Below are 144179 nucleotides of genomic sequence, written 5' to 3' on the forward strand. Positions count from 1 at the left end.
AAGCTCATCCCTGGCAGAAGGGGAGTGGTCACCCTTTGCTGATGAGTGTTATGACTCAAGTTCACGCCCAGGAAAGGGCAAGTGGGCCTTCCTGTTGGCTGATGTGGGTGGCTCTGGAGCAATCAGAGTCAGGCCCACCAGGTAGCTTTCGCCCATCTTTCTGACACTTCTCATGCCGAAACATGAGCCTCTGTGCTCTGCCCAGCAGAAGACAAATCACACAGTCATGACAAAGGGCTCTGGAAGTTCAATACACGCATGCGTACACTACATGGACCGCCACTGCCTCATATCTAGTTGGGAAAAGAGAACAAATAGTCCGTATCTTTCTTAATTTTGATCCAAACTGCAAGAAAGCCACTGTAACTAGGACACACGAGTCCCCATAGTCCCAGCTGAGAATCAGTCTCCAGCCTTTGCACAGGAGGTCAAACACAGAACCAAACAAAATCGAGAAAAGCAAAGTCTGATTGGACTTCTGTTGAGTGCTTAATTTATTTTTTACCGTGCCACTCCAATGATATTTATAAAATCCAGTAGCATGAATGCTTCTCTGCAGTAATACTAATTTTGTGCCTTTTGTCTGCTTTCTTAAGATCAACTGTTGACACTTTGTAGATATTAGACAAATATATTTCCATTAAATAATCTTGTGTCTGGTGTGTGCGTTATTTTTAGGGATTCCAAAGTTTTGATTTGGTAGCTTTGAGTAAATAACTATATTAAAAGTTTTTTTAAAATGTGAGTTATGTGTGTGCACGGAAGTGTAGTGCCCGAAGAAGAGGGTGTTGGATCCCGTGGAGCCAGAGTTGCAAGTGGCTAGACATGGATGCTGGAATAACCAGTCTTTGCAAGAACAGTACATTCTCTTAACCACTGAGCCATGTCTTCAGTCCCCAACACTGTTTACACACATGAAAAAGCCTCAGACCAGCATCACTTAGGGGCTACTATGAGTTTTATGAAAGTAAATGATTATGAGTACCTTGTTTAGGGTCAACCTGAGCAACACAATTGAGACTCCCTCTCTAGAGACTCCCTCTCTAAACAACAGCCCTGGGAAGAACTGTATGCCTGGATGGAAAGAAATTCCTAGAAACACATCCTACTAGGAATGAATCATGAACTAAGAAATTAGAATGGATCTATAAACAGTAAGGAGTTTAGATCAGTGACTCAAAATCTCCTAAGCAAAACATGCCAGGACCAGATGGCCTCTTAGATGAATCCTACCAAACATTTAGAGTTACACCAGACATTCTGGATTGGCCTAATTTGTCAGATGATGGCCAATACCAAAGCAATAACAGATTAAAAAAAAAAACAACTAGCATCCTGTATCAATACTGGTTCAAAATTCCTTAAATACTAGTGCAGCAAATTTCACAGCCTGTTTAAAAAGGGTTTTACACAACAACAATGAGGTTAATTCTTAGATGGCAAGGTGGTTGAATGCATGAAAATTATCAGTGCAACATGCCATACATTAATAAAGAGGCAAACTACAGTCATCTGAACCATGTAGGAAAAGCATTTGATAAGATTCAATACTATTTCACAATGAAACAAAACAAAACACAGTATATTAAGTTTATATCCCCAAACCCCACAATCATTACACAGGTGAGAAGTTCAAAGCTCTTCTACCAAGGCCAAGAACGAGGTAAGGATCCGCTGCGTTTGCCATCAACACTGGCAGTTCTAGGTAGTGCGATCAGGCATGGCCAAGAAAATGATCAGGTGAAAGGGCTGATCATTTGGTACATGCCGTGATCTTAGCTAGAAAATCTAAGACTACACCAAAAAATAAATTCTACAAAAGTAGGTCATGCTTTCTTGCTTTGAATGCCTCGTTTTTTTGTTTTTTTTTTTTTCTCTTCTGTGAAATGGACTTTTGAAAACAGCTACCTAGCCTAGTATGTTCTGCGCCAATTCCACATGTTGGCTCCACTTCACAAAAACTCCCAGCAGTCAGTCCAGGCCCACTCTCAGCCTGGCAGTATATGCTGTTTAAAAATACCATTTCTGGGGCTGGAGACATGGCTCAGTGGCTAAGAAAACGTACGGTTCCTGCAGAGGACCCAAATTTAGTTCCCAGCATCAGCGTGTGGCTCACAACCACTAGTAGCGCCAGCCCCGGGGCATCTGGTACCCTTTCTGGAGTCACCCTGAATAAATCCTAAGTTTCATGGGATCTTGCTCCAGGTTCTCAGATGTTATGAAACCACAATATTGTCCCTGTAATTTCACACCCTTCAGATCTGGACCTGATGAAATCCCCCCCCCACACACACCCCAGCAGCCTCAGGAGCACTGCCTGCACCTCCACAGCTCACCCCACCTTACCTGAGGCAAACGGAGCTCAGTTCCCCAGGCTGCCCCCGAACAGGTCAGCATAGCTCTGCCACCTCCTGAATGGAGGTTTGTCACTGGGCTGTTCCACATTGCAGGCAGGACAAGGATGAGCAAACCCAGACAGCGTTAACCACCACCTGAATATGGCTGCTCCCTGGAGACCCTTGTTTTGGTCAGAGCTCCCAGTGTCCACTCTGGTAAGAACTGTCCTCTAGCCGTGTCAGTTCTGTATCAGGAGTGAGGAAGGCTGGGGGCTGTCATTCACTCGCTTTCCTTTCTCTTGGTGCAGTGCAGAGTTGTCAGCGGAATGAACAACTGTAGAGGTGACTAGTCCAGCAGGTCGCCCTGGCTTCCCAAGATCCCCATTCATGCCAAGTCCCCATTCCTTCTTCCAACTCTTCTAGACTGACCACCATCATCCCGTGGGCTGTGTTCCTTTTACTGTGTGAACGCAGCAAGAACATGAAACAAAATATCCTAGTTTACCTGACTCGGGCCATAAGCATGTTCTTGTTTGGTTCCTTAGCTCAAATTATGTTTGGATTTTTGGTAATTTTTCTTTATATAAAAAAACAAAGACACTTTTTCTTTATGTGAGTCCGACGGTCAGTTTCTTTTCACACACACGTGTGTGTGGCGACCATGCGGAAGCCCCAGGTTGGTGTTGGGAGTCTTCTTCAACCACTCCTCGGCCTTCTCTTTTGGGACAGGCGCTCTCAATCACACTGGGAACTTCTGAAGCCAAGGCTGCTGGACTCACAGGCGGTGTCTCCTGAGTTCTAGGGTTCTGAACCCCACTTCTCCTGCTTTTCCACAAGTCCTTTCATTGTTGAGCCATCTTCTCAGCCCGATCTTGCCTGGTTTTGACAACCTAGGAGAACAGGAGGTCTAATAAGGGTGTGTGTGCCTTCAAATCGCACTGATGCCAAGCAGGGAAGTCCCCATCAGCATGAATCCTCCTTTGCACACTTTCCAACATGTACTTTGGTGAGCCTGGTGGGTAGAACGTTCGTTTCCATTTGCTTGCCATTCTGATTTCTTCTGTCAAGGCCTCATTGATCTCCTGTGTGTAATCTGGACATGAGCTCCCTTCATCAGATACATGGTAGAGGATGATTGATTGCCCTGTTTTACCAAGATGCCAGAACATGCCTGTGGGCCACTGGACAGAGGCAGAATTTGTACTGGGTGACTTAAAGACTCTGTAGGACTACAGTGTCAGGATAGGGTTGTTTAAGGACACACACCACATCAGTAGGATAGAGAAACATCACTCTGAGATCATTTTCTAGCACTGGGCCAATTAAATGGAGGAAACAGACAGGTGAATAAATACTGGTACCGAGCTGCTGAAGCAAAACTAATTAAATCCTGCACAGTCAACACAATACAGCACATACCCATTGTGAGGCTACACACCCAGCAGACAGGAGCTGGCAGGTTTCCCTCCTTGGAGAGGGTAGTCACTGAGGCTGACTAGTGGTCATCTTCTGCAATGTTCGTCACTGTATTTTTCTTCATAGGGCTAGAAAGCCATTTTATAAAAATTTTCGGCAGTTAACAGATCATGTTAATCTTTGCCGCTCACGGTGGCTTTTAATAGTGAGCACAGCACTCAGCTAGCTGCCATGTGACCTTCAGTTTGGTCCCCATCCTTCACCAAAGCCATCTCAGCAGAGCAGACACCTGATATTCCAACCCAAGTGCCTCCAGGATGCTGTCCAGACTAGAAACAAGGCCCCAGATATGTCCCACTTTCTAGTAAAACTGAGATTGTGACAGTGTTGAGGGACACAAATTAGCTTTGATAGTGCCCACTGAACTAAGGTGGCAGAGAAGATGGAAGAAGCAGGTGTTGCATGTGTTCTGGGATCCAAAGGGACAATTTGTTATGTTAGTTCCCTTCTGATAGCAGGAGCCTAGAGTATGGACCAAAGCCCAGCAAAGATGGCTGGAAAATCTGTACACAGGAATTCTATTGCAAAATAACATAGGGCCTTTACCACCAGGCCAGTACACCAGAGAAGATACACATTTTGAGATTAAAACCAACATTTGGGGCCATTTTCCCTTGGAAATTGGCAAGGGCCAAAGAGAGATGTTCATACCTTTGTGGGATGAGCAACAATGTATTTCCACATCTGGCTGAGGTCCTTGTACTCTGGCTGAGGTCCTTGTACAACTTCAACTTGGGAGCAATGATGGCCAGCTTTGTATACAACATTCAGCCCTTCAACTGGGTTAGGGGAGTCTGGCTTTTTAAATTCCCCTAGTCTCTGGCAGATAAACAATCTTCTGAAAAGCAAGATCACAACACTGGCCTATACTGAACCATACAGCTTCTTAATATAATGCTTATCGCACCAAAGTCCCCATACTAAACAGATAAGACCACAGACAATAACCAGCAGGAAAAAAGCCCACACAGTAGAACACACATACTAGAATTAGGAATACAACTTAGATACACTCACTGTTAAGAATTTCTACAGGTCAAGGCCGATGAGATTGTTCCATGGATAAATAAAAGCCTAATGGCCTGAGTTTGAGTCTTAGCACAGAGAACATAGAGAACTGACTCCGGCCATCCTGTGTGTCAAAGTCACAGCTGTTTTATTTTTGGGGGGAGGGGTGGGGGATTGGTTAAGATATGGTTTCCCTTTGTAGTTGACAAGGCTGGCCTCAAACTAAGAAATCATCTGCCTTTGCCTCCCAATTACTGGAATTATAGGAGTGTGCCACTACCACAAGGTGTAAATTCTTAGTCTTTAAAAAATATTCAAATATTTAAAAAGTTCCAGGTCTCTTAACTCTAGGTTCCTATAAAATAAAAAGTTAAATACTGATTTCTAGAGGGATGAACCACAGCAGTTACAACCGGAACAAAGCAAAACCAAAATCCAACTGTTATATATAGCTCAGTGTCTGACATTTGGGACTTATCTCTCTGGTTCCGCAGTAGCAGCACATGCAGGTTGTCTTACAGGCTCAGGCTGGCGTTACCTGATACCAGCTACTATTCATGATGGAAACCCCATGGGCCTGTCCTCTTTAGTCTGCTGGAGTCCACGTTACAACTGAGGATGCAGTCAGTGATCTCCTGGCTTCTCCTCAGGGATTCCAACCACGCTACATGGCGCTAAGCCTCAGCTGCTTTCCATGATCCTTCCATGCCTTCAATGCCAGAACATCTCTTCCACATTACTGGGTTTGGCTACCAACATGAAATACAACCTTGGCCTCCTCTGGAACACAGCTTCTGTATGCTGACCCTGAGGAAACACTTCCCAGAAGTGATGCTGGTCTCTTATTAATCACAGATGACTCTTCAGTCCCAGATGATTAGCATACACTGTCCCAGAAATGCGAAGGTTTCTTAGAGGAATCGATAGATTCTGAAGTAAATCACAGCCATGGTTTCCCTCTTACAACCCAGGCTTCCATCACCTGCATTCCTCTCGACACTCGTATCTCCCAAGCCCCCACAGAATAATCCAAAACTCTGAGCACTCAATGGCTTTTCTAGTCCAAAGTCCCAAGCACCTCTACAATCCTCCCTGAAAACATGGTCAGCATGTCACAGCAATAGCCTACCTGCTGGCACCAATTTCTGTCCTAGTCTCTTCTCTGTTGCTGTGATAAAAGAAAGGGATGGCAGAGGCAGATGGATTTCTAAGTTTGAAGCCAGCTTGGTCTACAGAGTGAGTTCCAGGACAGCCAGGGCTGAAGAAGAAAGGGCTTATTATATCTTATTAAATTAGAATTTATCCCTGAAGGAAGTCAAGACAGGACTGCAAGGCAGGGAACGAAGCAGAAACTAGCCATTTACTGGACTGTTGTTATTTCTACACTCCAGGACCACATGCTCAGGGCTAGTATTGCCTACAGTGGGCTGGGCCCTCCTCCATCAATCATTAATGACCCACAGACATATTCATATGACAGTGTGATGGAGCTCTTTTCTCAGTTGAGGTTTCTCTTCCTAAGTGACTCTAGCCTGTGTCAACTGACAAAAAATAACCAGCACACCCACAAAGACCATAATAAGATTGTAGTGTGGCACTGTGGGCAGGCCTGCTTTTCATCCCGCCTGGATCCCACTCAGCTAACTTTACACGCGAAATGTCATCACACAAATTGTATTCTTTTAAACACTGCCTGGCCTATTATTTTCAGCCTCTTGCTCACATCTTGATTAACCCATATCTAATAATCTTTGTAACACCACGAGTGGTGTCTTACCGGGGAAGATTCTAGCATACGTCCATCTTGGGCTGGAGCTTCATTGCATCTCGCATCACTCCGAGGAGAGGCACGGCAGTCTGACTAACTTAGGAGAGGCGTGGCATCTAACTGATCCTTCTACCTCACTTCCTCTTCCTGTTCTGTCTACTCCACCCACCTAAGGGGCGGTCTATCAAATGGGCCAGGCAGTTTCTTTATTAGCCAATGAAATCAACTCAAACAGAAGACTCTCCCATATCATTTCCCCTTTTTCTGTTTAAACAATAAAAGAAAGGCTTTAACTTTAACATAGTAAAATTACATATAACAAAATAGTTATCAAGTAAGAATTAGTTACAATACTTATATCCATTTTATCTTTTATCATAACAAAGGAAAACTTTAACTATCTATCCATTCTTCAACTCCATCAAAGACTCCAGAAGGATATAATATTACCTAAGTAAATAAGAAGTAAGCAACTTACAAAACTCTAGAAATGACAGAGACATCTCACTGCCTGGACAGTCACCCAAAGTTCCTCTGTACCATTGGGGCATCCATCTTCGGCCTTCAGGCCCATAGTTTCCAGCAGACATTTCCATAAAGCAAGAAATTTCAAAGACAGTTCAGTCACTTTCTGCTGTGTCCTGCAGAATGTCTTGCAGACTCTTTCATGAATCAGGAATCCCGAAAGATCATCTCACTTTTAGGCAAGTTCAGCAGTCCTCTCTCTGAGGGTTCTCTATGTCCAGTTTATGCAATAGTCCAGGCAAGAGCAGTTTCTTGCCCAAATGGCTATCAAACTCCATAAGGATCCTCTTCGATGCCCATCATCTTTTTGAAGTAGCTGGTGCTGCCAGAGGCAGACGTGTCTCATTGTCATGAAAAACCCTAAGTTATTAAAACATTTAAGTGGAATATTCTGTAGTCTTTGAAAGATATAGGAATGCCTATCTAACTGAAATATCTCTATATATCTAGAAAATTTAACTAACATGACTACAAGCTTTACTATTATTGATGACTATCCATTAACAACCTATATTTCTTAATTATACATTATATTTTTAAAATGAACTGCACAATCATAATACCTTAATCAGTATCAGAAATACATATACATATAACAAAATTGACCTTAAATTTAAATCACTGAAGCAAAATCCATATCAATGCAAATTATCCATATCTATATCATAAGATTAAAAAAAAAAACTTAAACATCTGTACTATCATGATGACACATGCTTGCAATCCCAGATGCAGGAGGGCCATGAGTTCAAGACATACCTAGTAAGATCCTGTCAAACACAGCTCAAAACAAAACCACTCATGATTAATTTGCTTCATTTGATCAATGATATCGGTAGGAATTATACTCAGGGGCAAAGGGACAGCAGCTTTCCCAGTGAGAGAGAGAAGACAAGGATGCTACTGTTTCCAGCAGCGCTCCTCCGACCGGATACCTGTCTCAGCTGGTGCGCTGGAGCAAAACCATGACATGTCCACTACAAGGAGAGAAATAAAAGTCATTGTGTTTTCTAAGTTATGATGCCAACCATACAAAACACCTCTGAATAACTGCTAGAATGCTGGTGACAAGGCCAAGAACAATTTCATTACGTAAAAACGTTTCTATAGTCTAGCAAGTAGAGATTAAAATCTTTTGACAGTATTTACCAAAATTCATACACCAGGACACCAGGTAATAGAAGCCATGAAAATGTGAACGACTTAAAGAACTGTCAAACTTTTTTTTTTGAGCCAGGGTCTCAAGGTTGTCCTTGAACTAACTATGAAGCTGAAGATAATCTGAACTCTTACATCAGCCTCCCATGTGCTGGGATTATGTGTGAGCCATCATGGTTAAATACAAGCACACACACACACACAATTATTTCTATTTATGTGTATGGGTCTCTGTGTCTATGTACATTTGTGGGTACCTGTAGAGGTCAGAAGAGGGTGTCAGATCCCCTGGAGCTGTAGTTACAGGCAGTTGTGAGCTGCCCAGTGTGGGTACTGTGTTCTTTGCAAAAACGGTAAGCACTCTGAACCACCGAGCTATCTCTCTGGTCCTTAAAATATAAACTTTAGGTGTATGTGCAACCACCACCCCACCAGTTAACAGACATTCCACAATGTACTCAACAAGGGAGTCAGGGTAGACGCAGAGCATCAACTTCATAGAAATGAACACAGGACAGGCACTGTTTATGGTTTTATGAAAAGATTTTTTAAAAAGTATTACAATTTTACATTTATTACGTATGTCTTGGGGAGGGGTATGGAGATCAGAGGACAAATGGAAGGAGTCTGTTCTCTCCCTTCCATGATTGCATTCTGGGGACTGAACTCAGGTTTCAGGCTACACCGTGGGTGCCTTTACCCTCGGAGTTAGCTCCTGAGTGCTGGGATTAAAGGTGTGCGCCACCACCACCACCTGGTAAAGTGTTTTTCAACAAGGTACAGAGAGCCATATATATACAAAAGATTCAATGAGATTAATCCCTAATAATCTGCAACATGAACATTGACGTTCTCATAAAATACACAAACTAATAATTTTCAAAGGACAAAGGAACATTGCATAAACCAGAACACACACCTCCCTCAGAAAAAGTGCATTTCCAAATGGCCTACACCTTATGTGAGCTGAGGAAGACAGACTAAATACAAGGAATCACCATGTGTTCTCACGGAGCTGGGTGTGATGGCTAGGAATCTCAGCATGGGATCAGTGAGTTCTAGCACGGAAGGAAACACGAGGATAAGTGAAAGGCTGACAAAGAAATGGAAGCAAGGCACTACCTACCCCGAAAATCCAATGGTGGGCCAGCGGTCGACAAAATGCGCACAGTAGGCAGCAAGTGGCCTAACCACCTTGACATTGCAAATGTCCATCCACAAACCAACCAAAGAATCAATGTGTATATTTCATCAAGCTGCAAAGGCGATATTATATATTGATGAAATCATCCTTCAGTTGTGCCTAACAATGTGCATCAGGCTTACAAAGACTGAGTAGGGCTGTCTATATACTCCATGATTCCATATTTAACCATGCTTAGAGAAAAACACCGAGGTGAGAAGGCCATAAAGGTCAAGAGGGAGAACGTGGCTCTCGGAGTGGCTGGGAAGAGACATAAGTTTCAGGAATGCTGCTTCTCTATGTGTTGATCCTAACCCAGGATATAAATTCGCCCACTCTTTGTAATCACCATGGCATATACACCTTTCATTTCAGTTCGTAACAGCACTTCATCAGCTCTTGTTCTCATGGTGTTTTACACACACAGCAACTGCAGGCTGCTGAACTACATGCCCACCTAGTTCTCCACCTCTCAGTGGGCTTAAGGGTGGCAAGGCCAACATCCAGCAAAAACCACGTTAGGCAGCAGCCAATGCGGGCCAACTGAAAAAGAATGGAAAATCAGTCATACAATGCTATAGATACACTGAACAGTACTGAACTGTGTCCTTGTGTGTATATGGGCCAGAGGGAATGTCAGCTGTTCTCTCCAATCACACCTCACCTCCGTTTTGAGACAGGCTCTATCTCTGCACCTGAAGCTCAACAATTCAGTTACAACAGTTGGCCAGTGAGTTTGAGGGATCCCTGTCTCTTCCCTGCCCCTAGAATCTGAGTGACAGCCTGTGTGCTGGGGATCAAACTCAGGGCCCACACAAGCACTTCACCGCCCGAGTCATCTCCCGAGCCCTGAATGTGGACTTCAGCACAATTTTTGGCTAGTGCATATTATATGCCAGGCAAGTATTTGCCCAGTGAGCAGCACCAAGGCTACAGTTTCCAAACAGGAAGCAACAGCCTAGGGCTTGAAGGTCCCTTGGCTATGGCAGCACCGCAGTATAGACAATGCTTTCACGGCGTCCAGGTCAATGCTGAGGCATTCAGAATGCCGCCACTGCAAACTGAAGTAGGAGGACAGTGTCGTGTGAAAGCTGAGTGCGGCCTTACTTACGTTCTAAGCGCTGCCATGACGCTGCAGTCGAAAGCTTCAAAGTCACAATGCCGAACTCCCACCGACAAACTGTGTTAGTGATCACAACACGGAATAAATTTAGGTTTGGAACAATCTTAATCTTCTAAGCTCACCAACTGACACTCCAGTGTGGTAAAACTCACCACCACCTCACTTCCCTACCACAGCATCGTGAGCTCCAAACTGTCACTGTGCACTTTCTAGGCCTGGCTGTGCAGTCTTGGAATCCTGTGGAGTAGGTACTCCTTAGTCTGGTCTCCTTCCCTTCCCTCCAAAAGTCACAATGAGGTATGTTTTATTCTGAGTAAAAAGGTGCAATTTGAAAAAGTGGTTTGAGTTGAACTTATTTTCTACACACTGACTAAAACCTTTGTGAGGTTGGCAGAGAAGATGGGTCAGAACTCTGCAGATCCTTTCAAAATAAGATGTGCAAAAGACAACACTTAACACAAAATCTGAATTAACTTTATTTCCCTTATGGTCAATAACTTTCTCTGCATTGAATTATAAAGCAACAAAGTAAGATAAAATCCCCCAAATGACAAGGTATCAGAAATCCAGATTTAGTTACACTTTATTTGTGAAAATGTTCAGCCTTTTTTTATTGGTCTGTAAAGAACCATCATCCGGGGTCAAAAATGAATTCTATAAATCAAACAATATTCTACACTTTGAAAAAGGAAATCAGCAGTAACATTCTCACGGAACATTGTAAATTACGGTTTCTTCATAAAAGGTTCATCTATTCTGCACTTTCCCACCAAAAGCAGTGGCACGTGGTATAAAAAGTTCTCCTGCGGCAGGAAACCCTTTCGCTTTCACTTCACTAAACAACGGGGTAAGTTTTCAAGTCTGTATAAAGTTGCCTATAAGCTGGAAAATGAACATGGTCAATCTCCATTCATATTTTAGTGCATCTTTTGACAAATGTCACATTTGTAATAAAAGTAAGAAAATGCCTAGATAGCACTAAAGAGTGTTTCATCAAATGCTTCAGGTATTAAAAAACATGGAGCAGTGAACAGAAATCATTGTGATGAACAAAACTGGTATAAATGAGGAAAATCCAGGCAAAGTTTACAAATCCTTTGTCATTTAAGTCACAGAAATGAACTTTGGATACCTGTCCACTGTAAGGGCTTTCCCCTTAATCATCTGAATGTAAACATGGTGCCAACCCCAGTACTAAGGTAACAAAAGCCAACCCAGCCAGCAACATTCTGTATGTGCTTGCCATGATTCCCAAAGGATATAAATTTAGCCCTTAAATGAACAATGCATGAAATCTGCTCTTTAAGTACCTGGTGAAAACACTTGCTAACCGCAGTGCGGATGTCTGAACACAACACCTATCTAGTCAGCTAACTACACAGAGGCCACCGCCAGCAGCAGCTGCTCACAGGCGGCACTGAGCGACACAGTGGACATTTGATGAAACATTCTTCACACCAGAGAAACAGGAAAATAAATAGAGTTTACGGAAGTACTCTCCTCTTAACACTTCTTTCTCAGACCGGGGCTAGTTTGTTTACTGGTTAGACACTCTTGTTACATCTGTCATGTGTGTCTTACATATTGCTATTTGGGTAATTCAAACAAAATGCAGATCTCGTAAAAGGGAAAAAAATTGACAAGTACACATGTGCCAGGGACCAAATTAGAGGGTTCTTTGGTGCAATTAGTCCAAATTCTCAGATTTGAAGGGTATTATGTACCAATAATAATAATAAAAAAAATCTTCTGCCAGATGCTCACAGCATGGCTCTGTCTTGCTTCACATTACAGATCGAAAACAGTTGTTCTCAATAAACCAATTTAATTTTTAATGAGGCATTGCCAGAAATTTTGTACATTGACCTGGCCCAGCGATGGTTCTGTACCCTTGGTGTTGTGAAACAGGACATGAGCTGAAGGCAAAGACCGGTTCTCACAAGGACAACTGCTGCAAGTCAGGTCAGAACAGTGTGTTTAAACAGTCTTCTTAGAGATTTTCTTGCCTTTCTTAAAAACTAGCTTATTTTTAATGTAGCCACGCTTCCTTTTCGTAGTCTAGAAAGAGAAGAATGCAGAGTATTAGTTCAGGTCTCCTACTGACTGATGTGCTTGTACACACCCAGCTTACTCTGGTATGAGACTTCATTAAGTTTGTTGCTAGTCTTGGGACATGGCCTTTGAATGCTCAGTGTGAACCGCTGTCATGGAAGAGGGCGGATGTGACTATAACTAGGGTCCCTGGCTGTAAGAGGATCACTACAGCATCTCGGTCTCCCTCCTCAACCACTGTATGCTCAGTGGTAACGATGACAGATCCCAAGCACCAATCTAAGGCATCAGAAGGGAATGCTACTGTTGGCTCAGCCTCCATGGGAACAGGCTATGTCAGAAATACAAGTTAATATAGAAATTTTCAGAACCCCACTTGTCCCATCTGCAAATGAGGATGATTATCCACCTTCAAAACTTTAATACAAAAATTGCTTTGCACATTCTGTCATATCCTTTTAGGAAGGAAACATGTCAAGATGAATTCCTTGAGTTTGTTTCATAAATCTTATAAAATAATTTCTTACATTACATATAGTGTATGTTATGTGGGTATATGTGTGCATTTGTTTGCCCATGCACACAGAGGTTGGAAGTCAACCTCCACTGTTCTCCACCCTGATTTTTGAGACAGCCTCTCAATGAACCTAGACCTCACCAATTTGGCAAGGCTGGCTGGCCAATCAGGGATCCGTCTATCTATCTCCACCAGTGCTGCCATGCTTTTCATGTAGGCGCTGGGGATCAGTAAGCACTTTACCCACTATGCCATCTCTCCTGCCTCACAGATGTTTTCTGGTAGGAGAATGAAGAGATGTGGTGGTACAAACTGCTACAGACCATCTGTGAAATCAAAAGTGGCTACATCCAAGATTCTGAGGAAAGCACTGCACCATCAAGGAGCTAGGATTTTACATTAAATAAACTCTTCACAGAGGCTTCAAAACTCAGGTTAAAGACAGCCTGTTCTTCCTAGAAAAGTTACTTGACACCAAAGCTGCTCTTGAGATGATCTCCACAACTCTCACGGTGGAGAGAACAAACTGCTACAAACTGTCTTCTGACCTCCGGGCCTCAGGTGCTGTGGCATGCCTCCTCCATTCCTCAAAGCAATACAATTTTAAAACTTTTTAAACACCATACATTGAGTCAGCATTGTGGTACATGCACGAAACTTCAGCATTCAGGAGGCGGAGGCAGGAGAGAATCCCCTCATTTCAGACCAGCCTAGGCTACATAGCAAGACTACTTCATAATAGTAGTGAAATATCACTTTTAATGTATAACATGACCTGTGCACTGACATATTTGGTGTGTACTGTAACAGTTTAACTGTTCTGGGCTATGGAAACACCTAAGCGCCCTGTGGAAAATGGTAACAGATCAGTTCTCTAATCAGAACTGTGCACCCAGAGCCTGCCCACAGGACAGCAGCACTCCCTGACTGCCCATCACTTCCACCCTGCATCCACACCCTCAGTGTCAGCTATCTTTAATAGGGAAGGTTGAGAGATCTACCCAACTTAAATGAGCAATAATAACCCCTAGTAAAAGACTTCTTAACCACCTGTTATTAGAAAAAGGACTGCAGTGGTCTCCTTTGGTCTCCTCCTAATTCCTGCCTACAAGTTCTGTCATAATAATTACATTAAAAAATAAGTAGCTTAAAAATGATTTGAGTTTTTTGGTTTTTGCTTCAGAAGGCCTCACTTAACTATATACAGGCAATTTACTCAGCAAATAAAAGCCCCATTCAGTGTAGAACTTGAAATAATGTACTTTAATCTGAAGATGAGTAACCAATAACTACAATTTTTTGAAGTTTTGACTTTCATGCAGGTTTGGACAGTAATGGCTACAGGTACTGTTTAGAAGACATCCCCACTAATGGGCATGGCCAGAGACTGAATGAATGCTCTAGAAAAACTTACTGGGGCTTGCCAATAACTAGCAGGCCACCGGAAATTGTGGCTTGAGGTTGCTTAAGTGCTCTCTGTCAGAAAGATTCTCATAGTCCTATATCTTCTTGTACAAGCAGTCATGTTCTTTATGAGCCAGTTTTTCAGCATTTTCCATACCAGCCTACTGAACCACCAAGTTGAGGTAGTCTTCTAGCAAGATGACATCACCAGGGACCTACCTTCTTTGACAAATACTTCTGTTTGGGGAAGATATTGGTGACTCGAGGCTTGTGACCTAGTGTTTCCCTGTTGTCAGGTGCTTTCACTTTATATATCCTGACAAGCCAGTGCCTCTGATGTAAAGGCTTCCTCCAAATGCTTGAATTTAATGTCCTTATTTCCAATCTCGGCATTACGGGTTCGGTCAAACCTGGGGGTGTGCGAAAATCTAGCTGCAAAGTAACATCAGAACTAAATGTCAGTCAGCCTTATAAGAAACACATGCAGTAACTACAAATAGCAAGTGCTAGCAAAGGGTAACGAATGGCCTCCCGTAAGAAACAGAATGGCAGAATGCATCCTAACAGGTCTTCATACCCATGTAGGGAGAAATCATTTTTAAGATTTCTAGACAAATCAGAATATGTTCTCAGAATCCTTAAAAATAGACGAGCAGTTTAAGTTGTGGTGTTTACATGCCTTTGATCTGAACACGTGAGAGGCCAAGGCAGGAAGATCTCTGATTCGGAAGCCAGCCTGGTCTACTTAGTGAGCTCTAAGTCAGCTACAGGCTACATGGTGAGAGTCTGTCTCAAAAGCTGTCCTGCTGAAGAGACATGAAGGGACATGAAGAAGGAGCTTTCTTTCACTTAGGGCCTCCCAATAACTATCTGTTTCATTATGCCACACAGGCTCAGCTGCTCATGCACAGGACTGACTCAGTCTAACCACCCACTTTCTTTTTAGATAAAAGAAATGCCCATATAAACCAATGTTCTGATGTCCTGCAGGGGCACCCTCCATAGAAGCTAAGCCAGCTGAGCCATGGGAAGACTTAGGAGAAATAAAAGGGCAATGGGCACTCTGTAAGAGAGTCTTAAACCAAATTAATACAGACACAAATGTAAACTTGAAGACAAACACAGTGTAAAACCAGCCTGCAAAGCAAATAGCGAAGTTCTTGCTTGTCCTCGTAACAGAAAAATTGCACTGCCTGTGGTAACATGCATGCCTCTTAGGTATGAAAACCAACAGGGCTAAATAGTTCATTAAGCCTAACACCTTCCTCCATGCAGAGAACTCATCGTTTATACCAGAAAAAACATTGTGGAGTAACTAAGACTTTTTTCCTAGCATGAGGTTTGGATCCCATTGCAAGTGCAAATGAAGCAAACACAAATAAAAATTTACATCTAGATTATTGTGGGCATGGTTGTTTTGCTTCTAAACCCACCTACAGAATGACCACAGGTGAATAATGAAGCAGATACCCACTTATGCCCATCTATACAGAAAGCAAACGATATATAACTTCTCCAGATCATACTAGCCATCATCACTTATTTTAGAATAGATAAACTGTTCCACTATTTTGTTTTTGTTTATTTAGAGACAGGGGTAGCCTTTGAAACATTTCCCAGAACTAGTTCTTATAGACCAGGCTGGCCTTGAACTCACAGAGATCAAAATGTTTCAGATTTTGAGGTTCAAACAAACCTTTTCAAATTAAATCTAACATCATTTCCCGGTAGAAAAGTAAACAAATAATTCCTCTGATTTTTTTTAAGTTACCAAGCTGACTAGAAAGCAATATGGAATTCATTTTCACCAACAGCTTGGAATGAAATTATCAACTTCGTAGTACAGGCTATAAATGGATTAGCAATAGTTAGGGGAGACACGATTCCTCAGTCCCTACAACTTCTTAGGTTGGGATGGATCCCTGCAACAAAGACAGAATAACAGCAGCCAAAACCAAGTCTATCCAATACATGCAACACAGGATAGGAGAAACTTCAAGGAAGTGTCTCGGAGCAGTGGCTTAGAATTGCATCCCCAATCATACTCAACAAAGAATAGTAAAATGGTAGAGACAGGAAAGAAGGCTGAGGTCTTCACAGGGGGAAGTGATGGCCAAGTGTGCCTGTGGAGAAAAGCTGAGGGAATGTGTAAGGTTGGCTTGCAGACTGTTTTGGTGCCCCCTGGACTCAGGCATCTAGAGTTAGCATTATCATCAGTAAATGAGAAGTTAATTTGTGCCTTTAAGGCAGGAAATGAGGCTAGATGAAGAGAGAATACCTCTGTTTGCTGTCAATTGCTTTTAGTGCAAAAGTAATTTTTAAATGTCAGAATAACATATTTTGGTTTCCATCAAAAGCCAAGTCATCAATCTAAATGCGCCCCTCCCAATTATTCACAGACAAGAAAAAGTCACTGGTCTAACATTTTTCTGTAACATAACACAAAAAAGTAGAAATTGAGTTAGGCATGGTGACACATGCCTACAAGCCTAGCACTCCCAACACTGAAGCAAGAGGATCAGGGGTTTGAAATCTAAACACAATGGGAAAAAAGCCTTGCCTAGTCCTCTTCAGTACAATTAAGACATCTTTTTTTTTTTTTAAAGAGTTTATAAGGCCCCTCCCCATTTGAATAAAGATTATAGAAGAACTGATTGAACCAACCTGCATTTCTCCAAATCTGTAGTATGACATTTTATACATAAGGCAATTTAACAGAGTAGGAGATCCAGCTTTGTCTACACGGAATTCTCCCTGCTGTGTGAAGTAATCTCCTTCCTATGGAAAGAAACACAAGTCCAAGGTCAGCCCAGAATAACACCCTCAAAGCTACAGGTCCTAGCTGTGGAAGTAGCATTACGACATTAAATTCTTTTTAATCCCCCAGCCCCAAAATTAATCCTGTCAAATTTTCAGTCACACAGTTAAAAAGAATGAGACTGACTCTGATTCCATGCTTTAACACCAGTAGAGCTCCCAGCAACTGCCCTCACTCACCACTCCTTGGCGCTTACCCTCAAGTTTCCCTATGAACTTCAAGATCCCCTTTTAGATGCAGAGGAGAATGTTCAGCAAACTAGAAAGAATATATAGCACTATTTTTGTAGTAATTTTTAAGGAGTTAATTTATAAATTAACCTCCTTAGAGGGATAGTTTGCTACTATTTTAAAAATGTAATTTCAGATAGCAAAAAATGTAATTTCTGACTCAGACATTCCTTTTACAGGAGTATGTTGTATAGATACATACATACACACACATATTGATTCAAATAATGCATATACAAAATTACTTACTATGCAGAGACATAAATCACAAAGATAGGTTAGCCACACACTAAAATGGAACACTCAATGTAAGAAAAAAAAAAAAGAATGAAGACGATGATCAGTTTAATAGATTCCTAAGGTCTATAAACTATATATACCTTATTTCTAGTTAGTTGCTTAAATAAGAGTTGCAGACATAAAACTGTATTATGAATGACCAGTGGCTTCTATTAACTGACAAAATAGTGTGGTGCACTGTGCTGTGAGGTACACACACACTGTAGATGGTGTACTATCTCACACACTCCCTTTTCTGACAGCTCTTAGTCTATTCTCTCAGCTGTTTGCAAGTACATGATATGCAGAGACTTTCTTTGGAAGGAATATGTTCTTTTCTTGTTAGGGCTAAACTCTGTTCATACTTTGTATTATCTATTCACAAGGTGTAAAAATAACATTTTTAAAAACAAATTTGTTTATGTGTGCTCATATTATGTATTTGGGCCAGGTGGTGATGGAACAAACCTTTAAACCCAGCACTTAAGAGGTAGAGGCAGAGGCAGGCCGCAGCCCGGTGAGTCAAGGTCAGCCTGGTCTTACGTATTGGAAAAAAATCATGGTTACAACTTTTAATGGTGCCAAGTAATTCACAAACTAAAATCATGTTTTTAAGAGAATGAAATTTCAGATTAACTGAAAGTAAGGAAATAACGTTTGTTAATTACAGCCAAGGGGAAAATGTCACATCATTTTCACCTGCGCAGGATATCTGGGACTATGCTCCATCTTGGTCTGTTTCTCTCTCCTCTGTCTATATATTTCTCATCTTTTGGGCATTCTCACCTAAGCAACAATTCTAGTTACCTGTCTTCAGAAGGTAGGAGATACAAATCTAACTACAAATTTTTTTTTGAGGATGAATAGAGGCACGGGTATACCAAAAAGGGCTCTGGAGGGGGAGGTGACAAATGTGTAGAGGGAGAGGCATTTCAAGACAGTATTAAAAACACATGTTAGATTAATACCACCATACATAATTACCCATCTTCAATGGCAATAACCTAAGTCTTGCCTTGGGCACCATACTAATTCTATATCCTAGAAAATACCCAATGCTCAAAGCATTTATGTTGATTAGCATTAAAAAACTTGCCTGGACACCTAGCTGACAGTTTTAATTCTGACTCATATTGTTAAATTCCACAGTCATTCTCTGATATGGGATTCCCCTCCGTATGCTGTGAATGTGTTTGTTAATGAATATAAAGCTGCTGGGGCCTATGACAGGGCAGAATAGAGCTAGGTGGGAAAACTAAACTGAATGCGGAGAAAGAAGGCGAAGTTGAGAGATGTAACCTTGCTGGTAAACCATGAGTCTTGTGGTAAAATATAAAATAATAGAGAATGGGTTAATTTAAGATGCTAAGAGCTAGCTAGAAATATGCTTAAGCTATTGGCCAAACAGTATTGCAATTGATATAGTTTCTGTATGATTATTTATTTTGGGTCTGGGCAGCCAGGAATGAACAAGCAACTTCCAACTGCCATTTTCTGTATCTGTTGAAGGCTTTTAAAGCACTAAGTAACATGATCAATGAATGTCAAATTCATGGATGAAGACAAAGGACTGATTTCTAGATTATTGTTCTCTGTCAGATCTATAAAACATTAAGGGTAACAGAATTAAAATGCAATCAACAGGTAGAAAAAGAGGCTGGGATGAAGAGAAGAAAGCCAGAAGACCTGACAAGGGTAGGATGGAGGTAGTCATGAGGGATGCTTTAAGACGAGCATTAGGAAGGTAACCCCTTACTACAGGAAAATCAGAGTGTGATGTAGGTGTGTCTTCTATCTATCTGATGATTTCATTGGTTAATTAATAAGAAACTGCTTGGCTCATAGGTTAGAACATAGGTGGGTGGAGTAGACAGAACAGGAAGAAGGAAGTGAGGTAGATGGCTCAGGACAATTGCCCTGCCTCTGCTCTCTGAACCAGATGCCATGCCTCTCCTAAGTAGTCAGACCGCCATGCCTCTCCTCAGTGAGAGAGACGCGATGAAGCTCCAGCCCAAGAGGACATAAGCTAGAAACTTCCCGGTAAGGCACCACTCGTGGTGCTACACAGATTAGTAGATATGGGTTAATCAAGATGTGAGTAAGAGGCTGAAACAAATGAGCCCAGGCAGTATTATAAAAGAAACAATTTGTGTGTGTGTTATTTCGGGTTTTAAGCTAGCCGGTGGCCGAGGAGTAGGGCGGCAGGAAGCCGGCCCCACAGCTCCTCACTACAGAAAGAGTGCACAGACATGAATCTAGACAGCACTGTTTACTAACATAACCGTGTTTAGTGTAATACTTTCACATAAATGGGGTATCAATATAAGTGTGTTATATGGCATGGTGAGGCTACCAGACCTAGGACATGCATTTAGTATTTTTTTAAACAAATAGCGTAAGGCAGTAGAGAACCAGAGGATAGGATGATGTAAACAATGAACACGCGCCTGATGACGTGTGCCTTTAACCTCATCCTTAGAAGACCAAGGCAGGACCTCCGAGTTTCAGGCCAGCCAGAGGTACACAGTGAGGAAAGGAAAGAAAAGAAAAGAATGCAAATTGGCAAATATGAGAACTGCTTGGATCCCATGAGCTGTTTAAGATGTCCAGTGTGGTCCTTACCCGAATGTCTTTTGGATGCTCCCTTCAGCTATCCTAACCATCAGAGGAACTTGTTGATATCATCACCAGAATAGCCAATAACTCCTCCAAAAATAACCATACATAATCAAACATCCAGAGATATCATGATTTTATAGGCAGCTGTTTCATTAGAAGACATAGCTTTCCTACCTGTAGGATAAAATAAAATGTACATTGTCACTGTAAGATGAAATTCACTGTGTTTGATATACATGAATTTGGGTAGGAATGATTGTCTATGAAATGTCATAAACATAGAAGAATTCACTAACTTCTTAACTATGATAACCATTTTAAAACAAAAGTATCAAAATAAGAACACACATTTTAATAATTAAGTTCTAGAACATTTATATTTTATGATGAAAACAAGCAAGTTCTTAAAGAGAGATCGTTTTTCTTCCCAACCTCAGGCTGAACCTGGCCCATGATTTCCAGATCAGACTCTTCTGAGCCAAGCAGATACCTGATAATTAGCCACAAACAGTCACCAGAAACGGAATCCATTAAGACCCAGTTCTTTCTACTCATAGACTTTAAAAGTACAGAATAATTAATTTATGGAGATTCACTATTTAACAGAGTGAATATATAATTTGCACACCTGTATGACTTGCACATCATAAAATACTTTTCATATTTGCAAACTTTTCCTTAAATTTGCAATGTAAAAAATATACATCAAGCATTTTAAGTTTCAGATTTTGCCTAGTTCTCAGTAAGCTAAATCTACCAAAAGCTACTGGAAATCAATCTGCAATTCTGATTACATAATACTACTCTTAAAACCAGACAACACAGAGAGACACATATTTTAACTTGTATCTTTCCTGTTTAATTGTAAGTGAAGTCTGATTGCTAAGTATAATTGAACTCCTTTTATTTTTTAAAAACAATGAAGCCAAGTCCTCACCAGTGCTATGTGACTGTTATTCCAGGTGTTGTTATCCACCAGAGTAGTCCTGTTGGCCATCCCAGCGATCTGATAGCCATAGTCCCACCAGGACATGACCCGGGCATGTTCATCTGTATTTTGTCTTAGCCAAAAGTATGCTTCTCTAAAATCATCTAAGATATTTCTGGTGCTGAAAAGAACCACAGTATTATTTTAAAAGACATCTTAAGAGTGAAGGAGATAGTTTAAAATTTTGAGATATTTAATCAGTGAAAAATTTCATTGTAAAAATAGCAGTTGAAAGCCCCTACTTCCAAGGTGGGGAAGGGGAGTGGTTGTGTCTGTACTAGTGTTTCCCAAGCTAATGTGCAAACAAATCACTTGTCTTGTAAAACATCAGATTCTAATGAACTAACTCTGGGACAAAGTCTGATCCTCTCTAAGTCTATAAAATTTCATGTGAAGTAGAAAGTTGAGATGTAGTACTATAAGTCACCTGCAAAATCTGGCTGCACTGAAATCGCCAGGGTTCCTTAACCCACAGGTGGCTGGGTCCCGCCCCCAGGCCTCTCAGGTAGGCTTAGGGTGGACCCCATAATTTACGTTTCTAGCAAGTTTTACACCAAGGATGAAGTCCAGTGTCTACTAAGTATACACAAATACACATGCAGAAATATTTTGGAAAAAAGCACAAAAAATATAGTTACTACCACCCATCTCAAAGGTTGAGGAAAGCCACATGAAAGAAAGTAAAGTTAGGGAGTGGGGTTGCCCTAGTATGTGGGCAGTCCTGGGTAACATCTCTACTATGCCTTAAAAAACAAAATAAAAATCAGTTTCACAAACAGTATCCTTTTTTCTTTGAGGCAAAATAAAAAGTTTAGGTCGTTGTTTTCTTACCCATCATGGTTGTATGAGGCGAGGACCACACTTGGACTGGAATAGGCATTGCTAGTGACCCATGTGCAATGGACAGCGAACATCATCAGGAGCATCAGCATGAGCATGGTCACAATGCTTTTGATGTTGGGGCCTAAGCCCTCTTCAGTTTTCTCTTGCTCTGTTACATGTTTTCTTACTTTACCTGCCTGAAGATGGATAGCAAAAAGAACTCTTTGCCACTGTATTTGGTTTATTAACACAATTGGGAAAAGTGGGGAGACTATTAACCTAGCAGTAACTCTGTGGTCAGAAAAGATGCAAACAGATATTCTATGGGTGATATGGAGATCTGCTCTTGTCTTAATCCAAAGTAAACTTTAAAGTCAATGTGAATCAAAAAATACACTCAAACCAAGGAGTCAATCTCAAGGCAAACTATCTCTATAACAGAAGGCAGCTTTTAATTAAATGTAAAGGAATTAACTATGGGGTTCCATTCTGACAATGTGTAATCCAGCATGTATATATTTATACTTAATTCTACTCTCAGAAATGGTTACGCCCACCTAAAATGCAGAGTAGGAAATTACTAGGAGAGAAACTCAATGCACACACGCTCCTTTTTGTTGAAGAGAACATAATAGTCATAAACTCTTAAGTTAAAAGGCTGATTAAAGAAAAAAATACAAGTGTTCTTGATTAACACAAATCTTTATGAATTTTTTTCACAGTAACGAAAGAATTCCAGCTGAATCTTACACTATAGCATTCCAATGCTTATTCATATTGATAAATTTAGTCAATATTAAAATAGCAAAGTCTATCAGGTCATTCAAGACAAGTGCTATAATTCTTAAGTCTTTTATACTTTTGTTCAACACAGGTCTGCTCCTATTGTTACTCAGGTTAAAAGTGAATTCCACATACTAGAAAAAAAATAGGTGCTAGCAAACAGGTGTTTAACCAAATACCACTTTTAAACACCAAGTTACCATTTTAAAGTTTTACACATGGGCTGGGAGAGTAGTTCAGAGTAGAGTGCTTGCTTTACATGAATGAGGTCCTAAATTTGACTCCCAGCACCACACAAGGTCATATCAAATACAGACTAAGAACAAGTGAAAGCACTGGTCCACATGGTTAAATCTGATGTAACTCAGAGTTGTGTTCTCAAAAATGCAAAGGTATTAACATCCTGTGACTTCTCAGGTACAACTGGCCAAAAGGAAGTTAACAATTCCTTCTCTGATTCCATTCTTGTTGAAAGGAGGCCACTTGTTCATTCCAGCTGCCCGGAACCAAAATAACCACACAGATACTGTATTAATTAAGTCATTGCTTGGCCTATTAACTATAGTTTCTTATTGGCTAAATCTTACATCTTAATTTAACCCATTTCTATTAATCTGTGTATTGCCATGTGGCTGTGGCTTACCAGGTAAAGTTCTGTCCAGCTCCAGCAGGGCTGCATGGCTTCTCTCTCACACTGCCTTCCTTCTCCCAGCATTTAGTTTAGTTTTCCCCACCTACCTCTGCTCTGCCCTGCTAGGCTATAAGCTCAAAGCAGTTCTTTATTAACCAATGGTATTTACAGCATAAAGAGGGGAATCCCACATTACCCCCCAGTTCCTGAATGCTGGGAGAAGGAAGGCAGAGCGAGAGAAAAGCTGCTGGAGCCTGATGGAACTTTACCTGGTAACTCACAGCCACATGGCGATACACAGATTCATAGATATGGGTTAAATTAATATGTAAGAGTTAGTCAATAAAAAGCAAGAGCTAATGGGCCAAGCAGTGATTTAAATAATAGTTTCTGTGTGATTATTTCAAAGCTAAGCGGCCAGAACAAGTGGTCTCTTCTCAACACATTCTGTTTACTTTAAGCTTACGGGTCTACCAGGATTTATATTTTGAAGCAAGTAATGGAGAGAAACTATAGACATCACTGCTAGTTTGTACCCTCAGTCAGTATGCTTCTACCTGGAGACTCTGCTGGTGCTGTAAAGATCAAGACAGTAGTACAACCTCTCACCTTATCATACAAGTTTCCTGGGTTTCTCTTGTCATCCTCATCACTGCTGTCCTCCACAGGGGGATTTTCCCTTTTCATGTCATCCCCCAAATAGTGCTCAAAAACATTGGAGAAAGCAATTGCAGACAGCATGCAGACGACTGGGGTCAGAGTCAGCATCAGCCGCACCATCACTCCAGCAAAGTAGACAGCACTGATCGCATACAGAGCAACTGCAACGACAGATTTCTTTCAACACTGAGGGGAAAATGCTCACAGGAAACTACATGTTAAATACCATAGCACAGAAAAAACCTACAATAGGCATCTCACAAAGCAACAGTTTCTAAATCTTTAATACTGACCATATAGTCCTATTGAGTAAACTAAATAAAAACTATCACCAGTTTAGAGAAATGTACTATCATTCAAATTTAATTAATTACATATATGGGAAATTAAATGTAATCTGTTATTTGCCTAGAGCATCAAACATTACAAAATCCATAGCTGACAGCTAACACTGAATTTGTACATTACATTATTAGGCACACTAAGTTTATGGAACCAAAAATGGCCTAAGAAAGCTAGCACCAATATCTGGTGCAAAGCCTTCTTCAAAGCAAATATGAGTAAAAAGAGTACTGACATGATGTATGGACACATGTCAGGTAGCACCTAATGACAATTCGCCTTTCACTGGCCAGAGCTCTGGAGTGGGTGTTGACAGTCTCAGGCCAATGGCCTGAAAAGCCAATGAATTATCTGACTCCTACATCATCTGAAGTTACTGAAAATATTCATGTGGGTAGGATATAAAATTTATATGCCAAGTCTACATTTTAAAAGTAGTAATTAGAACATATATACACTGATAATTCAACTAATTTTTCTTGGCCAAGCACCTCCATGAAACAGGAGAAAAATGTTCTTGAATATATATAAGTAAAGAAAAACAAAACATTAAAGTAATCTCAAAATGGATAAGAAATAATTATTCTGAATCAAAGAGTTTATTGGAAAAAATCTTACCAAATACTCTTTCATCGTTGATATTTTTGATGCAGAACCATAGGCCTGCTGGGAAGGTACATACAAGAATATGTAGATCAAAGAAGAAAGACACCCAAGTCGTAGGCTGATGCTCAGACACTGATGCAATAATTGGAATGTGTATTTTTGCATACCTGATATTAAAAAAGTTCATTATTATTTACAATTAAAGGATAAAACAGGAGTTACTTTTAGATGAAGAAATTTTCTTTGATCATTGACATTACTCTTTTCCCCAAATTTCCTAATTTAAACTTGTATTTTAACTGCTATAGCTATAGTAGAAATCAATCTAAAGCTAATATGCCCCCTCAAGCAGAGCTATCTAGAGCTAATCAAATTGCTGGCTCTGGTTTCTAATCCTTGCTCAGGTAGGCATCTGTAGTCCAGCTCTACTGCCTACAGCTACTCCAACGAGTTTCTCCACCTCTTATTGGTGTTACCCATAAATTCCTGTGTTCCAAAGCCTTTGTAGACAAGGGGCTGGTGTGGGTGTGAAAACAGAAGCCATTCTGCAAAACACTTGAGACTCCAAAATAGTCAAAATTACTTTAAAAATGTAACTAACACACATCAACTTAGAATTTAGCTTAACCAGAACAATCTTCTGTAACTTGTTGCTTCCAGTCCTCAGGATCCAAAGGCTAAAGACAGCATACTCCTTAGCCATCACTACATAGTTTATGCTGTGATTACATTTGCACAGCAGCCCTTAGGTATCCTATCAGAAGGACAGCTGATAAATAAGTGGTGGTAGGACTTTATTGGATCATCTAGAAAGCAACTACAAAAACAGTGACATCCTCTCAGCACTAGGTCATCTTACAAAGTTTCATTGAAATAGTCTAATTCAAAACTTAAGTTTTAAAAAATTAGTTCCTTTTATATAGCATTCTTCAAAAATGTGCCAGATATTCTAGTGTATTTCAGATTTTTTTAAGCAGTTTAAATTAAGTGATTGTACAAAAAGTCCTTTGATGTGGGAGGGTCTTCTGTTTTGTGTTGATTCCATTGGTTAATAAAGAAACTGCCTTGGCCATTTGATAGGCCAGCCCTTAGGTGGGTGGAGTAGACAGAACAGAATGCTGGGAGGAAGAGGGAAGTGAGGTAATCGCCATGCCTCTCCTCTCTGGGTCAGACACCATGGAGCCAGCCACCAGGTCAGACATGCTGGATCTTTCCCGGTAAACCACCTCATGGTGCTACACACATTAATAGAAATGGATTAATCAAATGTGAGAGTTAGCCAATAAGAGGCTGAAACTAATGGGCCAGACAGTATTTAAATGAATACAATTTGTGTGTTGTTATTTCGGGGCATAAGCTAGCCAGGTGGCCAGGAGCTGGGTGGCAGGAACACAGCCCGCTGAACCTCACTAGTCCTTCATACCTATGTCATATATATTTGTCACACAGTACCTTATCCTTAACAAAACTCAAGATGTAAATTTTATATTCATTAGTTTAAAAAAGTCCCCATCTTTAAACTATACATGTGTTTTGCTGACAAAATAATGAGGAGTTAGTCATAGCAGAGGAGGAATATAGAACTTATGTCTCAAAACAACAGTGTATTCATTACAAATAGCTTAGCCTGGTATTTATTGTTGCTTAAGCAGTGACTGAAATGCTCATAATCTAGGAACACATAGCAGAAAGTTATTTGACTAGGAGGCCAAATTAGTATATTTGAACTTACCCAGTATCCCATAATGAATAAAACCTGCCACTCCATGGTGCAATGTAACCTTGAAAGGAAAAAGTAGAGAGGAAATTATTTGCCTTTTTATTATTTTGTAAATTCTCTTTCTGGGTGGTGGTGGGGTGGTTGAGATTAGTCTCCTTGCTACATAGCCTCTTAGGCCTATAGCTTGCCTCAAACTTTTAGCAACTCTCCTACCTCAACCCCTCAAATGCTGGGAGTACAGCTTTATTTTGTAAATTAAAAAGCATATATAAAATTTTGCACACATACACATTGGAGACTGGAGAGATGGCTCAGTGGTTAAGAGCATTGGGTTTCCAGACTTGGGTTTGATTATCCCAGCACCCACATGACACCTCACAACTGTCTATACTCTAGGTCTAAGGGACTTGATATCCTATTCTGGTGCCTGTGAGCACTAAGCACATGCAGAGTACACAGTCACACAATAGGCAAAACACCCACCCATACACACAAAAATAAACGAACAACAATAATAACTGGTGTCTTTTGGGTGCATGTCATGATAATACCAACAACAATTCTTAGGTTGTTGTTGGTATTAGTGTGTTGGGTGCATTCCAGTGCACATGTGGAGGTCAGAAGACAATCTGTGGTGTTGATTTTTCTCTTCCACCTGGACTTGGGGTTCTAGGAACCACATTCAGGTCACCAGGCTTGCACAGAAAAGTACCTTTACCAGCTGAGCCATTGCACCAATCCAATTTTGTTATTTTCAGAACTTTGTTACTTTTAGCCAAGGATAATTTAAACCAATGTTCATATGATGTGTGGTTTTATTTTACAGGCGCCAATACGTTTTTCAAACACCTAGCTAATTCTTTGACTCCAGTCACACCTCCTTCATTCTGTGCTGGACCTGTGTATCATTTGGGCAGATGGATACTCAAGGGAAAACTGGAGCTTGTGAGCTCAGGTATAGAGAGTAAGTTGAACCCAAGATGCTGAGATGATGTGGCCAACAGTCTCCAAGGTAAGAGAGAGAGTGCACAAAAGAGAAGGTACGCATGCATAGCTTATCACAGATGCTGAGTCTTCAATAGTTTGGGGTCTTTAAACCAGCAAGAGAAGGATGTTTGTTGTGCGCTTTACCAGAGCCTGAAAGCAGTAAAATTAAAATAAACTTGCTTTTTTCTAAAATCAGAAATGGAGGGTTGTTTGTTTTTTAAATTGCAATTTGTAATATGCTCTTCAGGTTTAGAAACTTTGGTAACTGATATTGTACAGTATTAATACTAGGATAAATGCAGTATGTGAGAAGAACCTGTGAAAGACTGTTTTAAACAATAATCTAGAGACACAACTTGCATCTTACAGGCAATGGCACCTACCTGTGTATGTCAGATAGATGACACTAAGGAACACAGCACCTGCAGCAAGTGAGACACCCAAAAAGAAAAGGGTCTGGAACTCCTGCTTTGTCAACCGGTCTCTCAGATACTGCCAAAAAAGCGTAAGCTTGCAGCAATGCAAAGACACCTAGTTTAAAGAGAAGGCTCGTGTGAACACAACACAGCGTTTCCCATGCCATCTCAACACTTTCACTCACAAGGCTTAGGAGACCCCATATCCTTCACACCAGAGCTTATTCCATCTACCAACATTCCCTGTGTCAACTGACAGTTAACCTACAATTAATGCATGTGAAAAAAAACCTACTGCACATTGTTTTCCAAAGTGATCAGAATGTACCAGACAAGAAAAGCGGGCAAATGTGCATACTAACACTACCATGCATCATCATTGATTTAAAACATTATAGTTATTTCTGGGCTGATGTCCTGGCTACTTTTTTTGTCAACTTGACAGAGGCTGGAGTTATCTGAGAAGGGGGAACCACAATTGAGAAAATGACTCCATTAGATTGGCCCATGGGATACTGTTTTAATAATTGGTGTGGGAGGGCTCAGCTCACTGTGGGCAGTGCCACCCCTAGGAAGGTGGTCATGGGTTGTATAGGAAAGCAGGCTGAGCAAGTCATGGGGAGCCAGGAAGCAGTACCCATACACAGTTCCTGCCCTGATTTCCCTCAGTGATGGACTGTGAGCGATGCCACTTAGGTCAAATGAATCCTTTCCTCCTCAAGGAGGTTTTGATCAGTGTTTATCACAGCAATATGAAGCCAAAGTAGAACAATTAACATTATTGAAGTCTCTTAGAAATCAGGATATAATAAAGTAGCTGGAAACCCATTTTAATACCAACATAGAGAAAAAATGATTTTAAGGTCACACCACATTTTAAGTGGACAAACATTTAACAATGTCTTTTCATCTCAACTTCAAAAACTTTTCCATACCTGCAGCTGCCATGTGCTCGCTTGTTCTGATTGGTTGAAATCCTACAAAAGGTATCTGCATGGATAATATTAAACCCACAATGTAGAAAGTGCTATATGCTATAAAAACAAAACAGAAAACAAGGTAATTTACTACTGTCATTAAGTACTCAACACATAAATATATTTGTTTTATTTTCAGAAAATTTTAACACAAACTTAAGAACAGACTCGAAGTGACTGATTTTGATATGCATTATAAATCATAAATATTCTATTTTTTTAAAATTAAGTGTTCTCTGTAGACTTCGTTTAAGTTTCTATCAGAGACTTCCTTTGTAGAAAATGGAATCAAGTTTTTAAAAATCACCAATAATCATTGATAGGAGCCAAGAAACTATAAAATTACATATGCATTAAGTAATTATCATTGCCGTGGTTACTAAATCCAAAATATTCACAGCTTCACAACACCTAACATTATCACTAACTTACAAGAGTACCTGCTGGTCTCAAAGGGACTGAGTATTGTATGTTTTCTGGACAGTCTCTTAATGCTCTTTGTACAGAGGCTTAAGGGTTTAGAAAGGACATACAACTGGCTTTCTGCATGACGGAATAGAAGCAAGCTAGGGAAGCGAGAGTCTAACACAGAGTCTGTTTGCTCTCCACAATGGTCCTCCTCAGCTTAGGTGATTCTAATGCATAGAACTGCTGAAGAGGGATGATAATCTGTGTCAAAAGGTTTTCCCCTTACATGCCACAGATCAGGATTAGGCAATCTGGCTGGAAAGTATTTGGATCACTGAAAGTAAAATTTCAGAGCTGTAAAAGGACCTATCTTAAAATAAGCTGATGCGAAATATTATTCTATTCATCAACTTTATTTACATCACTTTCATAAATGTACTTGATTTCAGTTTGGGGCAAATGACACTACTATGAAAAGGGAAGTCTAGGAGCATTGAAAAGAAGCTGTCACTCCATCACCTTTGTCTGCTATGCTGTGTAACAGTGTAGAGCATACACTTCACTTCAACTGCCTAGCGTAGTTATATTTATTACCTTTAAAGGAAGTCCACTTACAGAAAGTAAATTTGTCAGGCTATTAGTTTAAATGTTACAACTACTCCCAAGCGTTTGGTAAGTGATGACTACTGTGTTGGGAAGATAAGTTAGTGAATCTAATAGAAAGGGCCAGAGAGCTAATGAAGGCCACTGCTCCACCATCCAACCACAGTGAACTTTGTAGCACATATGCTGAGTGGTACAGCTCTTTGTGAGATACTCAAATAAAATACAAGTCTCACAATTCTGAATCTGCTTATGTGGTCGAGGGGCCTTTCTAGAACCTTCTTTTACTAATTAATCTGTGTTGAAGCCATGACACAGACTCAGAAGCAGAAAGGGGGGAGGGGGATGCAAACAAGGTGACCACGTGACCTCCAAGTATGTAAATCAAATACTTTAGTTCCGTCAATACAGAACAAAAGCTGGGTATGATCATTAATACCCCTCCTCCCATTTAGAGCCCCAGATGCACTACTATCAATATGCATTCTACAGGGTAGAGCTGAGAATCAACCTAAATATGAGCACACACCAACCACCAATCAGGAAAGCGTATAGGAGGGATAAGCTTTCTTCAGTGAAGCCTGCACACACCAAACAGTGCAATCACCTCTTAGAAATGCAAACATAGAATCCAGCAAGGCTTACAGGACTTTAACTAAATATAATGGACAATACAAAATGTATGAAAAAAAATAAGTGATTCCTTAAAAAAAAAAAAAACTCTAAGCAGAAAATTAAGTAGCAAAACTACCTTACAAATGATTTGGGGCTCTTGAAGTGTTCACAAGTTGTAGAACCACGCAAACACATACCCTCATCATACCCCCCAAAGAAAACTCCACTTCCATTACACAGCTGCTTCTTGGTTCCCTTCTTTCCAGAGCAAGGCAATCACAAATCTATGTCTGACTCTAGAGTCCTCCTTTTTTAACAATAAAAAGTGAGAGCCTCTACCCCATCTGCCCACCAAATTACATTCTTTAGGTTTATCATAAGGGGTATACTGGAACAAATGAATGAACACACACACACACACACACACACACACACACACACACACACACACACACAGTCTGTATTTGGCAATGTAAGCATTTCAGTTTGGTAACCCAAACTGAATACTTCTTAGAGACTGCTCACATTCATTTCCAGGAATATTCAAAAAAGGAAGACTACACTTTCATGCTAACTTCACATTCACTGTTATCAGTAAGGAGAAGGAAACATCCAGGGCTGGGAATGTGGTCCAGTGGTAATGCCCTTTGCCTAGCATGCCTAAGGCTCTAGGTTCTGTCTTCAGGACCATGAGACACCCAAAGCAACCAAGTAACAAGACCCCAGTCTCTATGGAAACAACACATTAGAATTCAAGTTAATAGTAAGAGTGCCAGGAATGAGTTTGAGGAAGGATAGTCCGTCTTGAGAGCTTAAAGAAGCAAGTGGAGTTATTATTACTTGGCTGATAACAACGTAAACAGGGATACCACAGCTTTGAAAGGTCTCTGTTACTGCTCAGCCTCCATGTACCAGTGAAGCCAATCTGCTGGGACACTGCTGTGGTCCAGAGCACCAGTTAAGGCAACTGGACCCTGTCAGCTCGAGCTTTACTAGTTTTGAATCACTGGCTCTCTGAAGGGTTTACACAGGAGAATATACTTCTTACCTCACAGAGCCCCTTCAGCACAAAGAAAAAACACGTGTACCCGATCAAGTTTGGGACCACTGACCAAGCTCCACAAGTTTACCTCACTTAAGCTACTATGCTCCCTGAATTTCTAAAATAGCACATACATCTCAGTATCTTAACTGACATAATTTACAAACTTCCATTTTATTTTATTTTATTTGTTTTTTTTTTGTTTTTTTTTTCGAGACAGGGTTTCTCTGCAGCTTTAGAGCCTGTCCTGGAGCTAGCTCTTGTAGACCAGGCTGGTCTCGAACTCACAGAGATCCGCCTGCCTCTGCCTCCCGAGTGCTGGGATTAAAGGCGTGCGCCACACCGCCTGGCCAAACTTCCATTTTAAAACAAAGTGGAAAATTAGATTCACTTGAGTAGAAGTAAATGAAGAAATTCGGTTAGAATAAACCACAACTTCTATCACTATAAAAATAAAAGCATGTTTTTCTCCAGATTATATGACAGCACCCAATAGTGTGTTTGCAAAAAGACCTTAAATCTATGATAAGCAAGACATTTTAAAAATAGAATATCTTATTAAGATCAATTCCATCTAGCCTCTAAGTTACAGAAGTCGGTAAAATCAGATGGACAGTTCCAGCCATAGCACATGTAGTCAGTGCTTCTGACAGTGGTAGGGGAGGGCTTATGCAAGCAGGAGCTTGTAGAGTAATACAAAAGGTGCACTACTGTGTTCTTACAGTACCTCAGCAGTAAAAACCTGCAGCACCAATTCTTTCGACAACTCCTCTAAGAACCCTGACCCACCTAGTAGTACAACTTCCTACCTAGCTATGATAACCTCTTTCTTAACTCTTTACTATTCCATCAAAGAAGTAAGCTCTAAGAAGATGACAACCCCAACAATACCATAAATCACTCATTACATCATAAAAGTGCTACCACACTGCCATCCTGTGGAAGCAGAGTTTTCTGGCAGTCATTGCTGCAGATCACGGTTTCTGATTTGTTAGAAAACTAATTTCCCCCCTAAAACAATTGGGCTTATTCACATGTACAGTTTAATTTTACCCAAAGAAAAACACTGATTAGAGACAAAAATCTACAGAAATCCTAATCATGTTTCCACCCAAAATACTTGCATCCCAAGGGCACAGAGGCAGTGGAGCTTGGCTAATGCACAGTTGACTCCAGCTCCCACTGATCTAAGTGGTGACAGAGTCCCTGCTGCTCTCACTTCAGCACCTCACTGACAGTGCCATGACAGTCTGGCAGTACTCTCTATGCCATCTTTTATACTGGAATGACAAAGCATGTATGTGGAGGTCAGAGGACAACATCTCTTGGCTGCTGCCATACCCCATGCCAGGATTAAGGAGCTATCATATTTGCTTCACATGGGTTCTAGGGATCGATCAGGTCCTCACACAGTGCCCATCACCATTTCCTCAGTCCCCTTCTCTGGAGTTTTCAGTTACTCCTCCTTCTGCAAACTTAAGAGAAGGATCTGCGAACCACACAAACTCACTAACATTAACCCACTCTTAATCCTGTCAGTCTTTCTGACTTACTTAATTTCTTGGACAATGTTTAATGGGGAATGGCTAACATAATATCCTTCTGTCAGACAAGATACAGAAGAGAAAGATCTTACAATCCAGTCAGTTTTACTAGATTGCCAACAACAGAAAAGTCTGTAAGAATGTTGAAAAGTTAACTTAATAAAGTCACCTCTTACTTTCTGACTGCTTTGGTTACTGGGAATTTTGGTAAATATTCAGGGTAAAGAATGGTGAGAAAACAGTAACAGAAACAGAGGGCAACAAGAAAAACACTTCTGACTAGCAGGGAAACACCAGGTCAGCTTACCAGGCACAGACTGTGAGAGCTCCTTCCCGGGGCACTGCTTACAACAACCATAGAACACATCACTGAAACTGACATTTTACAAGCTCCAAAAATGTAAAGGTAGCATGAAATGACTTATTCAAAATACTTGAGCAGAGAAAAATCACACTTTTCAAACGGAAAATAAATCTTCTTGCTATTACCTAACAGGAAGATAAGGATAAGGATTTAGAGGAAATACATCCACATTTAAATTCTAGTTCTGGGATGAAGAGATGATGGCTCAGGAGTTTAGAATACTGGCTTTATCTTCCAAAGGACCTGAGTTCAATTTCCAGCACCCTAATGGTAGCTTACAGCTGTAACTCTAGTTCCAGGGGATTTCATGCCCTCTTCTGGCCTCTGCAGACACCAAGGCATACATGTACACAGTAGGGACATATATGTAGCCAAAACAAAACAAATATGCTCGAAATAAAATTAAAAGCAAGTTTAAAATTCTAGTCCTGTCCTGCAGAAGCAATTCATTAGTTCTGACAAGTGTTAATGGGACAATATCAGACTACAAGGAGATTATAAACACACTGTGGGAATACTATAGAAAGAACTCATGAAATCTACACAACCTCTCTTCTCTTGAGACAAGGTCTCACTATGTAGTCCTGGCTGTCCTTGACTCTCAGAAATCTGCCTGCTTCTGCCTCCAGATTTCTGTGATTAAAATCATACAGCCACCATGACTGGCTGATTCTACTGCAAAGGACTCAATACTGTGACTCAATCACTCTCGCAGTTATGTAATAACTAAACCTAATGTGTCAAAAAGTACAACAAACAATTATCAGCAAACATAATTTACAAATGAAGTAAAACAGATTTAAAAGACCAAAACTACAAATTTATTCCACTAAAAGTCATTTAGGACTTTCCTTTCCTTTTGCTTAGAGAAGGTCACAATTCTTTAGCCCAGGGTAGCCTGAAATTCACTGAGCAAGGCTGACATCTACCATGCCTCAGCCTCCCAAGTGTTAGATTTTAAGTGAGCCAGAACACTGGCTTATCTACTGTAGTAAGCTCTTAAGTAGACTTAAGCATTTACTTTAAGGCTCCTAGCTTCTACATAGGAAGCATTCCTGACCAACACGACAGGTGTGATTCTCAGGAAGACTGGGTTCACCTATGATAGCATCAAAGCATTTTTTACTTTTGTTTAGTTTGTAATTAAAAAAGACCCTTGGTGCTACATGCTTTGAGTTTTGAGACAGGAAGATACTTATAGACTATTCTTTGTAAATTAAACTATGTAATGCTTGAGGGAACTCCCAACAACCCCTAAAATATCTACTTAATACAACGCACCTATCTTGAGACAGGAAGATACTGATAAACTATTCTTTGTAAATTAAACTATGTAATGCTTGAGGGAACTCTCAACAACCCCTAAAATATCTTCTTAATACAACACACACATGAAAAGGAAGACTCAGAAACCTTCAGTCCCTTCTAGCAATGAATACACAGTGGCTCTCCCCTGGAAAGTATTTATTGTAACCAACATGTAGGACTTGTAAACAAATGAAAAGCCAAGGCAAAACTCTTAGGAATCCAGGTAGCACTTCTGTTGGCAGGGTTCATTTACCATGAAGGCAAAACTCAAAATAGATCATCACTGATAAAGGGATAATCTGGGAAGCATGGAAATCACTTTATGCTTTTAAAAACACCCCAGTCATGCAAATAATATATCTGGTTTATAGGATGTGTAGCACAAATAATAAAAACTCAGATATCCAGGGGTTAAGCTGAGGATCAGAGAAGCAGAACAGTAAGCTGCTAGAGAGACCTTTCACCTCTACCAAGGCTCAGACCTAAGAGGCATTCCTCTGACTGCCTAAACTGCACTGTGTTCTACCAAACAGACTCCACACTCCAGTGAGTTTCTATCTCTTCCCCTCTCTCTGCCCAGCCATATCAGAACCAATCAAAAACCCACTTTACTTGTTAATACTTCATGTGACTATCTGAGGTCTGTTTCTGACCCTCCCCACTTTTTCTATTTGTTTTTTGCTTTTCTGAGAAGGATCTCGTGCAGTCAACACAAAAGGCAAGTTAAACATAAAAAATTACTACCTTTCATGGGCAATACGAACCAAGCAGGAAGTCTGTTTACTAAAAATGAGTATGAAAGGTGGAACCACTCACCTATGTAGACTCTCTTGCTATACCTCTGCATTAGCAGTAGCACAACACATGGAGAGGGATAAGGTTGATGATAAACACATAACCTCCCCACGCAGGAGACCTATGAGAAAAGAGAGGCTTAGACACGTGGCTTCTCTCACTTCCTAAAACATAAATTCATGACAACATAAATATGAGAAAATATAACACTAGGATTTCTAGCAATTTTCATAAGTAGCATATATGCATAACAGTTCTTTTTGTTTGTTTTTTTTTCCGAGACAGGGTTTCTCTGTGGCTCTGAAGCCTGTCCTGGAACTAGCTCTTGCAGACTAAGTTGGTCTCAAACTCACAGAAATTTGCCTGCCTCTGCCTCCTGAGTGCTTGGATTAAAGGCATGCGCCATCACCGCCCGCCCAGCTACAATTCTTTTTTTTTATTGATAAGTAAAGTAACATGATCTCATAAACCCAGTAAACTTTTTTAAATTTACTGTAGAACAGCTCAAGTTAAATTTAATAGGAAGGCTAAGAACATCACATAATTGTGAATTGGCAGAAAATAGGCTGTCCTGGAAATGAGTTCTAGAATATAAATATCAAATTTTTAGAATAGAATAACCAGCTTTTATTTCATCTATGATAATCTATTTACTGAAAGAAAGTTCAATAAGCATAAGAACATGAATTCTGGCACTGGTCAAGTTGACCTCAGCTACAAGGGCACTCACACCCTTGGTCACACTGTAGAGTTCTAATAGCGCAGCTGGCTGCAGCCTCAAGCATGGGATACAAGTGAGAACTATACGCGCAAGCACGCGTGTGCGCACGCACACACGTATGTCTTTGATTGTATTATATGTATACACATTTTAAAAATCAGAATAACCATGGTTATTCAAGTCTAAATAAATATTTTTAAAAGTCAATGTTCATTCTCAACCATGCCAATGGACTGACTTCTTTCATTGTGCTCAAAATAGAAAGAAGCTCTTTTAGGGTCAAAGCCTCAGCTGGGTAATGGTGGGCACATGCCTTTAATCCTAGCACTCAGGAGGCAAGGCAGGTGGATCATCTGTGAGTTCGAGGCCAGCCTGGTCTACAAAGTGAGTTCCAGAACAGACTCTAAGCTACAGAGAAAACCCTGTCTCGAAAATCCAAAAAAGAACCAAAGCTCATCAGTATGTTCTAATTTAGTTAGAGGTTGAAAAATTCATTGGTTACAAAGTCATCATATGGAGGACGTGTTAGTGTAACAAAAATATTTCAAAGCAACTTCTAAGACCTACCGTTAGTTCTTAATATATAGACACACACCTGTTTACTGCTTAGTCAACATACATGTTTTTTCCCACACAGAACCCCAATGTCATCCTGAGCTAAGCATTACGCTCTAAGAGTCTTCTGGATATTCCTAACATTAAAAGTGACTTCCTTAAGCACAGGGCTCAATACATACCCCAGGTATTAAGCAGTTTAGAAGGACCACAGAAAACTGATACAACCTATTTATTCTATGAAATTAGTTTTAGCACTTAGTTTAAACTACTGTTAATTTCACATAAAAACTACATAGGCTATTGGGGTGAAAAAGAGGCAGAAATATAAAAAGTTAATATGAACCTTACCCTTCAGAAATCTATTTACAAGTTATGAGGCAGTTTAGTGGGTTAACACAGAGTGCACGAACAATGCTTGTGTACTGACTGTAAGGAGTTTGGGAATTCTGAAAGTGCAGCCAGAATCAATATGCCACCTCATCTCTGTCCACTTACAGACAAACTGAAAGCAATCTGAGCACAAGTCTCATGTTTTAAAGTGGACTTACTCATCCTTTGCATTCTGGGATCTTATTTCCTTCTTTTCTGGCCTAGACACCACCAGAAAATTCATCCCGTTAAGGAATGAAAAGAGAACACAATGGGCCTAGAAGAACATCCAATCTTCCTCGTCCTTCTCAGGTAACCTCCTTCGGGAAAGCTTTTTCACCAAGATTCTTTTTGGTTTGTTTGTTTTTCGAGACAGGGTTTCTCTGTAGCTTTGGAGTCTGTCCTGGAACTAGCTCTTGTAGACCAGGCTGGCCTCGAACTCAGAGATCCACCTGTCTCTGCCTCCCGAGTGCTGGGATTAAAGGCGTGCGCCACCACTGCTCAGCTCACCAGGATTCTTAAAGTGTGCCTGTTTCTCTCGTCTTCCCAATTTAGTGACAAACAGATGATGTGTATTTTTACAACTTATGATTATGTGACCATTAAACAGTCAATTCCAATAAAGGAAAACTAATTTTTAGTTTGATATTTAAAACTATTTGAGTGTTAAACAGAAGCTAACTTCCTCTAAACATGTTTTATGCTCTGTATTTGACAGGTAAAGTTTCTTGTTCATTTTAGTTTGTAATGTAATTAGGGAAACATTTTACTTGTCCAAAAATTAAAAAAAAAATACATAGGAACAATAAACTATATTTAAATTTCAATTCTAGATGTGGTTAACAAGTTAAAATCATTTAGAAATTATTAATGCTAAAAACAACTGATTTGTTTCACTTGCTTATAATAAATACTGCATTTGAGGACTGAGTATTGGCTCTCAACAGTGTCCCTCTCTCTAGCACCAAGGCGAGGGGGATGGCAATACAGGTACACACTGAGCAGAGAGTTCCAAACCCAACCTGAACAGGAAGTGGTAGGAGAGGGTGAGGAGAAAGGAGCTGCCCTTGCTGCCCCAGAGCTCTTAGAGCAGGGCCAGCGAACGGATCTTACCATGTAGAAATACGACAAGCAGCAGCACATCGTCCAAAACACAGACCCCAGTTTTCACAGACTTTACCTACAAAACAACAAAAGTAAATCCCATTGTAAAATGTGTATGAAGACAGTTAATCATCTAAAAAGGTACTGAGTGAGGACTGAGGCGTGGCTATGCCGACTGACTTAAAATACTTTTCAAACTGAGTAAAGATATTTTAATAACTGATTCTCGTTTGGCTAGTTTTCAGTAAAAAGAACAAATAAACCATGAGGAACAAATTACCCTTTTTTTCATTTCTGTGACAAAATATTAAGTATCAACATATTAAGAGCCTTAAATAAAGTGTTCAGTAACTCTATATTTCATATGGTTGATTTGCTAGACCTAATACCTTTTATTTCTTCATCTGAATACATGATCACATATATAGATTCTAAGCTTCCATTTGAAAAACTTAAACTGTTACAGTAAGAAAGTTTAGATACCATAATAATGAAAAAGAATACAGCAGAAGGAATGTTGGGGCTAGCCGGAAAGAAAACATTCTAGTTTATAGCACTCCATGAGAATAAGGAAGAAAGTATACTAAAACGGGCAAACATTTAAAAAAGTACAAGGAAATCAAAAGTTTAATAGATAATATTCCATGTTTACATTAGGAATAGGCCAAATAATAAAATTATTTTGTTTAAAGAGAACAAATTAATTCAAAGTTCTATAGAAAAGGCAAAAACTCAAGAAGAGCCAGCATATTAATAAAGAGAAATAAAATCACAGGGATGATATTACCTGAACTTTAAGACTTACAAATTACAGTAGTCAAGACAATCAATAGGATCACTGACATAAATATAAAACAAAAGGGATCTAGAGAGATGACTCACAGCAAGTAGTTAAAGCACACACTGCTCTTGCAGAGGACCCTTGCTTTAGTTCTCAGGACTACTGGAGACCTATAACTGCCTGTTCCACTCCAACTCCTGAGAACAAATGCCTTCTTCCAGCCTCCTTATTTACCTACATTCATGTGGTGCACATAGACAAGTCCTCTCCCTCCTCCCTCTCTCTCTCACACACACACACGTGTGGTGCACTCATACACACAAAATCTAAAACTTTTAATTAAGCTATACAATTATTATTATTATTTCTTTTTAGGTAGCTTTGGTGCCTGTTCTGGAACTAGCTCTTATAGACCAGGCTTGGCCTTGAACTCAGAGATCCACTTGCATCTGCGAGTTACCTGGGATTGAAGGTGTGCACCACCACCACCCAGCGAAGCTATACAAATTATTAGAATGCAAGGACGGAAATTTAGTTACAGACTAGACACACAGAAAAGACACACTCCATGTAATCTTGGGCTGGCCTCTTTCATAATGTTCAGAGTCAGTGAGACCCCAAGTGAGTCAAACAACTCAGGTCTAATCAGAGCTTTGCTCAAAGAATCTTAAAAAATAACTTTATTTTCAGAATCACAAGGTCCATTGTACCAGAACAAGTTCAATATTCATAATTCTCTTAAATAATAAATTGGAGTGGCTATTTTTGTATGTATATCTTCATATATATACACACCGCTAGATATAAATCCAGTGTGGTGTGTGTGTGTGTGTGTGTGTGTGTGTGGTGCACCCATGTACCTATTATAAAGCCCTTGGTTCCAACTTCAGCACCACGTAAAACCAGGTGTGGAGACACGTGATGGAGGCAGGAAGAGCAAAGTTCAAGGTCATTCTAGGCTGCAAAGTAAGAACATCAGAGATGAGTATTTTGAAGGTAAATCCAATGTGATATGCTTAAATAACAGTCAAGTACTTAGTACCTACTAACAAGTTATATACTGTGGCTAGCAAATTATATTAAGGAGATAAAGACATTATCACAGACCAGGTCTATTAGAAACCAGTGCTTTATATCTATAAGCATGGGCTATCTTGTTTAAGTTCATAGTACTAACAGATCTACTTAAGTTTTAGTGGAAATAGAATTTACCATCTCAGTGAAGAGAAAACTCCCTCAGCAATCTACAAAGTAGCAAGCTTTAAGTTACCAGGCAACTAAAGTAATAAGGCAATGCATACCCAAGTATTAGGCTGGCTAAAGACCCCAGACACACAAGCAGCTTCACACTGGAAGACCTGGAGGGGCACAGCCTTCTTAGCAACATTGCTAGTCACATGGAAAAATCAGGAAATATTGGATTTAGAGCAGGGGTGAAGCTCAGTGGTGGAGTGCATGCTTGACGTATATAAGACTCAATCATCAGCATAATAAAAAGGAGGAAAGAAAGTCTGTTAAGGGGAAAAAACTGATATTAAAAGGTCAATATATATTATATTCTTTACATGGAGTCCATGCAAACTCAAGGGAAAATGCAAACTGCTGTTTTGTGGAAGATAGAGGAATGAGAGGTTAAAGACAAAAGATGGATGCAAAACACAATCCAAAGTGGACCAAAGGCCATAATCCAAGACCTGAAACTTTGAAAATGCTAGAGAAAAAAAAAGAGAAAGAACTGCTGGATATAGATATACTTTCAGAAAAGCAGTTCAATGGCTCAGGAAATAACAGTAACAAAGGACAAAAAGGATGACATCAAACGGGATGGCTCAAGATGGTGGTTTTTGCATTGCGGAAATCTGCCATGCTACCATGCACATCTCCCCACATCTTGCTAGTGACTTATTACCTGTTATTTAGTTTTAATTTACTTTATACAATATGAAAAATAATTCTTGTTATTCAACTTCAAATTGTGTGATATAAATCAGTGATGAATTTGGGCACAAAACTGCCACCAAATATAACATACAATGACGGGTTGTAGAAGACATTCTGCAAAGGAAACTAGACCCTTCATTCATGATGAGCATAGTGGCTGCCATCAGAAGTTGAACAATGGCCAAGGGAGGCAATCGTCAAAACCAGTCTTCTTACAACTACCTGAGAAGTTGCTGAGAACTCCACACCAACCACTCAACAGATTTGAAGCAGAAAGAGAAACGCCTGTGAACTCGCTGAAAATCCACACATATCTCTTGACCTCCATCTTCTTACACAAAAGTCTGCTCCTTGTCAAACTATCATATGTGATATTCAGCTCAACCATTGGACCAAGAGGCTCCGCAGACTACTCGACCTCAAAGACAAACTTGCACCAGAAACCAAGTGCAATCAGACCTGATGGTCTGCTCAAACCACAGCGTTCGGAACCCTGGCAAAACGCTGAGAAGCGTGCTCAGAGAACTAACAAGGTACAGGACAACCCAATGCCTGTGGCTGGCATTGGTCAAAGGAAAGGGCTAATATTCTTTCCAAGACAATCCATACCATGCAATTAATGCTTTAAAATTGAAATAAACTGGGCTACAAACATTTGCCTCATCCACCATAGTCACCTGACCTTTTTTCCAACTGACAATCACTTTTCTAGCCTCTCCACAACTTTTTGCAGGGAGACACTCCCAAAACCAGCAACATGCTAAAATGCTTCCAAGAGTTTGACTCTCAAAGCATGAATTTTTACACCATAGAAAACTTATATAAAACTTTTTTTTTTTTTCTTTACTGGTAAAATGTACTGATTGTAATTTCCTACTAATAAAGGCGCGCTTAAGCCTAGTTGCAAATGATTAAATTCAAGGTCCAAAATTACAATTCCTTTTGGGACCAACCAAACAGAAAGCTCTGCACAGCACAAGAAATAATGACCAAAACAGAAGAGAAGACCTGCCGAATGGGAGAAGAATCTCCACCGCAACTCATCTAGCAGGGGACTGATAATCAGGACACACAGAGTTCAAAAAGCAAACACCAAAAGGAAAAATAATACAGTCAAAACAATGAGCAAATGATAGTTCTCAAAACCAGTACAAATGGTCCATAAAACAAGAAAAAACATTTGGTATCTTTAGCTAAAGTGCAAATCAAAATTGCAATATAATTCCATCTCACCCAGTCAGAATGGCTAAGGTCATCCTTATACACCACTGATGGGACTGTATGCAGCTTTGCAATGAGTATCCAAGAAAGATCTAGTGGCTCCTCAGGCACCCTTTATTTCACTATGGAGCTACTTACTGTAAACCAAATTTGTGGTGATTGGTAATAAAGACATGTGGACAGGGACAGAAGCACAATGAGGACAGGAGAGTTCAGAAGAAAGCATACACCACAGTGAATTTACTTTTGACAAGCATGCCAAGACCATTCAATTAGAAGTTAAGAGGGTTGCCTTGTCAAGGGACCCTAACACAGAAATGATTGGAATGAATAAGAACCAAAGTAGAGAAATCCCACTCCTCAACTTCAAAATGATGTACTACAAAGTTCTGGTTGTAGGTCAAACCAGTGCGATGCTGCAGAGAGACAGACATACAGCTCTAGGTAACCCTGGCACATGTGGACCAAACGACTCTGACAAGGTACCAACATCAACCAATGAGGAAAGATGGAAGTCAACATGTGAATTAATAAATTTGGACCTCTGTTTAAGCATCATTTAAAAGATATTAATTAATGGGGGCTAAAGAGGTGGCTCAGAGGTTAGAAGAGCACTGACTGCTCTTCCAGAGGTCCCGAGTTCAGTTTCCAGCAGCAACCACATGGTGGCTCATAGCCATCTGTAATGAGATCTGGTGCCCTCTTCTGGCTAGTCAAGCATACAAACAGACAGAACACTGTTACATAATAAATAAATCTTTAAAAACACATATTAAATGGAACAACTTCGATATAAAGCTAGAATAACTATGAAATTCTTAAAAGATGACATAAGGCAAAATAAATGCTGACAAATTGATGATCATGAACATTAATTTTGTATATCTAAAGAAACCCATATGTAGAAAAGCAGTCCACAGAATAAGACATGAAGAAATAGTTAATCCATAAGGGATTAGCAGCAAGCATACGCAGAGAACTCATAAAACTCACAACATTCAAAAAGGAGCAAAGGACTCACTCCAAGGTATTCTACAAAAATAACGAACTGGCTTCCAGACACACAAGAAGTACTTTCCACTCATCTCTGGGAAATGCAAACCAGAACAAGCTACACTAACCTTACAACCCCATGAGCATTATGTACATATCAACCAACCAGAAAAATCAAGCGTGGTGGACCATGCATGGAACCCCAGCTACCTTAGAGGCTGCAGCAGGAATATTGGGGATTTGAGGCTAGCCTAGGCTTATAGTGAGAAAACAGCCATAAATAACAAGTGCTGGGTGGGAAACATGGAATCATTAGAACATCTATGCACTGCTGGCAAAAATTTGGAAATTCCAGTTATGAAAAAATGGTATAGTGGTTTCCATAAAAACATTAAAAATTTAAGTGTTATATAAGCTGTGATAGGATTCTACCTATCCAATTAGCCAAAGTCAACGAGGTAAGTAGAATGGTTGCATTTTACAAGATGTGGGTGGATGATATGGATGGTTACCAAACACTACAAGTATATATAACATTACTAAGCTATGGCACTTGGTAAATGTTATAGTCTGTGTATTTTACCATAATAAAAGAGTTGGAGAAAAAATAAAGTAATATAATGTATATAATAATTATGCTAAACACAAAAAGGAAGACACTCAACATCCTAGGTAGAAAGACTGCATTTATGTGAAATCCCCAGACTAGTAAAAGTCCATAAAAGACAAACCAGTGAGACAGTGAGCTGTCTTGGAGTATAAAAAACGGCTTGCCTTGCAAGCCGGATGACCTGAGCTTGGTCTTTAGAACCCACATAAAGGAGTAAGGAGAGAACCGACTTCACAAAATTGTCACCTAACAAGCCATATATGTGTGTGCCACAGCATACAAGAACCTCCTGACTGCATCATACACAAGCAGTAGTAAATAAAACTTTAAGTGCAGATACATAGCTATCCCAGAACATAGAGAGGAGGAAGTAAGGTACAGGGCTGAGGTACAAGCACAAGTTTTTAGACTGAGGAAATTTTCTATAAATAAGGAATGGTGAGAGTCGTACAACAGTAAGTTAAAAAGGATTCATTGTATTCTTTAAATAATGCAAATGAGTTTTATTACCATTTTGGAAACATTTTTTTAAATGCTAAAAGGCAGTTGAGATTTCAGACTCACGCGTTAAAAGAAAATGAAGGATAAAAAAAACCTATACATAAGCCAGGCATGGCATACAACTATGATCCTAGTACTTGGGAGGCAGAGGCACAGGCAGGAGTTTGAGGGCAGTCTCAAGATACATACCAAGAGCTTTGTTAAAAAAAAAAATATATATAGCAACAAAAGGGGCTAAAAAACTACAGAGAGAATCAATGTTAGTTTTCTTAATGCCCAACTGTAAATAATTATTTCTGAGTTATTCCTAAGTGAGCTTTGTTCCTTCACATTTATCTGTTGTACAAATCTTCCCACAATAGGGTATTGTTTTCTTACAGTAAATAGGAGATATAACAACAAAATACAGATGACTAAAACATGCTACCAAACCTATCTATCCAGACTTTCAAATTCAAATCAATGTCATTATTTACTTCAGATAATTTTATTTTAAAAAAAGAATTTAAACCAACATAGATGGAGGTTTCCTTTAATATTGTTTCCTCAATGCCAACCAATCATCCTCAGAAAAAAAAACGTTAGGAAGTTGATGCACAGATCCTCATTGCTATATAAATTTCACATTCGTGATTATCACATCACGACTATTCTACTGTAACTCATTTCCCCACTGGCATTATATTAATAAGATCTATCTACACTCACATACATGATTTTTAGTATTAGAACTTACATAATTAAAAGGCTTTAAATAGAGATTGGGTAGTGCCCCCCCCACTGCATGCAGTAAATGAAGGTTTTTAAAGACATTTCTGATGATGACAGCAGTAGGACATGAACAGTGTTGCTGTCTTTCATGCTCACTTACACAGTGCTTTTCTCTCTTTTAACTCAACCTCAAGAGGCTGGCCTCTACAGATAATATGCAGTGTTCTTCCTAGAATTCCAGGTCAAACAAAAATACCTAACAAGCCAGGGAAGTTTTTCCTCAAGACAGGGTTTCTTTGGACTTGAGCTCACAGAGATCCGCCTGCCTCTTCCTTCCAAGTTCTGGAATAATAAAGGCGTGCACCACCACTGCCCGGCTCACCAGGTAGTAGGTAGTGTAAGGAAGTTTAAAATAACTATTGAAGAGAAGTGATGCCGTCATTCATCTAGCTACTTAAAATAGAGTTAAGTGTATAAAAAAAGTACTCACATAAAATGTGGTGTACAGCTGACAGGCTGCTTCTGCTATTTATTTTTGAAGTTAAAAGCAGATATAATAAGATTATTATGAAAATTAAAATCTACGGCTATATTAATCTAGTTATAATATTCAGAAAAAAATGTCTGGTATGCTTTTTAAATGTTACCTATTGTTAAATTTATTATGAATAGTAGTAACATATGTGTGCAACTCTATTGGTAAAAGACATAAGTCCAACCTAAAGACTTTGGGCAGAAGGTCACCAGCATTAATGATAGTCAAATATTAAGTGGGTACTTACCCATAAGTAGTAAGTGAACTGAAGTGCAAAAATTGCAATGCCTTCATTATCAAGGATCCTGCCACTGATCGAGATATGTACCCTGGTACAATTGCAATAAAACAAGCAGCTAAAAGTCCTGCTCCTTGGTTCCAAAGTTCTCCTAGTTAGCAGGAACGTAGATATAGATGTAGGCCGCTAAAAGTTGGTGCAAGGAATACACACACATCTCTTATGTGAAACTGTTATGTTCAATGTATTTAAAATCCAATGAATAAGGCCAGCTGTTATCATCAACCCTGGGTAAAACCTAGAGAAGGGAAAGAAAAGGAATTTAGTTACATATAAAACATGGTGCCCCAAAAAGAATAGCCCACATTCTTTTTTGATTAGTATACATCATTTGTAGTTAAGATGAAGAGAAAGCTTTCCCTTTCACGGGATACACAATAAAATCTTTTTGGAACAGATACAAAGAAGAAATTCATTTACAGAATATATTCTGAAATAAAAGAGCAGAGAATATAAAACAAGAGTGATTAAAATAGAAAATGATGTTTATTCCATTAACTATCTTCCATCACTTCCAAGCACTGTCTTAGTCATGTATTTTTCAGGCCAAGGAGTTTACACACTTTAGCCGTGTTCTTATTGTGTATAAATAAAAGGAGAGAATGATAATTATAAGTTAAATCCAAGATTCAGAAAGTAAACAGGAAGAAGGATCAGTCACTTGGGAACCAAAGAATACTAAAAGGCTTTAAGTTCTATGTTCAAAGTCTTAATAATGGGAGGGAAGATTAATATACTGACACCCACCTTTATACCAAAAGAAGGGCAGTTACCACAAGAAGATTCAGAATTGGTGGATATTCATTTCTAATCATCCCTCAGTAACTAATATGTGTGTTTTTATCTGCATTCACACCTGAATCTTCCCTCAATGGCTCTCTTTCTCCCCAAGACTGAAACCACAAAGACTCTGCCACACATTCATTCCCTGGCTGTCCTATTTAAATGTGCACGTCTCAACAGGACTCCGACCCTAGTCTTTAACTCACTCCCTTGCTTTTTCTCCCTAGCATCTATTATCATTGAGCGCACTATTTATAAACCTTATTTTCAACTGCTCAAGCTCACAAGAATGTAAGCTCCAGAAGAATGAGAGTTTGTCAGTATCAAGAACAATACAAACAGAGTGTATATTCAATGTCTAGTGAATGCACAGAGTAACAGAATCGAGAGAAGAAAAACAGTATAGTGAGTTATTACAATTCTCAAAAAAATCTGCTCCATTTCTTACTCAGTACTAGGTCCTACTGTATAATTTTGTCAGCAATACACAAAGAAATCATTTAATTTGAAATTTTTTCTCGATGTAAATCAACATATGCATATAATATGGTAGACGGATCTAATATAAGAAAACTCAAAATACAAAGCAGTATTGAATGAAAGGTCTAAAACTAAAAACTCCTAACAGCAAAGATATATTCAAACTTGGAGCTGGAGAGATGGCTAAACCAATGGTTAAGAGCACTTGCTGCTCTTACAGTGAGGACTTCAGGTTCGGTTCCCAAAATCTACATGGTAGTTCACAAATGTCCATAAGCTTCAGCTCCTGGAGTTTTGATCCATCTTCTGACCTCTGCAGGCCCCAAGCACACATATGGTGCACATACACAAATGCATGTACACATAAATTTAAGATCATGCGTGTGCATGTGTGTGTGTGTGTATTCAAACTTTAAGGAAAAAAAGCATACTCTCCAGATGTAAAAAACAAAGGAGTTCAAATTAAGTAGATATTCATGTCACTAGAGCCCATAAGAGAAGGCAAAAAAGCCCAAGAAACCAGGTGTAATGTGCACACCTTAGTGTTAGAGGTTTGAGCAGTTTTAACTTGACACAGGGGCCAGAGAGAAAGCCTAATTTCCAAGGTCAGATGCTGTTAATTAAACTAAATTGGATAAATTCTTTCTCATTCATTAGGGAAGTCAGGAAGGAACTCTGCCTTCCTTATCAATTAGGAACAAAGTCCTATAGAGATAAGATTTGTTCCAAAAGTACCTAATATTAAGATGTAAGAAGCCTCAAATGGGGCTGCACAAATGGCTCAGATGGTATCCCTGTAAGGCATGAGGACCTGGCTTTATCCCCAAGCCCCCACATTAAAAGCCCTGCAGTGTTGGCACATTCTTACAGCCCAATGCTGGGAGATGGGGAATTACGGTATAGTGGGCAGAAGGAGGTAGATTCCTAGAGTTTGTTAATCAATCAACCTACCCAATTATGTAGCTCCAGGCCAGTGAACAACTGCTCAAACAAATAACAACAGATCCACGTGGACACCACCCAAGGAACATCTATCGTGGCTGACCTCTGACATCCACGTGTACATGTGTACCCACATGTACACACACAGACCCCTTTATAAACACAGAAGGAACATGATCTAAATTAGAATGTATTTTTAGGTTATAATAAAGTCTCAAAAAACTTAAAGGGTTGGAAGTTTACATAAATATTTGCTAACTATAATCCATTTGAAAAATTTTAAAGAGTATTACAAAATCCTCTTTAAAAGTTATGAATGAACTATGAAGGCATGGTGGTTCACATCTATAATTCAATCAATTGGGAGGCTGAGGCAGAAAGATTACTGTTAAATGCAAGGCTAGCATGGGCTACAGAGTGAGCATAAAGAAAATAGAAATGCCCACAACTAAAAGGATTCTAGTAGAAAAAAGTGGAGAATGATGAAAACACTAGGTCAAAACCCAGGAAGTTCTGCTAGCTGCATGATGGTAACTTTGACTATGACAGCTGTAAAACAGTCAACAGAGATAAAAGGCTGAAAAATCACTGGAGAAATTACAGGGAGTTGGGAAAGGAACACAAAAGTAAATTCAAGGTACAAAAGAAAGGAAATGAATCTGAATTATATGTGAGAGCAAAAGTTTATCTGGGGTGACAGTGATACTGGTAAGCCTCTGGCAAAGTCACTCAAGAAGAAATGACCAAGCATACAGACTTCCTCAAGAGCTGCCACATCTTTCCCCTTCTCTTAAGTTCTCCTTACACACTGAATCCTAAGAACCTTTTGTCATCATTCTGGATCCAGAGAAGTCTACAACAACTATAGTCAGGCCACAATTATATAGATTGAGGCCTGAAAAGTTTAATGATTTTAATTAATTCTAAATTTTTATCCCCCTTCCCCCCAAAAAAGCTTTATTTCAAACTCAGTTGCTCGAGAACAAAGCAAAAAAACACAATCTAGACTTGAGGTATTTTGTGACAGCAGATTTTTGTTGTTTTTGTTTTTGAGACAGGGTTTCTCTGTGCAGTCCTGACTGTCCGGCACTCACTCTGCACACCACACTGGCCTAGAACTCACAGAGATCCACCTGTCTCGAGTGCTGGGATTAACCACCACTTAGCCCGACAGCATATTCTTAATCCATCCTGATACTTGTCAGAGGCCAATGTGAGATATTCACAAATAAACTGCCAAGAATAGAGCAAAGAAACATTGGCTAATAGCTACAGCGGCTATATTTGTGAACTATATGCAGTTTTTGAGGACCCTCATCCCATCAACACATAATGGTTTGCTCAACAGTTTACAGTTAACATCAAGAATAGCTAATATACTTACAGTTGCACCCTAATATTCTTCCTAGTGGATACCATGCTCTTTCATCAAACCAATTTACAAAATTCATAGAACCCATGAGATGCAAGGTGATGTGTTGATCTATAGTTAAACCTGGAGAAAAGAGAAAAGGAAATGTTATAAAACTTGTTAAAAAATACCTTTCTTTATATTTGATATATGGATATATATATATATCATATATATCACAGCAATATTTCTCAACTCTATAAAAAAATCTGAAAATTTCAAGCCAATGCCTATACCTCTAATACAATTAATTATACCACTAGCACTCTCTTAAATCCACACAGGAACTAGAAATGCTCAAATTAAACATATGACCATTAGTGAGGGTACAGGCAGAGGGCTCAAATTTAACCAGGAAAACAAAGGGATACACAAAATTCATTATCGTAAAGCAGTCCATGACTCAAAAGGGCTAAGAACCATTATTAAGATGGCATCAAACTGATGAGGAAGCATATGTGGAACGTAACATCCAAATGTTTACACAGAAACAGTAAAATAGTGGCTTAAGAATGAAGAGAGCAGACTTTCACTAGCACAGTGAAAATGGGAGTCTGGCAGTGTGGCTGCCGTTTAGAGTGCTAGAACGAGTACTTACAAAGCCTCATACACGCCAGGAAACAGAGTATGGTTTTTTTTTCCAGTTTATTTATTTTTTATTAAAAATTGCCACTCTCCTCCCCTCCCCCTCCACCCATACCCCCAACTCCCTCCCCTCTCCAGGCCAAAGAGCCATCAGGGGTTCTCTACACTATGTTGAGTCCAAGGTCCTCCCAACTCCCTCCAGGTCCAGGAAGGTGAGCAACCAAACTGACAAGGCTCACCAGAGCCCGTCCATGTCGTAGAGACCAAGCCCATCGCCATTAGTCCTTGGCTCCTCGTGTCAGCCTCCACCATCAGCCACCCTCAGAGAGTCGATTTGGTCGCATGTTCCATCAGTCCCATTCCAAGTGGACTTGGTGGTCTCCCATTAGTTCTGTCCTGCCGTCTCAGTGGGTGAAACGCATCCCTTCATGTTCTGACTTTCTTTCTCATGATCTCTCTCCTTCTGCTCTCATCAGAACTTTGGAGCTCAGTCCGGTGCTCCAATGTGGGCTCTGTCTCTATCTCCATCCATCGCCAGGTGAAGGTTAAGGCTCACAGTGAGCCCGTCCATAGCTGTGGAACTGATGGAACAGGGACCAAACCGGGCTCTCTGAATGTGCTGACGGTGGAGGAGGACTGAGAAACCAGAGTATGGTTTTAAAGCGAGATTATAATTAATTTCTGAAAAAGACAAATGAGAAGAAAGGAAACTAAGGAAACCAAAGTCTAAAATGCAAGCAGAAGAGAAATGCAAGCAGAGGGCAGTTTCAAGGCTATGCCACATTTAGCAATAAAGCAGTTAGTGGAGGGCAGGAAAGACCAGTATCAGTCGTCAGTGGTGACATGGGTGAGTAACAGCAGTACATTCAGTCAAGATTCCTTCCTCTAGAGGCAGTAGGCCAGCAAAGGCATCTGTCTATGTTAATGTGACACGTGGGACACAGGAAGCGAAACAGTGCTGGACTCATAGAAGTGCACTGGAAAGCCAACTGGTTGTATACCCCCAAATCAAATATTTGAGAGAGTAAGCACCTTGAAAGTAAGCAACAAAAGCAACAAGAGCTCTACAAGAGGGCCATGGATTCTCATCTCCAGAGGAAGCCTGGACTGGTTACAGGTTCTAGCACCATGTGCCTGCTCACAGTGACATGCTTTGTGGGCTCTGCTTATGCACTGGTGTGTGGCTATGAAGAACAACCTACACGGCACCTGAGAAGCTGCACTACTATCTGATTAACACACATAGTAAAGCCCATTTCCAAGTTGTAAGGAAAACATGAGTTATCCAGCTAAGTCATAGACAGGCTACTTTAACTGGCAAAAGTAAAGAGCAATGCGCAAGGTTAAAAAGTATGAAAAATTGAGAAATCAAGAGACACCCAGAAGTGCTTACACTCATACAGACAATAAGGGCTACAAGGGATGGAGGGCAGAGTAGGTTCCAAACATAGACTCGAAAATGCTACTAATGATAAAGTGTAATTGACTCATTCAGAGAAGCAAAATGATAACTCTTTAAAGAAACAGTAAAATCGAATACATTCTTCAGTGTGACTACCTGATGCTAGTAATAGCAGTATATAAAAATTTTTTCCGAGAAGGGGAATTTTAGGATCAAAAAAGTTAAAACTCTACTTGGTACAACATAAGAATCCCCACAGACCACAGAATTAATCATTCTCAAAAACAAGCCCCAGACCGCCTAAATTACTGGTGTGTACAGAAACCGCACAGTACTGCAGAGCTCCAGTTGCACTACAAGCAATAATTAGTCAGGAGCACCACCCTAGAGAATAAGAGTGGAATCCCCAAATCTTGTGACATACTGAATGGGTAAACCAGTATCATGCAAGAATCAAGGCTTAAATTTTTCCTAAAAAACCTTACTCCATCTGGGCAGTGGTGGCGCACGTCTTTGGTCGCCTTCACGTTGGGAGGGCAGAGACAGCATTTCTCTGTGAGTCAAGGCCAGCCTGGTTTACAAGAGCTAGTTCCAGGACAGGCAGGGCTGTTACACAGAGAAACCCTATCTCGAAAAATCAAAAGAAAAAAAAATAAAAAAATAAATCCTTACTCCAAGTAATGGTAATGAACAATATGTTTACAAACCAGGGACATGTTTTCACCACCAAGGCTCTCTTTGGTAGGACTTTCCTTTAAGTCAAGACCTCCCCTCTATGGGCAAGTTTTATTATGCTCTGAAGCCACCTCTTGCTCTATAGTAGCAACTTCTACTTAAGATGGTTATGATAACTCATTCTAAAATTTCCCCAAGAGACCGGAGTCATATCAAGGTTCTGAGCCCATGATGCAACATTATCTCCCTGTCATTTCTAAACCAGTAGTTGTCTTCCTTAACTGATCATTTCACCCCTCTGGATGCCAGAAAGGCACCCCAAACTCAACATTCAATCAACCCCATGACAGGACCCAAGTCAAAGCACACATACTACACCTGTTTTCAGAGTCTAGGTGGTCACCCCTTCCTGCTGTGGGACAATGGTCTGTACCCTGTCACTAATATTTTAAATAAATGCTGATTGGCCAGTAGCCGGGCAGGAAGTATAGGTGGGGGTGACGAGAATTCTGGGAAGTGGTCGTGCAGTCTGCCGTCGGACTCAGCCTCAGAGGAAGCAAGATGTGACTGTCCTCGCCAAAAAGGGTACCAAGCCACGTGGCTACTAAACTCAGACAAGAATTATGGACTAATATAAGTTATATAATAATTAGCTAATAAGAAGCCTGAGCTAATGAGCCAATCAGTTTATAACTATGTAGACCTCTGTGTGATTTCTTTGGACTTACGGATGCAGGACCGGGCTGGACAGAAAATCTCAGTCAACACCTTCCCTCACATCTTAGATCTCAAAATGTCAGCCTTCTAATTGTGTATTACGACACAAATGTAACCACACTACACCTCTATCTTCATCAGACTCCTCACATGCTTTATCTTTCCACATCTATTTCTCACTAAAGTGGGAAGAAGCTCTCTCATGACTGCTCAGTCTTACACCAAGCTAGCTCCCTACTTTCCCATGCTGATCTTCAGTCCTGTATACTCACCTCCCTTTCCCAATGCCACAGTCCTTAGACTATTAAGTCCATGATCACCTGGGGGCACTGTTGTTAACCCGTTAGCCTGGTTAACTCACTCTATGAACCTTGGCACATTTCTAAGGACACAGTGTACTTTCTTTGGCCATGTTTGCAGTCATCACCTGCTACTAAGAGTGTCCCGGGCTCCATGACTGCAGTTCAGCATAGAGATGAGAGTAAAGGCTTCTGTCACACAGTCCACATAACCACAACCTACGTCTCTCCAAAAGGACAATATTTTAGCTGTAATACTTGAGATCTGTGCCTGAAGGAAAGCAAGGCATTAAGAGTCTACTGAACCTTAGTCTAGGGCTAAAAAACCTGAACAGATGGAAGCACAAGTGCTGGGTCTTTGTTTAGTCTCACATTCAATGCTGACAGGAGGGCAACTCTCTGAGAGTCTATCTCATGTGTTCAAGTTCATTACATCTGTCTATATTTAAATAAGTCTTGAGCACTATTCTGTCAGGTTTATAAGTCAACTCTCATTTTGTAGCTTTTCTTTCCACTCTGCCAGTGGTATTTTAAATTACATGGATTTGACAGGAGTAGGCATAGGCTTGCCAAGGTCAGAGGACAACTTGCAAATATCTTTTCTCTCCTTCTATCATGTGGGGCCCAAGTTATCTCAGCAAGCAAGTGCCCTTACCCTCTGAGCAATCTTCTTAGAAAGCCAACAGTGTTTAAGTATTTAGTTTCTCTTTATTTATGTATATGTGAGTTTATGTGCACCACATACATGCAGGTGCCTGTGAAGCCAGAGGGTGTCAGATTCCAGAAGCTGGAGTTGTGAGTCACCTATGTCGTTGCTGAGAATTGAACCCAAATCTCTGCAAAAGAGCAATACCCACTCTCATCTATTGGGCTACCTCTCCAGTCTCCTCCCCATGGTACTTTTTAAACACCAAACTCTTGACACAAAACCTAAATTTACACCCATGACAGAACTACAGCTTTTGTTTTTGCAATGAAAAACAAAAGTACAAGAGCAAGATAAAGAAAAAAGGAGGTAGAAAAATAATGCTCTGCTCTAGTGTGGATCATAAAGATATGCTCATTTTTCTTCTTCATGATAAACAGTAAGTTTTACCCATTAGATCCTCAATAAATCTGGAAGTATCATCATTACAGTTTTGAATTAAATCCTGGAATATGAGGGAATATTTTTACTAGTAGGTTTTAGTTTGTCTCTTTGAATTTATAAATTGTTTTTTATTTTAGGTTTGGTATCAGGGTCTTACTATGTACCTCTGAAGGGCCTGACACTCCCTATGCAGCAAATTCCTCCTGTCTCAGATTAATTTTAGGAACAAGTTGTCAGCTCCACCTAACATAACTGGCAAATTCCACTTAATTTCAAATTAGTTTTGGGAAGGATCAACATCTTTATATCCAGAATATATTCAATTCAAGAATATGGCTGACCTTGACCGAAGAACAGCTAAGGAAAATGTGGTAACATTTACACAATGGAGTACTACTCACAGCAGAAAAAAATAACATCTTGAAATTTGCAGGCAAATGGATGGAGCTAGAAAACATCACATTGAGGTAACCCAGACCCAGAAAGACAAATCATCATATGTACTCACTCCTAAGTGGTTTTTAGACATAAAGCAAAGAAAACTAGCCCACAAATCACAATCCCAGAGAACCTAGACAACAATGAGGACCCTAAGAGAGACATACACAGATCTAATCTACATGGAAAGTAAGAAATGGGGAGCATGGGGACCTTGGGAGAGGGTAGAAGGGAGGGGAGCAGATAAAAATGTAGAGCTCAATAAAATCAATAAAAAAATCCACCCAGAAAAAAAAGGAATATGGCTGATACCCATTTATCTAAGTCTTTCTTGAATATTGCTTCACAAACTTTACAGTATCACCTTACAAGTCTTGAATACCTTTGCTTAGATTTAATCTCATATCTAATCTTATCTCTTATCTAAAAAGTCTTTGTAACTAAAATTCCTGCAAATGCTTACTAATACTTATAACATCACTAGATTCTACTATCTATTTTATGCTATATTTAAGCATAAAAAATAATGACTATCCTGGTATTAAAAATGAAAAGGTATCTCAAAGATTCTGACAGTTTTAAGAGCACTGTCTAAAAGAAGTCATAAACTCCCGTCTCATTCTATCCTTTCAGTATCCCTCCCTGTAACTGCCAATCTTTTCAATCATAAAAATTTTTGCAAGTAAATAGCAGTTTTTAGTCAAAGTTAAATACTTAAGAATTAAGTTAAATACCATTAAGTTCTAAATGAAATACACTACTGGGTGTCCAATTTAAGGAGCAGATTTTTTTTCAATAAATCTTCATGAACTCAAGAGAAACTTAATTTCAAACTTAAATACATATGTGTTTGGATTTACACAGATTACAGCAAACAGTAATAAGTTATTTTTGCCCAAGTTTTTCTTGCTGTTTAAATTATTCATCATTATGAAACCAAAGTTTCTTTGGGGTTTAAGAAAATTCTGGCTCCTGGTCAAAGGACTCCATACTAATGTCTGCTTCCCTCATGGTTACATTAAACAGGAAGCGCTACAATCTAAATTTATAAACTTACTACAAAATCTGTTGCAGATTGGGTTGTTACTGCTAAGTACAGTCTGGTTATTTTTCTTCCATGCAAATTCTCAGTTGCAACACTACAAATTCAATCCAAAGCAAACATAAGAGGCATTTAGATTAACTGTAAGGCTATTCTTTTCCTAGTATAAGAAATTAAAATGGGATATAGTTATCAACTTCTTTTTAAGCAATATTTAGCATGGTCTTTCTCAGCGCTCACCTGATACAAATGCACATTGTATTTTCCCTTCAAGGCAGTCACTCAGCTGAGATTCCTAATTGTTCTCAAAGCCTCACTACTAATGATTCTGCCTCTCTATACCCCAGTTCATTTTTATTTGTGCTTTCAAAACATCACCTTGAACTAAAGGTCCACCTCATCGTGTAATTTTTTTTTTGGGGGGGGGGGAGGAGGTGACTTTTGTACCCTGGAAGGACTTCACTGCTCTTGGCACTTCATTCATGAGAGCCAAGTAATGTTTGCAGTTTACTCCTCTAGGAACCCTAGCATTTATCAACAGTGACTTAAGGTTTTGTTCCTTACCCTAACATTAATCTGCTTGGGAAGAAATTCAGAATCTCAAGCATGCCAGGCAAATGGTGTACCACTGAGCTATGATCCACCCATTGTTTTTTAACATTATATGGTATATGTAAAGTATGAGCCAGAAAAGCTGGAAAATAATTTTCACCTAATTTAGAGCTAACACAGTTAAGTCAGAGAAGGTTTTAGTCCCCAAGTGTGCTACAAATAGTACTGAAAGGAAAACATGTTTCCCAAGGGCCAGCTCTGTCCTTTGTTCTAAAACACATTCTCCTGCAAAGAGCATGCAAATGTATGTGTACAATCAATTAACTATTGTGTGCTCTTTGAGGAGAGATGTGAGAAGTACTATTTTTTCATAACACTCTTACTAAAGTGACTGTCAGGGGCCTGTAAATGTTCTACTCTATTCGCCCTTTTGGGATAGAGACAACCTCTCACTATGGACCTCTGGATAGTCTGAAATGTATGCAGATCAGGCCGGCCTGGAACTCAAGAGATCTGCCTTGCTTCCTGAGTACTAGCGTGCTACCCACACTTGGTTCTATTTACTTCTACCACATTCTCAGATACAAGATCAGCACATTTTTAGAGATACATGGTAGATACTTCAGCACTTTAGAAACCGGTCTTTGTAAAAACACATTAAGAAAAATAAAAATGACACTGTAGGAAGCAACCAAAAAATAACTAGGGGGAGGATCTCAACTACTTAGCAGTGAGAGAGCACACTAATGCAAAGGAGATGAGAAATAAACACTGTCTCTTATCGTAAATATTGAGTTCACAAATCTTTTACACCCAAGACAAGAGCACAAGTTTAATTCAGCCTTTGCAAATCAAATCTAAGGACACAGCAGAAACAATTAGGACCAGAGAAGAAAAATAACCCGAACAAGGGAAGGCAGCTGGAACAATGCTGGTAATGAAAAGAACACAGAGAAAGGGCCAGGTGTGGTGGCTCATGGGTTTAATCCAGTACCAGGGAGATGAGGAAGGAGTAGTCTCAGACCAGCCTGGTCTGGCTACACAAGGAGACCCAGTCTCAAAGAAACCCCCAAGGCAAAAGGAACAGTATTATAAAAGGAAATGGAGTGGGTGGAAGGTGACACTAAGTACTGCAGTGTGTCAACAACCCCTTTACCACCAGGTCCCTTGAATACCCCTCAGATTCTAATTTATTTTGAGAAATTAGGTTAACTATAGCTTACATTTTAAAAAAATCAGGAAACAGAGGCTCCTACAAGAATTGTCTGACAAAACATTAGCATAGCATATGCCTCTATACAAGACTACCTCATGCTTCACTTCTATAAAGTAATAGTCATTTATTTTTAAAATTCCTCAAGTAACTGGTATATACAAAGCTTCTGTGAGGTACTAAGAATAAAGATCGAAAAAGAAAACTGTGCTTTTTTGGAGTTTAAGTACAATAAACCCAAAGCAGATCATCACACATGGGGAAAGTATCAAAAATTAAAAGAAGGAACAGACTGCTTTAAGCAAGGATAAAGTTCTACCTCACACCATCGTAAGACACTTAACGATGAAGTAGTCGCCTATTCATAAGATAGGAAAAAGGAAACTAGTAAGTGAATGCAAAGTCCAGAAAGGTGGATTTCTTTCTTAGTTTCTTTCTATTGCTGTGATAACAACTTGGACCAACAAGCTGCAGGGGGAAGAAAGGGTTTTGTTGGTGATATTTTGTTTGTAATCTAACAATAAAGCTTGCCTAAAGATCAGACTGCAGAATTAAGCCACCTAGTTAGCCACAGAGGCCAGGCAGTGTTGGCATACACCTTTAATCCCAGCACTAGGGAGACAGAGGCAGACAGATCTCTGTGAGTTCAAGGCCACCCTGGGCTACACCAAGATTGAAGCTAAGAAAAACAGAGCTCAAAGAAGGTGATCCCAGAAACTGGGATCACACAACCTTTAATCCCAGCATTAGGGAGGGGAAGACAGGAGTGATATGGCTAGGCAGAGAAGAGGATAAGATGGGAGGAGACAGGAGCTCAGACAGTTTGAGGTTTCTGAGAGACAGGATACAGTCTGAGGACAGTCTGAGCATTTAGGGTAAGGACTTGTAGAGAACAGGATACCCTTTTGTGGTCTAAGGATTTCGAAGAGGTGAGAAATGGCTGGATGCTCTGCTTCTCTGATATTTCAGCATTTACTGACTTGGGGTTTTTATTATTAAGACCAATTAGAATTCAAGCTACAGAATTTATTTCAGATTATATGTCCCAATCACAGTTCATCATGAAGGGAAGTCAGGGTAGGAACCTGGAGGCAGGAACTGAAGAAGAGGCCACCAAGGAACACTACTTACTGACTTGATCCTCATGGCTTGCTCATTTTTTTTTTTTTTAAATACAATTCAGAACCATCTTTTCAGGGTAGATCACCCACAATGGACTGGTCCCTCTCCTATCAATCATTATCTAGGGAATACTCCACAGACTTGCTCACAGGCTAATCTGATAGAGGCACTTTCACAGTTAGATCCCTTTCCCCAGGTGTTTGTGGTCACAGTGCCTGGGAGGGAAAGTGGTTATGAGATATGTCTGAAGACCTTTTACAGTTCTTCTAACTTACGTTAAATACTATATTTTTTCATTTATTCATTAGGCACACCTTTACAAACACAAATAAAACCTTTTTAATTAGATGCCTGGACTATGACACAAATGTCTATCACTTGACCAAAGCCAATCAGCTATGCAGTGGCCAAGATGGCAGCTCTGACCCCAGCACCCACATTCTTCAACCTGATGGCAGGATGACTGAGCAGTGGCAGCAAGGTAATCAGTGGCTGCGGAGGTTCACTGATATCACCTTCTGGGTACTGTTTACACTGAAGTAGATTTCAAACTGCTTGGGCATCCAAAATACTCCTGTGTCACCACTAACAAGAGTGGTTGGTGTCTTCAATTTAATCTGCATTTCTCTGTTTATGTATTGGGTTCCTGTACAAATCTCACTTACTGAAAAGGTTCAAAATTAAACAGTGCTTGAAAAACAGTAGTTATACAGGTTTAAATACGTGTAAACAGAGGTAGCTGATAAAGTTGCCTTATATGTTTTAAGATGTTGGGCTGCAGAGGTAGTTCAGTGGTTACCAGCACTTGTTGCTCTAGCAGAGAATCCGGTTCAGTTTCTAGCACTCACATGACAGTTCACAACCACCTGTAATTTTGCTTCTAGGGAATACAATGTTCTTCTGATTTCTGTGGCATCAAGCATGCATGTTGCACACACACAAACACACAAACACACACACACACACACACACGACGGGGGGGGGGGTAATACACAGAAAATGAATCTTTAAAAGAAAGTTTTAAGGGGCAACTTAGAGCCTGGCATGGTAGCGCACACCTTTAATCACAGCACTCAGGAGGCAAAGATAGGCATCTCTGAGGTGGAGCCTGAAGCATAAGCCTTTTAAGTTACTTTGGAAACAAAACACAGAAATTCAGCAAATGAAAATCTAAGCTGTGCTGCTTCAGATTTAAACACTTTAGTAGAGCTGCAACAATTCTTAAAGTCTTGACCAAGGCTTGCTTGATGGGTGACAACCACCACCTCCTAAGGATCTTGTGCAGTCAATAAATGTTTTCTTACAAGCAAGTGCTACACTCAAAGGAAAACCAGAGCAGAGTGTTTCCATCTCTGACCTACTTGGGCCTTTATCGCACTACACAACTTAGTAAGTTCAACTTCTGTCAGTCTTGACGGACCTTTTCTCAGTGAGCTGATGCTAATCGGTCCTGCTGTGCCGTACGCTTTCCTTCTTGTCTTATAAAGGAATGTGTAGGCATGAGCATAACAGCAATACTCCCAATTCTGCCAAAAAGGCTCACTCTCTCCTCCCACCACAGACAAGTGTGCTACTCAGTACTGGGAACTACTTTGGGAGATCAGATAATAAATAAAGTGCCTGCTTCCACTCCAGTACAGCAATGACATTAGTGCTGAGTGTAGCAGGACAGGACAGGACAGGAAAACATTCTCACACAGAAAGCTTGCTCACTGTGCTTACATCTCAACCGAATATAAAATGATTAACATGAATTTCTATTCGATTAAAAGTCATTTTGCCTTTGTCAGGGTTCTACTGCTGTGAAGAGACACCCTGAAAAACATTTAATTGGGGCTGTCTTAACAGTTTCAGAGCTTTAGTTCATTACTGTCATGGTGGAGCATGGCAGCATGCGGGCAGACATGGTGCTTGCTGGAGAAGAAGCTGAGAGTTCTACATCTTGATCCACAGGAATCAGGAGGAGGAGACACTGGGTACTGGGCATAGCCTGGGCATATGCCTTAAAGCCCGCCCCCACAGTGACACACTTCCTCCAACAAGGCCACATCTCCTAACAGTGTCACTCCCTACGGGTCAAACATTCAAACATGTGAGTTTATGGGGGTCATTCTGACTCAAGCCACTGCAACCTTCATAATACACAACATACACAATCAAAAACTTAGAAATTAGAACACCAAGTCAAAGGAGGGTGGAAAAAAAGCAAGAGGTTTGGTAGGGAGTAAGAAAGGCAGCCAGCAGCCAGAACAAGAATGGAGGAAACAGAAGGCAGACAGGCAAGTTGAAAGGTTAAAGCCTGTTGTTTCTCCTGTGAGTTACAGCAACATCTTTCATGATGCATAAACATATATTCTGATAACGATAAATTATTAACTCATTCTCAATCTTACATCTTTGCCTTATCCTTTACTAAACTTATAAACCACATGACTTAAGTCAAGTCTCTCCATCAATCTATAAGCTTATTACCATAAGAAAACTTATCCATATAACCACATTTTGGAAGTGAGAAAAATAACACTCATGTGAAGATTTGCTTTGTCTTTCTCAAAAAATCAGTTTCTCAGGAGAAAAATTAAACTAATTTGTAACTCCTTTGGCTTTAACACTTAAGATTACACAAACAGCATCTTGGACCACCCCAAGGGGCAACTCACCTTCTCCATTACACATTTCACTTTTCAGCTCTTCCCTGGCTAGTATTAGTCTAGTATCCTGGAAGAGAAAAACAACTTCCCACACAGCAGCAAAAGGCTGTAGAATGAAAACTTAAGGAACCCTATTGGTTTGAATCCCCAAACAAACATACTGTTTTTTATGGAAGAGGTCTATTTGTTTTTCATTTCAGAGCTCTATAGTCCTTCCTAAAAAACCCTGCTTAGATATAAGTAGCCCTATTAGAAAATCTATGATCAGTCGCAGAACTGTTATCTATTTGTAAAACACCTACTGTGTGTGTGTGTGTGTGTGTGTGTGTGTGTGTGTATGTATACACACACAAGACACAAAGGTGGGAGAGCCAAGATAGAAGGTTGAAAGGACATGCCAAAGCCAACAGGTTTAGATTCTGGCATTTCTAAACTACTCAGAAGTTTCCACCCCACACAGAATAAGCATGTTCTAACTCTACTAAAAACCAAGGTTGCTAAACAGACTGTTTCCTCTTCATCTTGCTATACTGTGTCAGGGATGGTTTGGAATAGAGAAGCAGAGAGGCCAGTCAGTGGAGCCCAGGAATTATGATACAGTTCTGCAACTAAAAAGGTCAGAAATAGAGTAAAAACAGAAACGAAGCCAAGACACAACAAATATATCAAACACACTGACAGTGTTCAGCACAGGCAAGCACTCAATATGGAATAATTTCTTGCCAACCTTATGGCTAACTATGCTTCTCACAAAACTGGCAGCTGGCAACATAAGCATCACAGCAAACAGAAGCAAGGGCAGGGTTCTAACCTTCTGGGTGACAGCCTCAGACAATGATAGAAATATGGACTCCCTCACTAGAAGTTTTACAGAAAGGTGTTGTACAATTTCAAAATTGGTTTTGAAATATCCTCAATGTAAGTTACAAAAGATGGCATCAAATAAAAGGGAAAAAATCAGACTCAGCAAGTAGCACCGGTCCACTTCAACAGTTTCAGAAACTGTGTCCCCATGACAGGGCAGTTTGGGGTGATCCAACTGAACTTACTTTTCAAGTTTCTGTCCTAGAGGTCATGTCATTAATAAGCCAGTTATTTCCATTAGGGAAGACAGACAAAGACAGTAGCAGTTAGTATGTCCACAAAGCTGCTTTTCACATCACTTGTTTACTAGCTTTGTATCAAAACCAAACAAAACCATACCAAACAGAAACCAACCCACACGCAATTGAGCTTCTCTTCTTGACCTTCTCACAAAACACCAAGGTAGCGTAGAAATGCAGAAGAAAATGGTTTCATCTACGTAAAGGAAATAAACCCCCATGTATTCAGAGAAGTCTGATGTTTTTAGATGCAAATACAGCATTCACACTATCTCAAAACCATATCCAGAACAGGCAAACTCTAATATAGGCATGTCTTAATAAATTCTGGCCAGAAAAATGCTAGATGCTATATAAAGAAACACTAAACACAAAACCTGTAATAGTGCAAATATTTTTCTTGAAAATGTGACCATAAAACAAGGTCACTCACTTTAAGAAACTATAGTTCTCAAGTAACTTCGTATCAAAACTGAGGCTGGACATTCTGCATATGTGCATGGTAATGGAGAACTGAGCCAAGGTGCTCTCTGGCCCTGCAGGGCTGATACTGGACCATTAACAGTGCAAACAGCAATCAAAGAAGACAATACCTAATGCTAAAGACACCCAAGTCATATGTGTGTTATTTTTCTCATTTTGAAATCTGAAGACAGGGCTGGGGAGATAGCTCTGTCAGTGCCTAAAACTTCAAAAATGAGATGGAGAGGAGAGAGACAGGGATTCCCAGACCTGTGGCTGACCAACCACTGAACTTCAGTTTAGTGAGACCTTGTCTCAAAATAAGTAAGTAAATATATAAATAAAAGGACAAGGCAGTCAGGGAAAAAAATGCCTGAATGAGCTTGCACACTCACCTTCACTAACAAGTACATACAACACACTACATATACATCCAAAAAAAGTAACAAAATTTCACATATTAAAATACAGATTTTCATGTTTTACTCAACAAGCTGACAGTACACACACATCACCATCTTGGTTATTATGCCCAAATCACCAGCCCAGGAAATTCCTGCATACTTTTCCAGTCATCTCCCTTTCCAAACTTTTGAGTCTAACTTCTTTCAATACATATATTTATCTGTTCATTCTGGTTTTTTTGTATATACTGTATAGTTCTACTCTTTATATAAGAGTAGCAAAACTTATACGTATATATAACATATATGTTATATATACATATGTAATATATATGTTACATATAAAACATATAATGTGAGATTCACTCATGTGGCAGTAGTATTTTCCTTTTTACTGCTAAGCAGTATTCCCTCTAATGACTACAATTCACACTGCTATTATTGGGCTGTGGGGATGTTCCCAGTTGAGAACAGTGATAGATAGCCCTGATGGATTAAGCATTCTCATATAGGCTGGAGACATTAAATCATGTGTTGCATGTCTCTGGGTAAATGCTTTGTAATTCCACTTCTAGGCTATAAACATGTATTCAGAAAACACTAAGGGTTTCCCATAGGAGTTACCACTGGGCCTCCCACCAGCAACGTGCAAAAGTCCTAGTGCATCCCTGCAGGTTCTGTCTGTTCTTAGGAGCTCACCTTATGTGCCACTCTGGCACGGGCACAGTCTGCTTTCTCACAAACACAACTACCTAGAGGACTCACAGAAGGCCTCTACAATTGGCATTTACCTTAAATCTGGCTAATTATCAAGCAGGAAAACAGAAATGTTCTAGAAGGAAGAAAGAGCATGTATAAGGGCTAAAAAAATGTACATACCATTTTCATAATAAAAAGCAAGGCTAGAGCAAGTCTGTGAGACAGGAACATGAATTCAATCTATGCTCTCATTACAGCACGTGCCTTTCATGGCATCTGTCATTCTTATTTGTTCCAAGTCTGTCTTCCCCACTAGACTAGAACTATGCTTGACTTCACAAGATTGTATAATCTGGCATAAGAGGTCTGGTATATAAGAGGGGCTCATTAACTATTTCTTGATTATATATTAGGCAGTAGCAGATGCAAAGCAAGGGCTATGAAGGGTATCTGTACTAGTTCCCAAAAGCATTCATTTGTTACTTTACTTGCATGGATCACATTCCCAGCTAAGTTCAACGTCAGCTAGATCCTCTGCTTAGAGCATGCAGCTCCAGTCAAGGTGGAAGCAAGCTCGGTTCTTCTTTGGGAGCTCCACTGGGAAATAACCCCTTTCCAAGCTCACTTAGACTCCTAGCAGAATTGAGATGATAGGACTGAGGGTCCTAATGATTCAACTCTTGACTGAAACATCACAAAAGGCACTTGTCAATATAGCTGTTCATTTATAATACCAGCATTGAGTCTCTGGTGAAAGACTGATCAGAGGACCATGAAGTCTTCCTTTTCTTTTGAGACAAAGTCTCATATAACCTAGGCTAGCTTCAAACTCACTATGCAGCTGAAGATGACCTTCAACTTCTAAACCTCCTGCCTCCACTTCCCAAGTGCTAGATTACAGGCATGCACCAATTTCACCTGATTTATGTGGTGCTAGGGATTAAACCCAGGGTTCATGCATGTCAGGCATTCCACTAACTGAGCTACATGTTCTAAAGCATCATGTAATCATATGCTACCCTCTACCTCTTGCTTCTTATCACTCTTTTCAAGGCTATCAACAATCTCTTTTTTTTAAAAATCTATTTGGCAAAAAAGATTTACATGGACACTCTGAAGTTCTACATTTTACACATAATAGTTCTAGGATTTTACATGTAACCATGAAAACCAGCCAGGTGGTGGCAACACACACCTTTAATCCCAGCACTCTGGAGGCAGAGGCAGGTGGATCTCTGTGAGTTTGAGCCAGTCTGGTCTACAGAGTGAGTTCCAGGACAGGCAGGACTACACAGAGAAACCTTGTCTCAAAAAAAAAAAAAAAAAAAAAAAAAAAAAAAAAAAAAAAAAACCAAAAAAAATAAAAGAAAAAACTGATGATGTTCAGATGTATTCAATCTAGTCAGTAGGAAAGTAAACAGTAACACCAAAAGAATGATCAGCTGTAGATACTAAAGTAAGCCTAACAGAATCAAGAAATAGAAGTCAAGTTCAATAAAGGGGCATACAAAATGCAAGGCAGGTCAGAACACTGTTAGCTGAGACACTCAGCAGGTGAAGGCAGTTGTCACAATAAGCCTAATGACCTGAGTTCCATCCCCAAAATGTTACATCTATTCACATGTAAATGTGAAAAGGAGAACAGACTTTACAAAGTTGAGGCAGGCAGAGTGGCAAGATGGTTGCAGACTTCACAGAGCATTTCCCGTACTCCTGTTATGCTCACTGGTACAGAAGAAGATGCTTTGTCTCAGTATATATATACTCTTGCTGCCAAAGGTCATGTAACAAAGTGGCCGGCCTATCACTGGAGTCGGGGAGCATCATCTCAGGGCAGATGATGCACCATGTGGCAAGTGAACCCTCATATATACACACCATGGGAACATACCACCAGCACTACAACAATATTTTTTTTTTTTTTTTTGGTTTTTCGAGACAGGGTTTCCCTGTAGTTTCTAGACCCTGTCCTGGAACTAGCTCTTGTAGACCAGGCTGGCCTCGAACTCAGAGATCCGCCTGCCTCTGCCTCCCGAGTGCTGGGATTAAAGGCATGTGCCACACCGCCCGTCTTACAAACAATATTTTTTTTTTTTTTTTGGTTTTTCGAGACAAAGGGGTTTCTTTAAAATGAACATCATGATTACCTTAAAGACAAAGGTTTTCCATTCTTTCTCCTTACCTTGTTACTAACTCTACTCAGATACACAATTTTTACAGCTGTTCTAACAGAGTTAGGTAGGTCCTCTAGTTGAGACCTTCAATATTCACCCCAAATTTAGTATTAACAAAGCCAGACAACAACACCAACTAAGCATACACTAACGCTGGCATTTCCGTCTGCCTTTTATTATTATTTCTGCTACCTAGCGGCAGGATCAAAAACCCAAGGAAGCCAGACTTCACAGATAGCTTCATTAAGTACACAGAGGGTGGGGAAAAGCCTGCTTTATTTCAGTATGGCTACGAAAGGAATTTTAATGCGCTTGCACCAGCTGACATCTTCGGTCTGTCTAAAAAATTACATTAGTCAAGTTTATAACTTAAGATATGGAAATGCAAAGAAAAGTATGCCAAAATAAGAATGTACAACAGAGGACTACCAATGATACATGAAAAAGAACTTCAGGGGCTAGTTAAGAGCATTGACTGCTCTTTCAGAGGTACTGAGTTCAATTCTCAGTACCCAAATGATGGCTCACAACCACCTGCAATGAGTGAGATCCGATGACACCTTCTGATGTCATGGCAAGGACACATGCAGGCAGATAAATAAAACATAAAAAAAAGAAAAGAAAAAGAATTTTAAATCAAAGGGACCCAACAGTCATTGGTGTACCACCATAAATGTACTCAGTAGAGCACAGGCTCTTGGCCCTGAGATGATGCTCCCCGACTCCACTGATAGGCGGGCCACTTTGATACAAGACCTTCAGCAGCAAGAGCATGTAGTGAGACAAAGCATCTTCTCTTCTGGTGAGTACAGCAGGAGAAAGGGCTGTGTGAAGTCTGCAATGATCTTGCCACTCTCCTTTAAGTCACCCTCATTCTTCTCCCTCAAAGTGATGTGTGCAATCAGATAACACAGCAAAACTCCACAACACATATTAACCACAAATAAGGGCCCTGTTTCAGTCCCATCTGATAATATCTGCTTTAACTGTCTGCCGCCAATTCCCCTGGAAGTGGACAATCTCTCTGAACTATCAACGACATGTGGTTTGTTATGTTTTCAGAGAGGCTCTTCTTCTGAGGCCAGCTTGGCCTCAAACTTGGGATACTCCCACCTCAGCCTCCAAAGTGCTGGGATTACATGTACATCCTAGCACACCTGGCTATAATGAACATTAAAAAAACAAAACAAAACAAAACAAAAAAACTAACAGGAGGCTGGTAAGATGGCTGAGGATGGAAACCACATCTGGCAAGTTGTCTTCCAACTTCCTTCTGTGTGCCATGGCATGTAAGCGCCTCCCATCCCCACATTAAATAATTAAAAAAAACTAATTGGTAAAAACAATGAAAAGTTAGCAAGAACTAAAAATGAAATATTCAAATAAGATATGCTATTATATGAACCAAAAAAATTAGTACATATAAAAATGAATATTTGATTCTATCCAGTGAGCTTTGCTCAGCTAAGTCCAATATAGACTAAATCTAAAACTTAAGATATAGTAAAGATTGTGTTTTTATTATACATACAATAATTATTAAATATACATACAAGATTTATTAAATAGATTTGCTACAAACATATATGTTATAGAAATATCCAATACTACTTTAGACACGTAATTATTTATTATACCACATAAACAGGCTTTCCTACTAATTAGCTATATGTATAACATGTATCTGCATACATATAAAATATACATAAACCAGGAAATAAATTCATCTGCTATAGAAATAAGATATACAGCAAACATGATCTAAAGTAATAATGCCCCATGATCTACAATTTGCTATGATAAAAGTGGCTTGGTCAACTAAAACTCAAAAGCAAAATGAACATCATTTTACAAGAAATACTCTGGTGGGGATGGGGCAGTAACAAGGGATAAACTAAAGGTTGTCATTTACAGAAGGCAGTGTATTCAGGCCTTTTTGGACATTTTAGTTCTCAAGACCTAAGAGGAGGCATATTCATAAGCTGACATCCTTAAATACATCTGTGTTTTAATACTCAACTTGGACACCAAGACAAAGGCTCACTTACTGAATTTTGTTTTACAAATGGCCCATACTATACTCAACATGGTGGAATTTGGCTTTTTTTTTTTTTGCCATACTTGACACCGTAATTTGTCTAGGTAACAGGGTCACAATCTTACCGTATTTAGTTTTCTGGTAAGAGTAATTAATGTTTTATGACCTTCAAGTCAAGAGCAAAATAATGAACAAAAGCTTCTACATGCAATGATGGAAGCCACTGGTGGATAGCATTCCCAGATCAGACTTGGTCTCATTAAGTTGTTCAGCCCTTGAGACTCTCAAGAACCAGGATTACACACATTTACCACACCAAGCGCTTGAATCAAAACCCCAAGAAGCTGTGTATCCACAAGTACAATCTTTCCAGACTGGCAGTAGTGGTGCATGCCTTTAATACCATCAGACAGAGGCAGGCAGATATCTTGAGTTTGAGGCCAGCCTGGTCTACAGAGCTAGTTCCTGGTCAGCCAGGGCTACACAGAGAAACCCTATTTTGACACTCCCTCCCAACCTAAGGGGGAAAAAAAAGAATAGAAAACCCTTCCAATGAGAAATACTGTTTAATTTCTACCTCTATATTTGGATATTCATTACTTAATTCATTTACCAAGACAAGGTCTCACTAATTAGCCTTGACTAGCCTGGAACTTAACTGTGCAAATCAAGCTGGCCTTGAAAACACACATCTGCCTACCTACTGGTAGGATTAAAGTTTAAATAGGTGCTGTGTTTGAGTATTAAATTCAAGATATGTAAGGTGCCATGTTTGCACTAGGCCTACTGGGGTGCTATCAATGTAAAGAACTGAAATAACCAGAAACTACACAAACAAATCTTCCTAATTTGAGAGCAGAGAGGAAGTGTCTACAAATCTATTTGTTCAGGCATGAAAGAAAACAGTTTCATTTCCTTCCCTCAAAGCTTTGCATTTTGGACATCAATTCTGCTCAGTGGCATACTCACTTCTGAAGTAACTCAGTTGTGTTTGGTACCTGTCTACAGCGATCTAAGAACAAAAGGAAAAATTTGAATACTCACTGAATTTCTGAAGTTTATGTCATTTTGAAAATATTTTGGCCACAACACTTGAGAACCTTAATTTCCACGCTAAAGTATGAAAGTAGAGGTAGGCAAAAGAATCTCCAGTATGAGCCAAACCCTTCATCCTCTGAAAAGTCAGCATGCCCTCAGAAAGAACACTGACTGAGAGTAATTAGCCGGGCTATGGGAAACAAGTATGCAAGTTCATGCAGAGACTGATCCAAATGAATAACTCAGAAGGAAAAACCACGAAATAAGGTGGGCAACGCTGGAGAAGAACACTTGGAGCTCAATGTACTGGTTCTAGAGCCATCAATTCTCCAGCATCACCTGTCCTTAGCATACTCCTAACAAAATGTCACAGGGTGATTAATTAGAAGTTTTTTTTAAGCCTTGACCTCTTTTGAGAAAGCATATAATAGGTTGATGGCCACCTAACTGTATCCCTTGCAAACACCACTCTTTAAAACAAAATGTCATCTTTGGGAGCTATCTGACTTCAAGAATACATTCTTTTAATATACACTAACTACAGCACATCTGTGAAGTAGGGAATAAAATGTTGATACCATAGGATTGTGGTTGAATTACAAGCTGAAATAAAATATCCACAAATTTAACCTCAATTTAGTATAGAGTGATACATATATGTAAATATATGTGCATATATGAAGCCTCTTATTAAACCATTAAGAAAAAGACAATTTTAAAAACTGGTTAGGGCCAAACATGGTGATGTATGCCTGTACTGGAGAATACTTGGGAAACTGGGCAGGAGAAAGCAGTTTGGGTTATACAGCAAGACCCTGTTTTAAATATAAGCAAATAAAAGACAAATAAGAAACTCAAGGTGGCCAAAGTTAGATTAAAATGATAACGATATTGTGGTAGAATTTCTAAAGATAATCTCAAATAATTCTGCACCTCTATGTGAATGTCCTCTTTTGACACTGAGGTAGGCCTATGTCATCTGAACTGTAAAATATTCTGGAACTGATAAAGTTCACTCCAAGTCTAACCTTTATAGTCAGCCAGACTGCTTTTCCCATATTGGGATTCTCTCTTGAAGCCCAGGAGCCATGCAGTGAGGCAGCTGTAGTAACAATACAAAAGAGGCAAAGCTCTGACTAATGAAGTCAAAGTTCCCGTATGTCACCAAAGCCCAGGCATCTGAGGCATTCTAGTCCCAGCTGGCCTACAGTCTGTGGAGACAACTACAATCTTCTCATGCAGGTTGATACAAGTGGAGCAACTTCAACCCACAGGATGGCGGAAAAGTGCTGGCTGCTGTGTTACCAAGTTCTGAGATGGTATCTTTATAGATAGTTGAAATGTAATAAAATGTAAGCTCAGGTACACAGCTATCAAACATACATATGCATATACTGGAAAAGTGTTATCATAATGAAAAATTAGAGCCCCAACATTCATTACCTAGTAAATGCAAAACTCCAAGTCAAAATACAACGTGTGTAAGATTATTGTCTGATGTGGCAGCATACACTTTTAATCCTGGCATTTGCAAAGGTGGGCAGATATGTGTGAGTTAAAGGCCAGCCTGATCTACATATACCCAGTTCCAGGACAGCCAGGGCTACAGTGAGCCCCTGACTCAAAGACACAGTACTTTTAAGAGAGAAGGCTATCACTTAAAACTCCAAAACTTACCAATATGCTCTTTACAGATAAAAGTAGGCTTTTTCTGTTTACAAAGGCAGCGATGGAAATGAGGGCCGGAGACGTGGTTCAGCAGCTAAAAATAACTGTTCTTGCCAAAACCAAGGTTCAGTTCGTAGTACCCACATCAAGTGGCTCACAACCACTGTAACTTCAGCTATTCATTCTCTTCTAGACTTTGTGGACACCTACACTCAGGTGCACATACCCCTGACAAATGCATATATGTATAATCAAAAATAAAATCTGTTTAAAAAGTCAGAATGGTTTCCTAGTTGCAGCAGAAAAAATAAGAAGACAGGCTGGATAAGAAACATGTAAATATGAAGATGGCCATGTCCTCATTCTGCAACCACTAGGTAGAATCCCAATGTCATCACAGTTATACAGAGTACACATATTCCATTTATGTGCATGTTACATTTTAAATACTCCTCCATTTATTAGTAATGTCATATATTGTGATTCAAGCTAAACAGGTCTAACTAATACCACTTAAATGACATAAATGCTTTTTAAATATCCAAAGTGATTTTATTTAAAAAGGAAACCCTTCTGTACAAAAGCTGTTTATATTTAGGTCCAGTAAATTACTTTAACAACTGAAACAATCTTAAATGGTGAGAAAAATGTCTCCCTTTTAAGGAAATAACTGACTCAATTAAGCAACCATAAATAAATAGCTGTTGTTTTCTTTTAAATTAGTTACTCAAGCTCATTTTTTCTACTTTGAACATATGACTGGCCTTTAAACTATGTTAAGATTAGGTTTATTTCATTTATCTCACATGGTTTCATTATCATGTTTCTCCTTCAAAGGCCAGAAAGCTGGGTGGCATATTAAAATAAAAGCCTGCCTTAGTTAAAGTCTAGAGTAAACCTGTCGTGGGACTCAAGTTACACTTCTATGGGACAGGATTATTAAGTTTTTAAAAAGTCAGTGAACACACAATGTTGGTTAAGTATTGAACAAATTCCACCCACTTATAATAGGATTCTTTTTACTGCTGTCGTCATCCTTTTGCTGTGCTAGGGACTAAACTTGAGGCTTTGCATATATATATATTAATAGACTTTCTTTTTTAAAGTACATTGATGGAATAAAGAATTTTTGAGGCAGGTTTATTTTTTTAATAATACTAATTCCAGGTTTTCAGTTCAAAGACTCGCAGGAATACCTCCATTATGACATGGAATTGAGCAGTGTAATTAAATAACAGACCAATCATTTCTATTAGGGTTTGATTAATAATTTAAAAATGGATAAGGGTCTCACATTTTGGTTTAACACTTATACACTAATATCTACTATTCAATGACCCACCTAATAATGAGAAATAGACAAAGCTATTTCCACTTTCATGAAGATGGCAATTATTTCATTCTAATGATATTTTTCATATAGTATCCTTTAATTTCTAAGGTGACTTGTAGATTTTAGCTAGTTTTTCTTGTCTCTAATTCAGTGTTCCTCAACTAATGAGTTAAAACATGAGAAGGCACTATTTGAGAGTTATTTGTACTCGTAAGAAACACCCATACAAGTAAAATTACACTTTCCCTCAAAGTTCTTTTTTCGTTTTATTTATATATATATTTTATGTATGAGTGCTCTGTCTGCATGTATGTCTGTCCGCACTGCAGAAGAGGGTGTCAGTTCTTATTTTAGATGGCTATGAGTCACCACGTAGTTACTGGGAATTGAACTCAGGACTTCAGCAAAGGCAACCAGTGTTCTTAACCGCCAAGTCATCTTTTTCAAGCCCCCTCAAAGTTCTTATGCATCCACTGAGTCATTCACCCTTACAGCTAGTGGCTAGCAGTGAGGGTCACAAATGTCTCTTCAAGTAGTACCATTGTGAAAGTGGGTTACAATGTTTACTGCATATGACTTTATGGCTACTACAGTCAAACCCAAGATTTATCAAAGTCATACCCAAGAGACTAACTATATGACCATTATCACCAAAACAAGAGGTACAGTTTAAGACCAAGTTAATTTTTAAAGACGTACAGTTAAAGACAAAAGGCTCTTCATACTCGCTGAGTATTCACCACACCCTAATACTGTAAAATACTGCAGGGAGAATACAAATGATGTTCTTGAATGAAGGGATGTTTTTTTTTTTTTCTGTGTTCTTATTCACTACAGGAGCAAATGAGCATTGAAATCCAAATAACAATGCCTTACCAATTCAGATGCCTACACACAAAAAAAACAAAAACATGGGCTACTTGAGAATTTTTACTTTACAGATGTGAAACTTCAAAAAATGGCTTCAGCCTGTTTAGTCAACTGCACAGTCCTCAGTGAAGTTTAATGAAAGACTGTTTTATAATATTATTAGAGCCTATACCAATTAACTTCTCACATGAAGCAAATAAACGGCTATCAGATTATTTTCCCGAAAGAAGTGTGTCTGGCATGTTTCATAACATGAGACATTTCAGGAGAGGATCTCCACTTGGGGATTCATACAAGATGACTGAGATCAGGGGCATTAAAAGGGGCTTCTCTTCTATCATTACACGGGACCCATTAAAGTGGAGTCTAATTCAAGGCATTTACATCATTCCATGCCACACTCTGAATAATGTCTGAGATGATGAGATACGATAAACAACTCTCTTAGGGTATCTGGCTTAAGTTTTAAAGTTTGGATTATAGAACTCAAATACTGGCTGGCTCAACTGAGAATTTTAAGAAAGGCAGTTCCAGATTTAAATTTTTCTTCAGCAATGAATTAAGTTTGATGACAGCCCATTATTTGTTCACAAAAGAAATAAACGTTATCCACTCAAGTTGCATGGGTTTTCTAACACACAGCAGAAAACACTACCAAATCTGATCAAAATCATTCTAACCACAAAAGAAAAATGTGAGTTTTCTCATTTGTTTCACTTAAGAAGGGCTTTCTAATTATAAAAGGAAGCCTTAGCAACCAGAGTCACTTCCCTGATACTATAAAGCATTTGCTCACAGACACCCAATTCTCACAGCCCAATATAGTTCAGGTTCTTACATGAAGGCCAATGACCTTTTACCATTCTTTGAATCAACTTTATCCTTGAAGATGGTATTTGAGAAACTCTTCCTAATATGCCTCTTTCTCAATTTTCCTGAAGATAAGACACAGTAAACAACCAAGCAAAAACCACTGAACACTAACTAGCTCAGCCTTCCTAATGTTGCCACCCTTTAATCCAACCCCTCATGTTGTGGCGACCCCCAACCATAAAATTATTTCCATGCTACTTCATAACTGTAGTTTTGCTATTATTATGAATCATAATGTAAACATTTGTGTTTTCTGACAGTATCAGGCGACCCTTGTGCAAGCGTTATCTGACCCATAGGTTGAGAACTGCTGCACTAGAAGAAAACAACCTGGGAAACAGTAAGGGAACGCAGAGAAGTCATTCAAGATTTTTTATCTACACAAACAAAAGCACACATACACCATCCAAAATTAGAAATTCCTCATAAAAACAAAACAAAACAAACAAACAAAAAACAAGACACCAACACACAACAGTACATTCTTAGAACTAAATTCTTTCAACTCAGATACCAACACCCTGTCTTTCCAGACATCATCACTGTCTGGGACTAAGGAGCTGGCTTCATGGGTAAAGAGAAAGAACTGGTGTTCCAGATTGCCAGCACCCATGAAATGCCGGGTGACTGTGATGGTCTGTTTATAATTCTACTTTGCTGGAAAGTAGAGGCAAGGAAGATCCCGGAGCAAGCTGGCTAACTGGACTAGTTCCATCAGCAAACTCTGGGTTCAAGTGAGGGATCCTGGATCAGTAAGTACGTCATTGAGTGATTCAAGGAAGACACATGACATCAACCTGCTCACATACAAGTGATCATGCATGTACATGTATGTGCACATGTGCACACACACATACACCAAACTTACTGCTACGCATGGTTCCAGCCAGCACCTGAGAGGGTTTATGGGAAGGATGTGATAGTGCTGAAGCAGGATGGAGAATTGGAGGCAGTCTGGGCTACTACCTCACAAGTTCTAGGCCAGCCTGAACTGCATAGCGAAATCCTGTTTGAAATCACAAAAGAATTATCAACCATACATTCACTTAACTTAATTTTAATATATATACTTTGCTTTGAAAACCAGAAGCTCAAGAAAGTTCACAACCCCAGTTTCACAAAGTAGCTAGGACTGCAGGCATACAGTCCAATACCACTATAGCTCCTCCCGCAAAGCCCAGTTCTTGAACATATTTTTTAAATTGATTCCATTATCATTTGTCTCCAGAAAGGCAATGGAGTGGTATTCCCATGCCCTGCTTCCTGTACCCTCTGAGTCTTCTGAGAGAGTCAACCTTCCAAGGGTATCTAGAGAAAAGGATGACTCCATCTAAAGAGAGTTAGCTTTATGATCATTTGTTATTTAGGGCTCGAGAGATGCCTCAGTGGTTAAGAGCACCTTTTAAAGGACCTGGGTTCAATTCCCAACACCTATATCGCAGTGCAAAACTGTAACTTCTGCTCTTTGTGGGCACCAGGTACATACATAGTACACAAACATATATGAAGATAAAACATACATATAAAACAATAAATTTTTTTTAACCAGGCAGTGGCGCATGCCTTTAATCCCAACACTCAGGAGGCAGAGACAGGCGGATCTCTCTGAGTTCAAGGTCAGCCTGGTCTACAAGAGCTAGTTCCAGGACAGGCTCCAAAGAAACCCTGTCACAAAAAAAAAAAAAAACAAAAAAAAAATTTTTTTTTTTAAAAATCATTTGTTATTTCAAGTGAAAAGGAAACTTTTCCCTGTCTTTTTAACGGGTACTTTAAGAACATCTCAACGACTGTGCAATAATTCACTTTCATAAAGATTTCTGGGCATAATCCTTCTTCTGTGCCATTTCATTTAGCCTCATGCCTTTCTGCAGACAAATGTGACCAGCAACAAAGGTAATGGACGGTATGCATAATGTACACTTAGGTATGAGTTACTACTCATTTTAATTTCTGTAATGTTGTTGACAACAGTTCATCTTTAATATTAGTACACAGGTGCTCTCTCTCTCTCTCTCTCTCTCTCTCTCTCTCTCTCTCTCTCTCTCTCTAAATTGCAACATTAGATACTGAGAGGAGAGAGCAAGAACTGCCAATATTTTAAGTTAAAACAATCATTTGAAGTCTTTTATATGTTGAAAGGACTGTCAGCTATCACTTAAAAAAAAACGTACTGGGGAGAAAAGAATGTACTTGAGAAGGGTTAATCAGCTTATGCTTAGAAAAGAAACTCATCAGCTTGACTATCAACTAATACTTTAGAATTTTACTAATACAAGTAAAATTTCTTTGACTACTCTATGCAAAAACATTTCCTTTTTACTAAGGATGAACACAAAAGAATAGTTTTATAACTTATGTAACAGGCAATTCATGCCTACAGCTTTTTTACATCACAAATTCCAAATTAAACTTTATACAGAAGTCCTGTTTCCACATCTACGCTTGAACTATTATTATTTTCAACACCCTCAATTCAAAATGAGTGTTAACATAAAAAAAATCCTCTCATATTCTGAACTTTCAAAAAAAACCTCAACATGAAAAGGTCTCAACTACTTTTAGGTATTTTATGCATGCTCCTCAGGTCCTTTGTCTTGGAAACAAGATAGGTGACATCTATTTACCTATAGAATTCTGAGTCTACTCTAAAAGCACAGCTGTCCACTCAAAATTCCCACTCTGTAATGACTAATGCTTTCAAGCTCAACACTATGATTTGTTTTAACAAACAAACCTCAGTGGAAATATTCAACTTGACCCTATCTTTTCTTTTTTTAAAAGGCCCATTTCTGAAAATCATTAATCATCTCAACAACAACAAACAAAACTTAAAACAATGAACTTTTTCTTCTTTCCTACATTATACCAAAATAAACTACCTATACTAGCAAGCTTACTTTGCTAGAGAGGGTTGTGACCAAGCATTTGATGGGCCCAATCTGTTCTCATACAGAACAGATGACTAAGAACATATGAAACTGGTGGTGGGGGCAAATCCCTTTAATGCAGCACTTGGGAGGTAGAGGTTCAGGCTGGTCTACAGAGTGAGTTTCAGGACAGCCAAGGCTACACAGAGAATCCTTGTCTCAGGAAAAAGGAAACGAAGCAAATGAAAGACATTTTATTTTAAACCTGCCTTAAAGGAGGAGTACAGCAAAAACAGACTTTGGAATCACTTAGACTTGAAAACACTGAACTAAGACAGTATGTCTGAAGATTTTGCCCCATTTCCTCAATTCAAGGTAACTATAAAGACTGGAAGACACTGTTAAACTTAGGCATGCATTACTACTGGAACATGTTAATGCTTCCTGTAACATTAGTTCCACAAAGGAACATTGTAAATGATATGGTCAACTCACTGAACATGCAGTAAACTCACAGATGTGCTTATCTTCAAGAGGTATAAATTTGAATAATGGACATTAATTTATAAAGTTGAAGATCTATTCCAAAATGTTTCAGATGTCTCAGACTAAGAAAGCATTTTCCTAAATACACAAAACCATAAAAGTGGTTAGATCTTTTGGTCAGCCTAACAAATGCCAGTTAACAAATATGCTCAAAACACAGGAGCTTCTGGAACAACTGCCCCATCTCTTCCAACATGGAGCTCTTTCCTTTTATCCCGTGTACTGCCATTTCCATCCATTTTAAGTCCTAGGAAATTATTTGTGGCAAGAAGCAGGTAAAGTGAGAAGCAGGGTGTGGCAGGACACACTTGTAATCCCACCTGCTAACCTGGGCTTCATAGTCCTTGCCAAAAAAAAGGAAAGGAAGAAAAATTGGTTAAAGTGAGGAAGAGAACCCTTCTCTGAAAACATAAAAGATTTAAAAATGAGAAGTATCAATCAGAATCAGCACGGTGACCCAAATCTGACCCCTGTAATATTAGTGTGTATGTTTCCAGGCTGTGTTATTTACATGGCAGTGACAATAGGCTAAACAGCAATACAATTCAAGAGGTTAGACGTTCTACATAAGTAAGTCTAATAAAACCAACAATCAACTACTTCAGACTTTCTCTCAAGACAGCAGATTCAGAAAAGCCACGTCATTTAACAGACATGGCTAATGCACTGGCTTACAGTGTACTCAGGTAAAATTACTGACCAAACCTGAAAGGGATGGAATCAGATCCCAACCTGCAGTCCAAGGGAAAATAGAGAAACAGTTATTTGAACATGCTGAGCTCAGGTTTTACAGAAAACAAATGCCGTCCGGAAAGAAAGTTCTCCTTTATCACGGAGCAGAGGGACCAGGGTAGCATCCTATATCAAGGCCCTAACAGTCTCTCCAGATTCTAGAGTCTAGAAGGGTGTAAGTACAGTCACAGGCAAAATATATCAACTGGAGAACATAAGTAGTAGGGATGTAACTGTTCACTCTAAAATTCAACTTTCTTGTATGTCGAAAACTTACAGCACAATCATTAGCAGAAGGCAGATCTACTGAAATGTGCAGGCTCTGAACGCAAAGCAGCTGCAGTATTGTAGAGCCCTATACTTTTGTTTTAGAGAGAAAGTGAAATGAGACTTTCACTCAAGTAACATGAGCCTTGTAGAAAGTTACTCTTCTGGGAAACACAGGTATACTGGTAAACAGGAAGATAGTACAACGAAGAATATTTTAGTAATTTTTCTACACACTCAGCACTAAGACTAGAGGTCAGGCAGAGACAGGCTGTCAAGTTACTTCAACATCCACAGATTCAGAGTCAGAGAAGGAAAATTTTAGTTTCTAATGCTTGGTGGACAACCGTCTTCGTGCAAACTACTCACGACATTGAAAGGCATACGGTCCTACCCAGTCTGGCCCTAAAGAAACGAAACCCTCAAGGAAACGATTCCTTTGGTGACAGATGCTAACTTCTTCCGGATTTATCATATGCTTCATGAAATTCATGACTACTACTATGAGAGGGTTACAGTGACTGCAAGTAGGAGCAGGTGCAAAGACACCATCAAAACCAGCCACTCAAGCGCTTCCCAATACATACAGGTGTTTCTAACTTGGAATGGTCCCAGAAGTTCTCGGCTAGCACGCGTAGATAGATCACAACATCAGTGGTGGTGTTATCCTGTTTGGATGCAGCTGGACTGCTGCTGCTAATGATTCCACAGTCAGAGGGGCTTTAAGACCTGGGAAGCTTTGTGTTTTAAAACTGCATCCTTTTCAGAAATGGGACCAACAGTTTTTTGGTTTTCTTTTTTTTGTCATCTGTAAAGTGAAGAAAAACATGGGAGACCTCAAAAGACAGGAAGCAGTCCCCAAGTTATAAACAGCTTACTTTCCAAGGCTTTCCACTCCTTTGAAAATGTGCTTGCACTAATTAACCTATTTACACCATAGTTTCTGAGGAAAAAACATTCCTTGTCCTCTAAAACTCAGTCCTAACAAAACAGAAAAAGATGTGTGTGTAGACAATATCTACTATGCGAGAATGGGACAGGGTACCCCAGGGTGCCCAGTTTCTGCTGCCTTTTTGGTAATTGCAGCTAAAACCTAAATTCTCTCTAGAGAGAAGTCCCTCAAAAGCAGTGCAGGTGGAGCAAGGGACTCTCCTCACAGAGTACACTAATGGAGGGAGCTACCACAGTCTGTCAGAAGCTAACAGGAAAGCAAGTTGTTCACAATCACAGCGAAAACTATGCAAGGACTAATACTATTTCAGATAAAAGATAAAAGTTAGATGCTGTTTAAACTAGTGGGTCAATCAAAGTTTGGCACCTACAGAACACTCTCAACTGCTTCCTGGAATCGCAACCAACTCAACCAAGAAGGGAGGAAATCACTAGCATGAAAAGGTGATATTATAACCCAAAAATGTTGCCAAGTTCTCAAAATGGCACTTACTTCAAAACCTTACATACTACCTCTTAGAGCAGTTCCTAAGTTTTATACTTGGGTAACAAAGATACTAAGTGCAACTTGGTGACAAGTCAATTTTTGGCAGCTACCAAAGTCTCACACAATTCAAGAGTTACTGTAAAAGTTATAGAAGCAGCTCACAATCCAAACAGCCTTTCACAGAAAGGATGCAATAATGGAGGGGAGGGGGCTGAAGGAGGCAGGCCAGAATAAATTGGTTTGTGGCAACAGTCAGAACATTTAAATATTACCAAAGGTTCTCCTCATTGCTGCAGGGTAATCTGAGTCTCTTTCAAGGTAGTACGAGACACTGGGGTTATTACTAGTTTTGGAGAAAAACTGTTTTTCAAGTCAAAAGTAATGACAGGCAACAGGCAATCTACACAACCTCCCTTGTAAACATTTTTCAAGAACGACTATGAGATGGAAGAATGATGGCATGCCTAACGTTAACAGCTATGAAAAGAAAAACTAAGGTGAACAGAGTAATTTTTTTGTTTGAACTTGATTTCTCTTATTAGGTCACTTGAATTAGACATTTCATGAGATTCTTACAGACAAGTCTCCAGGCAGGGAGGTGAAGGGACAATTCCTTTATTACCTCTATCTACTTGCTAATTAGAATGCTCTAACATCATGAGCAAAAACATTAAGAATAAACAAACATTAACACCACCAAAGGTAGATGGGATAGCTAAGTTTAGTAGTCCTTAGCTGTGGACACTTGCAGATCAGAATATACAAATTAAAATTCAAACATAACAGATTCGGATGAAAGACAAATATATCTAAAATGTGTTTCCGTACACAGCAGAATAGGAACAAAATGTTTTCATGAGAATAAAGTTATGCTCTCAAATTGTGCTTTGGAACTGCAGATACGTTTCTTATTCATTTTCTAATAGCATATCTGTTTTTTAAAGCAATCTAAGCCTTCTCATTATATTATGCAGTTTTACTAGAGACTGACTTGATGCAGACTTATAATCCCCCTTCAAAATAAGGATGAAAATGAACCTCCCCAAAATCACCTCATCATTTAGTTTCTGAGTAACCCTTAAGCAGTTAACAGCCTTCTATTTATGAAAATATTACGTTCTGGAAGTATATTTGGAAACATTTCCTTTTTTTAACACAAAACATTTGGTCAATCAGCCACCCTGTTCTATCTTCATCTTAAAAGACAACTTTCTCTTTTCATATGTTCAGTAATTCTAGTGGTTTTCATTTCTGGTCTCAATTTCATTTTTAATCTAATTGCTTGAGTGTTTCAAAAGAATACTCTATTCAGTTAATAATACTTCACAAATATTCTTAGGTTTATATGTAATTCGCATCAATATGTGATTCCAAATAAAATAATGGCCATTTTTATGGCTAAACTAATGTTAGAAAAAAATCGAAACCTCTAAAATGGGACGGAAACATCTCACAGAAGGCTGTCACCGTAATTGTTTCTCTAAACACAATTTTCCTTGAGTAGGCCCCTCTGGTGTTCAATAGATGTTGCAGCATAAACATTTTTCTTAAAGCACAACTTAAATCTTAACATATAAGCCCCCCCCCCAACAAAAACTTATTTATTACCTATTTATTTGCTCTTAAGAAGATTCTCTGCATTTCAAATGGGAGGACAAATACCCTAACGTTTAATTAGGTCTAATTACAAGTAAGATTAATTCAAGGTTGATAGGGCAGCCCGCCGAATAAACTTAAGAGGCACACACACTCTCTCTTTCTCTCAGATGGGGAAAAAAAAAACTTAACTCAGGTTGGGCCAGCGGGGAGAAAGTTAAAGTAATCTTCCCTTCTAGGTAACTCGGGGTTCCGAGTGGGGTAATTCCTAAACCCAAGGCCAGGCAGTGCCATGCAACTCCGGCACGACGATCTAGCGCTCCCAGCAGCTCGGTTCTGAGCGTTCCTTTCTCCACCTTCCTGCAGAGACCAATAAAGGAACTCACGCAACGCTGTCGGATACTGTGGTAACACCGAGGGCGAGAGTTCGGCTAACAGAATAACGATCTCGCTCTAAAGAGCAACCCAATACAACTGTGGAAACTGTGGCGTGCCAGGTGCACTTCAGGGCTTTGGGGGGGGGGGGGGGAGAGACACTTTAAAATACCTGGTGCGGGAAAACACGAGCCGCTAGCACCGCGTTTGCTTTCGGGGTAACATTTCCTCCCCTAACCTCTAACACTCCACTCTCCAAGAGAGAGAAAATAGAGAGACGGGGAAAGCGTGAAACTGCGGGGCTGAGCGGACGAGGGGTTACGAATCACCCCTAGAGGCCAGAAGGCGATCCCGGGGCTGCCCGGATGGCAGGAACGGGAGAAATAAAATAAAATGCAACAAGGCGCAAAGCTGCGGCGGAGAGGGCGTGGGGAAGGGGCCCCGGGAGGCGGACGAGGCGCGGCGCGGGGAAGGGCCGGCCCACGCCGGCGGCCGGGGGATCGGGGCTCCGCTCCCGGGCAAACTTCGCCGGGCGGGCGGGCGGGGGGGCGCGCCCGGCCCGGGCCGCGGGAGAGCGGCTGGAATCGGCGGGGCTCCGGACACGCCGGGAACGGGGCGGCAGCCCGCGCGCGGGGGAAGGGCGGCCACACTCACCACGGGTCGAACTCGTGGATGATGCTCTCAAAGCGGATGACGGCGAAGAGGCGCGAGCTGAAGCCGGCCAGCCAGGCCAGGAAGAGGATGGTGAAGGAGAGCAACGACTGCCACCCGGCCGGCTGCGACAAGCCCCCGGACAGCCCCGCGGGGGGCCCCGGCTTCGGCGCCGCCGCCGCCCTGGACGCGCTCTGGGCTCCGGGCCCGTGGTGCCCGTGGCGGCTGTTCCCCAGAGCCATGAGGCCGCTCCACGGGGACGAGTTGAGGGACGACTTGTGCTTGCTCTCCGGGGCCGAGGGCTCCGCCATGTTGTGCCCCGGCGGCGGGTCTCGCTCGTCCTCCGCGGCCGCCGCCGCCGCCTGGAGCGAGGGGTGCTGGGCGGAGACCCAGAGGAGGAGGAGGAGGAGGAGGGCGACGGCGACGACAACGAGGAGGAGGAGGCGGAGGCGGAGGAAGAGCTGGGCGCGCTCCCGCCCTCAGCACCGCGAGGCCGGGACACTGGGAGTGGAGGAGGCGGCGGCGGCGATCCGGAGTCTCCGCCTCGGCAGCGGCAGCGGACGCGACCGCCGCGGTCTCAACCCAGAAGGCCCCTGCGCCCCACTAGCCATCCGTGTCCCCCGTGCGGCTGAGGAGGCGGCGGCGGCGGCGAGAGCCGACGGGACGAGGGCGCCAGAGGAGCGGCGGCTCCGAGCGGCAATGACATTCCCCCTCCTCAAGCCCGCCCCGCCGTGAGGAGCACAAAGGGGGAGGAGCCCCCTGGAGTCCGGGCGGAGCTCAAGACACCTCTGACTCCGCCCCCTCGCCCAACAGGAACTGGCCCCTCCGCCTGTCACAGAGCGACAGGTCCGTTAAGGGGCGGGGCCGGAACGACGGCATGCGCCAATAGGAGCGCGAGCGGGGCCCTGGGCGGGGCTTCGGCGGAATGGCCCGCCCTCCGTCCCCCTCGCGGCCTCGCGCCTATTCGCCGCCGGTGGCGGCTACGATTTCATTGTCAGTTGAAAGACGCGGTTTCGCGCGCCGGCCTGCTCGGGGCCCCGCGGGAGGGTGCCTGGAGGTTCGGCTTGCTTCCCCGCGTGGATCCCGACTCGAGGAGCAGGAGACGGTCCCGCGTCCCAGCCGGCCGAAGCGACGCAGAGAGCACCACCCCGCCTGGTGCTCGGCGGCCGTGACTTTTAACCCGCTCAGCTCGGAGCGCCGCCACGTGATTGGGCGCGCAGGCGCGGTGCGCGGCCCCGGGCGCGTGGGTTCAGCCGCTGAGCCGAACGTGCCTAGGTGGCCCGCTCGCCGCTTGCTCTTGTCCCCGTTGTGCTGCGCTGAAATCTTGGAGAGGGCAAATTCGTCCGAGCTGCAGCAAGACGTAGCGAGGCGGACAAATGCATATTTTAAAAATTTTCCTGTTTCCGTGTTTTCCAAGTGCCAAGAAATCCTTTGCAGCTAAATCTTTTGACTGCAAGAATTCATTATTTACACCTGCCTACTTTTTCCAAATTAATTTTTTCTGGACTATATTAGCTGTTGCCCATTTCTCACTTTTAACAAACTAACCGACCAAAGACCCCTATGTATGAACTTTTCCTTGCCCGGGCGGCTTGCTTACACCTTTTCCTTTCTCAACAACTAACTCCCTACACCCACAAGAGCTGGAGCCGGGTCCTGCTGTGAGAGAGAAGCCCACAGCAGGTGAAGGGGTTGTTGTAAAACACAAGGACCAGTTAATATTTGATTGGTGTCTTATGTGCATTCACAATGGTCCATCTCGTTAGGTAACACTGGAATTTTTTAAATGTATGTAAAGATTTACCTACGTCCTGTAAAATTGCAAAATGCAAACTATCTCTCATTGTCAGAGGTTAGGTAAATGAACAAGTGCACCTAATTTGAGGTTTCTTGAAAACTAATAGGTCCAGCCACTCCCCACCTGAGGGACTAACTTCGCTGCTATCCTACAAAAATAAATACCTCTATTAGAGAGAGAATGAAAACTTTCCAGAAATTAGGACTTCTCACCACCAAGTTCGTATCCAACATTAAACACCTACATTTTAATGAGATTTGTGGTAGAATATTAACCAACCCTTTTGAACAAAGAGGTGACATGCCCTTTCTTGGAGCCAGAAAAGTGCTCATTAAAACGGCAGCATTTATTTTTGCCTGTGTTGCATGAACCGATGTCCTATCAACCTAAAATAACAGAATTTATCTTGTGACTTTTATTTCAGGCTGCTTGGATGGCTCTGTCTTATTGCAGATGTTCCCTGTTGGGTCTGCTGATACCTGCTGCTTCCTCTTGGCTCTTGGCTGGAGGCCTGGTCTGAAAGGCAGTAAAACCTGTGTGGGCCACGCTTTCTACCTCTTAAAGTCAACGTTAATCTTTGTGTGTGAGTGGGCATGTGTGTACTATGGTATGCATATGGAGGTCAAATAACATGCTGGGATGTGGTCCTCTCAGTACACCAGGTTAGCTGGCCTTTGCACTTCCAGGAATTCTCCAGTCTCTTCCTCCCATCTCACCACAGGAGCATTGGGATTGTAGGTACCTGCTATCATATCCAGCCTTGTATGGGTTCTGGGAATTCAGACTCAGGTCCTCCGACTTGTGTGGCTAGCTTATCCGACAACACTGTGGATCATTGTTTAGGGACATCAGGAGATGCAGGGTCTTGACGTGGCAAGGATGAATGACGTCCTGTGAAAACATGAGAACCCATGCTGGCCTATAGCAGGAAGCAGGGAGACAGGGGCTCTGTCCTCACACCCCACATCAATCAGTCAGCCTCAGGACATGTTACCAGCCAGCCCATTGTGTTGAGCATGTCTTATAAAGCATGGGCAAATACTAGAGGAGCAGCACAGGGAGGGAACTACAACCCTAGGATGCAGCACTGGGGATCAGGATGAGTGGATCAGAGGAAGGAAGAAAGAGATCTACCCAGAGAAGGAAAGGCCCTTCTTCTGGGAGAGTTCAAGGAGCCCAGAAAATGGCCAACACAGCTGCCACACAGATTAGAGAGCAAACCCGAGAGGTCGTGCTCAGGGGTGGAGTTTGCAATGTCTTGATTTGAGAGAACTGGGAGACCATAAAGCGTTTGAAGTTGGATGTAGAGTCTGTTGAAGACGAAGACGAGTAAGTTGGTCAAGTGTGTGCTTCAGGATTCCTGGGTCTGTACTATGGGCAGTGTGCTGTGAGGGGACCAGTAAGAAAGCACACTCATAGGAGATCTCATGAGAGTCCACAGGGTTCCTAGTCCCAGGCCTTAGAAGCAGTCAGCTATTGCATGCTCTGGATCTACAGCCTGTCAATGTAGAAAAACGGTTTCGGGAAGCTTCTGTATGTGAGCCACTGTATACACCAACTCCCTGGTCCTTAGGTGCCTGTCATGTGCCTTGCTGAGCTGAAAAGGGAATCTTAGTTTGGCAGCTGCAATTTCACCAATTTCCTTAGCAAGTTTAGTGGTTGGATTGGACTTCAACACCCACACAAATGGGAGAAGAGAGCATAGACTATGCTTTTTCCAGAAGTCTTGGATCAAATGTACAGAGGACCAAGTCAAACCAAGAAAAGAGCGTCAGGGATTAGAGAGATGGCTCAGCAGTTAAGAGGACTTCTCTTGCAGAGGACTCAGTTTCAGTTCCTAGCACCTACACAGGAGTTCACAACTGTCTGCAACTCCCGTTCCAGGGGATCTGACCCCTCTTCTGACCTCTGTGGGCGCTATATGCATAAGGTGCACATACATACACCTAAAATAAATATTAAAAGAAAAGAGCATTTAAATCATCTACAGACATGGCTGCAAACCAAACAAAAATAGTCTATAATATATGTCTTGGGAACAACAAAGATCTCAGATAGGGTTCCACCCTTCCTAGAGACATAAAACTGGTATAATACACACTTTTGCCCTGGAGAGAACACATCAGAGGCCAGGCATATAATTGACAATGACAAATATTGGGTGACTCTTATTGTTCTGTCTGCCAGGGTGTCTGTCTGGTAGCCTCCAATCCCCAGAGAGGAGAGTGAAGCAAAGTGGCAAAAACTGAGTCATGAGTCTGCACCAGCTTAAATCTCCTGCCAAGATACCGTGGCGCAAGATGGTTCTGAAGACACCTCCAGGTACCATCCTAACTCGATTCTCCTCAGGTCCGTTTGGTAAATCACTTCACCCCCCATGCCTCGGTGTTTATGGACTATCCCTTCCTAGTACGGTGCTGTTCAGAAAGAGAAAACCAACACATGAAAAGAACTTGAAGCCATGCCAGGTGCAGAGGGGAGCAGTTGCTCTGTGTTGGTTATTAATAGTGTCAGTGGGACCACTGCCTTACGCAGGCAGATGGTAAGACAGCTCAACTTCCTAAAGATCAGGGAAAGAATCCCCCCAACTCAAACCCATCTGAATGTGTCTGTTTCTTCAGGCTGGAGAGTGCTTGTATCAAATAAAAACTGCATTTCTCCCAGCAGCTGTATACACACACACACACACACACACACACACACACACACCAGAAACCCGTGTGACAGGGAACTGTTGTCCCTGGCCAGCAACGACAGGACCTGAGGCCAGCCAACCACTGTGAGCCTGAAAACAGGTACTTGGTTCTTACGCACCTGAGTGCAGTACAGAGAGACACAGAGCCACGGGCCTTCCACAGCTGCACACAGATTCCTAAGACCAAGCGCTATAGAATAACAATCATATTCCCAAGCTTCTAAAGACTCAGGGTTATTCCTTACATAGCTGTGGCTAACAGATTAGTGAGACTAAAGAATGGCAAGCTTCCTCAAAATGAGGAAACCTCATAACCAGCAAGGATGAAACACCCTTCCATCCCTACTGTGCCAGTTCAAGCACATCCTAAACCGCCCTTGTTCCACAGACTTGTTGGCAGTCCAAGGAGTGGGGCTCTCGGGCAACTAAATCTACACACTTTACTGTCCCCTCTTGTGGTCAAAGAACCTGGTTCTAAAAGTAGGCCATAGACTTAAATGGATGGTTCTGGAAAAGGAAGCATGCAAGTGGTTAACAGGTGCACAAGAAAGAAGTTCAGGGTACTAACAGTCAGAGAAATGCATGTCAGAGCCCCACAACACCTCACCCCAGTAAGAGTGGCCTTCAGGATGTGGCACGAAGGAGAGAATCTGGGACAGTATTGGTGGTATGAAATTAGTCATGGGAAACATCACGGCAGTTCCTTAGAAACCTAGGCCCTAAGCCATCATGTGATCGAGCACCCAGCCTTGGGCCCATATCCAAAGGAAATGAAGTCAGTATGTTGAAGAGACAGGTGCATGCCTGTGTTCAACATAGCATTATTCATGATGGCCCCAAGCAGAAACAACCCACGTGTCTGTGATAGTGACAATTGTCAGCTTGATGGGATATCGACTCACCCAGGAGACAAGGCTCCAGGAACCCTGTGAGGAAGTGCCTAGATTAAGGTTAGCTGTCAACAGTGTCCATGAGCAGGTTAACTGATGTGGCAATGCTGTGGGACAATGGTCTTTTATCCTGTCACTTGTATTATTTTTAATAAAACGCTGATTGGTCAGCAGCCAAGCAGGAAGTATGGGCGGGGCGATGAGAACAGGAGAATTCTGAGAAGAGGAAAGATTCAGTCTGCAGTCATCACCCAGATGCAGAGGAAGCAAGATGAGAATGCCTCGCTGAAAAGGTACCAAGCCATGTGGCTAACACAGGCAAGAATTATAATATAAGTTATAAGAGTTAATAAGAAGCCAGATTTTAATAGGCCAACCTGTTTATGATAAATTTAGTCCTCTGTGTGTTTCTTTGGGACTGATCGGCTGCGGGACCAGGTGGGACAGTAACCTGAGTCAACATGACAAGGTCTGTCTTAACCGTGGGCAGGAGCATTCCCCAGCTGGGGATCCTGGACTGTGTAAAATGGAGGAAGTGAGCAGGGCACTAACCTTTATTGTTCTCTTTATGTCTTGACTGAGGATGGAGTGTGCTTGGCTGCTTCAAGGTCCTGCTGTCTTGATGTCCCCACCATGATGGACTGCACCCTTGATGAGCACAGAGAAACCCTTCCTTGCTCGAGTTGCTGTTGTTAGGGTGTTTTATCACAACTAAAAAGAAGCTAAACGTGTCCCTTAGCTCATGAATATACACATAAGCATATACATTGCAGAGTATTATCTATCTGCCATTAAAGAATGGAATTCTATCATATGCAGAACATCGATATGTGATTATGTCAAGTGAAACAAGCCAGGCACGGAAAGATCAGTACTGCATCATCACAACTGTGTGTGGAATTTAATTGTAAAAAACTTTAAAAGATTTATATGGATGAGTCTTTTGCCTGAATTTATGCATGTGTGTACGTGCATGCCTGGTGCCCAAGGAGGTCTGGAGAGGGTGTCAGGTCCCCTGGACCTGGGGTTATGAATGGTTGTGAGCCACCATGTGGGTGCCAGGAACTGCATCACGTTCCTCACGAGAGAAGCCTGTGCTCTTAAACCGTGGAGGCCATCTCTCTGACCCCACGGTGTGGAATTTCAAAAAGCGGATGCAGCTGGGAGAAATGGCTCAGCAGTCACGAGCTTACACTGCTCTTGCAGAGGACTCTAGTTAGGTTCAAGGCACCCACTCCAGGGGCCTCATAACCACCTGAACTCCAGGAGAGCCAATGCCTCTGGTCTCGGCAGCATCTGTATCCGTGTACACATACCCATACATAATTTTAAAATAATAAAGATAAAAATGTATAAAACTAATTTTGAATATTAAATATTAAGGGGAGGAAAAGAGAGGTTGCTTAGTGGATGTTAAGTTAGATAAGTGTAAGATGCCCTGGTGTGTGCTATTGCGCTGAGTGTGACCATAGACACCAGCTCTGCACCGTGTAGTCAAAGAGCTCGGCACCAATTCAGACGTTTTCACTATAAGAAATGATAAATGGAGATATAAATATGTTGCCATTATTTAAATATTGCATAATGTATTCTCATATGGAAGCATCACATGCCACCGCTCTCATTATATGCATGGTTTTTATTCAGTAGTGGGGGAAAAAAAACTGAAGCTAACTAAGCAAATCCATGCTGAATGCCTTGGAGTGTCCTTCAGTACACATTCAAATACAGACAGTGGACCTCGGTACTCTAGGACCCTTTTCCTAATAGTGCTAGCTAACAGAATGTGAAACATCTACTCACCAGAAGGTATTTGGGGAAACACTGTATGAGATGGAAGTTGGCCCTTTAGCCTCAGCCCTCAGATATGAAAGGGCCATACTGAAGAGCCAGAACCCAAGAGTTGAATTTCGGGGTGGGCCTTACTAATAGCTCACGTGACTTGAGGGCCAAAGCTTCCCTGTATACTTGTATACTGCACAGAGCTATGTTAGCGTAGTAAGTTCCATATGGCTCTGCGGGTCTGTGAGGCTGCTACACAGAGCTGTGTTAGCGTAGGGTCCACGTGGCTCTGCCAGTCTGTGAGACTGTTCCATGCAGCTTTATAACAGGAATCTAGTGATTTCGGGCAGGGACTCATGTTTCCCTTTATTCTGGCCCCACACGGGATTAGGCACTTTCCCATCTCTGTGGCAGAATACCCAAAGAAACTGACTTAGAAGAGGAATGTGTCTCCTGGCTCATGTTTCAGAGGTGCTAGTCTGTGATCACCTGGCTCCCTTTCCTTTTAGGCTGCAGCAGAACATCGAAGTTGAAGGGCTGGAAAAGAAAGCAACTTCCCTCATAGCAGCCAGGAAGCAGGGGCCGGGGGAGGAGAGGAAGGAGAGAGAGGAGGTGCCTGGGACAAGACACAGCCTTCAGAGAAAAATCCAGTGACCTACTTCCTCCAACTAGGACCCACCTTCCAATCATCCATTCAATACGAACTCATTAATGAAGTTAGCACCGCTATGATGCAGTCACTTGCCAATAGTGCCACCAACCGAAGACCCAGCCTTCGATGCATGCTTCTGGAGGGATTCTTCATATCCAAAGGCACTAGCCCTGGGCTCGGGGCAGAGCAATTGATATGTGTTAAATGAGCATGTTTCTACTTTGTGTGACATATACAAAATGAACAGAGTGACTGGGTAAAGTCAGTCCTCTTCCTCAAGTTGATAGATCGTGGTTCCCAGGAGGGGACACTCCTTAAAGGTTAATAGAAAAGTCTGGCTGGGGAAGAGTGGAAGATGCTGACTCACACCACAAAGGCACCATTGAAGCACTGTAGGGGATAGGAAAATGAACACCAATCTCTAATTTATAATCTAAACTGGGGTGGGCAGCTTTTTCTGTGAAGATCCACAGAGTAATTTCTGTTACTCTTGTGGTTACTGTTACCGTGTGCTTCGAATCAATTCTGCCGTCCTGGCAAGAAAACATCCACAGAGAACTAGCCGGAGAGCCGGCCTCATTCCCACTCAACCCAGCCACTCATGCGGGTCGGTTTGCTGAACCTTGTGGCAGAACACAGAGTAATTCCTGTCACCCAGTCTCTCTGGAAACTCAGTCTGAAGGTAAAGGTGTCCAGAGGAGGGGTTAAGAGCTCTCCAAGGACATTCTCATGAAGCAGTTGGTTTGGGCAGTGGTGTCTGCAGAGTGGAGGGTTGCCTGCAGAAGCTGCATGGGAAATGGCTGTGAATGAGGCTGTGTTAAGATGTTCTGACAGCAGACAACCAAAGGGAGGAATGGTTTATTTTAGCTTACAACCTCCAGGCACAGCCTGGTGCTGTAAGGAAGCCAGTCACACCGTGTCCACCGTCAAGAGCAGAGAGGGAAAGGCATGCATGCTCAGTGCTCAGGTGATGCTGTCCAGGGCCCCAAAGAAGAGAGTGGTGCTGTCCACTGCCAGTTTTGTTCTTTCCACATCAGTTGTAACAGTCAAGACCCCAAAGGCCAACAATCCCTCACGGGAATCCTCTCCGCAGTGATCATAGGTGGTACCAAATTGACAAACGAACCACCACAAACATACTTTATCAATCTTTGCTACCACTGAAGCAAAGGCACTATTCAGTTTTTGATTTGAGACCCTAAAGGTCAATTGGTTTTTATATTCTTCTGGAAGTTCACACCTCTGTGTTCATTATCTTGTAGCTTTGAAAGAAGGAAGGCCTATCAAGTAGGCAAGTATTTGGATAAATGTGACAGAGAGTCGGGAGGTAGTGGCTCAGACTACAACCTCTTTTTTCTTTTTTTTTCTCTTTATTGATTTTTATTGAGCTCTGTATATTTCTCTGCTCCCCTCCTTGCTTCTCCCCTCCCCTTCAACCCTCTCCTAAGGTCCCCATGCTCCCAATTTACTCAGGAGATGTTCATACCACACCTCTTAACTGGTGGGTTGTGACTTGGGGTTTTTTAACTAAATATAGGGCCTCTGAAAAATTTGGCAACTGTGAAAAGCTTCCTGAGCATGCAACAACGTATAATTAATTCAAAATGAAACCCATAATGAGCGTGAGATGTTTCTGCTGCTGTGACCAAAGTTGAGTCCTACGAATTTGCTACAGCCTTGGTTCTGACCACACAAACGTGCACCCTGCACTGTGAAGCCCACTATGACACATGAGGGCAGTGATCACTCCCTAAAGCACCCTGGCTCAGATTCAAGATGCTTGCACAGAAGGATTTACCATGGCTTTCTGTATACATAATTGTTTTTTCTGTTCTTACAGGAACATAATAGTTTATTTTAGAAAACAAGGTCTTTCAACCTTTGGGCATTCTTCAGCATGTAGGATCAAGTTAGTAGGTCTTTGGACTGGGTTGTATTAGAATGTTTGAGTTTACAGGTTGCAGTTTCAGTTGCTGATTTGAGATTCACTTTTAAAAAAATCATTAAATGAATTCTGGTTTGAGATTAGGATGGAATTTCCAGTAATTTAAGAAATGACCCTAAACATATTTCAATCATATATTCATGCAAAGTGGCATTGTCAGCATTGATGATTCTAAAATCAAAATATGAATCAACATTCAAAAATATTGAAGATGGTTTACATCCTGCCATATCATATACTCAGCTGAGACTAATTTGGTAATACTAAAGTACTCTCATCTCACTAGTATGTAAACTTGTTTAATTTTTAAAGATTTACATTGTATTTTGTATTCGTGGGCATTTTTCTTGCCTGTTAAGTTTGCCATGTATATCCAGTGCCTGTGGAAGCCAGAAGAGGTCATCAAATTCTCTGGAACTAAAGTTACAGGTGACTGAACCACTGAGTGGGTGCTGGGAATAGAACCTGGGTCCTCTCAAGAGTAGCAAAATACTCTTAATAATCAGACCATCCCTCCTCTGCTTTTTTTGTTTTTGTTTTTGTTTTGTTTTTGTTTTTGAGGTGTGGTTTCTCTATGTAACAGTCCTGACTTTCTTGGAACTCACTCTGTAGACCAGACTGGCCTTGAACTGACAGAGATCCACCTGCCTCTACCTCCCAAGTGCTGGGATTAAAGGTGTACACCATGACTGTCCGGTCACTCCTAATTGCTTTAATATTTTAAAAAAGTTTCTGTATGTATGTGTATCTATGTGTAGGTATGTGCACATGAATGCAGGTGCACGAGAAGCCAGAAGAGGGCACTGCATCCCCAGGAGTTAGAGTTACCAGCTGTTGTGAGACACCCAAAGAAGGTACTAGGAGCAGAACTTGGACCTTCTACAGTAGTGGTGTGTATTATTTGCTACTGAACTATATCTCTAGTCCCTGCTTTAATCTTTAACACAGGGTAAAAGTATGCATATATAATTGTTTTAGAAAACATTTTTATGATTCATTATCAGTAAATGTTTGACCTGTATACCTATTTTATAAACATATTGAATTAGTTACTTTTTCATTGCTGTGACAAAATACCAGACAAACAACTTAAGAAAAGCAGGTAGGGAAAGCATGATAGCCAGAGCACGAGGCGGCTGGCCACACGTCATCCACAACCAGGAAGCAACCAGAGGCCCAGGGATGCTGCATTTCTTCCACAGTCAGGGTATAGGGACCGGTGCATCTATGGATGCTGCTGCACAGTTCACTTTCTCCTCCTTATTCAGTCTGGGTCTCGGCCTGTGGAATGGGCCCACCATCCACATTTTAGGTGTATCCTCCTCCCTTCTCAGTTAACCCTGTCTCTAAACTCCCTCACAGATGTGCCCAGAGCTGTGTCTCCTACCTGATCTTAGATCCTGACAAGTTGACCCTCAATAGTAACAATCAAACACACACACACTCTCTCATGTACACACACACACACACTCAAACACACACAGACGTGTATATATATCTATATACACATACATATACATACATACCATACATACATACATGCATAACAACACTCAAAAATATTTTAGAACAAAAGAGGTGTGAGTAGAAAAAGAGTAAGGAGTCTTTGCTTAAAGAAGACAGTGTATTCTCTCCCATAACATGAGCCTGTGTGGTGGCTGGATGCTGGTGCTATTGGTTTTGCTCACTGATGCCCTGGAGGCTTTTGTACCTTTGCTGTGTGTGCCGGATTGCACGTCCTTAGCTCACTTCTGGCACCTCCCACTGTCCCCTCTTCCCTGTGTATGAGACTGTTATGCCAAGATCATGGAGTACCCTCAAAACCAACTAAGAGAATGAGTCCTTTATGTAAAAGCAAAGGGCCTTTATTCTTACTCAAGTTCAAACTCGAACTCTCCGTGTGTCCAATGTATTGGAGTGATCGGAGAGCCCTGAGCTCTGTTGGGGTTGGGCGAGAGGGATTTCTAAGGTTCAGGACCCCTGATTGGCTGACATATGCCTAGGAGTGTCCTGGTGAAAAGCAATGGGTGCGTGCTGGCAGGTGATCCTATCTACAATGGTTGGAATGTTAGGAATATCCTTTGGATGGTCTGTTCCTGCCTGGGTGGTGCCTGTGTGATCTCAGTTTGTGGTCTTTTTTGGAACCAGGTATTGTCTTAGGGTAAACTGCTGAGACTCGTGTCTCTCTTGAGCTTGTCATGGCTGGGTCCTACAGAAACTTTCTCCTCCCAGGTCCCTATCTCTGTTTGGTTCTGCATCACAGTTTGTTAGTGAGAGAAGTCCTGGAAAAGAGACAAGACAAAGAGGAGGTGTCAAAGACACGGGGAAGAGCATGCCAATGAAGCTGCCCAGGGCTGCCATCTTTGTGCCTTTGACCTACTGGTTGTTGTACCCCTTCCCTTCCCCCTCTCCCCACCCAGCCCAGCTCACTCTGGACTCTCCCAGATGTCCCTGCCTCTACCTATGCTCTCCCTTTGATCTACAATAAACTTTCTCCTCTACCAGAAAGAAAAAAAAAGCCCAGGTCTTCCTGGCTGGTAGGAAAACCAGTTTAGGAGTTTGTGGGAGCTTCTGTAGATGGTTGACAATTGAGCAATTTCCAGAGAACACTTGGGAACCACCCCCCTTCCACCCTTCGGGCTACAGTGTTCAGCCCCTTTCCCTGACCGTGAACTCCAGGCGGCAATTTCCCTGATCTCTGTTCCCCGTGGTCTTCTGACATTCATGTAAGTAATCATGCCTGTATTAAAGCCTTTCTTTCTGAAACGCTCAGAATAGCTCTGTTTTCCCAAGTGAACACACTAATACACACTTAACTCCCTAATGCCTTGGCGCTGTAAGAGAGCTGCTGCGGCTGAGGACAGATGAGAAATTACCATGTGAGGCAAAAGATTAGCAGCGGGCTGCGGGGGAGGGGGCAATCACATATGTCCCCCCCCTTTTTTTTTTTTTGAAAACACATTTTCCAAAATTATTTTAGCAGACTTTCTCTTAGGTCTCAGAGGCACTACCATCTCCCACAAGTGTTCGGACTGTGCATGGCTCCAGGCTAGAGCTGTTTTTTCAGGCATGTCTGGCCTTGCTGATGGTAGCAGCTGTGTTCCTGTAGCTCTGATTGGCCCAACTCAGATCATGTACCAGCTCCTGACCTAGGACCTTTGCCAGGCTGAGAAACACTCATTGGATCCTGATCTGGACAAAGCTCCAGCCGTGAGAAACCTGAAGCTCTCCGCGGTATATGAAATTTGGGGAACTTATATTTTAAGGTATGCATGCACCACTTTCCTTATTTGTTTATGACTTGGTCAGACTTGATATGAGCCCAGAGCGGAGGTTGGCAAAGTACTTTTTAAAAAATATTTATTTATTATGTATACAATGTTCTGTCTGTGTGTATGCCCGCATGCCAGAGGAGGGCACCAGACCTCATTACAGATGGTTGTGAGCCACCATGTGGTTGCTGGGAATTGAACTCAGGACCTTTGGAAGAGCAGGCAATGCTCTTAAGTACTTCTGTAAAAGACCAGGTGGTGAGTATTTGGACGGTGTTAGCTCTATGGTTCAACCACAGCTTTGGTACCCAGAAGCTAAAGCCATCATAGATGATACATAAGTGAATGGTTGGCTGTGTTCCATAAAACCCAATTTGCTGTTCGGGGTTGGGTAGGAACTGTCCTACCTAGCTGTAGGCTCATTGGTTGAAATGTTGGTCCCAGCTATGGCTCTTGTTTTTGGAGGTTTGGGGAACCTGAGTTAAAGAGGCCTACTTGGAATTAAGTCACGGAGGGTGCCTTACTCTCTTTCTGTCCCTCCCTGTCTCCTGTCCTCTAGGAGGTGAAGAAGCAATGGAAGGAAAGCCAGGTGAGTTCAAGGGGATGGATTTCAACATGGAGGAGAAGCAGGGGGCTGACTTCAGGAAGCAGAAAGTGACCAGGATTGGAGCCTGGCTATAAAACCCTAGAGCCACCTTTCAGTGACCTCCGGTCATGCTTCACCTCCTAAAGATTCCACACCCTTCCCCCAAAGCATCACTGTCCACTGTCTGGCAATGAGGTATATGAACAGGAGCCCATGAGGGACATTTCACAATCAGACCACAACCAGCCCCCTCTACCACATGCTCCTGCCACCTAGATATACAACCTGGCGGTAAGTCCAAGGCAAGGGAGCTCTGAGCCCAAATAAATAATTCCTCCTCCATGTGTTTTCCTGGTCATAGCTGCAGGGAGCTAAGCAGGATTATTGAAGTAGGTAACAAGCCATGGCTGGTGTGAAGGTGGATGCTCACCAACCCTTGAGCCACAGCATTTGTTACCCTAAAGTGATATAAACACAGGGAATGAGCCTTTTCAGTCCTCCTTTTTGATATTGCCTTTCTTGTCATTTATTAGATTATTTTTACTTAATTCTATGCAAGAGGATCTATGTTCGTGGCAAAGGTTCTGCCTCCCACGTTGGAAGCTGACTCCCAACCCTCTTGTCTTCATCCTGATGGATGATTGCTTTCATTTTTTCCCTTTTATATTTTCTCAGCATTTTTCTTGTACAGGTGAACATATTTGTTTTCAATTCTTTATCCATGCTTGAAACATTTCCATCCATCTCGATTTTTTTCCTCCCTAAACATTTATTCTCAAGAGCTTTCCATATTGACCTTTTCATCTCTTTTTATGGCTCCATAGTATTTGTGCTGGCTAGTTTTATGTCAGCTTGACACAGACCAGAGTCATTTGAGAGATGGGAATCTCAGTTAAGAAAATGCCTCCATAAGATCCAGCTGTAAGGCATTTCTTTAATTAGTGATTGATGGGGGATGGTTCAGCCTATTTTCAGTGGTGCCATCCTTGGGCTGGTGGTCCTGGGTTCTATAAGAAAGCAGGCAGAGCGAGCCACAGATAACAAGGCAGACAACAGGACCCCTCCACGGCTTCTGCTTTAGCTGCTGCCTCCATGTTCCTGCCCTGACTTTCTTTAGTGACAGACTATGATGTACAAGTGCAGTCCAAATAAATGCTTTGATCCCTAATTTGTTCTTCAATGGTGTTTTATCACAGCAATAGTAACCCAGACTAAGACGGTATTCTAGAGGATACACCATAGTTAATCAAATAACTCACTCTTTGGTGAATGTTGGCTATTTCCAGTCTTGTATGATGACAAGGATGTACATAATAAGCATTGGCAGAAATAATTTTTACCATGAGTGAAATTTGGTACAAGTGTGTCCATCTGTAGTTTCTGCAGATAAACTCTCCTCCATATGAGCTTGTAATTATTGAATTTCCAAAATGTGTGAGAAGCCCACTTCCCAGGGTTCACTCAGAGTGTGCTAACAAACTGTTGACTCTCTGCCAGCAAACATGGAAACTAGTAGTTTTCATTTGCATTTCCTCTCCGAGTGAGGCTGAGGGTACTTATTTAACATTTGAGGCAGTCTTTACACACTCTCAATGAGGCAGAATTACCATCACTGATGGTGTATTCTTTAGCATAATTATTGGGATAGTATGTGCCAATGTTATAGAAACCGTTAACTTGCATGGTTTTATTTGCTAGTTGCTCAGCAAATGAGATCATCTATATTAAATTCATTCAAATATGTTCTTTTTTTTAAAAAAGTGGCTCTTCTAATGTCCAATTTAGCATATTCTTAGGATTATCTATTTTAGATCATGTATTTCATGGAATTGCCTTTGAAGTCACGAAGGGATTTTCTTTATGGTGCGTTAAGATATTTTCTGAGGATAAAGTAACTGTCAGCAACAGCCCTTCTGGTGGAAGCATGATCGTTTGTTTATTCTAAAAGGAGGAACATTTGTGCCTTCCTGATGTCCAGCTAAACTGTGTTCCTTTTGCTAAGAGTTTTATGAGAGAATCCGTTCCAAAAGTCTGCTTCCTCTTTTGAATCTCCCTCCTCCCTGACCGCCTCTCTCCCTGTGTTCATGTGGGCATGTGCATCCTGTAGAGTGTGTGTGAAGGTCGGGGGTAAGCTCAGATCCTGGCCCTCTTCTGTCTCCATGTACACAGATGTCCTCTTGTTGGCCATGGGGATGCCAGTCAGTCTAGCTCGCTCCCAAGCTTCTGGGGACTCCTTTGTCTCCCCTTCCCATCTCCCTGCAAATGTGCTGGCATTGCGGATGCACACTGCTGCATCCAGCTTTACCCGAGTCCTGAGAATCCAAACTCGGGTCCTCATATTTATGCAGCGAGCGCCTTACCAGCGGAGTTAGGTCCCCACACTGTGCTTTTCTCTCCACGCGTTTCAACTGGTAGTTAATGGACTCGGGATACAGCATGATCACTGAGCAATCCTAAAACGAGTAACTGCATTCAGTTTATAACGAAATTGATTAAGTTACGTTCTTCTGTCGTGGACCATGAAATAAGCCAGAATGACGTTCTGAGTAGAAGTTTGTAAAATGTGAAGTTTACGGAGGATGAAGATGGCATCCCACAGATCTCAGGAAACAAGGAGTCTCTTGGGTTTAATGAGAACATTTAATAGATTCAAAGCTACAGCACCACACATTAAAAAAAAAAAAACCCTTCCTACCCTTTCTACTTCCTATTATAAGTTGTTATCACAAATGTTTAATTTTAAATTTAGGCACAATAAATATTATACTGTAGAAATGTATTCCATTTAATAATTACACAGAACAAATTCATTTGCTAAGGAATTAGAAGGGATTTTGTTGGTTATTAAATTAGCGACACAATGAAGAATGGGAGGCCACATTAACTCGAAGTTATAAAATAGAAAACCAAATTATAATTTTGATAATAAAAATAAAATTAAAAGGAACTGAAGGGACTTATTAATTATAAAAGTCTGAACTATCCCAAGTGCTGTAAATGCACTTATGATTGGGGTCTTTTGTGGAATTCTTGTCAAATAGCAGAGCTCTGTTTGTGTTGCTGGGGTGTGGGATTATGGAAAAGATGCACAGAGGAGTTAAAGGCACACAAAGCTGCCTCTGCAGCTGTACAGTCAGACTGTGCAGGAGACATGAAGCTATCCAGGACACAGCAGTACTCTGGAAGGCGCAGCAGGATCGGTCTGTCCCTTGCACAGCACTGTTAATCCAAGGTTGACTCTGCTTTCTGCTTTGGTTCCTGCTGCAGATCCTTCTCCTGCCTTCTCCTTCCCTGTTCCTCCTAAGCTCTTTAAAAATCATCTACTGCCGGGTGGCGGTGGCGCACGCCTTTAATCCCAGCACTCGGGAGGCAGAGGCAGGCGGATCTCTGTGAGTTCGAGGCCAGCCTGGTCTACAAGAGCTAGTTTTCAGGGACAGTCTCCAAAAGCTACAGAAGAAACCCTGTCTCGAAAAACCAAAAAAATCATCTACTATTATTATTATTTCATTATTATAAGGGGAGAGCAGAGGACAGCTCCAGATTCTTTCTTTTCCGTGGGATCCAGGATAGAAATCAGGTCCTCAGGCTCACGAGGCAAGCACTCCCCCGCTTAGCCATCTCCCTGGCCTTCTTTCTCCTCGTTTCTTTGCTGAGGCATCTTCACAGTTTCCATCTCATCATGGCTTCTGTTTCCTGAAAGCGTCTCTTGAACATCTGTTTGTTTCTTATGAAATTTTCGAGCATCTGTCTATATCAGTTTCCTTAGATATAACCCTCAGATGCATAGAATAGACACAGGAGAATGCTGGGGAGAAGAAGGCAGAGTCACCAGCCAGAAGCAGAGGAAGCAGGGCATGTAGGAAGAGAGGTAAAAAGTGATGAGCCACACGACAGCATGTAGATGAATAGAAATGGGTTCATTTAAGTTATGAGTTAGAAACAAGCCAAAGCTAAGGGCAAGCTTTCATAATTAATAAAAAGTTTCCATGTTATTATTTGGAAGATGGCAGCCTACAAAAAAGCTTACTACATTTGTTGCTCAGTGTGGGGCACAAATATCCAAACATAGGGCTGAGAAAGCTAAGAAGAGTTCTGGACAAGGAGCCGAATGTGGATTCCTTGTCCTGCAGTCTCTCAGGTGTGTACAGAGAGATGGCTCCCAGCTGCAGCCTGCAGACTAGAGCTAGCCACCAGCACCTTGCACTAAGCTGAGTCATGCAGCAGCTGACATAGCATTTAAGATTTGTTCACACAGTCAGAGAATGATGCAGGCATTTAATAAAGCCAGGTCCAGACACACACACACACACACACACACACACACACACACACACACTCAGAACACTCTAAAAAGGTACAGTCTGTTTAAAAATGGTCTTACATGCTAAAAAAGGAAAAAAGCATGTATAGACTATTATAAGAAATAAATAGTTTAAAAATAATAAAGTCTTTAAAGAGAGGTAAAAATTTAAAAGGCCGCATAAGGATGGAAAATATACTGGACATCTGAATCCTGTATTGTGCTTTATTGACTATGAACTTTCTGAATGCTAATGAACAGAGAGCAACAGCTGCTGAGAGATATTAGATTATGGAAGGGACTGCTGAATTAAACCGTGTATATAATTTAAATATGTCTTGCCTTCAGAATGGAGGTCAAAAACTATGTTGCTTTGGGGGAGAGGTTATTTTTTTGTTTCCTGTCGAAACAAAAGCATTTGGATTTCTTCAAAGTTGATAGAGATCAGTTTTGACAGGGAGGGGGGAGACCTCCTGAAAATCTTAGCTATAGACATGAGAAAAAAGACCAAGAAAGGCTACAAGTCAGGTGATGTATATGTTGATCCCTTCTCATGGGAACAGCTCTGAGATGGAATGAGTCATGGTAAGTCTTGTTGGCTACAGAGTCCTCATGCCTTTTTATTACATGCATCCTTTCACATGGAATGGATATATATTTATGTTACAATTTGGTTACAGTCCAAACAAACATATAAAGTTAGCAGGTGCCTTTTACCTTCTTAAAAATAAAAGAAAATGGTTGTGTTTAATCTACTAGTGCACACTACACATTTCATACTTGTATTAATGCAGAAACATATGTTAGTTTTAAAAGTTTGTGTGTTTTCAGTAAAAAAAAAAAAAGGACCAGATACCAACAAAGACAAGTAGCCCAGGTTATCCAGTCACTCAGAATGCCTCTGTTACAGTTTCCTCAAAATTCTGCATCCAGAACATCTTCAAAACTGCTAGCTGTGATGGTCCAGTTTCACAGATTACTCTCAATAGAACTTCAGATAAGCCCTGCACTTTCCCATTACACAGAGAACAGACAGCAAATGATACATCTAGCTCTCTCAGGTCTTGACAATTATCCCAGTTTTCTCAGTGTCCCCTAAAGATGCCATTATCCCCAGATAACAGAAAATGGTCTAGAAAATACAGCATCCACATTCCCAAAAGGTGGAGTGTGTGGTTTTTGGTCACTCGATGAATTATGAATATTTGTCACCATTTAGAGTTGTTGTTATCGGTTCTGATCAGGAAAAAAAAGCTAAACAAAGGAGATTAGATTTAGTGATCTCTTTATAAAGTAAAAAAGGGGGAATATAGTATAGAAATGATAGGATAAAAGGCTGGGATTGTTGAGTCTACTTTTGAATAAGCACTAATCTCAAATATTTTACATTGGTATGGATTTTTGTATGTTGATACAAATTTAAGATTATTTTTATTATATGTTATATATATATATATATTTATTCTTGTTTAAGGTATTGTACCTATACAGCTCATTTTAAAATGTAACGTATAACTAAGAAGTACAGGTTAGTAGTTAGTCATCTATAATAATCAAACTTGTAGTCTTGTTAAGTATGTTTTCAGGGTCAAATAGATATATTTTAAATAGATAGATGTCTTCAAATACTTCAAAGATCTACTGAATATGGCATTTAAAATGTTTTACTAACATAAGGCTTTTCATGACAATGAAACATATCTGCTCCTTGCAGCACCAATTTACTTCAAAAAAGAATGATGGGCATTGAAATACCTCTATATGGAATTTGCTTTCAATGTTTCAGAGTTAGTCACTGGGAAAGAAATTGCTCTTATCTCAATTGCTGACAGTATACTGTCCAAATTGGACAAGCAGGACACAAAAGAAAGCTACTGCTGAACTTTGTCAAGACAAGGTAGGACACTCCTTCAAAAATTCCTGTTTCACTAAAAAAGTCTGTTAGATATTCTAGGCCTGTATGCTACACGTGGATGCCTCAATGTTGCAGAGGAAACTTGGGTGTCGGTCCAAGCATTTAGATGTCTCTGTCATTTCTATAGTTTTGGAAATTGTTTACACTGCATTTCTGTTTAATCAGGTAATATTGTATCCTCAGGTCTCTGATGGGGTTGAAATCAGATAGTTCTAGTTACAGTTCTCTGTAGTTATGATAGAAAGTAATCGAGTACAAAATTTTGGACTCACTAAGATAGGATAGATAATGGAGTACTTTCTCCCAATTCGCCAAATACTAATGGACTGGACATTGTGAATGTGATTCTTACTTTGTAATTGTTCTTATTGTACATAGTTTACTATGTTAGCATTAAAACCTCCCCTCCTTATTTAGACAAATGGGGGGAAATGTGGGATATCTATACACCATGAGGGTGTATTGCTGTGATTGGTGTAATAAAAAGCGGAATGGCCTAGAGCTAGGCACGAGAGATAGGTGGGACTTCCATGCAGAGAGAGAATGCTGGGAAATAGAAGGCAGAGTTGCCAGCTGGATGTAGAGGAAACAGGACATGTAGGATGAGAGATAAAAGCCACAAGCCACATGATAGCACATAGATGAATAGAAACTAGTTAATTTAAATTATAAGAGCTAGTTAGAAACAAGCCTCAGTTAAGGCTAAACTTTCATAATTAATAAAAAGTCTCTTTCATTATTTTGGAGCTGGAGGCTTCCAACAGCTCTTCTGTGTAAGATGCCTCCACTTGGCTGGTTAGGGATATATATATATATATATATATATATATATATATATATATATAATAGTTTTAGTTTGGATGGGAGGAGGAGCTGGAGGAGGAGGAGTAGGAACAGGAGGAGACACTTGAGGAGGAAGAACAAGATGAAGAGGAGGAACTGGAGGAGGAGGAGCAAGAGGAGGAAGAGGATGAGGAGAAACTAGAGAAAGAGGAGCAAGAGGAGGAGCTGGAGGAGGAGCAAAAGGAGGAGAAGGAGGAGGAGCTGGAGGAGGAGCAGAAGGAGGAAGAGGAGCTGGAGGAGAATAAGAGGAAAAAGACAAGCAGGAACAGAAGGAGGAGCTGGAGGAGGAGGAACTGGATGAGCAGGAATAAAAGGGTAAGGAGGAGCAGGAACAGAAGGAGGAGCTGGAGGAGGAAGAACAAGAGGAGGAAAAACTGGAGGAGGAGGAGGAGCTGGAAGATGAGAAGCTGGAGGAAGAGGAGCAAGAACAGGAGAAGGGGCAGGAGGAGGCAGGTGCTGCAGCAGGCGGCATGCTCCTGCATTCCAGTTCTTAGGAAGGCCTCAGGCATTGAAGGGCTCAGCTTGCAAGTGTTGTTTAGAAGTCAGGATTCCTTGGCCCTTGACAAGAGCTGGTATTTCAGATCCTGACAAGCTCGATACCAAGATTCCTCATTCCAGAGTTAGCACTTGTGTGGAGTATCTGAGACCCTTCCCCCAAAGGATGACAACAATCTGGAATTCTTGCTTCCTTGCTGCCCTTGGCTTTTCAGTCTTTACTCTCTGTCTTCTCTACTTCTAGCCTCATCTCTACCCTGACTGTTCTCTCAAACTGTTCAGCTGGCTTTCCTTTAACTTCCCGGCAGCCAACTGCCTCACCACGTCTGCAGCCTGGCTAGCTCCCCACTCAGCTCTGCCTGGCCATTTGGCCCTTGTCTGTCTGTCTGTGTGTGCAGCTTGGCCTACTGGCTCTACAACTCTTGCTGTGTAGCTGCTCTGCTGCCTCTGTGGCTTCTTTCTCCACATTATCAGCTTAGTTCACACTACTGACCGTGGGTGTGCATAACCCACTTGAGAAAAGCAGATGTCTTGCTGGGCCTACAGCACTAGAGTATCTCCTAGTGAGCCCGAGCAGCCTGTGTCTATAGCCAGAGGAGGAGCATTTGGGCCAATCACAGCACACCTCACATGCAAATGAAGACTTGTGTTTGGACCACTCACAGCCTTGACTCTTCAGTGTCAGTACCTCTGGTACTCCTCTGGCCTAGATGGAAATGGTTGCAAGGAACTCAGGTCCTCATGCTTGTGCAAGAAGCACTCTTACCCACTGGGCCATTTCTGCAGAACCTCTGTTTCCTTCTTGATCTTGAATCCCTAGCTGTTAGCAAGCAGACTTTTTCTGTGAAAACCACTTAGTTGATTACATCCTGCTGTGGCCAACTAAGTGTGCTGAGCACACCTACACTCCATGTGATTAATGCATTTTTACAGAATTTTTGTGCTTCTATTTAAACACAAATAAAACACACACACAACCCATCTACTCATTTTCTTTGCTGCGGAGCCTGGCGTTAGATCAGTGACCCTGACCACCAGCTGTGCTGCTTTTTCTACGATGACTTTTCAGTTCTTGGAGGACACATTGTGAGCAATCTCAGCATAGTAAGACTTGTTACACATCAGTAGCATCTCCAGCTCCTTGACATTGTGAACCAGAAACTTCCAGAAGCCACAAGGCAGCACATGCTTGGGTTTCTTGTTGCTCCCATAACCAGTTTTGATCATTGACCCTTGAATCTTCTCTGCACCCTGTTGTTACCTCTGAGTTTTTACCAGTTCTACTTAATTTTGACATATTGGTCTGACTGGTGCCTGATGAACTTGTTGGTCCTCTTTTGGATGATCTCATCTTCACCAGAGGCTGGAGGGCAGCCATGATGTCTCAAAAGGAATGGCAGCCACCTCATAGATAGGGCCAAGGAAGAAGGAAGGGGTAGCAGTGCTAATGCAGTTTTAAAAATGTGACTTTCTTCAATATATTCACATTTTTTGAAATGAGAGGATTTTTTATAAGATTCTATGAAACTAAATCTAAGAAATTTATTAGACATATATTTCATTTAGTTAAGAAGCTTAGGAACATGAAAAGAATACCAAGATTCTTATACTTCAGGCACTTACAGGTATATAAAATAAAAAGCATATTTTATTCTTATGAGCATACTGTCCATGAGTTTGAAGATATAATGATAACATTTTCTAGCTTAGAATTCTAGTACAACCCTAAAATAGAGGTTTTATCTTATTTTTAATTAGTTGTGTTTGTGTATGGGGGGATATGTGCACATAAGTGAAGGTATACACAGAGGCCAGGAGAGGGCTTCGGATTCTCTGGAGCTGCTAGACATGGGTTCTGGGAATCAAATTGGTCCTCTGGAAGAGCATCAAGTGCTCTTAACCACTGAGCCATCTCTTTAGCTCTCATTCCCTATTAAAAAAAAACCGAGTGGTCTGTGTTAGTTGGGGTTTTCTAGAGCATCAGAACTTATAAAATGAATCTCTATATGTATCATCTATCTATCTATCTATCTATCTATCATCTATCTATCTATCTATCTATCTATCTATCTATCATCATCATCATCTATCATCCATCTATCATCTATCAATAGATAAAGAAAGAGAGAGGGGGAGAGAGAGACAGACAGAAAGAGAGACAGAGACAGAAAGGAAATTCATAGATTAACATATAGGTTGTGGTCCAGCTAATCCAACAATGGCTGGCTATGAATGGAAAGTCCAAGAATCTAGTACTCAATCCATGAGACTGAATGTTTTAAATGATCTTCAGTATACACTGGAATCCCAAAGAAGTATGCTTTAATGCCAGGAAGGAATAGATATGCTAGCAATCTGAGGGCAAGGAGACAAAGAGCAAAAGCTTCCTTCATCCATGTCCTTATATAGGTTTCCAGCAGAACATGTGGCCCAGCTTAGATCTGGATTAAAGGTGTCTTCCTCCCTCAAAGATTTGGATTTGAAGTTGATCTTTCCACTTCGAGTTAAGCAGAAGTCCCTCACAGGTGTGCCCTCTATTTTTGGGTTTTAGTTAATTCCAGATGTATTCAAGTTGACAACTAAGAATAACCATCATATAGGCCAAAAGGGCTAAGTGACTCTCGAAAAGTAACTAACTACTTAGTGGCAAAACTATTAAGTCAGTTTTAGAAACTCATATATATATACACACACACACACACACACACACACACACACACACACACACACACACATAATTCTCTATGCTAGGCACTATATAGGTACTTTTTCTTTTTTTTCGAGACAGGGTTTCCCTGTAGTTTCTAGAGCCTGTCCTGGAACTAGCTCGTGTAGACCAGGCTGGCCTCGAACTCAGAGATCCGCCTGCCTCTGCCTCCCGAGTGCTGGGATTACATAGGTACTTTTTCATTGGTGTGATAAAACACCATGACCAAGGCAACATGTAGAAGGAAGAATTTATTTGGCAGCATGTGAGCAGCTGAGGGCTTACATCATCACTGCCAGCAGAAAGCAGGGATACTTAACTTGAAATGATGAGACTTTTTAAATTCTCAAAATCCATTCCCGCCGGGCGGTGGTGGCTCACGCCTTTAATCCCAGCACTCGGGAGGCAGAGGCAGGCGGATCTCTGAGTTCGAGGCCAGCCTGGTCTACAAGAGCTAGTTCCAGGACAGGCTCTAGAAACTACAGGAAAACCCTGTCTCGAAAAACAAAAAACAAACAAACAAACAAACAAACAAAAAAACAAGCCCATTGCTAACATCAATAAGGTGGGACTCTGTATCGCCAATTCTCTTGAGGATTATTCTAAAGACTCATGACAAAGAATCTGAGTGTATAATTCTATCTCAGGAGAATGGCAAATTTAAAATGATCCAATCTGTGAGAAATATCACTCATGCTCCCTGGTTATCACAAAACAGTTAATAATGTGTAGTTTCTAAAGTTCCATGCAACAAATTTATGAGCCAAAAGCGAGAATGAATTTCAATATGTTTTACACATTCTCTTTCTCTAAGATAAGAAAACACTATTAATTACAAGTTATATATTTATTGGACCAATATGCATCCTCTGAAGAATAGCTGCTTTAGTTATGTACAAAGCTTTGCTTAAATGAGAGAAAAGAAAAAATATTCTGATTGTAAACTTGTTGCTTTAGAAAGATGTTAATTACATCAGGGCTTCAGTGATTAGGCATGGAAACCCAGCTTTCTTTACCCTGCCATGGAGTCCACTGTTAGGCAAAGGAGGGTTCTAAATTCTAGAATGAGGACTTCAGGGGTTCTGAAGAATTCAGTGCAAGCTCCAGGTAGAAGGAAGACTGTGGAGAAGCTCCTGGGAGCTCTAGGAAGAGGAAGGAATCCCATCAAAATTTAGGTGATACCTATTTTAACTCAGTCTAGTCAAAATTGGGCATTTTGCTGTTGACCAAACTTAATTCTAACCAAACTCTCATTTAACAATGGATTGAGCAAGAAGAGAATCTGTTAGTTCACTGTAACAAAATTCTTTCTAAGTTTTAGAAGCAGCTTGATGGGAGAAGCAAAATAGACCAGATGATTTCTCCATCAGAATCATCCATAGTAGCATTTATCTCTTCCTGGCTCTGTTCCTAGACAATGGCTCCCACCTCTGCAGCTGTTTCAACATCTCAAGGAGGTCACCTTTTAATGAAAGATTCTCACCCTCCTCATTGCATTGATTGGCTCTGAGCAAGCAGTGCACCTATCCTTGAACCCACCCCTGTGGCTGAGGATACACACTGTAATGATTGGCTTAGCCTCAACTCCCATTTTTTCTTTAGAACTCTTGTGGCACACCACCTGGAGCCTGTGCCAATGGGGAGAGGATCTGAACTACAGTTAACATATAAGAGGTATATAAATATGAATACTAGATTGGTGTGGAATGTCCTTCTGTATATGTGTTGCTTTTATTGGTTAATGAATAAAGAAGCTGTTTTTGCTTGTGATAGGGCAGAATAGAGCAAGGTGGGCAAAACTAAACTGAATGCTGGGAGGGAGTAGATGGTGTCAGTGAGAAACCATGTAGCCACTGCCAGGGACAGATGCCTGTGCTGGAGCCTGTTGGAATCTTGCCAGAAGGCCACGATCCTCATGGTAAAATACAAAATAATAGAAATGGGTTAACTTAAGATATGAGTTAGCCAGAAATATGCTCAAGCTACTGGACAAACAGTATTGTAAATAATATAGTTTCTGTGTAATTATTTTGTGGTATGGGCAGCTGGAGGGAACAAGTAACTCCTGCAAACAAATTGGCACCCAGTGTGAACTAGCTAAATCCACATAAAACCTGAGAGGGCTTGGAAAGGAATTCTAGACACTGAAAAACAAAGTTTAGCCACATTTTTTTCAGATGGGCTCTGTTTGCCGGCCATGCCTCCTATAAGAGAGGTCTTCTTGATTCAGGAGGTTGAGCATTTGAATGGGGTTTGTTAGCAGTGTGTTACAATCTGCTTAATGGCATGATATAGACCCACTGCATACCTGGAACTGAGATGGTGTGTACAGCTCTCAGAGGTGGTGAACATGTCTCTGCCATGTTGAACTGGGCAGAGTCAAAAGGTAAAGCATCCTTAGTCCTATTAATGCAGCTTAGCATTTTAAGAAGCTCTCCTGGACAGAAAAGGCTTACAGACACACAATAGGACGGATTCAGGCATAAAAGAACTTTAAACGAGTCATAGTGTGTTTAAAAATGTACATGGCTTGGGATAGAGAAGAAAAAGAATATAGAGAGTTAAAAAAAGTAAATTTTTTTTTTTAAAAATAGAGTCTTTAAAGAGACAGAGTATAGACAGTCATAGATTAAAGGAGTAAAGATAATAAAATAAGTATTAAAAAGTAATAGAGTAAAATCAAATAAGCCATGTAAAGATGGAATATACACAGAGAGTCTGGATTATATATATTAATGTGTTTTATTTTTAATTTTTTGACTGTGAAGGAACTCAGTACAGAGAGACATTTAATTGTATGGTTTGCTAAGCTAAATGAACATATGCATTTTAAAGATATCTTGATTTCAAAATTTGGATCTAAAGATAAGTTGCTTTGGAAAAGAGGTTCTTCTTTTGTTTCCACAGAGGATAATAACCTATGGATTCCTTACAGACTAATGTGGTTTGATGGACCAAGACCCACCGAAAGATCACTATAAACACCCCCCAAAATTACTTTGCCCATATAATCACATAGCAAAAAGTATTTGTAAAATATGCATATATTATACATAGCCTTAAGTATTGTATTTGAGATACCTTTTAGCTTTCTTAAAGTTACACATGATTTATAGAAGTCCAGTAATAAATTATTCTAAGAAAATGTCCTGGATTGAGGAAGTAGCTCAGGGGATAGAGTGCTTACCTAGCATGTACAAAGCTCTGGGTTCAGTGCCCAGCATAACCAGGCACGGTGGGGGCACACCTATTATGTCAGCAATGGAGAGGCAAAGATAGGAGGATCAGAAGTTCAAGGTCATCAGTGGTCACATAGTGTCTTAGTTAGGGTTTCTATTGCTGTGAAGAGACACCGTGACCACCACAACACTTATAAAGGAAACACATATAATTGGAGTGGCTTATATTTTCCAAGGTTTCATCCATTATCGTCATGGTGGCAGGCAGACATGATGCTGGAGAAGTTGCTGAGAGTCCTACATCTTGACCTGTAGTCAAGAGAAAGGAACTGAGACACTGGGTGTGACTTGAGCATATACAGACTTCAAAGCCCACCCCCACAGTGACACATTTTCAACAACAAGGCCATACCTACTCCGTCAAAGACACATCTCCTAATAGTTCCACTCCCTATGAGCTTATGGGGGCCAATTACACTCAAACTACCCACACATAGCAAGTTTGAGACCAGCCTGAGGTAGATGAGACCCTATCTAGAAAAAGAAAAGTCCCTCAAATCTTTCTACTTTTGTGTGGTGCCACGGCTAACTATAAGAGCAAGGTTTCTCTGTGTAGCTCTGGCTCTCCTGAAACTTGCTCTGTAGATCAGGCTGACTTTGAACTCATAGAGATCTACCTGCCTCTGCCTCCTTGAGTGCTGAGATTAAAGGTATGCACCACCACTGCCTGGCTGCATCCTGTGTTTTCAACTATGCCAGCAAAATATGTACACCCATACCTTATAAATGAAGAAATGAACCCAGTGGGGTTGCTCACAGGCAAGAGTGCTGCTGGACAACCCTGATGACCCAAGTTAAAACAAACGCCAGAAAGCTGTCCTCTGACCTCAACACAAGTTCCATGGTACATGTGCATCCACGCACCCACACACCAATACATAAGTAAATAAATGTAATAAAAATTTTAATAAACGCAACGATGTTCTCAGAGATCAAGTGACTTTTGCATGAACACATAGAGAACCCAGCAACACAGTCTATATTAAGTAAACAATATCAAAAACAATTAAGCCTTTTTTACTAAGGCCTTCGCACAGGTGTTTTTTGTTTTTTTGTTTTTTTCATTTTTTTCCTCTCACTGCTGACTCATACCAAGTGGGTTTATGAGGATCCGAATACCAGAGGAACCTACCACAACTGAGGAAGGTTCTGCATTCTTAAGGCTACTCTGTCTGGACGAATGACCTCGGTCATCCCGGCAGACAAAGGAGAGCAGCAAAGTTGCATGCTGGCTTTTGCTAGGCAGGTACCCAGCAGCTCTGTAAACTCCTCAGCACCTTAGCGTCTCGCCCTCCTTCCCTTTCCAGCCCATGGCAAGATCAGTCATGTGGCCTTCACTGTCACTGTGGGACCTAGATGACAGGAGACAACACTGGGACATCCAGTGGCAACAGAACCCCAGAAACAGAGGCCATTTCACAACTACCAAATGGGATTTTCTCCAAAAGATCCAAATTTCTACTTTCCCCTCTTGTTTTGGATGGGTTTTTGGAGGCTATATTTTATTTCTCTTTTTCAAAAACTTTTTTCAGCCTTTTATTACATTTTAATTTGGCATTTTTGTGTGTGATATGGGCATACGTATCCTCAGTGTGTGATATGGGCATACGTATCCTCAGTGTGTGATATGGGCATACGTATCCCCAGTGTGTGATATGGGCATATGTATCTTCAGTGTATGATATGGGTATATGTATCCTCAGTGTGTGATATGGGTATACGTATCCTCAGTGTGTGATATGGATACACGTATCCTCAGCCACTGTTCACTTGTGTGGTGGTCAGAGGACAGCTCGCAGGAGTTGGTTCTCTCTATCATGTGGGTCCTGAGGATCCATCCCTTTTACCTGTTGAGCTCTCACACTACCCCCCAAAGCAAAACACGCTGGGCCACACAACTGGATATGAAGTCACAAAAGAGTTGGCAATAGTAAAAGGTTTCTGAATACACAGTGACCGCACATTAATTTAAAATCAAATGCATAGCAAGTATGAAGTATCTCTGGCAACACTCTTCCATGTTGTATCACGTGCAGCCTTGGTTATAAACACATGATGCGCACTCAGCGCTGCACGTGCTGTCATGATACTCGATGCTGAGCGCGTCCACACTCAAGGCTCTGCAATGTCTTGCAGTAGGGGTTCAGCTCCCCTCTCATCAGATTTGAGATAGCTCCACGCTAGGAATTACAGTGCACACCACCATGCTCTCTGCTTTTACAGAAACGTGATGATTTAATTACAGAAAACTTTCGATATTTTCCGACCATTGTTCCTCAGCACGGATGCACCATATGAGTGTGTCTTTGGACCGCGTTGTATGAGAGTGTTTCGTTGTAGAAACATTGCTGGAGCTGTTGCTCACTTGAGTTTCCTTTGGAAAAGAGTGCTAAATGAATGCTAGCTAGCTTAGGGTTTAGGACGGGAATGCCGGCACTTTCTGAAAAGGCCCCGCCCTTGCTCTGCTGTTTTATTTGCATGTGTATGCAAAGTGGCTTTCTCAGCATTGACATTACAAAATCAAAATATCGATCAAGTCTGAAAAACATTGATCCTGCCTCGCAAGTATTCAGCCAAGATTTAATTCTCGTGTAAAAACAAACAAGCACATCTATCTCTTCAGTGTACATATCTGCCTTCTGCGCCAAGTGACAAGATTGTCTGCATACAGGAGAACTGTTTAAAATGTATCTCTTTATGGTTTAGTATCAGTAAATGCCTGATAGTCCATGTGATGATATCCATGATATGGCTGGGTTGGTGAAAATTTTCTCTAGCCAAGAGATGGTACAAGTAGAAAAAAGTTTAAGATGTCTTTTTATTTTATTTTATTTTATTTTATTTATTTTATCACGTTTCACCCATTGAGTTAAGATCAAGTGAAGAAGCTCTGATTGCCTGGTTGATTTTTATTTGTGTGTATATGTGGGTGATTTGCCTGCATGGAAGTCTATGTATCAAGTGTATACCTGGGGCCTTCAGAAGCCAGAAAAGGTTTCTGATTCCTCCTTTCAAAAACCAGTCACTGCTTTCATCCAGTGAACCATCACCCCAGTCCCATTTTAAAGCACCCATAGTTGGGGTTGGGGACATGGCTCAGTAGTTAAAACGCACACTGCTCTTCCAAGCTCAGTTCTCAGCACCTAGATTGGGTGGCTCAGTCACCTGTAACTCCTGCTCCAGGGTAGCCAAGGCCTCTAGCCTCCGTGGGTGCTATATTCATGTGCACAGACACAGATACTTACTCATAATTGAAAATTATAAAAATAAATTCTTTGGAACATCACTAGCTAAGGATTTCTCTTATCTCTAGAATCTGGGCAGTGACTGGGAACATTGCTGGGAGAACCAGACTTTCTGCATTTGTCTTCAGTCTTTTTGCCTCTTGCATGCCCGGGGGAGCAATGCTCAATGCTCCTCCTCCTCCTCAACGTCATAATCATCATTATCATGTCTGGATCAGGACTCAATGAGTTTTCTAAAACAGAGCCCAGGACCCTACTTAATACAATGAACCCACAAGCACACAATGTATTTTTGAAGATTTCATTTTTAGTTTCTTTATTATGTGTATGTACCTGTGAGTTGGTAGGTGCATATAAGTGTAGGTGCTTAAAGAGGCCGGTAGAGGGCATCAGATCCCCCAGAGCTGGAGTTGGAGATGGTTGTGAACCACTTGGCATGGGTGCTGGTAACAGAACTTGGGTCCTCTATAAGAACAACGTGTGTTCTTAATTATTGTGCCATCTCTCTGCCCCCTCAAAAAATCTTGTTATGGTTATTATAGAACCACTTAGCTAGTCCCCGTGAAAAACTGTTTTCCAGCTACAAAAATGACATTTCATTTGTAGAATATGCACAGAAGAACCCTGGGTCACAAAGGCAGGAGGAAGTAGCATTACAAATCTCAAATCACTACTGGAATAGGACTCTTAAGTGGCAAGTCCTTGAAAGTGGTTTAGCTTGGGGAGGATGTCTTAACTAACAAATGGAATGTGTGTGTACATATGTGTGCATTTTTGTGTGAGTATACGTGTATGTGTGTGTGCACATGATGTGCATGCCGGGTATAAAATGTAAAGCAGCAATGTATTTCGGAAGTTAAATGCAAATTCTCTTCAGGGATCGTGAACATAATACAATGTTCCGAGACATGGACTTGTATATTCACCAATCAAGAAGTAAAGTCAAGGGCTGGTGGACTGTCCCGGTGAGTAGAAGACCCTGCCACTGTGCTTGAAGAGATTTGAGTTAGATTCCCAGGACCCACTTGGTAGAAGGAGAGAAATTATTCTTCGAAATTATCCTCTGACCTGCATACTTGTACTGTGGTCCCTTGTACACACATAATAAAACAAGTCATGGCATTAAAGTTTTAAAGAAGTGAAAGTAAGGCTAAACATATGGATATTATTAAATAGACGTTATTTAAACTGCCGCCAATACACAGGAACTATATTTGATCTCTCCCCGAACCATCTATCCGTGGGACCTTTCTTGTCCTCTCTGGGATGGGGAGTGCTTACTTGTGGATACTCCCCAGAGGAAGAAAGAGCATCACAGCTCCTCTAGCTGCTTGGTCCTGGAAACAACCAGCCAACACTTGGACCAATGTGAGCAGTATCTGGCACCCTTGGCACCCCCAAATGGACTCTCTTTCATTTCAGCATTGAGAACCTAACCAAATAAAATACAGTCTTATTTAGATGTGCCAGAACACCTGAAGATGAACTTTAAAATTAAATTCATCCCCACCTTGAATTTCAAGTCTGCTCTTTTCTAAATGAGAACACTCATTAAATCCAGGTGTCCAACAAGCTTAGGCTACAGCAAGAGTGAGAAAACCCCTCCAATTCTGAATACATTCTAAGATTTATGTTTGAAAACTAAGTAGTCTTGTCATAAGAAGTTCTTATTTCTGCCAGGCATGGTGACTCATGCCTGTAATTCCATTATGGAGGAGACTGAGGCAAGAGGATTGTCATGAGTTCAAGACCAACCTAGAATGCTTAGTGAGTTCCATGAGAACCTGAACTACAGAGTGAAACCCTGCCTCAAAAGAAAAGGAGGAGTAAGAGGAGGAGGAAGAAGAAGAGGAGAAAGAAGTAGAAGGAGAAAGAAAAACTTCAAATGTGTGTGTGGGTAATTTTAGACATAAATAATGCATAAATCATGAACTAGTTAACTAGTTACTAGTTGACTAGTAACTCTTGGGAACGTAATGAAGGCCTTAACATGGTTCTTTTCTAGTTTTCAGAGGCCCTTTATATTAAAGGTATATGCAGAAACATTATATTCTGCATTTAACTGCTGCTTTGCATTCTCTTTAGCAGTGGGAGATGGCTTGCTTCATCCCTGCTTCAAAAGATGGCTTCATAATTTCAGAACCAGGCCAGCGTATTAGGTACTTCTCGTTGCTATGACAAAAGTACCTGACAAAGCAACTTAGTGTTGCTTATTTTGGCTCACAGTCTGAGGCTACAGTGCATTGTGGCACAGAGGGCATGATGGCTGGAATTTGGGGTGGCTGGTCACATTACACACATTGTCAGGAAGCTTTGAAGATGAATGTTGGTGGTCAGCTGGCTTTCTCCTTTTGGTCCAGTCTAGAACTGCTGCCCATGAAATGGCGCCACCCACACACAGGGCCATCTTCAATTAACCTAATCTAGACCATCTCTCACAGATACACTATAAGGGTTGGTATCCACTCACCTTGCCACAACTGAGAATTGCTTGGGAAGAGTTCCAGCAAGGTCTTCCAGATCAGGGTGGCCTATGACAGGGTGGCATGCCTGGGAGGAATTACTTTATATTAACTCACGTGCGAAGACCCAGCCTAAAAGTAGGGTTTTTAGGTTTGGGTCCTAGACTGTATAAAAGAAGAGAAAGCGAATTGAGTGTAATTATCTGTGCATTCGTTTCTTTCTGTCCACTTTGTCTGTGGGTGTAATGTGGCCGACTGAAGTTCTTCCTGCTCTGACTTCCCTGCTATGATGGATTGTAACCTGGAACTGTGAATTGAAACCCTCGCAGGTGTGGGAGACATGGCTCAGCAGTTAAGAGCACTGACTGTTCTTCCAGGGGACCTGAATTCTATTTCCTGCACCCGCGTGGTGACTCACAACTGTCTGTAACTCTAGTCCCAGGGGATCTGAAGTCCTCTTCTGGCCTCTGTAGGCACCATGCCCATATACAGGCATACCTGCAGGCAAAACACACATATGTATAAAACAAAATTTTAAAATGAAAAAAACAAAACAACAAAATCCTTTCTCCCCTAAGTTGCTTTTTGTCACAGTGTTTTATCACAGCAACAGAAATGACAGCAGGGCCCAAGTGCAGGGATTGTCTCTTTGGTGAGTCCAGATCAAGTTGACATGTGAACTATCAGAGCCAGCATCTTGAAGGCAGAGCATATGGGTGCAGACTGTATGGGACACACCGGATATTGTACACACTCAGATCTTCAGAGGGAATCCAAACGCCCAGGGTGACCAGCACGAAACCATTCCGGGTATCTTCAAGTTGAAGATTTTCCACTGTAGATCAGGATTAAGCCTGACATTAATTTTCCCACATGACCTGCTCAACAAGATGGTGTGCATTCTCACCAAGTCAATTCCAGTCGTTCTCTTGTTATTACTTTGTTTGAGGCCCAGGTTTTATTCGAACTGTTTATCCCCCAAACAACAGTCCACGAATTGAACTCTGGTCTTTAGATTCCAGAATCTCCTTTTCCTTTCCTTTGCCCAGTTGAACACCTGATTTCCATTTGGAAAAGTAGTTTCAGACTTCCTTTGAAGTTAGAGGAGCCTGTTAGGATCAGAAGGGATGACATCTGTGGCACTAGTTGGTCCACGGAGATGGAAGGATGTGGTTAATTTTGCATAGAGTTGACTTTTGAACATTTTCATCTTATTCTAGTGTGTAGAACTGGGGAGCAGTTACCCCAAAACACCCTGGACTCAGGAACCATGGGCAGCTGTTCTGGGCTCCCTTCTCCATGGGATGGATGCCTTTTATAGGCCCTAACACCCCAGGCCTTTAATACCCTACTTCTTCACTTCCTACCCTCACTCAGCCAGTGTCCAGCTGGCTCCACTTTTACAGGAGCTTTCTAACTATTGTCAGTGCACAGGCAAATGGAAGGAGTCTCCTCAAACTGTCCCCGCCACCACTACTGCTGTCAATAAGATTGGCTGGATCCACAAGGCAGCTGTTTTCAATTCCAGTCTTTTGCTCCCTGCTGCTGCTTGTGGCATGGTGGCTCAGTGACAGGGTGGCTCATGCCTCTAGGTCTTTCTTATTATTAAACTTAAAATCCCTGCAGCTAAAAAATTGTGGCTTTTCCATACAGCATGTGACTGCTGCCATTTTGACTGAGGTCAGGCAACCTTACCACCATCTTAACTAAGGTCAGGTGACTTCACCACCATCTTAACTGAGTGACTTTTCCATATAACATGTGGCGCTGCCATTTTGACTGTGGTCAGGTGAATTTACCACCATCTTAACTGAGGTCAGGTAACTTCACCACCATTTTAACTGAGAGCCAGGTCAGGTGACCAAGTTCGGCCATCTTTACTGTCTGACCCTTGGTGCTGACTCTGTTGCATGTGTGTTTTGTGCAGTGGCATGCCTTTGCTAGGGCCCACCAAGAGCATCCACTTCGCCCAATTCCTGTTCACTCTGTGTTTTCATACATGTAACTTAAATGCACCTATGTTTACTGTTAAATGTTATAATTATTTGTTTGTTTTATCTCATTCTAGACTACAAAACAATAAGTCTCATGTTTTAAACTGGTATGTACTTTTAAGTCTCTTACAAAATACTTTATATTTAATCCAACCCTCATTTAAAATATATTAAGCTGTTCTCTACTATTGTCAGTTCTGCTATTCGCTTTCAATTGCAAGCAGTTTTTTCTTCTTTCTGTTTTTTTTATGAGTGTAAATCTTACCTGTTAAGTTAGGAGCCAGTACAGTCAAGCTCAGACCCAGATCTCCAGGCAGATTCTTACTGTAGTTATACCTGAAAAACAGCCCTCAACTGCTCAGAGATCTGGGGGATATGGCATTTAAATATTTAATTATTAAAAGACTTTTCATAACAAAAAGAGACAGGTTTGCTCCTAGCAGCAGCACTCTACTTCCTCCAAAGAAGGCAGAAGACAAATGGGCATAAAACAGCATCCATCCACAGTTCACTTCAATTGCCAAGTGCCGACCACTGAGATAAACTGCCTTTCATCTAAACTGAAGATCCCCAGACATGGACAGAATCACTGGAATCAACAGCCTAGCTGCTCAGGTCAAGGTAGGCTTGTCTTCCTACAGATTTCTTGGCCCACAGAATCTTCTAGAGTGGCAGGCCCTGCACTAAACAGCAAAAGGTAAATCCGACCTTCAGTGACCATAGAGGACCCTGAGGAGTAGCTCTAGGTGCCAACCATGTAAGTTCTCTGTCATTTTTAAATCAATAACTCAAGTAAAATTTTATCCTTCTCAAAGATCTCTGATGCAGTTTGACAGCTGAGAGGTTTTGTCAGTTTAAAAGGACAACTTCACCAAACAAATTTCAACAAAATACAAATATAAGACCTGCAAGTTATAAAGGTGTGAGGACAGATACAAGTTATCAAAATTTTCTCTCACGCTGCCTTCCATAGTCTTAAAAATACCTTTCATTGTGCAAAAACATCTGTCACAATCATTCTGCTGCTGTCTAAAACTTCTGTTTTCACAAACCCAAAGATTTTATTTGAGTTCCAGGGAGCCAAATTGAAGGATCCACCTTAAACAGGTCAGATACATCCCTCTCAATTCCCAGCTCCTAAATTTTTCCCCCTAAACTTAACTTTGTCCTGTGTTCTGCCAATTCCTTAAACAGGTATGAGAGACACCAGACATTTCCATACCACAAATGCCAGACATTTCCATATCACAAACACCAGACAGGAATAAAGAGACCAGCTACCCCAGGATGTGGCCAGCACCCAGCCTTCTCAGGTTCCCTCTCCAAGATGATGCCCACAAATAAGCAGAAAGCAGTCTTGAGAATCTGCTGCCCCAATTTCTTTAACCTGTTGTGCCTAACCTCCTGCCTTTTTATTATAAAAAAATGGGAATGTAATGGTTTGTCCTAGCCCTTCAAGAGACAAGCCATGCCCACTCCCTCCCCCTTCCTCTGAGGCTAGCTGATCTTCAGCTTCTAGCCTGAGTCCCTCCTTTTCCATCTCCCTCTCAAAGAAGCAGCTACTGTCTCTCCCTTCACCCCACTTTTCCCCTTCCCCCCTCTGTCTCTCTGTCTCTGTCTCTCTCTCTCTGATCTTCACCCTTCTCACCTTTCCTTCCATAACCCACTAGATAAATATCCAATTTCACTCTGCATGGCATGCCTATCCGTCTCGGGCTCTCACTGGCCAGGACCCAGCTGCCTTTGTGTCCTGCCGTGATCTTGGGACCCGCTGCCTGCTGCCACTTCGGGGACCTGCGATGTGGTCTCATGGCCTGCTGCCCACTGTTGCCAATCGGCGACCTGCAGCATTTTACTTAATCCATTAGGCCTGACCAAGTTGTTTTGGGAGGGTTGTGGAAGGGCTTTGGAACTTTGGGTCAAAAAAGTCATTGAGTGTTGAGAGCTCAGTGGGCTGCTCTGTAGGAGCTTGGAAGATCAGAATGCTGAGAGCAGTGCAGAGGAGGGAGGCCTGGCTTGTGTTGTTTATAGGAAAAGAAAGACTACTGCTTTGTGTGATGGGTCGATAGTATCCAGTCAGCTGGACCTGAAGAATTGGCTGTGATAAACAAGAGACCAGAATCACCAAGGTGGAATAAAGTAAAACTATCTAAGACTCCAAGTTGTCTGTTCTCCTCACTGTGGCTGAGGAGATAGCCAAGTCTTCCCAGCACTCTCCCAAGGGCTACATTAGGCACCTTTGTACCCCGTTTCCTTTCATCCTACAGGAAGGGAAACTGCTGGCACTTTGTAGAACTTCCCTTTTTGGATTAGTAGGAAATTTATAAAAGTCTATTTTATGAGATCTTTACTAAAATCCATAAGCTTGCATTCTCAGTCCTGTCTAGGATCTTTGATCTTTCTCAAACACTTCTTGGAATTCTCATGCTTTTCAGTAGATATGCCTGCATTGAGATAGTTTGACTATCACCCCCTCCTCTTTCTCAATGACTTTTATAATGTTAACCGTGTCCATGGCAATTGGGGCCTAATGGATTTCCTTCTGTTCAACTGAGAATCCTGCTGTAATAGGTTTCATTTTAAAGTGTTCCAAATAATTGGTCAGCAGGATAGCACTTAAAATTTTTTTTAAAGTAACTTTGCTAATAGGATCCATTTGCCTAGTCTGTTCCTAGGTCTTTCCTTTGGAAGACAAGATACAAAACATTAGGTTTTCCTATCAGATTCTGATTCTTATGTTATCCTGCCTTTCTGGGTCTGTTTATATCAGTAAAGTGAGTAGGAGCGGAGCGTCTCCAGTCTGTGAGTCCTGGGCTCCAAAAGTTGACCCTGTGGACGTCAGTTATGTCACAGTAACATGTGACCACTGCAGTGAGGGATTCTCAAGGTCTTCTTCCGTTGAGCTCCTCTCAATTCTGGGGACTGGCTGTCAAGGTCAAAGTCCAGGTCTGGGTCCTTGAAGCTTAGCAACACCTACTGCCTCCCAGTAAGTTCCAAAAGCCACAGCAGCCACAGTCAAGAACTCATGCACTTCTGCCACTGAGCAGCACCCACCGGAGACCTGGAGGGCAAAGTGCAGGGGTGGAGAAATCTCTTATCTATGCTTCTGAGTTAAGTCTCTTTAGCCCAGTTACAGAATGCTGTTCAAGTCCCCCAAAGGCATTATAAGCAGTTGTTGCCGGCTTAAGGCAATTATTCCAAGGGGCACCACAGAGGCTCTTAAAGCTTCCGAAACACAAGGTCAGATTCAGCGAATGTTTGGGCATTCGGCAAGTCTGGATTTATGATGATAGTGACTTGTCTCTCTGAGACTGTCAGGAAGTCAAGCTCTGTATCTGTGGGTTTGGATTCCCCCAGCAGAGGACAACTTCAGGTGCTGATTCCCAGGCACCACCTGCCTTGCGCTTTGTTAGAGACAGAATCTCTCATTGGGCCGAGCTTGCTGACTAGACTAGGCTGGCTGGCCAGAAAATCTCAGGAATCTGCCTTGCTCTACTTCCCCAGTGCTGAGGCTGCAAACACATATACCACCACGCCCAGATTTTTATGTGGGTCCTGGGGAATCAAACTCAGATCTTCATGCTGGAGTGACAAGCACCTCACAGACTGAGCCATCTCCCCAGTCCCTCTCTCTTTAAAATGTCAACAATGTCCTAACACTTCTGCCCTAAGACGCCGTCGAGCCTGCGACTCCCGGGTCTCACCCTTGACATCAAGGGACATAACGAGATGGAGGACTTCTATGTACCTTCCCTCACAGGATGCTGAGTTAGTTGGGAAAGCCCGGGGCTAAGTGTGGGACTGGTCTCTATACGCAGCTTGAAGGATGAAGTGAAGCCCCTTATTCGGATACCATCTGTGGTCTAGAGTGTGACAGGTGTATCCGAAGTCCGCTCTTCCCAGAGGTGGTGGAAGAACAGTGGGATTGGGAAAGTCAGAGGGAGGGTACCCCATGTGAGGACAGACACTAAAAATAGGGGCTGTGCAATGCAGTCTTTTTAAATTGAATCCGACTCAACCTGTTTGGTATGGATGGGACCTCAGAAACAGACTCTGCGGGGCTTGGTGACATTAATGTGTATAATATTTTGGTTAGCATAGATTTCACTTTGAATCTTGGAGGCAATTTTCTTCTTATATAAGATGGATAATTTCTTTTCTTAGGTACTTATTGCCCTATAAGAAGAAAAAAATCGATGACAAGGGGAAAAAAAAAACCAGTGTATCACATTTGTGATTAAAAAAAATGATCCAGACATGGGTGCTAATTTCTAGGCTATTTAAAATCAAGATGGGTTATTCAAGACTAAGTTAGGCACCACATAATTTTTTAGTACAGGGAAGTATATGGCATCTTAAAACAGTGGTAAAAATGGTTTGAATCCTAAGTATTCCAAGGATGGCTTTAGGCCAGGGCTCCCTTTCATCCAAGTGGAGTAGCAGATGCTGTGAGAGCTCTCTCTCCCCTCCCCCGCATCACTCATCCCCAGGTGGCCCCTGGCATCCACCCCTGGCATCCCCACAGTGTCTGCTGTCTTCTTTCTCCACTGTGAAGACTTCCTTGTTATGTGCTTGTGCTGGGCCAATGTGACAAAGCTGCCCCCATGCCTGGGATCTAACACCCCAGGCAGGAAGTGAAGAATAAACGCCCATACCTTCTGGCACCCAAGGAGATGCGCTCCACCGGCGGGTCTCCAGTGGGAGGGACTGAGCTCCTGTTGCTGCAGCAGGAGCCTTGCTAATTAATGCCCTCTTTCTCTCTTTCCTACCCTTCCCTGCTCCTCTCTCTTACTTTCACTACTGCTCCCTGGATTATCTCCCAATAAAATACTTGCACCCAAATTCTCATGAAAGGACAAGTTTGGAGAGATTGCCTTTAGGGCAATGGGAGGTGACCAGGGTAGAAGAATGTGCTCATGGCAGTCTGAACTTCAGGAGAGGAGGGTTTGCGATGACCCAGGTTGTCTCTGCCTTTAGATGATGCACTCTGGTGGGCATTGACTGTTTCCAAGCAGTTCTATGAATACAATAATCTACACATGCCTTGAAGAAGGACTCAAAGAATATTCGACAATAATGTCAATTCTAAGTCATTGCTACTTATCTATGGTATCTATTGCTACAACAAAGAGACATGTCAATTATTATTGCTAAGGAACAAAGATCTCCTACTTTTTGTTTTGTTACTGTGGTGTGTGTGTGTGCAACATTTATGCCTTGTACGTACTAGCATGTATGCACATGGAGGCCAGAGGTTGGCATAGCCAGAGGACATCTTTCCCTATGGTTCTATGGTTGTCCACTTAATTTTTGTGAGAGAAAGTCTGCCACTGACCCTGGAGCTCCCTGATTGGCTATACTGGCCAACCAGCAAGCTCCTGGGATTATTGGCCCACTCTCTCTCCTGTTCTTCTTTTGTGGGTTCTGGGGATCCGAACTCAAGCCCTCATGCTTGTGTAGCAAACACCTCACCCCCAGAGACATTTCTGCAGCCTCCTCTCTGTTTTATAAATGTCGTGTCAGGCCTTTCCAATAATTTCTAGAGGGAAGGAAGAGAGAAAAGGAGGGAAAGAAGAGAAGGGAAGCAGAGGAAAGGGCAGGGAGAGAGGGGAGAAAGGGAGGGTCTTACTCAGGACACTGGGTTACATGTAAACTGACTTTCTCAAGTATCTTGTGACTCTCTCTTTCTTCTTATCAAGTCAGGTGCCTAATGAGGGGATAGCGATGGGGAAGGTGACTCAGGGCTAAGGAGCTCACTCTGCAAGCCTGAGGAACCAATTTGAATAACCTGCATGAAAAGGCAGAGGCAGCTGTGCACATCTGTAATCCTGGCGCTCTTTTAGAGAGATGGGAGGGAGAGAATTCCTGGAAGACTGTAAGCCAGTTAGCCTGGTGGATGGCAAACAATAGGAGACCCTGTGTCTAACACGGCAGAAGGTGAAGGCAGACCCTTCAGGTTAGCCTCTTCATGGATGGTATAGGCACACCCATACTTAGACTCACACTTCATAAGTGCTCACATGCTCAGACAGACAGACAGAGAGAAGACAGACAGACAGACAGACAGACAGACACACACACACACACACACACACACACACACACACATTCATAGGCCCATTGCACAGCAACACAGCTTGGCTGCATGAGCACTGGGAGTATGTCACGCATGCATACACACACCTTGGTGTTTCCATTTCCAAATGGCTAAAGACCTTTGCAGGCCTCCTTGGGAAGAGTCCAATCTAAGCCCCAACATCGTGCAGTTCAGTGAAGGAAATGCTAACACAAAGGAATTGTGTGAAAGACACTAACATTTGGCCTTTATTCTTTGACACGCCATCCGCCGAGGGTCTGACCAGATGAAGTGTACTTTACATACCGTTGTGAAGTTGCAGGACTTCTTCTTCCCTTTAGATCATAGTATCTGCTGTGCTGTGGAACATAGCGAACAGTCACGCCCAGGTTAGCACCAGGCAGTTTCTTCAGCTAGCTAATGTTAGGGAAGTTGAATAGGCTTGCTCCAAACTTCACTGGGAACCATCCCTCACTGTCCTAGAATACATTTCATCACATTAAGCTGTCCAAAGATTGTGTTACATATTTCCTAGGAAGAAGAGTCAGGGTCTCCAAAGTTCAAATTTTCTAGGCTGTACACAGTAGGCCAAAATGCATGATTGCTCTCAGAGAACAGAGAAAGCTGGCTTCGTTTACAAACATCCAGCTTTTCTCTGAAAGCATGAAGCGCGAAGGTAGCATATCTCAACAAAACAAGGTGAATCGGGTTTTCAGATTATCATCCGTTTCATCCTCCAAGACATAGTCTTTATTCACTTTTGCAAATGTCATCCTAGCCACATTTACACACCACTCGCAAATAAGCTAAGGGTATAGGAGGTGGCAGTGCCGAGGCAGCACAATTATCTCTTAATTACACACAGCGGGCTTCCAGTGTGTGTCTCCCTTCTGAGGACACTTAACAAGAAGCAAAAGAAGACAGGCAGCCCAGTTAGACACCGCGCACAGGCTTCTTCAGTGACAGGTTTGCTCTGAGATGCCCTGTGGTAAAGATGGAGAAGAGGTTGTCTTGAGGAAGAGCCTTGCCTACCTATCACCCCATCTTTAGAGCGTCTCCCACTAAATCTGATTATTCCTTCTGCAGGGAAGGAGCTGAACAACCAAGAAAACAACACCTCAAGGATAAACTGGTCCACAAATCAAGTGCTTTCCATGAACCCCTGGCTCTTCAGTTAATGGAATAAGGAAATTTCTCACCTCACATTGGGCTGCTCAGAACTGTTTTTTATCTCCTTTGAGATAGAATCAATACATCCTTGGTATTGTAAGATCATATATTTTGTAGGAAGAATGGTCAAAGACCAGAAATATGCCAAAGAACTCCATTTCATCTTCTGAGAGATTAATTTAATTGGGGGTAAAAAATCTATCAATTAATTAGCCCATAAAAGTTTATGGCTTGCTGATTAGTTGATGGCACCATCCACAGTGAGGTTAATAAAATTCTGCGTTTATTACATGCTTTTTCACACATTCTGTGAAGTTGCTGGAGGAAGTCCCACCCAGACCCATGTGGACGGTGTGAATGTGAAAATGGGCCCAGTGACTGGGGGTGATAATAATTATCATGTGCCTATAAATTGCTTGTCAGACAACAAAGGACGTTCACAAGCGGTCTGTCTTTTTGATTCTTACCAGAACCCTGTGAAATGGATAGAGGAGACTATTAACTCCTTTCTACAAGTGAGAATGTCTCTGGAGTTTTGATTAAGAGACCTCAAAGGACTTTGGCAAACTATGTAACCAGTGCATACCCACCATTACACTTCTGCCAGGAGGAGCTGATGAAAACGGATAAATAGAAGCTTCTAGAACCATACCCAAGAGTAGCCACCATGACCTTATATCTAGCTCTCCTTCAGACATCTCACAGAAACCTTCCAATCCTGTCGTTCTTCACAAATGTATACAAATATTTTCATTTTTTTGTTACTTAGCACACGTGTGGGGTGTATGAGTGTGTGTGCAGTGTATGAGTGTGGGCATGTACATGCATGTAAGGGTGTACTCATTTGTGGAGGCCAGGGGTTGATGCTAGGAGTCATCTTCTATTCTTCACTTTGTTTTGAGGCAGGGTTTTCCATGGAACCTGGAGCTTGCTGTTTTGGCAAGATCAGCTGGCCAGCCATCTTCTGGGATCCGCTTGTCCACTCCACAGTGCTGGGATTTCACATACACGCTGCTGCACTTGGCTTTTATGTGGGTGCTGGGGTCAGTCTTTAACTGAACTCATCTTATTGTTCTTGTTAGATCAACAGGCTCAAATCAGCCACTTGCTGAGTTCATTAGCCATTCAGTTTTCCAGACTCCACCAAGTCAGATTCAATCAGCTTCTCAATGAAGTCTGTTATAGGTCTGTTCTTGCCTTTTGGAGCAAGACCTTGACCTCCTCCAGGGTATTTGTTTTGTCGTTTTCATTTTCGTGACTCCAGCCTAATAAAGTACAATATTCCCATCAATAATATTACTTGGTAAACTTCAGAGTACGTAGTTGCTGGTGGTTATTCTCAAAACTCTCCGGAATTTCACATTTTTTCAATGTACAAGTTGGAAGAACTGGGGAAATGACTTGGTTGGTAAAGTGCTGCATAACATGAGGGCCCCAGAACCCAGTCTACACAGCCAGGCACATCAGTGCACACCTATAATCCCATTCCCAGAAGGTGGAGACAGGAGGAGCCTTGGGGCTTTCTGGCAAGCCCCAACACTGTTCTTAAGTCCAAAGTCTCTTCTGGCAGTTAAGAAAAACACCTGCCTATGAATCCCTGTGAACTAAAAGAACAAGTTATATATTTCCATATATAATGGATCGAGTAAATGAAGTCATTCTAACAGGGAGGAATGGGAAGGCGACAAGGAAAGATGGGACCAAATTAAGACCCAAACTCAGCAGGGTAGACATCAAACCCTGCAGCTCCAAGAGAGGCGCCCAGGGCACATGGTGGCAAGCTGTGAACGCCAATGTGCTTGGGTAGTCACTCCGACATCCCTATCGCTGCAGTACATGCTGCCCCTCTTGAGCTGACTCCTGTGGCCGATGTCTCATACTCCTGGCATCTCCAGCATCCCTGTAACTTGGGCTTCAGCATCACAACTTCATGCACAGCCCTCCTATTTGACTCTGCTACACATAACTTGGCCTCAAAGACTTTTCTCTGGACCCTTGGCACAGACCTCAAGATCCTGTAACTTTTTCATTCAGCGTGTCTGTGAAAACAGCCTCACATGGATGCTGCCAAGTTCTCCCGCCAGCTTGAGATACAGCCAGCCCTCCTAGGACTCTGGCTATAGCAGCATTGAGATGCTTGCACCGCTGGACCACAGTTAGCACGTCCCCAAGGCAGGCCTGTTGAGTAGACACCCTGAAGGTGCTCTCTTGGCAGATACTCTTTTTAAAAAAGATCAATACATTTACAGATGTACTTATGTGCCTGCCATGGGGCACATGTGGAGGCCAGAGGACAGTTTGCAGAGTTGCTTCTCTCCTTCCGTTATGGAGGCTCCAGGGATTGAACTCAAGCTGTTAGACTTGTTAGTCTTTACCTGTTGAGCCATCTCCTGCCCCAGATACTCTTCTGTTTTCCAGGTGTTTTCCTTTCAAATGAAGTCTTTCACAGGAGTTTGCTCTTTTGGCCCTGGGTCTTGCTCTCTTTGCAAAACTGCAAGGTTTCTCTTCAATGTCGCCAATGTCCTCCACAATTGCCTCCATCAGACTGGCCTGTGGGTAAGTCTATGGGGCATTCTCTCGACTAAGTTGATTTAGGAGGGCCTAGCCTATTGTGGGTGGTGCCACCCCTGGGGCAGGTGATCCTGTGTTGCATAAATAAGTAGGTTGAATGAGCCATGGGGAACAAGCCAAAAAACAGCGCTCTTCCATGGTTTCTGGCTCAGTTCCTGTCTCCAGGCTCTAGCATTGAGCTTCTGTCCTGGCTTCCATTAATGACGGTCTGTAACTTGTAAGGTGAAATTAACCCTCTCCTCCCCAAGTTGCTTTTGGCCATGGTGTTTATCACAGCAACAGAAGCAAACCAGAGTATGAGCCTTTGCTTAGTTGCACCATGAAGCCCAGTTATTTTCCAAACTCTCCTATTCCATATTACTCTACAAACAGAAACGGACTTCTGCCTTCACATCCAGTTAGTGCTCCCTGTTGTCTGTGCAAATGCACAGGGTACAACATGGACGATCAACGGAAACAACCAGAATCAACAAGACAGGTCCCCAGAGGGGACTACTGGGGGCTTGTGAGAAGCCTCAGTGGGCTGCTAAGCCCACGGTCCCTCTCTGCAAAGTCCTTGTAGTGATATTCTTTCTCGTATTTTAATAAATAAAGCTTGTATGAAGATCGGAGTGCAAAGCTATGTCACTAGAGGCCGGGGAGTTGTGTCACACACCTTTAACTCCAGGACTCCGGAGACAGGCAGACGAATCTCTGTGACTTCATGGCTACCCTGGGCTACACAAGATCGATCCAGAAACAGATCCAGGTGGCTCACACCTTTAATCCCAGTGTTTGGGAGTCACACACCTTTAATCCCAGCCCTAGGGAGGTGGAGACAGGAGTGATAGGGCTGAATGGAGAGATGAATATAAAGGGGAAGAGACAGGAACTCACTGGAGTGTGGAGTCTGAGGGTTGGGGAGACACAGTGCAGTCTAGGCAGAGGATTGCCCTTCAGTCTGAGCCTTGGTAGAGCTAAAAGGTCTCTCTAGCAGCTTACTGCTCTGCTCCTCTGACCTTCATATTTAACCCCCGGATATCTGTCTCTGGGTTTTTATTATTCCTGCTACAGTCCTTTGCACAGGTATGTCATGGCTGTATCATGCTTCCTCTACCATCCTGGACACACCTGCCTAGGAGATAAAAGACAGCTACATTTAGCAGAATCTGAGAGGGCCTGGTTCTACAATTTTCTGGGCTCACTTCTCCCAGGATGCTGGAATAGGAGACACAAAACGCTACTCCTTAAGAAACTTGATGTCAAGGGACAAGGTGAAGTTTATAGACGAAATGGGAAAAGTGGTGATGAACACAGTTGGGGAGGTTAGGCATGGGTTAGGCAGGAGCAAGGAAACACCAATTCCGGAAATTTATGTCCTTGTTTCAGACCCGTTTACATGGTTCACTCTCTCTTTTTGTCATGCGTGCGTGCGTGAGTGCATGCGTGTGTGTGCGTATGTGTGTGTGTGCTCATATGCTCTCGAGTGAACATGCATGTGTGTGTACATGTCACGGTGTCTATGTAAAAGTCAAACAACCCATGGGAGCTGGTTCTCTCTTTCCAGCATTTGGGTTCCAGGGATAGAGCTCGGGTTGTCAGACTTCCCAGCAAGTGCTCTTTCCAGCTGAGCCATCTTGCTCACCATAATTACCTTTGTGCCCGTGCCCAGGTTAAGATTCATGGCATCATCAGAATACTTGCTGACTTCCCAGAGCTACAGTTTTCCATGTGTCATGGCCCATTATTAATAACCTGTAAAACATACAACCCACAGCCTCTGTGACTAACGATAGATGTTTCTTTCTCATTCACTGTTTGGGGATTATGGGGGACAGAGGTGGTAGCTGCCTTGGGATGGGAGTTATGGGGACAGGGTGGTAGCTGCCTTAGGCTAGGGTTTATAGGGGGTAACTCCATTGGACTGGGGGTTTTGGGGAGCAGGGAGGGGGTAGCTACCTTGGGCTGGGGGCTGGACTTTCTTCTGCTCTCTGCCTCTCTCTAGCTGGAAGGAGCCCTGCATGGCTAAGAGCCCAGAGACTCAAGCTGAATTGCAGCAGTACTTGGAAATGTTCTTCCTTCCACTCTTGTTGTATCTGCCGGTGTTTGATTGTCAGTGCCAGTGCTTGTGAGACACAGTGTGGAATGGCGTCAGTAGAGCGGGAAGACAGAGTGGACATGAGGAGCTTCTTCCCCAGCACCTGGCAGTACCCAATGACTTTCCAGCAGGTCTGCTGACTTTGTTCCTTTGTCCTCCTGTGTCCCTGCATTTTCACTTAATGAATGCACATATCTCAGTCTAGGACGTCAAGCGAGGACAGCACACAGCGCTATTTTCCTATAATACAACTTAATTCTATTTTGAGCCCCCAGTCAGCTGAGGAGCAGGAACTTAACCTTGCTTAATACAGAATGATCTGTCTTCATCTCTTTTAAGATTGTTTCTAAATCCTGGGGGATTGTGCGTCATCAAAACACATCTGGGTGCACGTCCTCTGTATGCCCAGGCATCTGCTGGAATCGTCCCCCTTGTCTCAGAAGCCGGTCCATGCGAATGGTCCCCATGTTCCTTAATAATCTGCCGCCATGTCTCCTTCTCAGCCATGGACTCTGTCCTCTGTGTTTCTGCCTATACCAGAGTTAGTTTCTTTCTCATTCCCCAGTGCAGCTTAGGTTTGGGGAAACACAAGCTAGAAAATGCACTGTTATAGTTTACCACTGGGCAGAGCCCCTTCCCTAGCTGACTGGGGAGGGAGAGTTGTAAGAAAACAATGAACAGCAGAGGCAAAAGGAAACTCTGTAGGGTACGAATGCTATCTATATTACTCGACACACTGAGGTACGCTGACCACACTTTAGTGCTGCCAGGGTTTTTTTTTTTTTTTTTTTTTTTTTTTTTGGAGAGGGGAAACCTAGCAACACACTTGCACAATGTAATATTTATTAGGTTTTAAATGGATGTAGAAGCTTCTGTTAAAACGTAGATTTGTTTGACACCATGGAAAATCATGGTACTTGAACCAAATAGCAAACATTACAAAAATAAGGTTTAAGAGAACGGCCCCAAGTTCTCATTATTTTCCCTGTGGTGAGCTGCACACAGCAGCCACTTCCTTTCAGAGTAATGGGCAATGTTTCTTATAGCCATACTCTCATTTTTCACCCCAATTATCAGACTTGCTGCTTTCTATTTTCTATGGGATTGCCAAGTGTTTAAATAGTTTTACACTCATTCTCTCCCTCTTCCCTCCCTTTTTCTTTTTCTTTTTTATTACCTCAAGACAGCTTTCATGTAGTCTAGGCTAGCCCTGAAATTGTGATTTTTCTGCCTCAGCCTTCCAGGAGTATGCACTACCATATCTAATGCTCTTTCTCTCTCTCTCTCTCTCTCTCTCTCTCTCTCTCTCTCTCTCTCTCTCTCTCTCTTTCTCTCTGTGTGTGGGGTGTGTGTGTGTGTGTGTGTGTGTGTGTGTGTGATGCACCTGTGAGTGGGGTGCATGTGTGCACGTGTGTGGAGGCCAGAGATCAACCTTGAGTGTAATTCTCTGGCTCCAGAGCTGTCAGTCTTGTTTTCTGTCAGCAGGGCCTGAGGCCTGAGGCTCTGTGCCTAGGTTAGGCTGGTTGGTCACTGAGCTCCAAGGATCCTCCTAGGTCCGCCTTCCCAGCACTGGGAATACAAGTGCATGCCACCATGCCTGGCTTTTTATGTAGGCACCGGGGACTGAATTTAGGTCTTTATGGTAAGCACTGCTCACTGAACTGTTTCCCTAGCTCCAGGATATGCCCATATACGTGTCATAGTGCATGTAGATGGAGATCGGAGGGGCGTGCCCATATACACGCCACACTGTATGTGTGGAGATCAGAGAGACGTGCCCATATACACGCCACAGAGCATGTGTGGAGATCAGAGAGACACACCCATACACACAGCACAGAGCATGTGTGGAGATCAGAGAGATTCTCCTTCCACCATGTGGGCCCTGTAGAGTAAAGGCAGATTGATTACCATTGAGCCACCTCACTGGTCTTAGTGTTTTTAAGACAGCATTCTTTGGCAGCTTGCTTTGGGCGTGTCTCATCAGCCATTGGCTGTCATTTCTGCAGGAAAGATTTCCACCTCACAGCCTGGTCCCCTAGCCACTATGATTATTCTTCACGATGCCATCTCTGCTTTTGGCCACTTGCACCAGAGCACATATCAGATCCAAATCAGAAACTTGGGCTAGAGACTAGACGGAAGCTTGCTCCACAGTAGAGGCTGCTTGGTCTGAGACATGGACAGACAGTTCTTGCAGAGACCAAGTGTGCACAGAACACCTCCGGTGAAGACGTCCCCTGACAGGAACTGAGTTATTCTGAAGAGATCCTTGTGTACTTCCCTTTGCCTAGCAATTGAATTTGACAGGAGTCTTATGCTGAGAGAAGGAAAAGGCTGGAGGCAGAAGGGGAGTCTGCCTTCCTGAAGATATTTCACACAGTTCTGAGGAAATGGCGGACGGCCTTGCAGGAGAGACGAGCCTAGACAATGATGGGCAGCCCACCTTGACCATGATACTTAGCTATGCATCCCTCCTACCTTCTATTAAACCCGAACTTCATGCCAGGATTCCAAAATGGACTTGGGAGAGGGTATCACCAGAGCTCTTCGCTACACTTCCCAATGTGGTTACACAGAGTGACATTGAATTAATCTCCCATTTCTGCTTTTCACCATTACCTGTTAGTTAATTGGTCTATTGAGGATAGGGGCTACAAGCCTGGCTGGTTGGGGCTGCCTTGGCCTGCATGCTGACCCTAGGCGCTCAGGTAACACTAGGTTTGTCATTTGCACTCTGCTCTTCCCGAGCCTGGCATTTTCCTGCCTGGAGGGCCCCAGGCCTTGGAGTCTGAACAGCATCAAAGTTACATCCCTGGTGAGTTTCAGTTCGTCTAATTGTATTTCTGTTGTTTGCAACTGGAGGACTTTAACAAACACACTTTCCTTTTGCTGAGTTCAGTGAAATGCAGGCCTTATTTAGATCAACAAAGGACTTAATTAAGCCAAGCAGGCGGGGGCGGGGGGGGGGGGAGAGGGAAGACAACACACACGACAGGACAAGGTGTTGAGGGGAGCTTGAGCTTGCTGGTTACAAGCAACTCTTCACTGTGACTTTAGAGGAACAGAGAGAGGTGGGGCTATACTAGAGGTCCGGAAGTCCCACTCTGTAACTGTGTACCTTGATCTGCCAGTGTGGAGTGCTGGCTGGTTATAGAACTTGGGAACCACAGGCAGTGATGTCAAGAGTTAACATCTTTAACAAGGGAAAACGAGAGTCAACAGTGCGTGGAGCCTCTGAGCCGTCCAGGATGGAGGGCGTACACAAGAGAAAAGTTTTCACCTCAAACGCAGCAGGGTTTGTGGTGCTTATTATTGTAGGCTCCCAGCCTGTCTGCTTTCATGTATTGATATATTGGCTTAAAAAAACCATTAGAAGAAAGTTTGGTCACATGTCTGTAGCCATCTGCTTCTGGTGACTAAGTTGAGGGTGCAGAGTGCCAAGAGAGGATGTAGGGGCTTTTATCTACTAAGGAGGGAAAATCACAAATCAAAACTCAGAACTTGGGGGAAGACATATCCGGATTTCACAAATAAGTCAAAAAATATGCAAACCATCAATCTCTTTTAGGCTTTGGGAGGGGAATATCTAAGTTTGGAAGTTATCATTTTAAACCTAAAAAAAAAAAATGTGATAGTATCTCACTGTGTAGCCCAGGCTGGCCTAGAGCTTATTTTATAATCCAGGTTGGCCTTTAATCCTTCTGTCTCAGCCTGCTGAGTGCTAGGATTGCACACCCTGGCTTCAGGGTTTTTTTTTTCTGCTTGGTAGATGATATATTTAGACTTATGCATGTGTGGACCATAGAAAGTGACTGCAATGGAGATCTTGATCAGATATCACATGGAGGTAGGTTCTGCTTCCCCCGACCAAAATAAAACTTTGGGAATGATGAGATGATAGCAACAAAAGGGAGAAACTGGCCAGGCAGCTTTGTCTAAGGGTTTTCTATTGTTGTGGAAAGACACCAAGACCATGGCATCTCTTGCTAATGAGAACATTTAACTGGGGTGTCTTGCTTACAGTTTCAAGGCTCAGTCCATTATCATTATGGTGGGGAATATGGCAGAGTGCAGGCAGATGTGGTGCTGGAGTTGAGAGTTGCATCTTGACCAGAAGGCAACAGGAAGTCAGCTGACTATCACACTGAGGAAGCGTGAGTGAAGAGACCTCAATGCCCACCTCCACAGTGACACGCTTCCTCCAATAAGGCCACAATTCCTTATAGCGTGACTCCCTTTGAGAGTCATTTTCTTCAATTTTTTTCACCACAAGTTTTAAGGTAGGGACCCTGAAAGCAAGCAGTGCCGACTCTTGTTGTCTGGAAGAGGGACATGGTTTTGGTCCTGAGGGCACTTCTGTCCTAGCTGGGGCCAGGAACTCCAGAGAAGAGGTCTGTTTTGTGACCTCGCTTCCCTTTGATGAGCACTTTTGCCTGGAAACTGAGTGAGAAGACCTCATCAAAACTGAGGTGCACCCAGGGAGACTGACTGTGGTCAAGCCAGCTCACCCTCCTCCCCATGCCTGGCCCCAAATGACCAGTAACTCAGTAGTGTTCTATGTGCATGGATCATTTCTGCTACACGGTGCTCGGCCTTCTTTCTCTTAAGCGCACACTTATAAGCCTACAATAAACCTTGCTCTGAAGCCCACCTCTGTGACCCGTGAACTTCCTTTCTTCAAATTCCAGAGACACTGTCATGGGGACTTTGTGGTATTGACTTTCTAGGATCCTAGCTCTCCAAGTTATAGTCCAAACAAGGCTAGAGAGCCTCTGTTGCTCTCGACACACCACTTCCCTTAATCATAAACACTAAGCTCGTACTTCCTCTAAAAAGAGCTGTATTCCAGGACCCCATCAAGTGCAGTAAGCCTACAATTGTCCAGCAACTAGATTTGTTTTGTTTTGTTGTGCTTTGCTTTTTGGTAGAGATGAGAAGACAGGACTTCTTTTTTTTTTTTTTTTTTTTTTTTTTTTGGTTACCGCTCATTTTTCTTGGATGAGGTCTTGCTATGTAGTTACTCCATTAGTATGTGACTAAATGTCTGGCCAAAGCAATTGAAGGGAGAAATGGTTTGTTCTGGATCACAGTTCCAAGGAGCCCACTCTGTCAGGGAAGGCCTAGCAACAGGAGCATGCTTCCACAGGTGCGAAGCAGAGAAAGAAGGAAAGTGGGGCAGGGTTATAAAACTTTAAGACCCACCCCCACTGACATACTTCCTCCAGCAAGGCTCCACCCCTCTAAAGACTCCATAACTTCCCAAATAGCACCACCAGCTGGGGACCAAGTGTTCAAATGCAAAAACCTGTGGGAAATATTTCACATTCAGACACAACATCCTAGCTAGCCTATAACTTGGACCTCCTGTTTCTGCCCCTTCCTCTGCCTCCTGAGTACTGGAGTTAAAAGCGTTTACCACTCTGCACAATCAGTTCCTTCGAACTCCTGCCTGTTGGTTTCTGTTTTTTATTTTTTAAGAATTTAAAATTTTTCCTCTAATTGAAAATAGATTTTTTTCTCACATAATATATCCTGATTATGGTTTTCCCCTTCCAACTCCTCCCAGTTCCTTCTCCCCTCTCCTCCTTTTCTGTCTCTCATTAGAAAAGAAACAGGCTTCTAGGGGGTAATAATAAAATAGAAAGAAAAAACTAACATACTGGAATTAGACAAAAAAAAAATAGAAGGAAAAGAGCCCAAGAAAAGGCACAAGAATCAGAGACCTTCTAGTTCACATACTCAGGAATCCATAGGAAGACCAAACCGGAAGCCATAACATACAGATGCAAAGGATCTGGTGCAGGCCCACACAGGGCCTGTACATGCTTCCTCAGACTCTTGAGTTTGTGTGTACTTTGATCTTCTTAATTTAGAAGGCCTTGTTTCTCCATGTCCTCCATCCTCTCTGAGTCTTACATTCTTTCTGCCCAGTCTTCTGCAGAGTTCTCTGAGCTCTGAAGGGAGGGATTTAATGAAGACATCCTATTCTGAGCTGAGTGTTCCAAGGTCTCTCATTCATTGCCCAGTGTCTTGCTGTGGGTCTCATTCCCATCTGCTGCAGGAGGAAGCTTCCCTGATGATGACAGAGCAAGGCACTGATCTATGAGTATAGCATATAGCAGAATGTCAGTAGGAACCACTTTATTTCTACTGGTTTTGTTTTGGACAGTAATATTTGGCTTTACCCTAGGCCCCTGGCCTATCTAATCTCAGGTTCTTAGTCTCTTAACTGGTATTGGGCATGAGTTCTATCTCATGGAGTTGGCCGTAAGCAAACCAGACTTGTGGGGTTGGTTACTCCCACAAGCTTTGCACCACCATTGCACTATAGTATTTTGGAGGATGCAGTTTTCTTGGAGCTATTCTTAGAGTAGGCATTTTTTTTTGCTCTTCAACTTTGAAATGTATTTTATTTTTACTTGAACCAAAGCTTTCCCTGCCCTTGACCTCATGCACAGCTACACAATTTCTCTCTGTGTGACTGCCCTAGACAAGATGAGCTTTTGACAAAATTGGAAGAGAACCACTTACATGTGTTGTTGGCTTCATTTCCACCATTAGCACATTCCCCCCCCCCCCCCACTATTCTCTCCAAGTCACTCATGTTGCTTGGGAGATGCATCTTACACAGACCCAACTTTCTCTCTGGTACCTGGAATTTCCATTTCTGCACTTACTTATGAGCAAAACATATTTGCTTATTTTTGTCAAGACTTGCAATTGTTGAACATATATTGAATTCCAGCCTTCTGGGGGAGGTTTATAGATACAAAACCAAACACAACGGGAACACGTTTTCAAAGGGTTTGAAGGCTGAGCAAAGAGAAGGATGCATACTTGTGCTGCTATGCACGAAATCTAAGCCCAGCAACCATCCTGCTAAGTATGGTAATCACGAGCAGAAAGCAATACAATGAAAAGGAGAGTCGAAACCGGCAGCAACAGAAGGCACATTTGGAGGAAGAGTTCAGTTTATCTAAATCGAGTAAATTGAGAACATGCGTGATACCAATATTTGAGATAAGGGAGTCAGTATTTCACTATTCCAAGTGGAATGAGTAGGATGCAGTCGTGGCAGGCACTGGCAGGCGGCTCAATGGGCGTTACTACTGTGTAAGTATGAGGACTTGAGTTCAGATCCCCAGCAAGCATGCAACGAAAGAAGTTGGACGTAGCCATCTGAATCTGCAACCTGCTGGTGGGGGGTGGGGGAGAGGAGACAGGAGCATGTCTGGGATTTCCTGTTTCATAAACCTGGTGGGATGGGGGGCAGCAGGCTCCATGTTCAGTGAGAAACCCTATGTTACTGGAATAAGACAGAAAGCAATAGTGGAAGTGCCAGACATCCTTGACTAGCCTATTTGTACATGTACAACCTGTACGTACATACTCATCTATACATGCAACAAAGAGAGAGACAGATAGACAGACAGACATACACACACACAAGAAACACACACACACACAAGACACACACACACACACACACAGAGAGAGAGAGAGAGAGGGAGAGAGAGAGAGAGAGAGAGAGGCATTTGGGGGCACAGGACTGAATTATAGGCCAGGACCTAGGAATGACAATTAGTAAATATTTGAAATTGGGTTGGCCTTGGCAGATGGGCGCTGAGCTGTCCCTGGGCCCTTTCTTCTGAAGAGATCTTGAAAATCAGATCACAACCTTAAACGTAAATCGTTGACTGGTTCTTCTCATAAAAACCGTGTCCAGTCAGATAGGTATTGACTTTGAAGTTGAAGCCAGAGAACACTAGCATTAAGACCGGCCACGCCGGCACGCTTACTGATCTGTCTGGGGTTATTAGTTCATCCTTTGTAATGTAAGTTTTTATAAAGAAGGCTAGTGATATGATAGGTTTCTTTGTACAACTATTATGAAAATTGAAAATGACATTTTTTCTTCCTGGGTAAATTTACCCTTATCCCTGCCAAATCTGTCAGGACATTTATTTGAAGGCTATACTTAGAGAGAAGGGCTTGATAGATGTCATTACCCGTGTTCGCTAGGAAGGGGAAACAGGAGAGTTCAGAGACACTAGAGAGGTCGAAGCAGTGGGCACTTACTCTTCATGAGCTAAAACACCATGCACAAGAAGCGTGAAAGTAAAGGGGACATGAAACGTTCCAAATGATGCTACTAAATACTGTACTTGCCCTAGTAGTTTTGGATACATCCAGTTACATTAGGTAGGTTATAGGCTTCAGCTGCCGCCATAGTGGCTTAAATGCTTACAGGAGCACATGGATGCAATCCCTCTCCTTCCCCAGACTTTGAACATCTTTGAAAATGAAGACCTATTGCATTTGCGTTTGTAGTCACATGCCTCATACACAAGGCTGGCATATAATATGTATTCATCAATTTTCTGTTTGAAGATAGTAAATTAATATGGTTTTGCTCATGGGTAAGTGGAGAAGTGCAGTGTCCAGGCATTAGGGAGAAAGTTACCTCTGTGTGTAGTACATATTCTAATTGTTCTTAATAATAATAAAAACCTGGAGTCTAAAATAGGTGTTAATGCTGAAAGATTAGAGAAGCAGAGCAGCCAACTACTAGAGACTCCTTACCTCTACCAATGCTCAGACCAAAGGGGTGATCCTATCTCTACGAGTCCTCAGACTGCTGCTGTCTCTGTGAAATCTCAGACTGTATGCTCAGCCTGAATCCTCAGACTGCATCTGAGTTCCTGTCTCCTCCTGCCTTACATTCCTCTCTCTGTCCAGCTATATCCATTCCTGTCCCCACCTTCCTAGTGCTGGGATTAAAGGTGTGTGCCACCCTGCCCGGCCTCTGGCTAAGTAGTGGCTTAGCTCTGCATTCTGGTCTTTAGGCAAGCTTTATTTGTTAGATTACAAACAAATATCAGCATATCTGTGGGTGAAGCATCACCCCGGAGGTGGTGTGTGTGGTGGAGGGATTGAGGCCCTCAGAGTGGTCAACTGCTGCACCAGGAACCCACAGCTCTTGCAGCCAGAGTCTTCATCCACAGCAGTGGCAGTGATGATGCCTGGGGAAGGTGAAGGTGTGGAGAGGCAGGCAGGGCCCCTCCATGTGGCAGGGCTCCTGCTATGTTCTGCATACTGGCCTCAGGTCATGGCCATAGGGTGTTACTGGCCACCAGGGGCCTTTTCAGATAAGTGTGCCCTAGAGCTGCAGGGCTTCTTCACCTCCCTCCACACATACACACACCTCTACACACATGCACTTCCTCCCCTTTTCTCCACATTACACAGTGCACTCTCCCTCTCTTCCTATCTTCTTTCTAGAACCATTTTCCTTTCTCCTGCGTGCCCTCAGGAGGAGAAAGTGGGACTCATGGGGGATGGGTTGCTAAGGGATCCTAGTGACCCTCCCTCCTCCACAGTGAGTGGTCTTTAGATTTCAGCTCAGGAGAGGTCTCCTCAAACTCTCTTGTCAGAAATACTCAAAAGACAAGGTGGTTGGGGTACAAGGCTCTGCTCTCTGCACTGGAGAGGTGGAGGGTTGAGGCTTGTGTGTTTGGGACCAGGCTGGGAGCCCCAGGCCAGCCTGAGCTGCATGGGAAGACCCTAACAGAAAGAAAGAAACAAAGATCAACCAATCAACCAAACAAAACAACCAACAAGCAAAAAAATCAAAATCAGACCAAACCAACCAGACAAACACCCAAATAAACACACACAAAAAAGTCATTTGGGAAATACATTTTTATTTGAGACTCTAAAATAGCCTGTGTTTGCTGCTGTGGCCCAACAACTATAATGCACAGGGTTTCCCACTCTGCATTGCTAGGGAGCGTGTTTTTCCATACTGGCCATTGCACGTTTCATTTAAAGGGTTCTCCTTGCACCAACATCCAGCCATTCCATCTTGTCTGCCGGTGACCCAGGTATAGCTGTTGAGCTGCTGGGGCCCTGGGCCTATTTGTTCTATCTGAGGGCCTTAGGGTGACACAGGGACAGGTATTTGCATGAGGTGATTTGCCTCAGGGTAGAAACTTATAATCAGTAAGAGGACAGACCTGTGTTACTGGTTTTATGGCTTTAGGGACAGAGGCCCAGCTTCAGGGGCTAGATACCCAGCCTTATAAGGTAAGAGCTGCAGCTAACCCCCGTGCTGGGTGTGGACTCTGAAGTTTTGAGGAAACGTGTTGGAAACAGGGCTGCCTAGCTCCCATGACCCTTTGGGCAGTGTCTCTGGTGGAAGGGTCTGGGCATCTATACTCCAGTGGATTCTGATGCATGCTGTAGGGCCATTCTTCCCTGGGAGCCTGTGGGAAACAGAACCTCAGCCCCAGCCTCCAGTCTGCAGGGACAGAGCCTGCCTGTTCATAAACCCCGGGGCAATCTACAGCACATTCCCTTTGAGATGCTCTGGCCTAAGGGTTTGAGGACCATTGTGCTGGGAAGACTGCCTTCCCTAGGATCCCAGAGACAAGAGAGGTGGGGACTGGCAGGACACAAACAAACACTGGGACATACATAGAAGAGCCTGGAATAACCTGAAGCAGGGAGCATGGTAATGTAAACAGAATTAATCTGAAGCTGGCAACTTGAATGTTCCAGAGACTGAGTGGACATCCCAGTCGCCCCGACAGCACTGCCTTCAGATATCCTGCCTGCTTCTTGGGTGTGCAACATCACGGTAGCCCATGCAGGTAGGACGGGGCAGGTATAGAATGGCAGGTATGGTGTGTTTAGGAGCATGTGGGCCATCTCTGCCTAGCTCCAGAGAGAGCAGGAGGCATCCTGGGGCTTGAAAGAAGGCTGTAAGCCTAGGTATCTGTTGAATACATATGTACTCCCAGGATGGTAGAGCTGAAAGAAAGCCATTCTCATTAAAGTTTGGGATTCTAAATGAATGTAGTTCTGGGAAGTATTTATGTGCCCCAATGGTTCTCAGCCAGAGGTGCTTTTAGCCTTTAAAGGTCATTTAGTTGTGTCTGGAGACATGAATGTAGGTCAGAGGATACAATCATTTTCCGTGTTCACTGGTCAGAACTTTAAGGGAATAAACAAAACAAAAATAAGTTTCTTTCTGTATGAAACTTGCCCAGACTGTACTTTCCCACTGTTATCCAAGTGCTTGTGCACCATTTATACTGTGTCAGGGTTACCCAAGTACTCGTGTGTGCACCATTTATACTGTGTCAGGGTTACCCAAGTACTTGTGTGTGTACCATTTATACTGTGTCAGGGTTACCCAAGTACTTGTGTGTGTACCATTTATACTGTGTCAGGGTTACCCAAGTACTCGTGTGTGCACTATTTATACTGTGTCAGGGTTACCCAAATACTTGTGTGTGCACTATTTATACTGTGTCAGGGTTACCCAAGTACTCGTCTGTGCACTAGTTATACTGTTTCAGGGTTACCCAAGTACTCGTGTGCCATTTATACAGTATTATGATTTTATGGGTTGAATATAAAATGATGCCACAAGCTCAAGTGTTTAAACCCTTGGTCCCCAGCTGCTGGTGGGATTCTAGGAGGTGTGCATCTTTCAAGAAGTGGATTGTCAGTAGAGGGAGTTGGTCCCTGCAGTCAGGGGGTTGTCACTTACACTTTCCAGTACGGCTCTGGTTTTGGCCCAAGCTCTCTGCTTCCTGCTCCACTGAGATCTAAGGAGTTCCAGTCCCATGCCTCAGCCACCATGATGTCTCCCACACCTTCCTTGCCATGGTGGACTACATCCTCTTCACTAGTGAGCCAAAAAAATGATTCCCCCCTGAAGTTGTCTCATTTAGGGATAGCATCACGATGACAAGAAAAATAACTAATATTCAGGTCTCATAAACTAATATTCAGGTGTCATAAACCATTTGTATTATTTTGGCACACAAGAGCACATACAAAGGCTATGTGCAAACACCTGTGATTTCATGGAAGGGAGTGGGACATCTATAGATTTTGGTACAGAGGTCCTAAAACTGATCCCTGCAAATACCTAAGCGCAACCACTTTGTTAAGCATCTTACACCACATAAGTTCTCTCCTACAACAAAGCATTCCTGGGTGTGACTTGAGCATATATGAGACTTCAAAGCCTGCCTCCACAGTGACATACTTCCTCCAACAAGGCCATACCTACTTCAATAAAGTCATGCCTGTAATGGTAAAATGCTGCAGGTCCCGGAGTGGCTGCAGTGGGCAGTGGGTCCTCGAAGTGGCGGCAGGCAGTGGGCAGCGAGCCATGTGGTGGGCAAGAGGCAGATGCATAGGCAAGCCATGCAGAAGTTGGAATTTATTTGGTGGGTTATGTTTTATAATTTTTTAAAAAAAATGCTGCAAAATCCCTGGCGGCAGTAGGCAGCAGAAATGCTGTAGGTCCCAAATGGTGGTAGCAGGCCATGTGGTGGCAGACAGCGGACCCTGGGAGCAGCCAGTCCCAGGCAGAGACGGCTGCCGGTCCCTGAGCAGTGGCTGGTCCCAGGCAGGGAGACACATGGTGGGCGGGCAGGAGACAGAGACATGGATAGACACGACATGCAGAGTGAGGTTGAATATTTATTCAGGGGGTTATGAAGGGGGAAGGGAGAGGGGGGAGAGAGAGAGAGAGAGAAGAAGAGGAGAGAGGAGGGGGAAGCGGAGGAGTAGGGAGAGAGGCAGAAGCAAAGCTACCTCTCCAAGAGGAAGATGGAAAAGAAAGCGAGCTCAGGCAGGAAGCTGAAGATCAGCCTGCCTCATTGGATGAGGGAGGGAGTGGGAGTGGCTTGTCTCTTAAAGGGACAAGGGACCAAAACCATAACATTATGGAAGGGAAGGGGAGGGAAAAGTGGGGAGAAGGGAGAGAAGCTGCCTCTGAGAGATGAAAGAGAGAGAGAGAGAGAGAGAGAGAGAGAGAGAGAGAGAGAGAGAGAGAGAGAGAGAGAGAGGGAGAGGGCGAGAGAAGGAAGATCTGCCTGCCACAATGGAGGGGGGAGTGGGCGGGACTTGTCTCTTAAAGGGACAGGGCAGATCATTACAACACCTCCTAATAGTGCCACTGCCCTCCCTATGAACCTATTGGGGGCCAGTTACAGTCAAACTATCACAACATACATCCTTAAGTTCTGAAGGTCCAGGTGAGCATGTGGTACACACTTGTTAATACCAACACTTAGGAAGCAGAAGCAGGGGGATTACAAGTTTAAGGCCAGTCTGTGTTACATAGTACAATCTTGTTTCCTAACCAAAACAAAATCTTTTTTGAAGGGACAGGGAAGAAAATAAATACACTATAATTGAGCCAAAAGCAATACTAGACAAAAATTCATAAATATCACCATGAAACAGCAGAATGCTGAAATAAAAACAACAGACCATGACAGCAATAAATGACAAATAAGTATAATTAAACAAGGAATGAATATCAGAGTATCAAAGGAGCCTTTTCAAATCACGTTTCCTTTCCGCTCTCCCAAGTTCCACAGTATGATGAAATCTCTCATTCTTTGGGAGCTGACTGTGGAAGAGGTGGGGGTGTCCATTCTTTTATCACCTCTGGTCCATGTTCAACAAAGACTAATTAGTGACTCCAACGTTGCTTGCAAGGACTTGGAGCACATTTTATATTTGGTCTTTCTGAGGTTCTCATTTAAATGGAGCTATTGTTTTGACCTACCAGACTGATACAGGATAAAAAAAAAAATGACAGGGGAAACTAAATGAACATGGGATGGGAAATTTGAACACAATATAAAATTGAGGTTGCTATAGAGACAATGCTTGTCATCCTGAAGACATCTCAGGTAGGGATGTTGAAACCATCAAACCATGCTGAGTTTAAGGATGTCTTTCTTATCCCTAAATCTAAGAAACACACTTCAGAAAACCATCTCACAATTGCATCTATCAAAGGAAATTCTTTAAGATAAAAAACATAAGTAGGAGCTGGAGAGCTGGCTCCAAAATTTGGAGCACTTTCTGATCCTTCCAGAGGACCTAGGTTCCATCCCTAGCACCCACCAGGAGGCTTACAACTGTGTGTAACTCCAGTTCTAAGAAGAGTTGAGTACCTCTGGCCTCAGTGACCTGCACGTATGTACACACACACACACACACACACACACACACACAGATATACACACATACACACAGATACACACACACAATTGAAAACAATAAAAATAATTTCTTTTTGGTTTTGGTTTTTCAAGGTAAGGTTTCTCTGTGTAGCCCTGACTGTCTTAGAACTTGGTCTGTAGACCAGGCTGACTTTAGACTAACAGAGATCTGCCTGCCTCTGCCTCTTGGGTGCTGGGACTAAAAGTATGTACTACCATGTCTAGAAAAAAAATCTGAAAAATAAGTAAATCAGTACATGTATTTGTACTTAATTTTACATTTTTACTGAAAGCTTAAGTTAAGGGTGGTAGATCTTTAAATCTTGTGAATTTAAACATTTGAGAGGTGAACTTAGAAAAGCAAAGGACCACACACAACCATTGTACAAACACCTGAGTGTGGCTCTCTCGAAGGAAGCCAAGCCCATGTTTTTGAG

At 41.9% G+C, this 144179-nt stretch overlaps 2 protein-coding genes, 1 long non-coding RNA gene and 1 pseudogene across 5 annotated transcripts in view; 2 read left to right on the forward strand and 2 right to left on the reverse strand.

Moving 5' to 3' along the window:
- Positions 1 to 649, forward strand: part of Osbpl10 (oxysterol binding protein like 10) — a 232928-nt gene extending 232279 nt beyond the window's left edge. For all 3 annotated transcript variants that reach the window (XM_038324095.1, XM_038324096.1, XM_038324097.1), the window contains one exon: positions 1 to 649. This exon is cut by the window's left edge and continues 405 nt beyond it. The gene's annotated coding sequence lies outside the window, so the exon portion shown is untranslated.
- Positions 650 to 11029: 10380 nt separating this feature from the next.
- Stt3b (STT3 oligosaccharyltransferase complex catalytic subunit B) lies at positions 11030 to 84108 on the reverse strand. The gene is given in 27 exon segments (XM_038321770.1): positions 11030 to 12635; positions 14770 to 14880; positions 14882 to 14961; positions 14964 to 14982; positions 17215 to 17328; positions 20500 to 20519; positions 20522 to 20542; positions 20545 to 20670; positions 21415 to 21605; positions 22316 to 22503; positions 24330 to 24541; positions 25341 to 25495; positions 27061 to 27109; positions 28419 to 28530; positions 28532 to 28566; positions 29387 to 29485; positions 36129 to 36173; positions 36176 to 36222; positions 38864 to 38916; positions 38918 to 38935; positions 46400 to 46452; positions 46455 to 46617; positions 46619 to 46688; positions 48802 to 48807; positions 50048 to 50100; positions 50102 to 50150; positions 82990 to 84108. Coding segments are annotated over 27 exon segments (2478 nt in total). The 5' UTR covers positions 83298 to 84108; the 3' UTR covers positions 11030 to 12554.
- On the forward strand, positions 83488 to 87309 carry LOC119809072. Its single transcript, XR_005284619.1, has 3 exons — positions 83488 to 83832; positions 85209 to 85367; positions 86972 to 87309. It is a non-coding gene; the product is annotated as an uncharacterized LOC119809072 (long non-coding RNA).
- Positions 87310 to 105141: 17832 nt separating this feature from the next.
- On the reverse strand, positions 105142 to 105537 carry LOC119810521 (annotated as a pseudogene).
- Positions 105538 to 144179: the final 38642 nt, after the last annotated feature.

The sequence above is a fragment of the Arvicola amphibius genome, chromosome 3 (assembly GCF_903992535.2).
Source record: "Arvicola amphibius chromosome 3, mArvAmp1.2, whole genome shotgun sequence".
Classification (NCBI taxonomy): domain Eukaryota; kingdom Metazoa; phylum Chordata; class Mammalia; order Rodentia; family Cricetidae; genus Arvicola; species Arvicola amphibius.